Here is a 144,179-nt window from a genome sequence, read left to right on the forward strand (position 1 = left end):
CCTTAGAGTGTAACACGGCAGAGTTTGGGAGATATCCATGCACTCTCCAAACCAGAAATAGTTAAACTGAAATTCAAAGCATCTGTGCTTGTTGAACAGGTGTTGTTCCACCACAGTGTCCCTCAGAGTCTGGCAGGGATATTGGATTCTCTCAAATGTGTAGATTCATGTCAAAGGTCTTTAACGACTGACCCATGCCATGAAAATTACCATCATTTTATGAATTCATGCTACCTAAGGTTGGTACTCAGTTTTAGAGGAAAAAAAAGCCAGTTCGTTAAGCTGGAACATAGATAAAGGTAACAAAATATAACCTCATGTTGCAAAAAAAGAAAAAAAAAAAATCAAATCAGCATAGATATCATTAAATAAACCGCTGTGATGCGAAGACAATGATGTGAATTAAAAGTCTTTACCTACAAAGAAAAGAGGAGACTGTTAAGAACGTTAATTTTTATGAAAAATAGACCAAATGATGTTTCATACTACAACATGGGTGATATGAGTGGGTTAAACACATCCAAGGGATCCCTGAGTCCATTTTCAGAATCTTTTGTTTGTAGGATATAAGCAAAACTCGCTTACTGTGAACACACAAAAAATGTGGAATTCAGGTATGTTAGCACATATAAACTTGTTAGTCACACCATATGGTCTGTGTGGATATTATATCACTTAAAAAGCTGGAACATGCTTCCAGATTTAAAGCTACAGGATGGCATGGTACAAGGAGTGAATAAACAGTCATCCCATTTTTTTTTTCCTTTTCTCCAAGAGCTTGCCAGAATATATCTGCATCTTGGAGAGAAGTTGGGCAGGTTCCTGTATTTCCTCACTTCTTTGTCCAGTAATTCTTTAAGGCTGCCACAAATAAGAATGAAAATCCACGACTTCTTCCAGCCCTCATCCAAGAGTAGGAAGTGCAGTGCTCAAGTTGTGGTTACTGCATACCACAGAGAAATCACTGGTGTTCTTATACAACTTTTACATCATTTTGGTAATTTGCCATCAGTGCTTCATGGACGGAAACCTGCAGGCATTTGGTATGGTTCTGGTACAAAATAATCTGCACTTTGAGAATTTAAAAAGAAAAAAAAAAGAATGCGTACAGCATTCATACTGCCAGTCAGTGAAATTAACCCCACTGCTCATCAATATATTTTTAAAAGTAAGCCATGCTTGTCAATACAGTATTGGGTTACTTCAGCAGAGCTTGTTAAGTTATAGCGATAACATGCATAATGGGTTATTTTTTTAACTTATATGGTACAGTACTAGTAGGGGGGCACGGTGGCGCAGTGGGTTGGACCGGGTCCTGCTCTCCGGTGGGTCTGGGGTTTGAGTTCCGCTTGGGGCGCCTTGTGACGGACTGGCGTCCTGTCCTGGGTGTGTTCCCCCGCCCCCCCCAGCCTTACGCCCCGAGTTGCCAGGTTAGGCTCTGGTTCCCCGTGACCCCATATGGGACAAGCAGTTCAGAAAGTGTGTGTGTGTGTGTGTGTGTGTATGGTACAGTACTGAAAAAATTTAAATAATTCACTGGTTCTGTCAATACTGTTGAAAGATCAGAGGATGTATTATGTCCAGTGGGACAGGCTCCTAGAGACAGCTGTAATGTAGTGGTTAGGGCTACTGCCTTTAGAGCTGAAGGTTGCAGGTACAATCCCCACCTCCAGCAGTAGTACCTTTGAGCAAGGTACTCACTTTAAAAGTACCCAGCTGTATAAATGGGTAAATAATTGCCTCTTTAACACCATAAGTCTTTACCTACATAGAAAACAGGAGAAAAGCATCAGTTAAATGAATAATCATTTAATTACATTTAACTCATCAGTTTCAGAATTTAGACAAGCAATTTCTCAATAAAAATTGGTATGTTTATCTACGCAGCACCCAGCTTGCTTCTCCTTTTGTAGGGCATAAACCTCACAGCTGGTAAACCTACCTGAACTTGTAAACAAAAAATAAAGCGATAGATCATAGTGACACTCTCTATTTCCAAAAGAAATAAAATAATCCCTGCAAGAAGCAATTGCCCTTTTCAGAAACAGGAAATTAAATTACACTTAAGCAAGCTGAGAGGATACATCTGTGGAAAATGGTGTAATATTTGATGCAGTGACATAGAATTTAACTGTTGCACGTTACACTTAACCTTAAATGAATACGAATAATCCTGCAGTTTCTGATGTTATCTGTTCCAGATACTTTGTCTGCAGTGAAACTGTTCTTGTACCGCTGGAATCAAATTCCTGCTACTGTTTGTTCAAAAACAAGCGGGGAGCTCCTTAGGCTGTGGCGTTCAGACATCATTTCAAATCTGACTCGGTCTGTGTGCAGTTCGCATGTTTTACTTGTGTTCGCGCAACTTTGCTCAGGGTGCTCCTGTTCCCTCCCACAGTCTGAAGACAGGTTTCAGGTGAATCGGTGACTTTACATTTCCCATAGTGTGTACTGTATCTATAAGTGAATGAATGTGTGTGAATGAGTGGGAGTGCACAGTGCCTCACACTCTTTGCTTCTTGGGTAGGCTCTGGACTGTCACAGCCTTGAATCGGAGATCAGGCAATAAAACATTTATAGTCATACTCATAGTTTTTACAAATTCAATATACACACGTCAGGAGGACTTTCTATACTACAGTCTGGCAGCCATCAGGTTACAAGAGAATGTATTCAGTGTTCCTACAGCCTGTAGTACGATTAGGGGATGTGGTGGCACAGTGGGCTTGGGTGGGTCCAGCTTTCCGGTGGGTCTGGGGTTCGAAGCCTGCTTAGGGTGCCTTGCGAAGGACCGGCACCCCATCCTGGGTGTATCCCCTCCCCCCTCCAGTGTTGTGCCCTAAGTTGTGTGGTTAGGCTCTGGTTTGCTGTGACCCAGCTCAGGGAAAGCAGTTTCAGGCACTGTGTGTGTTATGACCGTTGCATGAAAAATTGGCCATAAATCTAACGACTAATACCCGCGTGTTTACGTTTTCAACAGCTTGCAATTAGTTGTCCCAAGACCTCGGACATAAGTGTGCGCTCAGATTATGAATCATAATGTTCTTGCGGTGAGTAACAGAAACTGTGATCAGGCCTGTGTTTTGTTAGGCAAAATGACGGCCTACTTCTGCGGTGACTAGCTGAAATAACTTCCTGAGAGACCGTGGCTAATGTTTTCATTTTCATCTTCCGTAGCTTCCTATAATGAACTCGTTTTGAGAGGAATACGGTGTCAGTTTTGAATAGGAAGAGGGGAGAGCATTCTGAGCGCATGAATGGGTGTCACGTTGAAACGGCAGCCCTCTTTGTGCTCATCGGCGCAGTGGATGGGTACACGGAGTTCTTAGACACCCTTTCGCTTCCTTATGCGCGAAGCGTACGATCTACAATCTTTTCCAAATCCACGAGTGACGTTAACGGTTAACAGGCCACAAGGCATCGCATCGCATCTCCTTGACGTTGATTCTCCAGTGATGAAGGTGTTGCTCGGTCAAACCCAGGACCCTTAAGCCGAAATTCGTTTGGTAATTATCTCGATTCCTCGAAAATACATTTAGCCACTTTAAAAAGCAATACACTCAGAGTCCCCTTTGATGTCTTTTTTCCTATTTCTTATTCTTCTTCTTGCCGTGGGACTCAGTCACACTACCTGACTAATCAAGAAGTATTATGGAACAAGGCAATTAAGCATTTTAACAGCACAGTAATTACTTTCACTTGAAACAAATCAAAGGGTAAATTAAGTGCATTGTCTGCATGCGGCTTTCAGCAATTCAATAGAGAAGGACTTTGGAACTGTAAAATTGCTGTTGCAATCAGATACGAGGGGTGGGTGTCTGAATGAGTCTCAAGCACTGTGTTTTATGCATTCTAAATATTGCTCTATACCAAATTTAAACAAAAATACCTTAGTTAATTGAACGACTTTTGTGTCATTTCTAGCCTTGTGGATTTCATTTAATTTTTTCTCGCCTTTTCTTTTTGCCATATTAAAACATCATTTTCATGCCATTAACAATACTTGTTAAGTTTAAGTTTCGCTTAAGTTTTCGAAAATTTGTCATTTTCGTTTCTGGGACAGTTTTGGTTGTTGGGGAGGCTGTGTCTGATGGCATTGCTGTTGGAAGTTTTCTTTATTAATTATTCAAATGAAACTGAATAAATGAAGAAGTCAGTTTCTTGGCTCTGTGACCTGAAATGCATACGTTTGGGAAATGAGGACCAATTTAAAATTTCAAAATATTGTAACAGTTCCAAAAGGTGGTTGTATGGTGCAGCTGTTAGTGTAGTAGTTAGCCCTACTGCCTTTGCACCCAAAGGTTGTAGGTTCAATCCCCCTTCCGGCTGTGGCCTTGTTGACCAAGGTGCTTATTCTGGAATTGCTCCAGTAAAATTACCCACCTGTATAAATGGGTAAACAATTGTATCCTTAACATGTATGTGGCTTTAGAGAAAAGTGTCAACTAAATGTAAAATGTCTTCAATCTCTATGCAAATACCAAGAAAGTTCACTTAACAAATAGTACTCCCTCTTTCTCGTTAAGCACTCCTCCCAATCACAGCAGTCCAGAGTGTATTCTACATTCAGTAACTGAGCGGCTTATAATGTTAAGGTTCATGTATCGGAGCACAGGAATAACTTCAAAAAAAATATTGTGGCACGCAGCGCCATGGGTTTGGATGGGGCAAAGAAGAACGCAGAGGTAGCGTTCATTACGAGCGACTTATTAGAAAACCAGCGCCAGGGAAATAATGCTCTCGGTCCGAGGACCCCGCTTCCTCCAGGACCTGCACCTACAGCCAGCCTTCCCAGCCTGCTTAGTGACCCCAGGCTCTCTCCACACACTGGTAAGCACAGTCACCCCATCATTTTCCCTCTAAGTGCCCGCAGTGGGGTGGCGCAGTGGGTTGGACCACAGTCCTGCTGTCCGGTGGGTCTGGGGTTCGAGTCCCGCTTGGGGTGCCTTGCGATGGACTGGCGTCCCGTCCTGGGTGTGTTCCCTCCCCCTCTGGCCTTACGCCCCTGTGTTCCCGGGTAGGCTCCGGTTCCCCGTGACCCCACATGGGACAAGTGGTTCTGAAAATGTGTGTGTGTGTGTGTGTGTGTGTGTGTGCCCGCAGTGGTTACACATGCTATTTACAAGTTATCCACAAAACAACTGTTTACACACAACATCTTCCTACCTAAACACCAGCAACGCGGATCGTTACAATATCAACATTACAGGAACAGGGTGGCTATTCCTGGTTCCAGGATGCCTGATTTTATTTAGTATCTGATAGCTACATTTATTCATTTAGCTGATGCTTTTCTTCAAAGCAACTTACAATAATAAGGTACTTACAATTTTTTACCTATTTATACTGCTGGGCAATTCTATGGTAAGTACTTTGTTCAAGGTTACTACAGCTAGAGGTGTAATTCAAAGCTGCAACCCCCCCCCCCAGAGGTGGTAATTCACCTGAATTGCATGTATTTGGACTGTGGAAGGAAACCAGAGCACCCAGAGGAAACCCACACAGACAGGGTGGAGAACATGCAAACTCCACACAGACTGAGCTGGATTCAATGCATCACCCGAACAGTCCAGGCACAGTGAGGCAGTAGGGCAACCTGCTGAGTGAAATGCTTTCCAGGACTTTTGTAATTATGTAAGAGTAATAGAAGCACACTATACATAGCACATTCCATGCACATTGCTAAAAGTGTGTTCAAACTGTTGGAAATTGTGTTTCTACTCACTATTTGACCTTTTTAACAGAGCAAACGAATCTACACTAAAACAGCAATGAAGTAAGACAGGCAAAAAATGTTTGATTATTAATGCATTTTTAACAACAAGTGCACAGTAATTTTTCTGCCAGAAATTTCAGACATAAATGTTGTATATAATTTGCTTTGATTCCCACATTCAGATAAGATAACAATAAGGTTCAGAATGCTTTTGTAGAAAGAAAAAAAAACAAGGCTATGAGGACAGTGGTGTCAGTTTTCAGCTGGGAAGTTCTGTTGTCTTGGCAACAGTGTTTTTCCCATTATCCAGTTACTGCCAATGCATTTCCATTGTGTTTTAATTTGTAGTGTGCATAGAAAAAACAGAAAGGAGAGATAAACCATTTCACAAATGCATCATCGTAATCATTAATATCTGAATGTTGATACTGTGTGTAATAAAAATTAGACATACATAGATAAATATGATGCATTCATGCATACACACATTGGAAATTCATATTTTATGAAAAGGGCTCATTTTTCTATTGAACATTATTTAGTCTTTACTGTATCAGTTTTAACACTGTTTCAGCTTATAATGTTACATTTACATTTGACCATTATCTAAGCTGTAAGCAGGTCAGAGAAAATACAGTAAACAAATATGTTTTATAAAAACGGTGGCGTGACAAAGAAAGATAACAAAAACAGGGTGAGATGCAGAGCAGAAAGAAACACCAATCCCAAGAAGGCGTTCGTATCACTGATTGTTTGCGGTAGCACATGAAATTACAGCATATCTAATGCAAGAAGGCTACCAATTTCAATCGCATTTAATGTTAGAATTATTTTATTTGTTCCACTAAATCAAACCTTAAGAATCACATTCATTTTGAAAAGATAAGTACTGTTATTTTCAAAATCTATTCATTAAATGAGCATCTCCCATAAAACAGTTTCATCATCCGAATGACATTCAGTCTGACCAGCAAAATGCAGAAATAATGTGTCTGCAATACACACGGGTTCTAATTTGAATTTGTGAATCTCTAGAATTAGTACCGCTTGCAGAATTAGTATTTATCTGCTAATAAGTTATGCCCAATAAACACTCTAATTTATAAATGTTGCACATGTGAAATGTCTGAAAGAGTGAAAAAGTTGTAGTTATTAGAGCTTCCACTTTGCTCTAGCAGGGCCCTGATTTGACTCTCAGTTCCTGCTATAATACCCTTGTGGGAAAGTATACTTACCCTGCACTGATACAGTAAAAACTACCCAGCTGTATAAATGGGTAAATCGGTGTAAGTAGATTAAAATTGCAAGTCACTTTTGAGAAGAGTGTCAAATAAATGAAAATTTATTTTTTAGTGTTGACTGATAGCGTATACACGTAGGGAGAAAAAACGTTTTCACAGTGAAAAAATTGGCGTGTAAGGTAATATGTATGTGTGTTTGTGTTTAAACAGATGATCAAACAATTCTTGAAGACTTAGGACTCAAAATGCTGACATCTTGGCCCTTTGGGAAAAAAAATGCAGGGAGGGGCAGGGGGCATCAACATTTTAAACAGGTTAGTATTCTCTTATAAGTACATTTTTGATATGTTAAAATTTGTATACTTATCTGTATGTTAGCAAAATATGTCTTTTGTAATTCTTTTTTTTATTTCTTTACCTTTACTAAGTGTACGTCATACATCTTTACAGCACATGCCGCTTGCTCAGTGAAGGGAGCAGTCGGTATCAAGAATTGCGCCACTCACCCTAAAATGCTCAGACAATTGTGATTTGTTGACACACGGTTATGCTGCTCATTTATAAAACCTCACCAGTCTCTGTCTCAGCAGTACTTAGTTCCTTAATGAAATCCAAACTGACAGCCTGCATTTTTAAGAGATGCAAGAAGGGAAAATACTGGGCAGCACTCAGCCTTAGAATCAGAAAATTGCAGCTGAGAGTTCTACCGCGACTGGCGTTGGATTTTTGTGCAAGGAGATAATTTAAAATTAGGTTGTGCAAGTGGATAAAATATGAAATTATAGAACAAGCAGTTATGAAGACTTATGGGAAAAGCCACAGAATGCAAAAAAGTGAAGTAGCAGGTTAAACTGAAATACATTAAACAGATGTATGTGGGTGTGTAATGTTACTGAAATGTATTTATATTATCTTTTTCCACGTACAAAGCCTTTTAATTTAGACTATTGTTATTTATTAATTTTATTCACAAGTCTGTTCACTTTTGTATCAAATTCTTGGCTTGGTTTCACTATTAGCCGAGCAACATTATAGCACTCCAAGCTGCCAAATCAAGCATACATAAAAGGTCAAAGAAGTCTTACAGTGACCATTATTTTTGAGCAATACATGGAAAGATTAAAACAACTGAGCCACAAGAAGAACAACCACTATGCCAGTTTGGACCTGGAACTGCTTGACTATAGAATCAATTCTTAGTGATTCTCTGCTCTTATCTCAAGTTGTAGCCCTGGTATTCTGTTTTATAAATTGCTTTTTGCTGTCCTCCTGTGCCATGCTTGTGCTACTCATCAATGGTCAGCATCTATAAGAAAAAAAAAATCAATTTAGCGATTTAAGGAACTTTGGTAAAGTTCCTTTAAAGCTACCGATAAAAGGTAGCTCAATTATTTCTCATTACCCAAAAATTCCATTATATGTCTTCATTATCGAAAATAAACTATACTGTATCTGTCAATCGAATGTGCCCCAGTTGTATATGTTCCGATACTGTGAGATGTACATTAAAAGAGATGATTACCTTGAGCTATTTTACATTTCTAAACCCCTATTACCCATGAGTCATTGGTATTACAGTATAAAAGGAAATGTCTAGGTTTGGTCAAAGGTCAAATTATTTACTTTGTAAGAGAATGAAAAGAATGTTCTCTGCAGGCATCTTCACTCATTTTAAGCATTCACTGTCTAAATTTAATTTATTTAATACAATACAAACTGCTGTTTTCATTTAACACGTTCTATTTAATATAATTTGAATTATCTGATTCATTCAGGCCCTGTCAAGGCTAATTAATTCCAAAATGATGTGGAGCCAAAACCAGCAAACAAAGTGTTTTGCCAGAAGGAGTCCGGGATTCACTGGTTTAGCGGAGGACCAGTTTATCATCGAAAACTACAGGCATTGAGAATGAAAAGGAATAATTTGCGGATATTTATAACAATCATTCTAAGGAAAAAAAAAAAAACATTATAAATGAATGAACTAATCTGGTATTGACTTCCCTTTCCTTTAAGTGAAATAATTCAGATGTTGGACTCCAGCCCTTAATTTTTCTACATGTATTCATCATATAAAGATCAATGAAGTAATTGGTTAAAGAACAAATCTAAATGCAACTCACCCGTATGGGCAGGTATAAAAGGGTCCTGACAATAGAATAAGATTATACTGCATATATTTAATTTATAGACTTGCTGATGCAACATGAGACAATTTACAGTCTGAAAGAAGAAAACATGTTTCTACTGCAGAGGCCTTACTCATAAAAATTGTCAATTTTTTTCACATGGTAAAAGTAACAGTACTGAAGATCATCACAGCTTGGCCCGACCAGAGAAACCGCAGCAAACAAAAGGAACAGTGGTCTTAAACTGAAGCCTACCAGCAGGGAAAGATTTAACAATAAAAATCCTGTGACCCATTTTCAACAAAAATTATGCTTTTCGAAATTCACAAAGCTGGTTTATATGGTCAAGCTGCCATTCAGAAGCTGCATGTTTCCAAAACCAATGTGAGAAAACATATACCTCCAGAGTACATATAGGCAACCAGGCAACCAGGCAACCAGCATGTGGCAGAAACACTGCATTTCTATAACGTCCCCAAATTCACAGGCAATAATGTGACCGTACACACGCTCTATGGATTGAAGAATGGTTTCACGATCACCAAGATGAACGTCATACTTAATTTCACCACTAGCCAGACCCAAATGTCATTGAAGCTTTACGTGAAGTTAGGGAGGAGAGAGCATGGAATCTATTTCCACCATTAAAAAAGTAGATGTTTCCCTTCCTGAAAAATAGTTTAATATCTTATTACACCATTCAATAATTATATGAGAGCATTCCAAGAAGTTTTGAAAGCCAACAATGGTCATACATTTTAGCTGACACTTTTCTCCAGAACAACTTACAATGTTAGGTTACCTACAATTATTTACCCATTTGTATAGCGGGGTTATTTTCTGGAGCAATTTAGGGTAGGCATCTTGCTTAAGGATACTACAGTCAGGGGTGGGGATTGAGCCTGCAACCATGGGGTCCAAGGGCAGTAGCTTTAAACACTACGCTACCAGCTGTCCCCCAGCTGTTTTCTATCAATGTATTGTTTGGTATTTCCATTATGTCATGCATAGCCTGTAGAGTGTAAATATTCTGAAGTTGCTCACCTACTAGGGAAGCTAGAGTGACTGTAGATGTTTAGAGGCTGATTGACTAATGCTTTGTTGTGGTGTCTGCTGGAGTGCATCTGGCCTATAGGGGAAATTCTGTTGAACCCCCATGAGGATGTCACACATGAAGAAGAAGAAGGAGAAAGGAAAGACGGACTGGAAGAAGAAAGTTCTGTGCAGCTTACATGGAGCTGTTGAGATTAGTGAGGGTCCAGATACTTTTGAAAGCCACTAAACTGGTTTTGCAAGTCTTAAGTAGCTGTTCCGGCAATTTCTAAAACTCCACATCTGGACTTTGAAATAGGAAAAAAAAATCATCTAACCTGTTTAAACTACAGCTCGAAACATACACTTTTATTCTTGAAAATATAGACAAATAACATTTTTTTTTCCCAGGAAATGTCACACTTTCCAGCGATTCATCCTTACATTTTGCTGCATTCAAGCAATACCACTACAACACTGTGTAAAGGCAGATTATCCACAAAGTAGAACAAAGCAGTCACATTGAATCTGGTTTCATTTTTGACAGCAAGGTAATAGAATCTGTATTTTGGCTCCAGTGTGCCAGAGTAACAATAATATAACTGAATACAGTACCGCATCTTTTTGCAAGTCAAGAACAGCAAATAATGCATGTCGTTTGCATCCACAGGTCAGCTCCCTGGAATCCATTCAGCATCGTGATCCTGAATGACAATGACAAACCACTGTTTTTCCCTCATGAGAGCTCCAGGAACAGATCTCTAATGCACTGCTTTTTCCCCACCAAAAACAAATCCACAACTTACGCAATTAGATCAGCTTTTCTTCAGCAAGGCAATCCAAGCCATCCTATTTTACATGTTTGTTTGCCAATTACCTTAACCCCTGAGGGGGTCATTAGAAATGTCAGAGCAGACAGTGCCCACATTCATGGAGATGGCGGCGAACCCTACATGCCTGCTATTTGGCAGCTGTTCATTTCTTTTTGCTGTAGCAAACATGGTGTGTTGGGAATCATCTGGCTTAATTATAGCAACAGCGCTCTTTTTGATGATAGGCGTAAGGTACCAATAACAGTCATGTTACTGCAATAAATGCATGTGGGGGGAAAAAAAAAACCTCAGAGACTAGTATTTAGCCTGTTGGAGTCCAGAGTTGTGACGGTGCAAGACGAAAAAAAAAATTAACAATAAATATATTGGATTTAGTTGATATGATTTTGTACAGTTCACAGATTGAATGTTTTGCTGCTCAGTTCTTTGTCGGCCGACATTAGCATTCATTTTTCACCAATATTGAATTGCTCGTCGCTCTGAATTTAACATGCAGATAACCAGCACATATTCATATTTGCCTATTGCTGCGTGCTGAATAAATTCATAGGCATAATTTACACAAGACACACTGGAGAAATCCAGAGCATTTTTTAAAGACATCTGGGGCCTCATACCGATCTCGTACCCACAGACCCCCCCCACAAACACACACGAACATATCGGATTAACAAATAATTAACCGATGGTTTGTTTTTTTGTGAGCCAACATACATCAAAATCGTGCAGTAATGTAAGCTTTTTCACCATGTGAAATCATTTTTGAATGTTACACTCCACCTCTAAAGTGCTGGAAGCTGTATGAACCGCGCATGAAGATGTGTTGTTTAGCTTATGAGGATGTTTTGAATGTCTGATGAACTTCACAACTGTTATTTAATATTAGATGTTCATTATATTTAATAAAATATGTTATTTAATGTGGTAAATCAAATATGCTTTTCATTTTTTTAATGCTGTGCTCTTCTGAGATTCTGCTTTGTTTATGTTCATTTTATATTAGTTTATATTGGTACATTTTCTGTAACAAATTGCATATATTCAATAAGCGTTTACTACTGTTAGCCATCAATAATCCACTGTTAAATAAACTGCAACTGAGAATCTAGAACTACCACTGAGACCGCAAAACAAAATGTTGCTATGAGCAAAATGCCGAGATTTACAATTTTCATTCTCTTGCCTATTTTATAGACAAATGAAACTCATGCAGACCTAAATGAAACCAAATTTTGATTCAGCTACTTTTTATTTATGAAGGCTAGCAATTACTGGAAAGAATATGCAAACACTTGCACACACATACAGCTGGAAATTTACTGCGGCAACACAGATTACATACCCAACTCCAGGATGCAACAGCAGGGATTCATCTGTGGGAAAGCGGAAACCTCATAATGGCACGTCCATGTCATTAGCTAGCATGCCCCCTGCTGGCCATCTGATGGACTTACATTGCTACTGCGTATTGGCAATAGAGACAAACTCAAAGGTTCGAAAGAACAACATTTCATTGCCTTCACTTTAAGATGAATATTTCATAAAGTTTGGTAATCAGAGAAGCAAAAAGATATGCAAATCCATTTCATCACTGATGGTAGGTATTTAATTTCTGTGGACAGTTGGTTTTGTATAAATAATTAGACTGCTTGTATCCACTTCTTTGACACAAAATGAATCAATCTAGGTTGAATCAGGAAAAATTCAAAAAGCTGCAGGTCTAAAAAATCACGTTCAGCCATCACAGACCATAGATGCATGTAATGCAAAGAAAACTGAAAAAGTTGCACGCAAATATTATTTTAGCCATAAGTGCTTCTCGTGCCATCAATAATGTTTGCGTGCAGCGCTATCCTTATACTGTATCAGTGATATAATAAAAAGTAAACGTGATTGAGTGCAGGACAAGATATAATGCAGAATATTATATTTTGACAGACAAGTTCGTGGAAAAGACCATTTCCCAGTACGCCGTCACAGCTTACATAACTGGAGCAGCACGTGTGCGCGCGCAGTACAGTAAAAAAAAAAAAAAAAAAAAAAAAAAAGATCGCTCCATCCAGCACAGGCAATTTCGGCAGGCTCACCAGTTGTCCTTTAATTACCCATAGAATTTAATGACCCATAGAACTTTATTTGCTTTTCAGTGAAATATATAAATAAAAGAAACAATAACTGGATCCGGTTTATCATTTCTTTCGTATCGTAAAAGCACCTTAAGACGGGGGCGTAACAACTTGTCAGGTGTTGGGGAGGGGCAGAAATATTAGCAATCTACACGGTCTGGAGGAGTTTTTGCACAAATACTGTATTGTAGGTGGGGGGGAGGCTTATGTGAACATTTGGGGGACCACGCCCCCCCCTTCTGTATTAAGATCCTATTTATTTTAAAGAAAGAACCAGCAGAGTGCAGGAGAGAGCTTTGCCCAACTTTAGTCTATTTTGTGTCTGAAACACTAGGTATCCCGCTTTCGCCTGTTAATAATAATAATAATAATAATAATAATAATAATAATAATAATAATGGTACTGCCGGAGTTGGCATTTCTCGCATTACCAGTAGTAGAAACAACCGGTTAAAAAAGGAAAATTGAATTTAAAAAAATAATAATAATACTAACCGTAATGGGAGAATGATCTATAATGTTCTGCCTTCTGCTTTGCAATGTTTAATATACGTGCCGCCTGGATTATTTACACAAACATTATTAGCTTTGGTGAACTTGAGAAATGGCTGGAAACTGCTCATTATCTGACGGAGTGAAACGTGTCGTTCGCTCGCGAGCAAGCGCCTCGCGCGGCAATTACCTGGTTTACCACAGCCGTCAGCCGCGGCGGAAGGCGGGCGCGCGCACTCCTCCTCATCCGCCGCCGCCGCCGCCGCCGCCACTGCCGCCGCTCTGGAGGAGCTCGCGGAGCTGGCGCGCGCCTCGCGTTCCACCAATCAACGCGAAGCTTCGGGACGGCGGGCATCCCTCCAACTAGCGGGAGCGCCTCGAATGAATATTAATTCTGAAGCGGCGCACTTTCATACTCATAAAGTTAGCACGTTATCAGAGGAACGGCGGGCTGTCGGCGGCGCCGGAGCGCACGAGACGCCCGCTACCCCGCGCTGGACGTGCGCGCGGCCCGTTTGGTCCTCGTGAGGCCAGATAAGTGAAAGGAGGGAAGTAGGCAGAAGAGAGGAAGAAGCTGCGTTTTGGAGGTGCGGCGAGCGAAGACGTGCCCTGACCACTACTTATACGACTTATTTATTTTTTTCTTTAAAATGTCAGAGGTGTCTCCGCCGCGATCTGTCCGGCGCAACTCGAGGCGCCCGTTCGGAGGAATAAAAACCCCGAGCCGCTCCAATGTAAAGGTCCGCTCCTGTAAATTGTGACAAAGGCTTGTCAGCACTGAAATGAGAAATCGATATTGGGGAACGCGAGACGATATTCTTATAGAATCCCAACGACCCCCCGCGCACACCCTCCTTTTCAACGTGGGCTCTCTGTTTTTTTTTTTTTTTTTTTTTTCTTTTTTGCCTCTTTTTAAGGTGAGTGGTCGCGCACCTTGCAGCTTCAGCGGGAAGCCGTGCTGATGGTGACAGATTATTATTGTTGAGGGTTCATGCGCGACTTTGGCTTGGAAACATGTCTAGCCACTTCTCCGTGAGGATCGCCGCTGTCAGAGATGGCATTCTGGTCCAGCACGTCGGCTTTCACCTCTAAAGTGCCTCGGAAGATCCTGTTCATGTTCACGCTGTCGCTCTCCGTTACTTACCTGTTCTACAGCCTCATGAGCTGCTACAACTCGCTGCGCTTCCCGGTGCAGGAGAGCTATGCGGAGCAGGGCAGGCTCGTGACGGAGGAGACCACCGTGGCGCTCAGAGACAAACTTTCCTCCTCCTCCACGTCCCGCGGCTACACGGCCGGGGACGCGCTCTATAAGACCGCTACTGTGCAGACGGGCTACGTCGCCGTGCCCACCGCGGAGCGCGAGGGCGAGGGCGAGGGCGACCATGTGGGCAGCGATCGCAAGGACACCGAGTGGGTCGGCACGGCGATCGCGCCCACCGAGGTGGCGGCGGCGGGGGGTCAGAACGCGGTGCTGGAAAGGGAGCACCAGGAGTCGAGCACCACGGACGAGGAGCTCAGCAGGAGGGGGAATAGCACGCCGGAATACGGGGAGAAGAAGCTGCCCCAAGCCATCATCATCGGGGTGAAGAAAGGGGGCACCAGGGCTCTGCTGGAGGCTCTGCGAGTGCATCCCGACGTCCGAGCGGTTGGTGTCGAGCCCCATTTCTTTGACAGGAACTACGAGAAAGGACTGGACTGGTACAGGTGCGCGCCCCCACCTCCCCTCCCCTGCCCCCCCCCCCCCCCCCCTCCCCTCACCTCCGCCCTTCCTCCCGAGTCCTGAGCGGCGGTTTTCGCGTTGCGCACGGTCCTCTCTCCCGTTACGCGGGCGCGGGCGCGGGCGCGTGCTCGGGCGCGAGAGCGGGCATCCTCCGCGGCGGCTCACTCGCACGTGTCGCGGGGAAGTTTTGACAGCTGCTCTCGCGCCTCCGGTGTCAGCGGTGTCACGCTGCCAAGTTGATCGCGAAAGTTGCGCTTGCTTTTGGTGAGACACTTTAAAGAATTTGGAACGACGCGCGCGCACACACGCACCCGAATAGGAGTTGTGTTGGTGACTGTTTAGGTTCACGCCTGCGACGCAGTGTATATCTCTTTTTTTTTTTCTTTTTTGTTTTTTTGCTTTGCGGCTATAAATCCACACCATGATGACAGAGTGTTAGATGCAACTGCAAAAACTGCGAAATAATTTCTGTACATCAGCTCATGACGTTTGTAGGAAAAACGCCCACACTGATCCATGCATATATTATTATGGTTAGGCCCAAGCATATTAATGTCAGTAATGAGAGGTGTTGATAGTGTGTGTGTGTGTGTGTGTGTGTGTGTGTGCATTAACATTCAGTGGCTGCTGCTGTGTAGAGAAGTTGGCTGCTGGGCAGCACCTGTGGATGCTGATGGAATACAGTGCTCTGGTTTCTTATACCTTCTCAGGACCTCTTTTGCCCGTTAGGATAAATTGATAATAATAATAATAATAATAATAATAATAATAATAATAATAATAATACAACCTACTTTTTAAGGAACGTGTAGGGATTGGCAATTAGGACTGTCATCTAGTAATCTGAAGGATGTTGGTTCAAAACCCACTTTTACCATAACATCCCCCTTGATTCAGGTTCTGACATTGAATTGATGCTGTAAGTGTACCCTGCTGAATGGAAGGTATATTGGTGTAAAGCTGATGATGTAATACTGTAAGTTGCCTTGCATAAATACTAATATTAAGGCCGGGTTTGTAATCATGTCGCCCCAACCATCCCGATACTTAAATGCCAGATTGAGATCCCGTATTACCCAAGCTTAAATGAAGAGGAGTACATTGTTTTTACCACACTGAGTGCCGGAAGGGGAGGGAATGGGGGCTTGCAGAAGGAATGCAGTGGCAAGTGACTCAGAAGTCAACGCCAACAACTTGAACTCTGGTGGAAAACATGCAGTGAAGGAAGGAAGCTGTTGTACCTTTGACCACTGGCAGTTTTAAAATAATTAGTTATTTATTTAGTTAATCTGTGCTGCGCCTGGCTGCTCTTTACACTGTCCTCCTTGTTTTGTCAAATGAAAAATTACTAATGAGAATCTGTCCCCCTTAATTTGAGGAATTCACTCTTTATGTCATTAATTATCTAATCTGCGGCAGCTTTAAGTGATGAGTTTAGCCACCCGGATAGGATCATACAAATATGGTACGTCAAAAAAAAAGTAAAAAATATTTTTACATCCCTCTCTGAGGTGTCACTTGGAAATGCACCTGAAAAGCACCCTTTCACTTAAAACTGTGGATAACATGCAGACATTTGCAGTGTAACATTCAGTATTAAGCTTTTTTTTTTTTCTTGAATCTGAGTACTTAGTAAGAGAAATAATTTAATATTCATTAAATGTTGTTGCCAGCCTGACAAGTCATGACAGTATAAGAGGAAATAAAACTGAAACACATAATAGTAATAATAATAATAATAATAATAATAATAACAATAATAATAATAATAATTCTTGTTGAAGCTGTACAAAGAAAGGGTGTTTTATTATTAATAACTAATATAGTAATAGCATGCCCTTTCTTTGCTCAGCTGGTAAAATGGATATCTGAATGTTCTCCTCCAGTTTTAAGTGAGAATGTTTACTTTTCGCAATGTATTGAATGAGACCACTATTCAGCAGTATGGTGTATTCAGCAAGCGCTGGATTTAAATAATTCAAGACAATATTTGAAGAGTGGAGGACTGCTCTCACTGTCAGAGGCTCACTGCAATAAGGGAGTAACTGAGTCTGGAGGGTGACTGGGGGGGGGGCATCTTCCCTTGGTGAGGAAGGAATCCACACAACACACTAGTGCCACCTAACGTTTTATGATCAAATTCACATCGGGATGTGTAGTTAGTGAGGTGGAACAATCCTACACACCACTCCTAAAGAGGGAAGATCTTCTCACATTTATTCATTCAGCTGACACTTTTCTCCAAAGCAATTTACAATGCTGTTCTACCTACGATTATGTACCCATTTGGACAGCTGGGTAATTATAGCAGAGCAATTTAAGAGGAATACCTTTTTCAAGGGTACTGAAGCCAGATGTAGAGCTTGAACCTGCGACCTTTGGCTCCAAAGACAGCAACCTTGACCACTATCTTACCAGCTGTCCCCAGTCTTTTGGCACAATCCCATTTTTGATAGAGAAGGCCATATATGATATAGGAAGAGGAGTGTTTCACGTGGAATGACAGATTAAGCATCAACTTGCTGGCTGCTATATAATTGACAGGGCAAAACGAAACAGATGCTTTTGACAGGTCAGTACAGTCAAAGGCCACTATACTTGTTTCTCCATGTATTCACCGTCTAGGCTCCTGCACTCACTGATCCTAAAATCATAAGAGAACGCAGCTCAGTCCATAAGAACAAAGGGTTAGGGAGCAAGAGGAACATTTCAACTGGCGAGCAAATGATCTGCAAACATAATAGGAACAGTAACAATAGAGGAATGAGCCTATACTAAAGCAGGCAATCAGCTTCTGTTTTGGTGAAAACCCATCAGCGCCGTTTGGGAAGTTAGATAGCTCCTTGATTAATTGTCTGATGTGTACAGTAATTTGCTCTTTGTATGCAGCACGGGCAGGGAGGTGCTGTGTTGAATTTATTTCTGCAGATTATTGTCACCTCCTCCTCTGATTTGTAGCTTCCCTCAGATCAGCACCAAGTCGACCGCTCAGGAGGCTAACGGGGAAGCGTCACAGCTTACAGAACGTTTTTGGACAAGTTCTTCCAATGCACACGTGTATCAGCTGGGGCTGGAGAACCGAACCACGTCTTTAAGGAATAAGACGCTTGTATTTAATGGATTATAATATGAGAAAATCAGTCTTGACTGCGAAAAAGTGATGAAAAGTGAAGAATCCTATCTGAAATTTTATGCATGATATATTTATTTAAATGATATGTATTAGATGTCGAAAATTGACTAATTTGAAATGTGAGCTAGTTTAATTTAAGTTTACATACATTAGTGTCTGAGAATTATTCATACATGAATAGCAGCAACGCTCAAATTTTTTCGGCAGGTGAAATACAGAAATTAATACTTGCATTGGCACTAGCATTTTGCTGACTTACCAAGAATGGCATAAAAGGGAAATTACCATATAAAAGTGTTTACAGTGTGTAACAGCTTAAATGCAGACACACCATGTCTGAACGCCCCTTCACATAGACAGACTGTGCCACTTCAGGGAATAGATTCCAACTGTACTTCTATTCGAGTATAAGGCTCCTTTTCAATTTATTTTTTTTCCATGTTGCCATCAAGTCATGTTGATATCCCTTCAGTGATGTGATATGCAGCTATCACTGGTTCTGTTGCAGTTTTGGTCTTTCTGGAAGGCAGATCTGCTCCTCCCTGTGATGTTCAGGGATGTCAGAAATATGGCTGATGTCAGTCAGTTATGTGGCAGGTTATCGTACTTCAGTCAAAATGCCTAGTTGTTATTAAGCTAATTAGTGGAACTGGCTGATCCCAGAAATTTGGATTATAACTGTCAGATAAAAAAAAAAAAAGGAAAAAGAAAAGAAAACACACATCATCACAGCTAGAGGGTTCTGTATTTGAATATTTGAATACTGTCATTTGGATGTGTTACACAGTCAGTTTAATAAGTGTACATTTCTTTCTTTTTGTTTTTAGCTACTGCTCTTTCAGTAGGGTTTGTGTGGATGTGGGATATGTTTTTTATTTATTTATATATTTATTTAAAAAGTTGAAAAAATAGTATAAATATAAAAATACAAACACATTTTTAAGAATTTCTTTATACTCTACAACACAGCAAAGGAGCTGGATCAATAGATGATGCGTTTCGCTCACTCGGCATTTGTTACCAAATTTGTGTGAAGCCATTACTACGGTGAAATGCTGCAACCTCGCTGTGTGCGGGCGCTTTGAGAAGGCCGCTTGGTCCAGCCAACAGTTCTAAACCGGTTCTTCTGCGTTACAAGTGCTTAAAACACCCCCCGGGAGCTGTGGATAAGCAGATTTTGTGATGGCAGACAGTCATGACTCGTGTAAGTTTGAAATGCTGCTAAAAATACCTTTATCTATTTACCTTCCTGTTTCTTTAATCCCATCTGCAATTTTATGCATAGAGGAAATCCTTTTTAAAAGATGTCTTTAAGCGCTGTATCATGGATGTTGAACAGTGACAACAATTCCAGATCTGAGCTACTTTAATTTAGGGTTATACCGATTTTTGCATCTGAGACCTTATGTATAAATGAATATTTGTTACCCTACAGGTTTTCCCTGCTGCTATTGAAAAACATAAAAATCCCCGTATTTGCATAAAGTGTTTTGGATTTGCACAGATAATGAAAAGTAATCACAAACATTTTCTGCATTAATACCCCAAAGTGGTTGTTCCTATTACTTTATCTCTGCGTTATCTGTGGCGCTGCTATAAAAGGGTGTTACACAAGGCTGGTCAAACTGCCCTAGAGCTGCCGTATTGCAGGTTTTGGATTTACATTGATCTCCAGAAAAGCGTGAGAGAGAAATTTGAAACACGGCAATACATTTTTTTTGAAATCAGAGCCTGGGGATGGTGTCATACAATGCTCAACTTTAACAAGATATTACACTGGTTCTCCTGTCATGCTGGGAATTAGAGGGGTCTTTTGTAATGTAGGGAATGTGCATTGATGGGCTTTATCTGGTCACCAGAGTTTACCCTTTCATTCAAAACCAATTACATGTCAAATTTGCTTTTCATGGTGACATTGCCAGCATTTGGGGACGCATTCTAAAATACTTAAAGGGCAGATATGCCTGTAATGACACTAGATCCTATAAGTAATTCTTGGCATATGATCATTTGCACACTAAAGACCCAATCCTACACGTGTTGATCAATCGGTTTTGTATATATTGAATTGAAAGATTTGGTGATAGCCTTTGTGGTCCGTTGTGTGACGTGTGGTAATTTCAGGTGTCTTGTGCCGTTTTAGCTCCTGATGATTAAAGGGTTAAGGTGCCCTGTTTCATACATTTAATCCACCCGACTAGCTAATTAAATAGTTCTTGATAGCTCTTGCCATTGTTATGGAAGAGCAGTTTTCGCAGGATATTAAAAAGCACGGAGATGAGGATGTACTGTGTTCTTGTGGCCAAGAACACAGGAAGTCTGTTGACAGAGGTTTGACATTGTACAGATTCCATCTTGTGCTCATTAATGCGTGTCTTTTGTGTGCTGTCAAAAGCTTATGCATTTGGCTTAAATGAGAGAACAAAACACATCACCCCAAAGACCTGTTTTTCTTGGAGGTTTGATGTGGACTGTTTGTTCTGCAAACTGTACATCCGGCTATCCACTGTACTTCACACCTATTCCAAAGATTTGCCCATTTAGACAGCTGGGTAATTTTTACTGTATCAGTTCCAGGAAGCACCTTCATCAAGGGTCCTATAGAAGGTCCGTTATCCGATATTCGGATTCCAATCCATTATCCAATATTCGGAATTATCCGATATTTGGAAAAAGTTTTACGCAACTACTCGTGTGATGTACATTGGTTCATTTGGTGGAAACAAACAAACTAACTGCATTTAACAATCATGCATCTGCATCTAATTTCCTCTTCCTGATAATGTAATGTACACATTGTATTTTCTATGAGGCGTACGTCGCTTTGGAGAAAAGCATCTGCTAAATGAATAAATGTAAATGTTAATGTAGGAGGTGGAGTTCCAAACTGGATCTTTCAAGTGTAAGGCAGATACTTTAACAATTACACCACCTCCTGCCCTATGTTACATACAGCCTGGGGAACACGAATAAACATATTGAACAAGATATTCAGATTGCTGCTACTGGGCTTACCTCCAGTAATATCCTTTATCGCTGCTTACCTGCAGGATTTATTCTATTTTTATGGTTTCATTATTCATTTTATTTCTTAAGAAGACACTTTTGTCTAAGGTGACTAAGTAAATTTCCAGGGCAAATTTGCCCATTCGTACATCACAGATGAATGATTTCACCAGCTCCATTGGACTTCGAGTAAACTGGTCAATGTTTCAATATACCAGTTGAAAAGTGTATTGGTCCGTTCAACAAGCAGGCTAAAGACCCCATGAAATGATGGATGGTTTTATTATAAGCCGGTAACATGGTTTGTATGTTTGTTATGTTTTTTAGTTGATAACCTAATATAGTCATCATAATTGGTTTGGTTGCTGGTTTTTGGGAAACTGATCCCACTCTCTAAATCTCATTAGTAAGATGTTCAGTCAAAGATCCAGTGAGTTTTGTGTCATTTATTAAGTATTGTACAGTCCTGTCATTTTAGGCTGTCTTTGACCAAAATGTCAGCTGAATAAAGAATAATAACAGTAATTTTTGTATTTGACTTACAGCACACCAGTACAGCAGTTCATCACAGCTGTATGAGTAATTTTTTTTCAGATATATAGCAAAACAGAATTCATGCTGAATATAAGTAATACACAAGCAACATATGCACAATTTAAATTTAACTGCTTAGTCCTTAACGGGGGGCGTGGTGGTGCAGTGGGTTGGATCAGGTCCTGCTCCTTGGTGGGTCTGGGGTTCGGGTCCCGCTTGGGATGCCTTGCGACAGACTGGCGTCCCGTCCTGGGTGTGTCCCCTCCCCCTCACGCCCTGTGTTGCCGGGTAGGCTCCGGTTCCCCGTGACCCCGTATGGGACAAGCGGTTCAGAAAATGTGTGTGTGCGCTTAGTCCTTGGGTAGTGTGGTGGCGCTGTGGGTTGTATTGGGTCCTGCTCTCCAGTGGGTCTGGGGTTTGAGTCCTGCTTGGGGTGCCTTGTGATGGACTGGGGTCCTGTCCTGGGTGTGTCCCTGCCCCCTCCAACCTTAAGCTCTGTGTTGCTGGGTTAGGCTGCCACCCCATATGGGGCAAGTGGTTCTGTGTGTGTGTGTAGTTGGGCAGTGGGTTGGACCAGGTCCTCCTCTCTGGTGGGTCTGGGGTTCAAGTCTTGCTTGGTGTGCCTTGTGATGGACTGATGTCCCATCTTGGGTGTGTTCCCCTCCCCGTTCAGTCTTCCGCCCTGCGTTGCTGGGTTAGGCTCCGGCTCCCCACGACCCCATCTGGGACAAACAGTTCCGAATAGTAAGTGTGCTTAGCGGTGGGAGCTGCTGCCTTTGGATCTGGAAGTCTGTGGTTTGAATCTTGTCGATTTACATTTATTTATTTAGCAGATGCTTTTCTCCAAAGCAACTTCCAATGAGTTATCAGTCCAGACACCTTATTCACCGTGGTGACTTACACTGCTAGATACACTACTTACAGTGGGTCACTCATCCATACATCGGTGAAACACACACACTCTCTCTGTCACTCACACACTATGGGCGAACCTGAAGAGCATGTCTTCAGACTGTGGGAGGAAACCAGAGCACCCAAAGGAAACCCAAGCAGACACAGGGAGAACATGCAAACTCCACACAGACGGAGCAGGGATTGAACCCATGCCCTCCTGCACCACCCAGGCGCTGTGAGACAGATTCACCAAGCTGTATAAAAGGGTAAATAGTAAATTCATATTGTGACTCACTTTAGAGAAAAACTTAAATAAATGTGTATTATAAATGTTAACTGATTAAATAGTAATAATAGAAAGACAGATCTACCTGAAATGCTATTTTTTATTTCGTGTTGTTGACCTAGGAGAAAGAATTTCTTATTGACCCAAATTCAGTTCAGTTCAGTTTATTTTTTTATACTGTCCTTCCTAACATCTTGCATCAGAGTGCTTAGCAGAGAACAGACAAATCTTTTTCTGAAAGTGATTTGGTGCATATGGGTCACTGAAATTATATGTGCAGAGAAATTCTTTTGCTCTTGAACTCCATGATCTGTAATTGTTAGGCAAAGAAATTACTTTTCATAATCATTTCAGTGTTGTAGTTTTATTCAAATGTAACGGGAAAGGTAGGTGACAAGAGGCATATCACATTTCAATGAAAAATGTTACATCCAATCAGCATACATCAATGTCAGAAGCCATCGAAAGTAAGCATCAAAATTACACTTAATGAATCTCCAAATGTTCTGTTATTGCTGTGAAGTTTCTGAATTTATGTTCTTTTTTAATTTTGCAACCCTTGGAAAAAACTTTTCACCATGTTGCATCATACTCTTCAAAAGTAAGAGGCTGTAAAACTCTTAAAGGGCACCTTGAGTCCATTTCTGAAATACAGAAAAATAATCAGGGACAGATTAAAAAAAAAAAAACAACTTTAACCATGCTATTTGAGATATGCATAACCATCATGAAAGACTTTTTAAATTTATTTCCACATACATATTTTTGGAATATACCCCATATACCTAAATACTGTGCACAACCAACCCAAAAGGTACATATATGGAAAATATATTAAGTTCTGAAAATAATTTATTTCAGAGTAAATTCTGCATTTTTGTGGTCATTTTTTGAAGATGTTAGATATGTTTTTGTGTGGGCAATGGGTTTAGTGTCTGAGAATTAACAGCTGTGCTACGACTAAATACACTTCCTGGTATTTCTCCCAATCCCACTGATGAAAGTTTCTGAATGAAAAAAGATGTGATAACTTTTAAAGAACATTTATTATTACCACCCGAGAAGCTTTTCCAGGCATGATCTCTAGCCGCTGATTTACGGAGGAAGGGTTTGTTGATTTGTGGAAGAAGCCAATTAGTTCACTGAGCTGTGGTTCTGGCAAACCATTTTGAGATTTTTATTTTTTTTTTATTATCTTATGAAAACTGGCATTTGGATGTGCAAGGTTGACTGGCACTGACCCTCCCCTTTGGGGGCACCTCTTGTTAAACATGATTAAAGCTTGCATATTTGCCCAGCGGCAGCTGTGAGCAGGGGCCAACCGATGCCATCCCCCTAAAGAAAAGGATTCTTTCATCATCACAGGGCATTTAACCCTAGATTATATGGTTGTTGTGGGCCAACACATGGACTGTTTGTGAGGCCGACAAGGAGGAAGACAGACGCGTTGAACTGTCCACAACGAAAGGTCTGGATCTTGTCACAGCTGAACTGCCTACTTTCTGCAGTCCTCGGGGACCCAAAACACATTTTGTAATGACAAGGATTGCATCGTTTTTAATCAGTGTGGGTCAGCCAACTAATGAGGAATTTAAATATTCCGAGTGTGATAATGTGTGGCAATTATCAATTTCTGTAATAGTGTGTATTATCTGGGAGTACTTCATAAAAAATGAACAGCAAATAATTATTATACTACTTGGGGGCAGCAGGTGGCGTGGTGGTTTGAGCAGCTTCCTTGTATTCCGAGAATTTAGGATTGAAATCACCTCCTTCTGTAGTACCCTGGAACAAGGTCCTTACCCTAAATTACACCAGTAGAATTTACCCTGCTGTATAAATGGATATACTGTCTGCAGGCTGCTTTGGAGAAAAGTGTGAGTGAAATAAAGAAAGTAAATATAAGGAGACATATATGACGGTTGAGGTATTATAATATAGTATGAGAAGGTCAGTGAAATCAATGTTTAATAAAGAAATCAGTATTTAATAAACAGTACAGTAGAGAATTACTGCCTCCAGGTTACATCTTTTTATTTGCTTTCTATATTTCTGGCCTAAGCAATAAAAATTCATTTAAGTAAGAGGAATTGCTACAGAATATTTCAAGATTTTTTGCTCAAAGATTGCAGTTCCATCATGGATTTTGAAAAATCCAGGTTTAACGCCAGGTTTAAGTCCAACCAGAGGAGCCTAACTCAGACTGCGGTTTATCTATGACCACCTTTAGAATTTAGAGCAGAGCATCTCATTGGAAGTACTGTGGAATTATGGTTGTGTGTAAATACACCTATTAATGCATACGGCTAGTGAGCGGACCGCGGAGGTGTGAGGAAGACCAATTTACAGGAGGCATGGGCAACTCCCTGGCAGAAAGAATAGGGGCGGGCAGATCAGCCCAGTGTTGGCTGGATCCCTCCAGGAGTCCTGGAGCCCTTTTCAGCTCCGTCACGCTCTCACCTCTCCCCACCGCAGTGAAATCTGCGTGTGCAAGATAAGACCACAGCATGGCAGGCATGCCGGCACCTCGGGGCACCCTGGTGCCAATGTGGGAAGTCGTGGAATTTAGTTTTTAATTAGCACTGAGCCCGTTACCAGGAGCGTCACACCACCGCTCCCTTGTCACTTGTCAGAAAGGGTTGCTGGCTGTAGTTAGTGTGGCTCGGCCGTATGATTTCCTCTCATTAATTTCAAAAGCACCACACTGAGTTATTCAAGTTTCCAAAAGTATCTAAGCATCTATCCAGCTTAAAGTTATTGACGTTTCTATTGTTTTGCTGTCAGATGAAATTCCTTGTTTTTCGGAAATAAATGCAAGTTACTGTTTTGGAAATTTTATACGTATTTGTATGGCTGACCCAGACAAAAAAAAAAAAAAAGAAATATATTACTATACTTGAAAATATATAAAAAAAAAGAAATTCTCTCATCCTTCTGCAGCATAAAGAAGTGAAACTGTAGTATATGGAAGCGGAGGTACTTCATTCGATTTTACAAGAATGATAAAAATGCTGCAATGTAGCTTGACACAATGAATTTTTTATGCAGTTTATATAATGATCTAATATACCCTTCATTACTCAGTTCTCATGTATGTAAAATGGGTTTATTCAAACTTTCAGATTGCTCGAAGTCTCCGAGAAAATTGAAGGAAATACAAGCATGTCACAATATTTAAAAACTTCTCCCATTTTCAAATGAGAAACAAATCCGGAAATGCTCATTTTAGAGCCTGCCAACATATTTTCAGCGTTATTGTTTATTCCACCCCCCCTCCAAAAAAAGAACAAATGAATTTTCTTTCAATTTAGCAGAATTCTAATTTTGCAAGGTTTGCTAAAAAGCTGCCGAAAAACAAGGAATTCATTCCAGGCCACGAGAACAATGATTTCCCCCCTAAAATTTGGATTATTCTCTTCTGCAAGACATTTTTTTGTTTTTTTTTTCCAGGCCAAAGACTTATCCATCCTGTTTCCTGCTTCCATTTCCTTTTCATGCTCTTTCCCCAAGCCTCTTATCTCTGATAAACACAGCGCTGCTGCAATTGATGGAAACTAATTGTCGGAACCAGAAACAGGAGCGCTTCGTTTATGAATAGTCAAGCCATACGTACGTCCGAACGCATGGTGTTGTTTCGAGATCTACGGCAGCTTGGGACGCCTCCGTCTGCGCTGATAATTTGCCCATTTCCGCAGTTCTCGCGTGTGAAACCTGTCACCGGGTTCGCCGACCGTTTGCCGCCAATGCCTACTGAGAGGTGGAAGAGGAAATAGTTTGTCCGCATTTCGTCGAACTCGCAAATACAAAGATCGAATTGAACGCGTCGGAGGAGGTCCGACAAAGTGCGGCGCTCCCGCGGACGAACGTGGCCCAGCGTGTCAACTTGGGGTTTGCCTCGCGCTATCCGTGTGACACGCAGCTCGCCGCGAGCCAACGGGCTTAATTCAATTACGGCTGCGCACCACGGCGCGTCTCTGTAGGCGTGAGCTAACGCTCCGGCTTTCGCCACTGACTCACTCGGTTACAAACAAACACGGATGCATTAGTTAGCCTCCAGGAGCTTGTTTACTGCGATTATCCCATTGCTTGTGTTGTTATTCCTCGCTTTATGCTGTCGCTTTGTGCCCTTCAAAAACCACCACAGGATATTCCACTGGAAGTCCATTTTTGTACATAGCCTTGCATTTTAATGATTTTAGCACAGCATGGAACAATGTAGGAGCACACCATTTGATATGTAAGCACCAGTCAACATGCTCCTTTTATAAAGATCAGAGAGTTCTGCGCAATGGGATTTTATAAACTATAGGCATGCTGGAGGCAGTCTTCTAGGATTTTAAATGGCATGTAGAAAACAAGGGACCAGGATGTTATTTATTTATTATTGTTTGGCAGACACTCTCATCCACAGCGATTTATAGCGATTTACAGTTTTCAAAAAAAAAAAAAATGAAAAAATCAAGAAAGGATGTACAGGATATCTGTGGGAGTTTATTTCTTGGATGCTGAAGGCATGCTATTTTGAGACCAGACTAAATTAATCACCTACAGAGAAAAGATTTTGGGTATTATGACAGTTGGTGTAGCTGGAAGTGGTTGCTTTTGTTGGATAATTCGGATTATTGACAGTATTCAGCGATAATTTGAGACATTTTTTTTTTACATTTCATGGAATTATTTACAGCTGTGTGAAGGTGCGTGCATATTTTATGAAAAAAGTTGTGGTTTCACGCGGTCGGAAACATTGCCCCAGTGCATCTATTACCTTAACATTTAGAAAGAAATGTTCACTTACTTTCACTGCTTTGCAATGCAAGTTCAGTATTGAAGAAGTGAAAATATTCTTTAACCGAAAACACTGCCAGGTTTCACTTGCTTTTCTGCCATAAATATGATGTCGCAGAAGGTCATTGCAAAATATGTTGAAGAAAAACAGGCCAGAAATGTCTCCGTGGGTTGCTTTACTTAAAATAACAAAAACTGAACTCAAAAGTGTGTACAATATTCACATAAAAAATATATTGGTCCCATGTGTCAAATACTATTTTCTGTTGTATAACACATTTTTTTTTTCATGAGTGCAGCCAGTGCTACTTGAGATATACTTTCCTCCACCCCTTTCAGCTTTTCAGTTTACAAGTAAAAGATAAACTGCCAACCGTGATATGTTTCATGTTCTAATGTAGTGCTTGGGTGAATAATAAAGGTACAGAGGTAAAGAGGATACAAGGTGTTATGGGATTCCTGTCCAGAGTTATCTGTTTTTGTGAAGGGGCCACCACACTGTCAAAGTGTGTATCATGAAAGGTGGGTGAGAGGTAGCTGGTTCCATCACCTTTGTTTCTCTTCAGTTGAATTTATTGAATTTTATTGTGACATACTTGGGTCGTGTAAGCGTTGGTTTATTGGATCTTGGGTTCTCAGCGAGACAAAAAGAAGTGTTAAAAGTCCTTCTGGTTTTCTGTTAAGAAAAGAGAATGCAGCGTCTGAGAGCAATGCGTTTTCGGTATAAATCTGCCGTTGACTTTGGAATCTGCAGACAGATAACCAAGGCTGTGTTATTATCTTTCCAAGTCAAAGACTGGCAATAACATTTTGCAATAAGAACATGGTCTGTGTTGGAGGATATTCTGATTCTGATTTTCTTTCCCTTTTTTAAATTATGCATTTTACTCTTTCAATGGCTTTTGAGGTTCTTGCATAAATAACTATAATTTCAAATGCCCTTTATGTTAAAATAGATTAAACATAATAGTTGTGTTCAATAACAGGAAAATTATGTGCTAAGCCATTAAAATGCTTAACTGGGGGTCTTGAATACTAAATTTTTAACCTCTGTGCTATGCTTACATCAGTATACCTGCAGTGGTTGCAGAATGACAGAACTGAATGACTTATTCCAGTGCATGCAAAACCTGATATGAAATAATATATGAAATAAAATACAACAATTGGTCATTTAATCATTTAATTTGTTTAATCTTTTACTTTTTTTAGCACACATGCATTGTAAAGGTTATCTCAGCATCCATTTTAAGTAATCAAATAGAAGCAAGTGTTCTGCCATGTAATAGACGCCAGTGTCCCAGTTGTTTCAGTCACTGGTCGTTGCTCCAGTCATCGTCATTTTTGTATGCAACTATTGTCACATGACTCGGTATGTTCGTTATTTATTTGTCTATTCTATTAATGTTTTCACACACTGAGGAAGGCTTATGGCTGAAATGTGTTCATGTTAGATACTTACCTTTGTATTCACAATTAATACACAAGTATAGTCCCTACCTTGAGTGCTGGCCTTGTTAGATTTTATTTCAGTTTTTCTGGAGGCTTCAGCACCTGTTGTAATTATGGGTGAGGACGTACTAAACTTTCTGTATAAAATCTGATGCCAGTTCATTGCAAAATATTTGGTAATACACTGGATCCTCAAATTATAAACACAACTGGGACTGTAACTTTTTTTCTTAAACCCACCTATTACATAAAAACCAATAAAATCTTAATAATACTATAATTAATAAGAAATAGAAATAAAAATCAGTTTGTATTTTATTTTCAAAGACTACTTTTCCCTTGTAAGGTCAGCATAGAGATTATCCTGCACGAGGCAAGGTACACCCTAGTTGGTTTATTTTGTTATCTTCTTTTAACCTGAAACAACATGCACACCCGGCACAAACCACGGAAGCTAGCTGTTGATCTGGTCCCACAGACCTACAGTGTTTGTGTGGTATGCTGCCAACTAATGTCTGTTTGTGGAAATGCAGGTTGCATTCTTTCCTGAACAAGTTAAATTTTGAAAACAAAACAGATGAGCGAGGACAATACATACACACACACACACACACACACACACACACACACACACACACACACACTGTCTGAAACTGCTTGTCCCAAGTGGGGTCGCGGCGAACCGGAGCCTAACTCGGCAACACAGGATGCAATAAAATATAAATAAATGTGCTTGTAACATTCATATACTCTAAAACATGAGATACATGGACCCTTTTTTCCTCCTATTTTTAATTTTTAAATATTTTTTTTACACTCTGTCATTTTTAATTGATTAGAAACTGAACAGAACCAAACTGGTTACAGTAACATTGAAACAATAACAGTATACTTGAAAACTGCAAATGCATACCGATACATAATATCTAAGGCATAATATCATAAGGGCAAAATGTTACAGTACAATATTTATTGAGTATTGTCATGAAACACTGTGCCACATGTTCCAGAAATCATTTGAATGTCACGCAGCTTAAATATTACTTTTCTATCATAAGAAAGACATGAGTCAAATACATATTAGTAGAGGGAGCTTCTGGTGTATACCACAGCAATAAAATGAATTTTCATGCCACATGAGTCAGAGTAATTATGTTCCATAACTCCACAGGTTCAGGTTGTAGTTAAATATGGGGGAGAAAAATTTAGTTAATAGTTTTTGGAATGGCTGAGTGAACTCCATTCTAGTAAGCTTGTATCCTGTCACATTCCCAGAATAAATATATCAAAGTGCCAAGAATGGGTTTCCACAGCTGAGGTGTTCCTGGTACCATCTTATGAAGACATACCGGAGGAAGGTAGATTCTGTGAACGAGCTTGACCATTCATCATCACTGAAAGACAAGTCAAGGCAGCTCCCATGACTGCCTCAATGTATCATAAAATAAACAGCACCAACACCTGTTAAAGCAGTATATAATGCCGATATCATACCCCTGGATTTGTTTGGTGCAATAAGCAGCTTTTTTCTGTTTGTGAACTGCAATGTATCTCTTCTTCTAGGGCTGTATTAACTTCAAGTTTCAAGTTTATTGTCATAGGTACAAGTACCGTGTACAAGTATCGTGAAATTCTTTTCTTGAATGCTTCTCCACAGAATATGGACAAAGAGAAAGACAATAGAAATACTGCACAAAACAAAACAATGGCAATGACGATGAGTAATGCAAATGGCAATAACAATCAATAACGGTAACAGCAATAATAATAATACCAGTAGACAGCCAGAGAACTCAGAACATGAGAATGCTTAAAGTTACTGTGTGATCTACCAATGTGCTTGGGTAGAGCAGTCCAGCTCTAGTTACTAAAGGTAGCACATTGGTGAATTTTATATACTCTTACAGCACTGGGGTAAAAGCTGTTCCTGTACCTAGCAGTGCGGGTTCGAATAGACCTGAGCCGCTTTGCAGACGGCGGAGAAGAGAAAAGTGCCCGTGTGGGGTGACTGTGATTTTTCATGATGTGCATCGTCTTTCTCAGGCAGCGTGTGGTGTAGGTGTCCTGGACTACTGGTACCTGTGTGCCGATGATTTCCTGAGCTGTTTTGACCACCCTCTGTAGGGCTTTCTTGTCCTATATGGAGCAGCTGCCACCCCAGGATGTAATACACCCTGTGAGGACAGACTCCACAGCACACCTGTAGAAAGTGGTGAGGACTGTAGTCGACATCCTGGCTTTCTTCAGACGTCTGAGGCAGTGGAGGCGTCGATGGGCCTTTTTTATGGTTGATGCTGGGTGCTCAGTTCATATGAGTTTAGCAGTGAGGGTGACCCCTAGGAATCTGAAGCTGTTGACCCTTTCTACAATGTCTCCTCCTATGTAGATGGGTGCATGGACCGTATTCTGTTTCCTGAAGTCAATCACCAGCTCCTTAGTTTTACTGACATTGAGAGACAGGTTGTTGTCTTGGCACCACTCTGCCAGGAGCCTCACCTCCTCTCCGTAGGCCGTCTCGTCGTTGCTGGTGATCAGACCCACAATGGTGATGGTATAACTTCTCTTTTCAATTACATATTTTTATACAGTATAGGAATCCATGAGTACGTACACGACAAGGCCAAGATTATATGATCAGAGAACTCAAAATGGGAAAACAATTTTCCAGTACTCTGCTAATAGTACTATCATCCATTAGTTTGCTTAATACACTTTCAGTAGAGCACTGTGGATAAGAAAGAGCTTAAGAACCATACAAAGCACATTTTCAATCTGTCAGAACTGTATATGCATATCATTTATTAAAAAATCCACATGCATTTAACATAAGTTGTTTTTAACATATATATCATTTTTATATTCATTTTATTAAAAGTGAAAGTAACACCCAGTAGTATATCCTCAGCTCAGCATTGATGATAAATTTTCCATGTTCTCATTTACATAATGATACACTTGCTTTGACTGGAACGGTTTTTGTTGCTGGTTTGCATCCTAGTTAAACTGTACTATTACAGAAAAAATACATTTTAACTAGTTCCACAAAAAGAAAATTTTCAAAGTCTTCATTGAGATTGTAGCCCTAATGTGCACTTATTGAGAATTTTACCATTTTACCATTTTTCATACATTTACTGATACAATTTTTTTTATCATAGAAAACATTACTTTTTTACTTGATGCCGCTACTCAATAGCTCACAAGTTTCATATGCAGTTTCAATGTTTTAACTGGTCATTTTTATGTATTACTGTTTCACTGAGGGGGGTGCAGTGGCGCAGTGGGTTGGACCACGTCCTGCTCTCCGGTGTGTCTGGGGCTCAAGTCCTGCTTTGGGTGCCTTTCGACAGACTGGCGTCCCATCCTGGGTGTGTCCCCTCACCCTCCAGCCTTATGCCCATGTGTGTGTTTCATTGAGATATAGTGCAAACAAAACACCTGCTTGTTCATAATTTCTAAACAATTAGATTCTTTTTATTTACAGCGATAACAAATGTTTTACAATGAAAGCTGTTTATGTTCTTTTGTTTCCTAATGATAGATCTGAGGCATGAGTAAATAACCAATATGATCAGCCCACCAATTCTGCTTTCCATAATCAAAAAATTGTTATGTGTGTGAGTAAGTGTGTAACTAAACTTTGCATTTCAGTAAAGTACTGTTCCAACAAAGTTCTTGAAGTTAATTGAGGAACTGGTGGCAGAAGTGTCATTTAATGATGCATTATGCACCTACCGCATTTAAAAAAGAAAAAAAAAAAAATTAAGTAGTCAGAATTTCCTTGCAAATTTCCTTGAGGGGTTTGGAGAAAAGCTTTTAAACACATTTCATGCATCAGCTATCTAGGAGAAAACAATAGAGCTTGTCTGGTTTTTCAGTGGTGTTCAGACCTCTGTCTTTAATTGTCCCTTTTTGGCACTTAGAAGATTTTCTCTGCTGATAATTACAATATAAAGGCACAGTTCAGAGAAGTAAGACTAAAAAAAAAACAGCCTTTTGAGCATTTGCACACATCTAATTGTGTGTTAACATTCTTTGATTGGTGATGACTGATGGAAAAGATCAGTGGGGTGTGACTGACAAACCAGTCCTTCTTGCGTATGCTTTGGTGTATTTCTCTTTAAGCATCTCATAAATTTTGCATATGCTTTTTAGCAATTTTATTTAGCAAGTTTAACAGATGCTGGAAATTGCAACATATGAAAAAGCAGTAAAATATAACTAATATTAATCAGCATAATTAAGACTCTTATAGATGTGATCTTAAAAAGTACTACATGCAAATTACACATTGCAGTACCTTTATATGGGAAGATTTCAGTGCACAGAACTTTTTTTTGGGAGGGGTGGGGATTGGGGATGACAAGGACATAAACATATGTGCTAAAAAATTTTTTGCACACTATATCACAAACACTTGGACCCACCAGGACTTGAATTTGCAATACAGCATTACTGTTGAACTTTAAAAAAAAAAAACATTATTTGTAAGCAACAGTTAAATCAGGGTTCTGTATTTTCAGAAGCAGAGTGAGCATTAGGATCCACATGTCCTGCATCTTCAATCCTACTGCCGACAGTGCAAAGGGAAGGAAAGAAAAAGACGAGTGACTGCACGCAGCATAGTTTTTAATGTCTTGTTCGTGATCCGTAAGGGTTGTCAGTTCAAGTTACATGGCAGGTCTGTTGTTCTCTCTTTAAAACCCCTTAATGTGAATTCCTCCAAGTAAAAATTACAGCTATATTAAAGGGTAAGATGCACAATTTTCACCTACATGTGTTCATGTTAGATAAAAGGATGTTCTGAGAAAATAAATAAAAGATTCAAATGATCTAAAATAAATAAATAAAGATGGGTGGTTGTTCAGAGGAGGGAGAACCGGATTATATATTAATTTTGGAGAGTGAAGAACTTAGACACGGGGAACCCGTTAGAAATTGAAATGAAGAGACTTCCTTCTTTGTGGCATCTCCCATAACCTCTAATTAAGATATAGGTTTTTCCTTTCTACCTAGACATAGTCTGGGGATAAATTTTCCGCTTCTGTGAAATGTTAAGTACAGCCGGAAAATCTTGGGTCTCAGCAGACTGCGGTGTGGTATTGCTGATCGCATGCAAGTCAGATATTGTGCAGACACTCACAAAATCTTTGTTGTGCTTTTACTAGCACTAGATAACTCTATGATGAGCTCTACATTTCTTATGTTGCATATTTCAGCTATTTCGCCATGAAATTTAGACAGCTTTATGGTAGAAAGAACATCTCTATTAGGAAAATAAGAATTAAGTTCTTGCAGTGTTCTGTCTTTGTAGATGTGTTTCTTTTTCAGACATTTTTTTTTTTTTTTTTTTCCTGTTGCCCCTGTGCACAACTAATAAAAAGTCAATAATAATTTCCCGAACATTCTGATCTCAGCTTTCAGATGGGCGAGCTGCTCACATGGAGGTTAGGGCTGCTTTTGGGCAGGAAGGTTTGTGAGTCTAATCTCTCCTACTGTTGTAGTACCCTAAAGTTAGACGGTAACCCTAAACTGCTCCAGTGGAAGTTACACAGCTACACAAATAGGTACATAGTTGAATGAAGTTTAAAATTATGTTTTACTTTTTACAGATTTTCTTAGAATTTAAAGATGTTTGCTAAGATTTGTTGTATGTTACCTTCTGTAAAATTGTTATTTACCACACACTATTAAAATTAGAGGCAAAAGGTAATTATAGAAAACACGGCAGAGAATACAGTTGGCTGCATTTCTTATGTCTGGTAGGTTGAAATTCTGTGGAAGACACAGTCAACACTAATGACACATCCATAGTTTGTAAAGAACTGAGCTTTGGCAAGAGTGGAAGGACTTGGTATGGAATAAAGGGATTTTTAAATGTCAGTTGATTCATCCATTTATTTTTTGGTTGGTAATTTTGCCCAGATATTGCCATCTGCTCCAATCTACAAATCACACATTGGGCTCTTAAACACTGAAAACACTACTGGCTGATATTGAATCCAGCCTCCCTGCTCATTATGTTATTAATTAAGACTTGTTAATAAAAATGATCCAAATGCTAAATTACTAAATACAATACATACACTTGTAAAATGTTACTGAAACTGAGAGTAATGGCTATTCTTGCCAAGCTTGAAATGTGACAATGTATTCTGGGAACTAAGATGCAAAATGACTTAAATGTCCTCTTTCCTTGGGGGAGTGTGGATAATGATTTCATGGAGGAGAATGTGAGTGTAAAATGTACAAGTTTGCCCGTCATTCTCGCAGTGCTTTACTGAGTAAACAGATGCTTGCAGAAAATCCATTTTTCATTCATCTAAACGACCGCTAAAGCAGAAAACTGTGTGCATGAAGGCTTTTCCGTAGTTGTGTAACCCATTTCACATGATGAAGTTACAGGCAAAAGAAGAAGTGGAGAAGAAAGCACCAGAATTCCGTTAGTTCATTCCAAGTTTATGCGTTTTGGTTAGTTCACTCGCTTCTGATTTAAGCAGACATGTCGTTGAATAACCTCACTTTACGTTTTTCCATCAGAATTTTCCTCAAAGCTTTTCGTGGCTAACATTTCAAAAAACGCCCAGTAAATATCGTTATCGTTACAAATGGAACCAGTAGAGTGTAAATGTAATTCTGAATCACCTTCTGTTGACTGATAAAGAGCTTCAGGAGTGTAGAATATATAACTGAATACCAAGATCTGGAATTTATGAAAGTATAATATATTCCAAAAAATGTGTAGCAGGAAGTATAAATAAAATAAAATAAAATAAATACAAACAAAATGAGCCTGACTTGTGTACGTGAAATGATTTATGTTTTTATTGAGACAGACAACTTTCTATGTAAATGCAAAGTTGCCTGTGGTGAAGGCAGATAACTCCTTTCTCTGAAAATCACAGATGAAAAGAAGTCAAAGGCTGAATTAATCATATGGACTAATTAATGATTTCAGATGATGATCAACATCAAAGTGAGGGAAAGACTTAAGCAATACCCTTGGAGAGTGTGTGATGGTTTTGCGTGGGAGAAGGAGAACATCACCATCTTGGAAAGGGGAAGCCTGCTTTAGTCAGGTCTCCCATGGGCGGAAGGCAGTGTGTCGGTCTACCCCGCCAAAGAATCGGCATCATTATACATTCCTTTTGTCTCCCCTCCTTATTAAAAATTTACTTTCCTCCTAAGTCTACACAACCCGGCAGCACATACCTGATTTGACTTTATCTGAGGCGACCAATGGAGTGATTGCTTGGATGGGACATTCTTTGGGATGTAACATAGTGAATTATGCAGAATCCAGCTTTTCCAATATTTATGGTGCAGCACGTCATTATGCGAATATGTCTACAACATGTGAACATAAGATTTCTGCATGTTGTACGTTTTGGCTCAACTCTTTTCATTGATACAACTATAAAAAGGATACTTTTTAGTAAAACTCTCATGGTAATGCATTGTTTTCCATTTCGCTCTCACTGCTGCCGTCAGTTCAGTAAATCAAAAATTATACTATCCCCTTTCTCAAATGACTATCACAAGGAAGAGCCCAATTTTTTCGAGATTTTTGATGGTTTTCCGTGTTTTCAAACGATGATGAATGCACATCTATTACTTTTATGCTTTAGCACAGCTGATATTAAAAGCCAAGTCCTACTGAAATGGAAAATTACCCATAGCAACACCAAAGTGGTTCCCCAAGTATATCACATTTAACAGTATTCTCTGCAAATTTTTAAAAAAGCAGTAAAAATGGATCCGTTAATAAGGAATCTAGGGAAATCTAGGGATGTATATGTTGTGCTGCTATAGTTTTATTTAGGTTTTTCTATGAGGCAAGGAGTTTCCCATGGTACATCAGTAAACATCAGTGTAAACTACTTTATGCCCTGTGGCGACAGCCTGGCTTGGATTCCTTTCTGTGGGTGAGATGGCAGGAACCTTCTAGCCCTTGATGTGCATTGCAGCACCAATGTTTGGTTGTGTGCCTGCAGGGCTGCAAGTGGGACTGGGTGACTAGTGCTATTCTTCTACCATGTTATGTTGGGCAGTGCAGTCAGTGGAATGAACAAAAGAAAAAACAAACAGAAACACAATAGTTGTCAGTAGCGCAAAAAATACAGTAAGTAAGTAAATAAACAACGATAATAATAATAATAATAATGATTGCATCACTATTAATGTTGTTCCCAAATGATTTTTTTGTGCGACAATAAAGAATGGAAATGAGATCAACGGCAGGGTCCAGGGACATAAGTCCATAACCACTACACTATCTACTTCACAGCAAGTGCAAGTCAGAATCCTATATTAAGTGATCTCATAGGGTTTTCAGTAATATTCTCCATGTCTCTCTCCAGAGCTGTATGGAAAAGGATTACAAGCTGAACAGCAAATGCCTAGTCTGTCAAATTAAATATTCCAGCGGAAAAAAAAGAAAAAAAGAAAAAAATCCATCTTCTTCTTTGACTTAATTTACTCTCTTAAATGGGGAGATTTCTTATATCCTGCCAACCCCGAGGTTATAACCGAGGGTTGTGATGTAAGGCTATTTAAACACCCACATGCTGTCCACTAATTCATATGAGATAAATGCTAATTAGGAAATCATTTTTCAGAGCTGCAGAAGGTTACAGCTGGACATCTCTCTGCCAAGGAAATGCCTTTCTACTAGCTTCACTTTGCAATTGAGGTTCTTGCACTTTTTATATTGTTTTTCCATCCTTCCTCTAAGAAAGTTTTACTCTTGACACTGAAGAAGTGATTCCTTTACATTGCCGCAACTTGCTCTTTGGGGGGCAACAGGTCCCCTTTCAAAATGTGCTTTCAAAAGAAATCACTAGAGGTGGACAGTTTATTTTTCCCCCCGAAATCTTATCTGTTGGCACCAGCCATAACACACACCATGAAAGTTCAGTTTAAAAGGATAAAACATCACACAAAACTAGAATTTTACTACAGATGTGTTTCCTGCATCGTCCTTTGCCGTAACCGTTGGCTGTCACAGTTTTTCGGTTGAATACATTGATTAAAGGAATTTCATATGTTCTATTTATAGTACCCCATTATGCATTACCCCTTCCAATACATGCTCTATGAATATTTATATATTTAAGCTGTGTAAATTAAAAATAACTATAGAATTACAGACATGTCAGGTTAATCCAGTTTATCACTTTAAAGGTTTTTAGAAAATGCGGTAAATTCCTGAAACGAAGATGCCTGCAGAGGCGGCATGTCTACAGTAATGACTAATAACCGTCATCACATTACTGATGTCCTGAGGTTCGAGGAATCTATTGTCCACTTCCCCCAAGGTCATTAAAAAGCGGAGGTGCTGAAGCACCCCTTTATGGGCAAACGGGCTTCGAACCACTCACTAGCTGTAACAGCAGGCAAGAAGGAACTGTCAGAAGCATTTACATTGCTTCCCAAAGAGAGAGAATGACATGCTTAGTCATAAGAGTCTCACATAACCTCATGCCAGGGTGTGTTTTCATTGATAAATCGCTGCAGGTTTGATTTAGATCAGTGGAAACACAGTGTCAATTATGATGCTAGATTAGCATTTCTTTCGCTTCATTTTACACTTCACACCACCACAGCTGCATTAATCAATTCTTCCTGTTCATTGGCATGACAGTGACAAACGATTCTCAGACACTTTCGAGTGATGCCTTTCCCTGCTGAAGGAGGAATGACACTTTCCTTTTCAAGACACGTAACTGTGTCTTTGACGCCGGTACCTTTCTGCCTCTCCATTTAGTTACAGTGTATTTTAAGGGTATGATTTTATGGAAAATAAGTTCTTTTTTATTATTAAACATTATTTGTGTTGGGTGGCACAGTGAGTAGCGCTGCTATCTCACAGCGCCTGGGTGAGACGTGGGTCCGACCCCTGCTCAGTCCATTTGGAGTTTGCATGTTCTCCTTGTGCGTGTGTGGGTTTCCTCCCACACTCCAAAGACGTGCTGTTCAGGTTCACCCATAGTGTGTGAGTGACAGAGAGAGTGTGTGTGTTCCACTGATGTATGGATAAGTGACCCAGTGTAAGTAGTGTATCTAGCAGTGTAAGTCTGTGGGTGCTCTGGTTTCCTCCCACAATCCAAAGACATGCTGTTCACCTATAGTGTATGAGTGACAGAGAGAGTGTGTTCCACTGATGTATGGATGAGTGACCCAGTGTAAGCAGTGTATCTAGCAGTGTAAGTCACCTTGGTAAATAAGGTGTGTGGGTCGATAACGCTGCACAGAATTCACTGGAAGTTGCTTTGGAGAAAAGTGTCTGCTAAATAAATAAATGTAATGTAGTTTACCGGAAACATTTCTTCAAATGACCTTAAAATGTTAAATATTTTGCATGCTGAGCTGTTTACAGTGATTTTAGTTATCCAGGCTCTTCTGTTAGTTAAAGAAATGTGTTATTAGGAATAAAGGGATTGGAGAACTCTGGGAAGTATGGATAGTAAAATTGTTAGAGGTGACACATGCAGGGTCAGTATGTAGCCATTAGCAGGGATTGTTATGTTATCGTGTTTACTCTTCACTAGTTCATTCAGTCATCAGTAACTGATTATCCATAATGCAGGGTGTCAGTGGTCTGGAGTCTATTCTAGACGTATGGGTTGTGAAGCAAGGTATGCCCTGGAAAGAATGTCAGTCTATCGAAGGGATGTCACACACACAAGCACATGCACTCATTCAGCGACATACGTAGATACGCCCTTAGCGTAATCTAGACCTTTCGGCCTGAAACACATGTCTTGCGACTGTGGGGGGGGAGCTCATGGGGTCATGGTGAAAAGGTGCAAACTCCATACAGATTGATCTGGATTTAAAGGCACGTCTGAAGTGAAGCCGCAGCCCAGACGGCTGTAACGCATCACGTGGTGTATTTTTAAATAGTGGAATTATTATTTTTTTAATTTTGTTTTATTATTTTTGAGCATTTTTACATGAAACCGGCATCGCTGGAGTTTTCTGGTTACCGAGATGTGCATCAGTTGTGACTCATGTAATCTTACTTTTTGGAATATCAGCCAGCAGTGTTTCACTGCGTGTTCTCGCCTGCATTGTTCTCCTTCTCTCACGAGGGACCTTCGTATTCAGGAAGGGGTATTGATTTAGATTTGCCTCAGCCGGGCTCAGTGTACGAAGTGTGAAGACGAAAACCCTACGCACGCTCCAGAGGTAACACCATAATAATACTATTAAGTTCTTCTTGGTGTCCCATCTCTGGTGAGTAGCTCAGAAGAGAATTCTCTGTAAATGTCCTTGATATCAGGACAATGTGAAGCTGGAAGGACTAAGGGGGCTTTTTTACAGCTAGAAGCTGTAAGCAGATGCCTGTTACTTTCCGCTTCTGACCCTACGGCATTTATGGACAAAAGAATCTATGGGCATCCCTTGCTTAAGACCCTTTCCAGTTCCCTGGTGGGTCAGTGGGAGGAAAAATGACCAAACACAGAAAGCTTGCGCAAAGAAGTACTGCAACAATAAGAAAAACTCTGTGTAAAATGTACGTCGCCATCATAGGAAAGACACCAGCTTACATTTATTCATTTAGCTGGCACCTTTCTTAAAAGCAACTCACCATGTTAAGGTAACTACAGTTATTTACTCGTGCATACTGCTGGGTAATTTTCATGGAGCAATTGGGTGTAGGTACTTTACTCAAGGGTACTGTAGACAGAAATGAGATTTGAACCTGTGACTTCTAGGTCCAAAGGCAGGAGCTCTGATCACGATGCTAACGGCTTTGAACACAGATACCACATAGTGTGTTAATTTTCGTGTAACCTGTCCAGAGTGAGAAGAACGTGTCAGAGCAAGTCCAAATCCAAGCATGTCAACCATGGAAAAGGAATACAAAAGCTTGCTTAAAATGTATTGTCAAATACGTTTATGGGAAGAAGCCTGGATACACACACACACACACACACATTTTCAGAACCGCTTGTCCCATACAGGGTCACGGGGAACCAGAGCCTACCTGGTAACACAGGGCGTAAGGCCAGAAGAGGAGGGGACACACCCAGGATGGGACGCCAGTCCGTCACAAGGCACCCCAAGCGGGACTCGAACCCCAGACCCACCGGAGAGCAGGACTGTGGTCCAACCCACTGCGCCACCGCACCCCTCAAGCCTGGATACATTGACATTATCTCAACATGTCTTACAATATGCAGTTCCCCTAAAGTTTTTAATAATGAGACCCATTTCTGTAAGTAATGAGGTCCAATTTCAGATATAATAGAACTTAATAATTTGATTAAATATGCTTTGGACATTGATGCATTATCTATCCATTAGCATTCAGGCTTGGTATACTCACTTATTATTACTGGTTGGACATATCCCATGAGTATTTCAGATATATTTCCTTCCACTGTGTGCTAATTGAAAATGGAGATAAGAAGTATAGTCATTTTAAGTTCCTGATAATGGTGGTCAGGGAGGTCAAGTTGGAATGAGCGTGAGTTTCCAAGGTTCCTTTTTTCCTGTGTCCTACAGAGGTAGTGGTTACAACACGTTATCGTCTCGACACTTGAAAAGTTGTAAGAAATTAATTTTGCACTCTGTTTTAGTGCAGAATACATTTGAAGTATTTTCTTCTTTTCAGCTGCCCACAGTGCTGGTGCTGGTTCTTTTCTAAAAAGGCTTCAGAATATGGTTGAGCTGTCTGATTCACTTGAAAATAGAATCGGGATGGGAATACGCTGGGGTGTCCGCAGCTCGCTCGGAGACCACTGACCTACATTGTGGTACAAACAGAAGATTCTCTTGTATTTCTTTCTTTTCTCAGAGGTCCTTCTGCATCAATAAAAAAGAGATGAAAACCACTTTGGTTCAGGAGATAAATAAATAAATAAATAACCTCTGGATTTATTGGTGTTTTATTAATCTTCGAGTGTATTTACAGTCATTTTATCGCAGCAGTGCTACTTGTTCAGTACAAGCCAAAAACAATGAAAAAAAATGAAATAATTAGGAAAAGAAACAAACTGTGGTACATTTGCATAATTATAAAAAAGCACATGTGCCTAACAATGTTGGGCAACGGTGTGTGAGTGTACTTTCAGGCAAATCACTGCCTAAGATGATTTTTTAAAATTTATCCATTATAGAGATGTTATTTTTGCACAAGGCAACTCACAATGAGGGTGGCATTGTGGCACAAGCGGGTAGCACTGGTACCTCACTGTGATGACACTGTGTCTTTGAATCTGGTTCAGTCAAAGTCTGTGGTGTTTGCATGTTTGCGTGGTTTTTTTCCCCCAGTGCCCTTGTTTGCCCCCACAGTCCAAAGGCACACGTTTCAGGTGAATTGGTGTCTCTAAATTGCCCTTTGTGTGTGCATGTGTGTGTGCCAAGCCCTCTGCCTTGAGGATAGACTCCACTCTTCTGTGACCCTGCACTGCATAAGTGATTAATGACAACGAGCAAAAGAATGAACTTACAATGATAGGTTTGCACAGTAAGTGACTTACAATTATATGTATTGTATGATTTTATATAGACTCTTTGTAAGAATGCAAATAGGAAATTTAAGGTGTCATATGCTGTGCCACACTGTGTAAAAGTATATACCATATTTTGACCTTGATAATGTTTTAATGACACCCCATGGTTTAAAGAATCACTTAGAGTATGTGATGCAGTCCCAATGCGCTCTAAAGGTCAACTCCAAGCCCAGAATCACACTTTAAGCATAATTATAATTTCCTTGACCTAACTAACCCGCAAAGTGACTTTGACTAATTGCATGCCAGTATCAGACTCATTGACAGCGAGTCGTTGCACTAGAATACCAACACTGTCAATTAATATTCCTTCCATGTGTACTGAAACTGAAGGTCCATTGATACAAGGGAACAGGTGGAAAATTCAGTGAGCGTAGAATGGCCGCCATTTACAAAATATGTTTGTGTCACTGGGTCAAAGCATTACATAAGGTTCCAGATTATACAGAAAGTGTTAACACTTTTGTCTTTGCAGGGTCAAATATAGACTGCAAGTTATCCAACCTCTTTTATTACAGCTCAGTCTAGGATTGAGCTGCAACACAGGGTTCCTTTGGACCAAGACCGTAACATCTTTATTATCGTAGGACAGGGCAGCATTGGTGCACGGTCACATGTATTGGAACACAGGAATACCTTACAAAAAAGTCAGAAACATTGCAGGAACAGGGTGGCTATTCTTGGTTTCTTGAAACTTGATTTTATTTATTATCCAACAGTTACTTTTACTCATTTAGCTGATGCTTTTCTCCAAAGCAGCCTACAATATTGAGGACAATTTCACTGGAGCAATTTAGGGTAAATACATTGCTCAAGGGTACTACAGCCAGAGGTGGGAATCATACCTGCAACCTTTGGGTATAAAGGTCATAGTTCCAACCACTATGCTACCAGATGCCCCAAGGGTCTGTTTTTGATATGCAAATATTGAGTGCAGCACGGTGGTGCGACTCTCAGTTCTGGCCCCTGAGAGCTTCTGGGCTGTGGGTTCGGACATTGTTCAAAGATTTCATGTTTCTCCCAGGTGTTCTGCTTCCTCCCACAATCGAAAGACAAGTGTTTCAGGTGAATTGATGATTTCGACATTCCTTTAGTGTGTGTGCAGTTGCCTTGTGTTGGACTAGCATCGCCTCCAGGATGTGTTCTGCCTCCTGCCCTGTGCTTCCAGGACAGGCTCCACACCATCGTGACCATGCATTGGTGACAGACTGTGAAAATATGGAATATATTTCAAACAAGGGTTCAAAAAAAAAAATTAAAAACATTCTCTGCCTCTTTATTACAGAGCCAAAATGAAAGCTGCGGGTTGCTTTTTCAAAGTCTAAAAACAAAATACCAGTATAATATAAATCACTTTGAACATTAATGTCAGCTCTTTAAAATTCACACACATTTATTTATTTATTTACTTTTGATTTCAATAAAGACAACCCATATATTCCATGAAACAACCTCCCAACATTTTTTTTTTTTTTTTTTTTTAAATTTCTTTTTGTCAGAACTGTGGCTCATCCACGTGCATTAAGGTACACATGCAAAGCACCGAAAGCAACGGCGTGATGTAAGCCAACACAAAAGTGCCAATGGAAGTACTAATCGAAGTCAGTAATTAATCCGAGTGCATCTTTTGTTGCCAGCAGCTCTAAGACTCATCTGAAGGTTGAATATTTGAAACAAATGAAATTGCAATCCACTGTAATGGATTCGTTTAATACCCAATTGAAATTGCTGTCTGCGGTTGCAAAAAGGGAAATTAGCTTGCCATTATTCAGCTGCATGTAATGAGACATCGCACTGCCTATCTTCCTTTTGCTGTAAATGAATGGGATGGCTTTAAGTCTGCCATGTATGCTTTAATGAAAAACTATATGAAATTAACTGGATGACAATGCGGAGAGTTTGCGGTATCATCTGTGGTGCGGGGTATCTTTAGGGAGCTAATAGCTTTGGGACCCTGATTAAAGTAGAGAAAAGCGTGTTCTGACCAACCCCATTACTCCATCCGTCGTGTGAATAGAACAGCTTCTCTTATCCAGCCCTATGCAGGCTCTGTGTAACCACCATCCAATTAGCTGCATTATTTATACTTACAAAACAATAGGTCGAAAGTAAAGCAGGTAGTTTACTGCTTAAAGCTACCATCTTGCACTCCAAGGGCCCAGAGTTAATTCCCACCTCCTGCTGTAGCACCCTTGAGCACAGTACTCACCCTAAATTGCTCCAGTGAAAATTACCCACCTGCTGAACAAATGGATAAATCATTGGCAGAAAAAAGTATCGGCAAAATAAATAAAAGTGCTGTAAATATTAAGCTGCGTCCTGTTTGTTCTGTTGCCAGCCATTATGTCATTTTTTAGAGGGGCCTATTTTTTATTTAATTTTTATTGTGTCCTCTTGTTTTTCTTGAAAGATGCAATGAAATCCACTGCAGCAAGCTCATGCGTTGCTTTGCGCGATGAATTATTTATAGACGCATACAGCAGTGCAAAACTGTGAAAATTCGTGGAGAATACCAGAAGCGTGTACTATTCAATTATTTCAGCGTGTAGGAGAATATCAGCAGTCTGACCCCTTTATCTGGTATATGGGAGTACAGTAAAGTGTGTCTCTTTACTGTTTTGCCATGCACAGAAACGCTGAAAAAGTTCAGCTCAAGAAGCCGTGTTCCTTTGCAGAAGAAAACTCACAAATTTGGAAAGGTCTAGGTTTTGCAACTAATATCAGAATGACTACCTTCCATACCTGATCTTGAGCTTTTTTTTGGGCAGCAGGTACATTTACATTTAGCCAACACTTTTTCCCCAGACCATCTTCCAAAGAGCTCTATGTGGTGTTATCAGCTTATACACCTTATTTACCAAGGCGACTTACACTGCTAGGCACACTACTTACAATGGGCCACTCATGCATACAGCAGTGGAACACACTCCCTCTGTCACTCACACACACTATGGGTGAACCTGCCCAGCATGTCTTTGGACTGTGGGAGGAAACCAGAGCACCCAGAGGAAACCCACAGAGACACAGGGAGAACGTGCAAACTCCACACAGACTGAGCAGGGGTTGAACCCATGTCCTCTCACACCACCCAGGCACTGTGAGACAGCAGTGCTACTTGCTGTGCCACCCTGCCACCTGTAGGTTGGGGTTAGAGCTGCCACCTTTGGACTTGAAGGAGCCAGGTTTGAATCCCAGTTGTACACCACTGAGCAAAGTACTCAGAATTACTCCATTAAAAATCACCCTGCTGTATACATGTATAAACAGTTACAAGTACAGTAGATAAACATTAGAAGTTGTTTAGGAGTATTACACTGAATAAATAAATATATAAATAAATAAATGTAATAACCCTCACATGTTGTGTGAAGAGCTAGTGGACTAGGCTCAGAATAGCTATGCAGTGTTGAGAGGTTTTGCCTTGCAATCCCAAGTGTCATAATAATAATAATAATAAGAAGAAGAAGAAGAAGAAGAAGAAGAAGAAGAAGAAGAAGAAGAAGAAGAAACACTGAGACCATGGAAAACCTAACAGTCTGGGCTTGTTGTTATAGCCAAATGGTGACTGTAGGAACATAAGTCTTATCTTGAGTCCCAAAAATTTTTTGATATCATTTTAAGCATAATACTTTGTATAAATGGACAGTGTTCAGAGACTGCGATTGAAATGCTCCTGCTTGCCAATTCCCCAAATGGACTGTGAAACAGAATAAGATCCCAGTGTGTGTCTCAAAATGAAGGCTTCAAGATAAACATTAGTGAAGGATGCCCTGTGGTCTGTCACTCTTGGAAGCCAAAATGAGAAAACATGTCATTTTTAAAATGCAGTGCACTCACATCAAAGTGCGAACAACATCTGTATACTCCCTGGTATCTTAATAAGCTCCATCTAATCCAACAAGCTGCCTGGAATTTCTGAGCCAACGTTTAGATGCTGGTGATCGCTTCCCAGTATTAACACTTGTACACTTGAAACAAGGTCAGTTGGATTTGCCTTATTTTTCATTAGTATGCTGTTTACAAAGTTGTCCGGTGGGCCTTGCGTCGTCCTCTTCTCCTGACTCTCCTTTCATCCTTTGACATGTCGGGAGACGGCGTAGCTGCTGTCTTGGTATGCAAAACTCGTAAAAGTAAAATATACTGCAAAATCATGCGATTGTCTTAGGGTGTTTAAAGTATTCTAACAAATACCCTGTTGCTGTAGTTTTACTTAGGGGTATATTTTAAAATCAGAGGCAACAATGAATATAAACAACTTTATTACTGCAGAGGTGGAGGGAGGTGTGGGGTTGTTCCCAGCATGCCTTTCTCTCTGTCTCCCACTTGCATCATGCCTCGTGCTGCACATGCAGTGGTCTTGTGAAAACCCCAGTTGACTCCCCTGTCTTGCTGCATAAAACATCCTCCCTGCACCCACCCCCTCCTGCATCTGAAACCCATTTCCCCGCGTTCTTGAGGGCGCAGCTCTCCGTTGGGGATACGGTCGTACGCCGGGCACCGCGGAGCAGAAGCCGAGCGCTGGCGTACATGTGCGCCCCGCCATCCGCCAGGGCTGACCTTGGTGCTCCCAGCTCCGGTATGCAGTATTTACCATAAGCCTACTCCTTTATCATTGTCAGTGGCAGCCCTAATGAGCATTGTAGGCAGGCAAGGTCAAAGACTAAATTGATTTGTCTAATGAGAGGCGCTAGCCACTAGATACTGTGGCGCAGAATGGTAAAGCGAACCTCCCCCACACACGTCTTCCGGGGTGTTTCCAGAAAGGTGGCTCTGGCTACGTGCATCGTCATCGGTGATCTGTTGGGGTTAACGCTGCCGCCTTCCCTTTGGTTTTCTTCTTCCGATCTTCGGCACTCCCTACCGCGGAACAAGATATGGTTCACGGTCCGATTCGCGTGCCCAACTGCAGGGGGTATGAGCGCCTTGAACAAGAGCAGAGAAGAGCTGTTTTGGAGTTGGAACGTTTATTGCCAGGTCACTGTGCCGCTCTTTGCCATGTTCATTTATTTGTCATTTCAAAGCATCCAACTTGTCAAGTTTCATATGACAAGGCTTATTGAACTAATAAATATATATTTTATTATCCAAGCCTTGTTCTGAAGCAGTTTAGGAAGATGGAAGAAGTGATATAAAACTTAAATTGTTCCATCATGACTGCAATATGCCACTCATATGTAACAGATTATTGCTTTCTAGCTCATTTACATGTGATTATGCAGTCTTCTCTGTGAAAGAAATGAGTATGGCTGTAATTGTCTGACTTTCAGCATGCAATTATGCAGCAATTTCCTAACTGAAATCTTAAAAGATTTGTGTGAGAGCATAACTTAATGACGGTATATCATTTCGGTCTGAGTGTATGGTTTTATGTATTTCCTTCAGTGCTGTGCTCAGCTTCCCGTATCCCGTGAGTACATATTTTTTTTTTAACGAAAAAGTTTTGGAATAATTTTTCCAAACTAAAAATGTACCCCCCCCCACCCCCCACCCCTTAAAGGTTGTACTATGTTTTTTTAGTCCCATCTGGGTAAAAATGGGAAAAGGGGGTGCTTAAAATATACCGTTACATGGTTTCTTCTTTGTTCACCGCAAACTGCTTATAAGTAAAATAAAAATAAAATAAAAACAAACCTAGAAAAGCTAGTATGTGATCGTTAGATGTTTTTCCTTTTCAACCTGGCACTCTGCATTACCTCAGTAAAACTCCAGGCTGGCCTTTTCACACTCACAAGTTCACATTTACCTTGCGATGGACTGGCATTCTGTCCTGGGTTTACCCCACCCCCCCTTCAGCCTTTCCCCCAGTGTTTTTGGCATGGGCTCTGGCTTACCGCGACCCCGCTCAGGACGAGCAGTTATCGGATTGAATCGAGTTGGAGGTGGTGTGGTGGCGTGGTGGGTTCCTGCTGTTCAGCAGGTCTGGGGTTCGTGTCCGGCTTGGAGTGCCTTGCGATGGACTGGCATCCTGTCCTGAGTGTGTCCCCTCCCCCTTTGGCCCTTCTCCCTGTGCTGCCCGGTGGGCTCTGGACAAGCAGCTGTAAACACTGGTTGATTGGATTGGACTGGAATTCCACATTCAGTAAAAACTGATCACTAAAATGCAAATCTTCTTTACATCTGCTGCACTCCAACTTGTTATTTGTGTTAAAAAGAGCTTTATCAGCTGGTCAGTTTACCGTCTTATCTCCTGGTCCCTTGAAGCTCTACAAAGCGCTGCCGAGCTGTCGACACTGTTAATCTTCATTAATTATTCCCCGAACATATTAGTGGAGTGGTACGCAGCTAAAGTCACGGGAAGCGCACCTTATCTGCCATCAGTTTGGAGTGTTTGTGTGCGGCAGCCGCTCATGTTCGGGGACTGAGAGTCAGTCTGCTTGTGCATTCTTGACACAGGACAGACACCTTTATCCTGGCTGTCCTGTCCTTGTCTGTCTCTTAATTGTGTTATTGGCAGCTTTCAGGAAACACAATCAGTCCAACCTTCCTCTGCCCTCCTCCTTGCTGTGCCGTAGTGATGCGGGAGAACCCACAAGCTCCTCATGTTTGGGAGTACGGCTGATCAGCCTTATCATCAGCACCTCCCCGCAGGAACTAATCTGTGTCTTTACCACATTCCTTAGTATTTCTCAAAAAAAAAAAAAAAACTTTTAAACTGAATTTTAAATTCACTGTTATTTTCTTCAATGTTTTATGTTAGATCCTCAACTGACAAACACAACTGGGACAAGACTAAAATGCTGAATAATACAAACGTCTACTTAGAGTTAGGGCCCACTCCACTTATTAGTGGCTTAGGTTCTGTAAAACCAAAGGCCAAGCTACGACAGAGAAAAACATAAAAAGTCTGTAGTACTTCTATCCATTATCAACAAACTCGAGTCCAATACAGGGTTGCCCATGGCTTGGCCACGCTCTGGTAACATACAGTGCAAAGCACTCTGACGTACACGAACATGTGATGTGATATGATGGAAAAACACTTTTATTATTTATTTTATTATATCTAAAATAAAATTTTAATTTTTGACAAATTATCTACACAATCAATTAGTAAAAATGCTTAAGAAAACAAATTCAGCATATTTACACCTAAAGTTATATTGACACCTTGGATATAACTGTTAGCTTCTAAACAGGAATTCCTTTTCAAGACTTCTTTTTTCTTGTCTTAGCTACATAAAAACTGTAAAAAAAAAATGGGTGGCATGGTGGTGCAGTTGGTAGTGCTAGAGTATAGGTTTAATTCTGACTCAGTCTTTATGGCCCATGTGTGCGTAGGTTTCATCCCACAGTCCAACGACACATGTTACAGGTTAACAGTTGATTCTAAATTGCCCATACTGTGTGTGTGTACTTCTGTCAGGCTATGCAATATGTCTGTGTATAAATATATATATATATATATATATATATATATATATATATATATATATAAGCATACACAGATTCACATGTAGAATGTTTATATATATGTACACACACTGTATATGGATATATTAGCTGGTAACACAAGGAGCCAGTTCAGTACAAAATAAATCAGTGGTACACATTATTTAAGTCATTTCTGTGCATTATGGTGAAGGTACAACGCATTCTATTTCAGTAGTAATGTCACCTTAGTCGTGATCCTCACTGGGGGTGCAGATTCTCGTGATGGTTGGAGTTTTAGTGCGCTGTTTTGGATCCATTAACAACATGGACTCTGTAACATGACTCAGCACCACCCATTTGCGTCCAACCCCCTGCCTGTGTGACACTGGAGCCGGCTGAGTCCAAGGACCAAGGGTCATCTAGTTGTAAGTTTTCCCTTACCTCGGTCACAAAACTTTCCAAAGCATTCAAGGACTTTTTAATGCATTTACTGTTAGCATGCCGTAATGGTGAAATAATGAAAAGATTCCTTAGAGTTGTGATTTTCAGTATCACCTGCTGAGGTAAGTACTTCTCCGTAGGTGTAGTAGTCAGTGCTTTGGAATAATGCGAGGGCAATTATCTGTGTTGGTAAATAGTGGAAGAGTGTTCCCTGCGCCCCACTCTGCTCATCAGTCTGTCACACTGACAAGATGGATAGAGAGAGAGAGATTAAGTGAAACAACTGCCCCCCCCCCCACCACCACCACCACCACCTACTCCAGCCACTGCACAATCACATTAATACTTCATTCACATCCTGCCATAAACATAGTGGGTGATGACTCCACCAGGCCGTCTTTCCTGTAAAACATTAACCAAAGGAATGTTTGGTTCTCTGCATTGGGATGATCTGATTTACAATTTCTTTTCAGAGGATCCCTTGAACTACAACATTTGCTCTTTTGAAACCTCATTTTCATTAGTCATTTCTTCTTTACAAAAATGTTAAAGCATGTTCTTCTTCTTCTTCTTCTTCTTCTTCTTCTTCTTCTTCTTATTATTATTATTATTATTATTATTATTATTATTATTATTATTATTATTATTATTTTTTCAATGATTGGGACATATGGTAGCAGTTACAGCTGCTGTCTTCATATCTGAAAGTCATTGCTATGAATCTTACCTACTGCTTTATTAGTTTTGAGCAAAGTACTTATCCTAATGACATTCACAGAGTCGCGTAAACTGCAGTCTTAACAATAACTAAGACTGGAAAAAATGAAGTGAGATAAAAATCATTGTTTCAAAGAGCAGGTCTGCTGCAGTATGTGATTGTCATCCCTTCCCAGGTACACTAGCTGTCTCTGTGCGATCTGTCTGAACTGAAGCTATATAATGAAGGTGAGATCCAGCTACTTGACTCAGAATACTAATTACAATCTTTTTTTTTCGCTGTTTCATGCTTCTTGCTTCTGTTGGAACGATCAATAATGGTGCACGGTGGAAGGCTAAATCCAAATTCCCCAATAAATATAAAATGAAATCTGATCCAGTTAATTGAAAAGTCTATTCAGAAAGATGCTCTTTATTACTGGATATTAGATAAGCCCTCTTGTCCTTTTGTATTTTGCTCCTGGGTAGAGTTGAAAGAAGATAAGCTATGGGTTAAAAACAATAATGAACTGTTTTATGAAAGCCATTTTATATTAACAAAATTATATTTAGATGGAGATAATTGTGTTCAAACCCAATGTGTCTGAGTTGTTTGGTTTTCCTGAATAATTATATGAAGCTTTCTCTGGATTTCAGAACAGTTTGTGAGAAAGCAATTTGCTTTAAAAATATACTTCTTCCATTTATAGATAATTTTTTTCAGCTGAAGAAAAAAAAAAAACCCAACTGTTTGCAGGGAACTTCAGTTGCAGTTAACAGTAACAGTTGGCACCTTAGCCGCTTCTATTTAAAAATGCTTAGTGTCTGTGTTTTGCACACCTCAACGTTACATGTTAATATTTATCAGTTTTTCTCAAACTAATTTACATTTCTTGAAATATTGCTAATCATCTGAAAAATTACTTTAATCCAGATGATGTTATTGACCTACTTGCTGAGCAATTTGTCTCAAGAGGTTTTTTTTTTTGTTTGTTTTAATATTATTTTCAAAGGTACCATTAAATTGTAAAATCTTGTGCCAGTACATAATATCTGCAAAAGATATCTCCTCATTTTCACTTGTCTTCTGCAAGTCACGACGGTCCAGAGGCTATCCTGGAAACGGTGGGGGGGGGTTGGGTACACCATGGACGAGAGTCCAGTCCATCACAGGGCAATCACACACACACACACATGCTCACACAGACACACACAGACTCATACTACAGGAAATTCTGAGTACAAACATGCACACACACCTACATATGATCACACAGCCCATGCTTGGGGAGGCATAACACATCATCAAATTTCCCAAATGCACTTTTCAATAGGGGCTGTTTGAAGTGTTCTTGAACTCCGTGTTACTGCTGTTTTGATTACTTCCATCCACAAATAGAAAAGGAGATGGAAGCAAGCTTGAGGCAGAACTGTACAAATATTGATGTAAACAGATTGAAAAGATGCTTCATCTGGAAAGCTCTGCCGTACTAGTCTTGTGGAACACAGTCATATCAAAAGTATAGAGTAGAATACCAGTGTAAAGTGATTTCTTGCAGAGTGAGTAGAAAAAAAAATTGCTGTTATTTTTTAGAATGGTATGTATTTATTTATTTATTGCTAATCCTTTCAGTGATTTCACTTTGGAGATTATTTTTGCCTTCTCAATAATATTAAAATGATTGGTGTTTTTGACAGGCAAAGAAGAACTTTGACAACATTAGCCAGGGCAATTTTACCATACTGTTTGATATGTTCACATTTTCCAAAGTCAGAATGATATACAAGTAACACTTATTATTTACTTGATGGATATTACATATATCTACATTTGCTCATTTAACTCAGACTTTTCTCCAAAGTAACTTACAATGTTAAGCTATTTACACCTATTCACCCAGTTGGGCAATTTTACTGAAGATGTTGAAAGTGAGTATCTTGCTCAACAGTGCTATATTTGAGATTCAAATGTGCACCCTTTGGGTCTAAAGGCAGCAGCTCTAACCACTATGCTACCAACTGCCCCATAATGCAGAAGAGAGTCAAACACCTGGGGTAGTTGCAGATATCAAGGGAAGATATCTCTAAATGCCATGGCTAAGCACTACTTGCACAACAGCAATCTGAAGTTGCAGAGGTTTGATGTTAGAGTCTGGAAGACCATACAAGGGGGCTTTAGGGTATTCTAGGAAAGATAACAGCATGGTCTGGACCTGGAGTTGGTTAAAGTACTGTGTGAGGTTTGGGCAGATCATACAAATTTTGGAAAAGAGGTGTCTGATGGGATGGGTTATGTCTTCATGGGAAAGCACACACTTGAGAAGAGAATGGACAAGGACCCCTGTTGAAAGGTCCAATTGTAGATAGTGATTAGACATCCAGGTGAAGATGTAAAGTGAAGTAATATAAGAATATAAACTTGTTTTGCTTGGGGAAAAAGAGAGGCAGAGCTGTGAATCTTCATAGATGATGACGTGAGCCAAATGAAGCGGTATAGGTGGAGAAGAGGCCCAGCACTGAGCCCTGTGACACCTCTACAGACTAAGGGAAGACAAGAAGCTGTACCAAACAATCTGGAAAGCCCTACGTATATATCCAAATTTAAACAATTTCAGTAATGATCTTGTCTTCATGCTTTTCTAGGGGGAAGTGAGGACCCAGTGGTTGACCATGTTAAGTTCTGTAGAGGTCGAGAAGAATCAGAAGTAAGCAGAGGGAGGCAGCTCTAGCAGGCTGAAGAGCTTCCTTCATTGCAAGGATGGCAGTCTTGGCAGAATGACCGATACTGAACACAGATTGATATCCATCAAGGGGATCATTCTGGATGAGGAATGCAAGTAACTGACTGGAAAGTGTTCTTTCAAGGGTTTTAAAAAGGAAAGGGAGGAGGGTAACTGCTCTGTGATTCTGGACTGAGCTTGAGTCTCGGGATGGATTCTTTAAAAGTGAGGGATGGGGACAATTTTAAAGGCAAAATGCATTAGTATTATACAGTATGTTATTACTATAATATAATGTGTAATAGTACGTTATTATCATGTTTTCAGTACAATTAATCCATTAATATAATAGGAAGATACTGAATACAAATATATGACATTATATAGTATATGACAAGATTTATGTGAAATTGCCATGGGAATATCTACAATTTATACCCATCATAATAGCCTAAGCATCTGAAATATTCAGAGGTGCCTGCCAGCCATACTGCATTTTTTTTACTTGGTGTACACTCACCTGTCAGGCCATATTGATTCAGCTTCTGATTTCACTGAAATAAAAATAGACCTCTGTGTTTACTACCCTCTACACACATGCTATGCCTGCAACACTAGGAAGTGAACACTCTTCATGTCACCAAGTCATTTACACTGCATTGGCCTAGTCTTGCTTCACTGCATGGGTAGGCTTATTCTTGAGCTAAAGCATTATGCCTACAGTATAAACTATTGTGGGATTTAAAATACACTCTCTTTAACATGTTTCAGGCGTGTGGGATACTACCTGTATATGGTGCTTTTTAGAAAAAAAAAAACTAAAAGTAATCAAATAAATGCACCAGTGATAATGATGATAAGAATAATAATAATAATATAATAATTTAGGATTTGAAAATACACACACACACACACACACTTTCAGAACCACTTCCGCTCGCGGGGAACCGGAGCCTACCCGGTAACACAGGGCGTAAGGCCGGAGGGGGAGGGGACACACCCACGATGGGGGATTTGAAAATATTTTGAGTGATTTAGTATTTTGGTGAATGTTTACTAAAATTTCCGTCTTAGCTTAGAGTCTGCTGGAGGGTTTGCTACTACTTGTTGAGCAAAACCCCTTGAAACAGTGGTGGAGATGGGATGATGGTAGGTTTGGGGATGTCGGGGGACATGCTGGATGGAAGTTATGTAGATGTGATGGAAGTCATACTTTGTATGTGATTCACTGCTGGGTGTATCCATAGGTTTGGTGTAATATTTTGGACTCAGAATTTAGTTTTTTACAAAATTCCACAAAGGTCCTCATCAGTATCAGGGTTAAAAATGTATTCAGACTTTTCTGTTTAAAAGAAAATTACCTCAGTTGGGCAGCATTCAACTTACCAAATGCCAAATGAATCCAGGCATAATACAGATGCCTTGTCAGTTCATGAGGTTGGTTCTCTGTGAAGAAACAGGAGTGGTACATATGGTCCAGTATAGGGCTGGTGAATGCCCCAACAAACAAACAACTGAAATGATGATGATGATGCTTCTTCTTCTTCTTAATAATAATAATAATAATAATACACACACACATTTTCAGAACCGCTTGTCCCATACAGGGTCACGGGGCACCCCAAGCGGGACTCGAGCCCCAGACCCACTGGAGAGCAGGACTGTGGTCCAACCCACTGCGCCACCGCGCCCCCTATAATAATAATAATAATAATAATAATAATAATAATAATAATAATCATCATCATCATCATCATCATCATAATGTGTTGATTTAGCATCCTTTGGTAACACCTGAGTAGAAGAAACATTAGCAATAATTATTGAAGGAATTACACTTCTGAAATAAATAAAAAACAAAAGGTGTTTGTCACAGAGTTGTTCAGTAATTTCACTGTTTAATTTTTGCTGTACCTGGATAAAAAAAAAAAAAAAACACCCGTACCAACACACTCACATTTAACTCTAACTTAGACTTTATTGTTTTGGCGTGCATAATATCCTTGTGTTGAAGTTCAGCTGTTTGGTACCAAAGGAGGTTTGGCTGGGTCCTGCTCTCTGGGGGGTCTGAGGTTTGTGTCCCGCTTGGGGTGCCTTGTGACGGACTGGCGTCCCATCCTGGGCGTGTCCCTCCCCCTCCAGCCTTATGCCCTGTGTTGCTGGGTTAGGCTTCAGTTTGCCGCAACCTCACTTGGGACAAGCAGTTTCAGTCTGTGTGTGTGTGTGTGTGTGTGTGTGTGTATTGGAATATAACAATACAATATTCAATGTGAACTGTTAGCAGTTCACTTCTGTAACTTCCTGTGACCAGTTCCAATTGTTTAGCAAAACAGTGGCTTTTGTTTATTGTGTATATAGTTTCATAAAAGCAGTGTGATGTATGAAATTCACAGTGTTAAATTATTCACACATTCATCTTAAAGTAATTTTTCATTCATTATTACTCTGTTTTGTACATTTAATTTATCTCCCTAAATAAATAAAATTTATTATATCAGAAAATGCCCGTACATTTTTCTAGTAAACTCTTTGTTCATAATTTTTTCATAACTTAGTCAATATAGCACAATAGCTTGCATAACTTCATCAAAAGAGCACAATACTAGTCATTTTCAGCATCAAGTGCCATCTGTTTTTATAAAAGTCTCACAGAGGGCAGGAAAGCATATTCACTGATAAGAATATCCCAGAGTGAGACAAGTAATTTTAATTATTTTCATTTATGGTTGGAGTGACTTACAGAAGTTTTTCCTTATAACTTTTTCAGAAGGTAAGACTTGCATATTGGCTCAATACATCAGTGTATATGCTTCGGGGTACATTCTAATTTGTTGTAATTTTCAAATAATGTTTGGCTTTTGAAAGTAGGCTGGACTCTTGAGTAATATATGCTATTTGCTAGGCAATATACATCTTTAAACATTCTTATAGTCCAAAATGTAGAAATTTAATGCAGAACGTCAAGATATTATTTAGGAAAAGGGGAATGGCTGGAATTTGACAAAGATCTGGCCGAACTTCACTAAAATTATTAAGTTATTACATGCACATTTCTTAAAAAAAGAAAAAAGACCACTGTCCGTATTGGATAATTGATGTGACACCATCAATTAGTCAATGAAATGGTACTTACATTTGTCTTTCTCAAGTTAGTGTTTCTATTAACTCAGTGCTTAATAGTTTAAGTTTACACATGTTGTATTGTAAGAATAGGTTTAAGTCAGTTAAATTTCAAGCTTAGCCATCTGACATCAGTTTAGAGGCATATAATAATAGCTAGGGCAGCAGGTAGTGTAGTGGTTAGTGCTTCTGCCTTTGGACCTGCAGGTTGGATCCTTGCCTCTTGCTGTAGTACCCTTCAGCACGGTGTTTGTTCTAAATTACTCTATAAACTGGTGAGTAGTTGTAACTTAGTAATAATTGTGACCTTAAAATTGTAAGTCTCTTTGGAGAAAGTGTCTGCTAAATGAATCAATGTAATAAGACTTTTGTATACCTTTTTCTCACACAAAAGAAAAAAAAAATCATGCATGACATCAACATATCTTATAGCTGTAATATTATTTCAAGCTTGCCATTTTGTGGTATATTTTCATTAATTCATTCATTGTAGTGGAGGTCTGGTGTCACAGCCGACAGAATCAAATCCAGTACATCAGAAGATCCACCACCCCTTGCACCAGTCCTGCATTTCTCTAATTAAGTCTTGGTATATAAAGCAAATTGATGCCTCTAATAATTTGTATCAAGTCAAAGTCTTTGTCCAAGTCCAATCCTGATCGTTATGCCTGTGTTCCCCCATCATCCTCAATCTCAGAATCTATCACCGTGTCAAGACCTGCACCACTGTGCCTCGAACACTTTCGCCGAATAAAGCTCTGCACTTGGGTTCATCACTTACCTTGTTTCCGTGTCTCATTTTACATCTGGAGTTAATCCTGGAAGCATTCAGAATATCAGGTAGAAGCAGTGTTGCTATTGTACAAAATAAAATACCTGTTATGGAAGTAAAATAACCATGGCTAAAGAAAAAGTTGTTGTACTGAATAATAAATTTGTTATATGAAAAAAACAGTATATTTTTTTCACAAGCCATCATAGCTGTTTTTTGTTGTATGGGACCCCATCATATGCACACAGATTATTTTGTGAAATACAAAAGGCTGGTACAAGGGTAAAGGACGTGAAAATACTCGTAATGTATTTCATGTTTGTAACAGGGCAGTCTATACCTGACTGTCCAGTCATAGCATATCATCATACCTGGAATTTCACCCTGCATATCACATGAAATATGGATTGCTCTGAAGACAATGTGTCAGCATGTATTAAAATTTACAGAGAAAATCAAAGAGTGCAAAAGGAACATGTTGGCTCACTCAGCTCATCTAGGACTGGTTTGTAAAATTAGGTAAAGAGATAGATCCTTGAACATTTAAAGAGAAACTAAGTGCATTTTTTTTTTTTTTTTAAAAAAAAAAGAAAAATGCATTATATTTCAAGCTTTCGTTTTGCCCATTTCTTTTGGGTGAAAGACCTTCAGGATACATGCAACCTTTGTCCTTGTCAGCTTCTTGGAGGCCTTCAACGAAAATCGGTTTCTCGATGTCAAAGACCCTAAACACTGTGTGTTAATACCTCGATCACTCCTGACACTTCTTTAGACCAATTTTCTGCCTGTCTCCGAAATGAAAATAACTGAATAAACAAATGACATAACGGAAACGTGGAAAATCATTCAAAAGCTTTTTGATGATTTTGCTGCATGGTTTTAAATGTGATACATGTTAGTCATGGGCAATGTGTCCTTTGCTGCTGCTGCTGCCCCCTTTCCTGGAGACACAGCATTTCTGAGCAGTCACAGCTTATTCTGTGACCTTTTACTATAGTATGTACTGTATGCATAGTGATTCAGCTGCATCTATCTCTCTGTTTTCATTTTTGTACAGCAGCAAGAAACATTTTCACATGGTTGTCAATATCTATTTGGGACTGTGATGGAAGTCAAAATTAGACATGATAGTGTCCCCGATACTATTTCTGGGACATTATATAAAATGTGACAAACAATAAAGGCACTGGATGAGCGAGGGTGTGTTAGAAAATCCAGTCTGCCAAGCTGGAATGGGTAGAATAACATGGAACCAAAGTACCTGTTCAGTGGCTACTTACTGCATTTTCTATTTCCATTCAGAAATAATATTAATGTATGACCATTTAAATACCTGTTCAGTGGCTACTTAACGCATTTTGTATTTCCATTCAGTTTTCCACATATATTTTGTATTTGCTATTAAATATCGTCTGAAGTTTCTACTTTGCGGAAAAAATTCAGGAATTAATAAAATAAAAATACATTTAGTATGCATTTTGCTCATGCCTGATAACAACTGTAGGACATGATTCTTTTAAGTCCTCATTACCACATTCATCCATCAGTACGCGATGAAACACTTTGATCTTCCAAGGGAAATATAAATAAACAACAAAGCTGCTTCATACTCAGTATGGCTCTGCTGTGTGAAATATAGAAGTTAATAAAAGGACACTGGACCCCATGAGACTTTCTCTGTACTGGCTCCAGGGAAGGAAAAGAAAGTATTAATAATAAACTCATTCTGGTGAAATTAGTCTGGCTTGTATGTGAGATGTATATTTCCACAATGAGACTGTCAGAGGTCAGCTGACAACCCAAATGAGCCTCAACCCCACATGCCTCTCAGGTCGCCAGTTACAGTTACATGCCATTGGAAGCACAATCACTCCATTAACCTCTTATTCCCTCCATTATTTGCTGTGTTTGAATTTGGAAGCTTTCGAAGCAGAGCTGGAACACAGTGTTTGCCTTTTACACTTCACTCTTTTTTTCTCCTGATTTCTGAAATTTGAGAACACCAAGTTTTATTTTAAACTCCTAACACAACCCCCTTCTTTTGTTCCCAACATATGTTCCTTGAAAAAAAAAGAAAAAGACACATTATTGCTGCATATTTTCTAGAGCTATTTCCAAATTCCATTACGTGCTTTCTTAAGACTCTGCTACTTCAGCTTTTAGCTCCTCTTCACCTGGGGCACATTGCTCACAGGGTGGAACAGAGTACATCTGTAAAAACACCCCAGCTCTAACCCGCGACTTTCGGCTTTTACCTCAAGTGCCTACTGTAAAGAAGGTTTGTGTTCTTTAACAACTAAAACACCACCATTAATAAGTAAAAGGCTTTTTTTTTCCCTCCATCTCATACACTAAATGGAGTGATGGGACCAAGTCGGCTCCCACAAGGAGGTAAGGCAGTGTCTAAACCATGAGAGAGGGCAGTGCACGGATGAAGCAGAGCATCCAGGATATGATGCTGGCGGAGCGTAAAAGGGATTGGCTCTGATGCCTGAGAGGGAAGCAGTGCCTTGAGAGGGACTTGACAGTAGGAGATAGTAGTGTGGTGACAGGGAGACTCTGAAACCTTGCCAGGATGAAGATTATCCCTAGGGCCGTGTTTGGTGTGGGGTTTTACGGAGTGGAGGGGTTTACAGTTACCAAGGAAAGAGAAGTTGAATCTCTCAGGCCTATAGGGGGCATAGTAAGAATACAATCTCCTTGCACAAATACGATCATTTTCTGATAAAATGAAACTGAGATCTCCACTTTCAATGTTTTATGTGAGTCTTGTCTACTTTTTTGGCTGAATCTAAAGGTTTTCGACATATTGGTGGTTGTCTTGCTATGTCTCCTAAAAGACTTCTCCTCCTAAAGGATATGATAGAGCGTAAGAAGAGTGTTGGCCCAAATACTTTACACATAATTAAAGAAAGAAGCCAGCCGACTTGCACAGATCCTTTGGGGTTTCACAAACAGCTGCGAGGAGATATTTTGGAACTGAGTTTCAGCATTAACATACTAACAGGTCAGCTTCTTCTATAGCTTGTGTTATTTTTTCCTTCTTTGTGGTGAGATTCAGCTTACTGTGTACTGTTCTGTATCTTGCTACCAGAGCTTCCTGGGAGCAAGGTCAGCAGTTCAGCAAAGGGTGTATCAATTGCAAAAATGTCCCTCAAAAGGACTTCTTAATTTCACATACAGCGCCACAATGATTGCTTTGAATTGTTATACATACTATAATTAAGTGTCAGATTTACATTCATTTATATTTATTCACTTAACAGACGTACAAAAGAAAAAAAAATCACAGCAGAGCATTACGTGAATGTAGGGACCAGATGGAGAGACCTAGATGCAGACACATCATTCTTGAGTACAGTAAATTTGTCTCATACCAATCTACAAACCAGTATACATTAGACAAGCAGCTGCATATACTTTTTTTTACAGATGACATAGTACATGTTTACTGAGGATGTCGGAAGAAATGTGTTTTGAAGCCCTTCTTGAATGTTGAGAGAGATTCAGCAGTTCTGAATGACAAAAGGGGCTCATTCCATCACACTGGAGCCAGAACTGAAGACTTTTATGCTTTTGATTTTGGGCCTCTAGTGTGTAGAATGAGTAAGCGGGCAGAGATGGAGAAGCATAGCAGTCTGGTTGGGGCATAGTGAGCGATCCAAGTCCTGTAGGTGTCAGGGAGCAGATTCGTTGATGGTCTCCTCTTCTGCTTGACAGGTGAGCTACTGGAAGCCAACCAAGAAAGACGGGAAGGCAAGCAACATGGGAACCCTTTGGTTGGTCAAAATCAACACATCCGGCTGCGTTCTGTATCAGCTGGAGAGGTTTGACAGCACAGGATGGCGGGTTGTAGGAGTTAGATATCAACATGGCCTGGACCAGAAGTTTCCTAGAGTTTGTTGTGAGATATGAGCGGATCCTGAGGATGTCATGCAGGATGTATGTGCTGGACCAGCTTATGACATTAGTAGTGTGTAGTAAGAAGGACAGACTTGAAGCAGTCATTACCCCATTGTAGCTGATGAAGCAGGTGAAATGGCTGAGTTGCACAGATTTGAAACGAAAATAAATTAATAAATAAATGGCATTTGCACTTTCTTATGAGAAGTGGTAATTTCTTATGGTTCACCACAACCATCTAAATATTTGATTTCGTCATTGCTATCAGTAATGAGGGGAAGTTTTGATGAGGAATCCTTATCGTATTTTTTTTCTGTTAGGCAGATATATTACTGTAAGGCTAACACATTTATCAGGTGTTTTCCATTTTAGGAAAGCACACACTGGACATGTCAGGTCAGTAGGTAGTGTAGTGGTTAGTGCTGTCACCTTACAGTGAAAAAGAGCCAGGTTCACATGATGTAGTGTCCCTGCATATTTGTATTTATTCATTTTAACTCACACTTTTCTCCAGTGTGACTTACAATGATAAGCTACTTACAATTATTTTGCCATTTATACAGCTGGGTAATTTTACTTGGGCATTTATGGGTATGTACCTTGCTCAACGTACTTACAAGGTACACGTGGATGTGGAATTCAAACCAGAGACCTTTTGGACCAAATGCAGCAGCTGTGATCACTATGCTACCAGCTGCATATAGGTAAATCACAGCAAATATTTCAGGTCACATACATTACATTCTAAATTGCTTTGGAGAACTGTGTTAGTTTATTCAATGAATAATAGTATTTACCAGTAATATACATCATTAATAAAGAGATGCATTAAAAGGTATTGCTATTAACGGTTGCAAATATGCTGGGGAGAAATATCACTGCCTCGCATGAAACTGGTTTTATTTATGCCTTGGGTCTGGTGTGTAGCAGTGCTCTTACAGCAGTAGCTGGGTGTCACAACTGCAAATGCATGCAAGATGAAATGCTGCAAACTGTGCAGGTCCAGCAAAGCAGAAAAACTGAGAAAGCAAAGTGTCAAGGCCAAATATGTTGCATGGTGCACTTGCATACCTGTAGCAGATCACAAAGTGCTTGAGTATTCTCCACTGTGTTTGATTATGCAAATTTGACACAGCTGGCTCACATCGCACTGCCATGTGTATCGAGCGTATAAAGGCCTGTTGCAACGGAGACGGAAAAGACGAGGAAGGACTCAGACAGTGTTTTCGGGCTGGTCAGCCTGGTGGGATTTGATTTTCTGACCTATTTCAGAATCGGTTTGGTGCCACGACTTTGGGCTTCGAGAAGCGCTGCTGGGGAGCGTCAGTGCCGTGCCGTGGTGTTTTACCTCCAGCTATTGTTTTGTTCTGGCCAAGCTGGGTTTTTCTCCAGTTCGTACCATGTCTGTACTGCAGGTTTCTGGCTGCTGTCAAAATTTACTACTGTACAGCAATGAAAGAAAATGGCAGCTCATTTAAACATTACACTCACAATATATATATACATACACATACGTATATATTTTTTTTCAGTATGCTGCAGTTTTTAAAACATTTTCCAATATACTGTCAAGCTGCTACACATGTCTTTTTTCCAAGACACTTTCTGAGTGTAGAATCTGAGACAAGCATGATGGATGGTACATCTTCTTGTCATGTGTGCAGTCTCCATAATCCTATCGGGGCATGTTCTTTTCATGGATGCACTTATATTTTATACTGGAGAACACAACACTGCAGGAACTGCTCGGTGGTGCATGCCATACATACATACAACATTACAAAGACTAGACAAAACGATTCCTAAATTCTTTTTCTGGAATGTTGCACTGCTATAATGATGCTTCCCTGGTGAGAACTGGAATGCAGATGTGCCTTTACCTGTTAAATTCGAAAGTTATGAGGAAATAGCAGCAACTTAGGAGAAGGAAAGTAAATGTTAGAGACAGACAATGATTTCTCAGTTTTGTATCCATTTACCTCAAGTTCACATGGTTTAAAAAATATATATATAAAATATATATAATATATGTATGTATTTTCTGCCCAATTTTTGGTATGACTATTGTAATGCTAAACAAAACCCTCGGAAAACGGAAGTAAAATGTTCTTGTAACAAAAGGCTGAAAAAGAGGCAAAACCAACTGTTTTGTAAGACACTGTCTTCTCCACTGACTGCTGACACTATGATAAAGTCATTTCATTCTCAATTTCTGCTGCAAAGAAATAATTCTTTTAAATAATTAAACAAACAGACACAATAAAATAGCATTTTAGACTAGTCATACTGGTGCAGATCAAAAGTGCCACTTAATCTGAGCAATAGCCCTGTTGACTAATACACTTTTTACATGGCCCTTAACCAACCCCTGTAGTCTCACCAATTCAGAAGTAAGGACAGTAACTCCACAGCATCTGCCTTTTATAATTTTTTTATCATCACACTAATCTCTTCTCCCTGCTAATGTGTACATGCTGAAACTCTTAGCTTATATACACAAAAACGCATGGGTTTTGAATGAATAATGAATAAGAAATACGTTTTTCTCATAGTTCATATTCCTTTTAGAGCTTTGAGAAAGAATTTTGCTTATTTACCCACTGACCTCTCAAAACGGAAAGAGTGTAGTGCTCTTGTAGTGGGAAAACGTGTTTCAGAGTACCTGTCTTCCATAAATTATGTAAATAAATAAAACAGATTAGATTTCCCGTATTAACCAAGTAGTTTAGCTTTTAATGAATAAAATGCATCATTTTGAAAGGATGTGCTCCTCTGAGATTGAATTTGCACTTGCAGAAAGTTATACCTACCATCAATTTTGAATGTAGTAATTAGATGCTGCTTTTAACGAGAATTTGCATTCTGAGCTCTGGAATTAACAGGTAATGTTACCTAATCGGACTGGTATTGTTTTTGCCACCAAGTTTAAAATTTTTTGCTGACTTGTGAGGAATTATTTTTTTTTACATTTTTAAAGCTAGTGGCTGGTGGTAGTGACTTCTTCTGTTGTTTTTCAGAGTGTAGCATCTGCAGGAGAAAACATATCTGCTGTAGTATGCATGTTCTTAGTTATGAAGCAGTGGAGCTGAAATAAAGAAGCAAAAAGAAATATTTTTCATCGTAAATATTTCTAATCAGTGTGTACCCATTTTCAGTTTCAAGTATTTCATGAGTTTAGAGCCTCCTCTGTCAAAGTGTAATGAACCGCTATTATTGTATTATTTTACTAATAACCGTTGATCATGTGCAGTGAATTAAAAAATGTTTTAAAGACAACTAGAGACTCAACATACATTTTGCATGAATGTAATTTATTGATGAATGTGATGATTAACCATTTTCTTAGTAGATAGATTTTAATTGCTTAGATTTTTTTCACTACTGAAGGAAAAACTGATGTTTTGGCCGATTGATTTCTTCATTAGTACTTAACATATGTAGGCATATTTGGTCCATTTTCATGATTCTTTTCTCCAAAGTAACTTACAGTGTTAAGTTAGTTGCAGTTATTTACCCTAAAGCTCTGTATCTTTTACAGAAAAAATTTAGGACAAGTGCCTTTCTCAAAGGTACGAGAGCAAGAGGTGGAATTTGAGCCCAGAATTCCCAGTTACAGCACCTCTTCTATGCTACCTGCTTTCCATTTATTACATTTACATTTATTCATTTAGCAGACGCTGTTCTCCAAAGCGGTGGGGTGCGGTGGCGCAGTGGGTTGGACCGCAGTCCTGCTGTCCGGTGGGTCTGGGGTTCGAGTCCCGCTTGGGGTACCTTGCGACGGACTGGCGTCCCGTCCTGGGTGTGTCCCCTTCCCCCTCAGGCCTTACGCCCTGTGTTGCCGGGTAGGCTCCGGTTCCCCGTGACCCCGTACGGGACAAGCGGTTCTGAAAATGTGTGTGTGTGTGTGTTCTCCAAAGCAACGTACATCTCATAGAAAATACAATTTGTGCATTACTTCAGGAGATGTAGCTGCAGATGTGTGACTCTTAAGTACCGTTAGTTTGTTTCCTCCACCGTATGCACTGACGTTCACACTTTATTACAGATACACTGGCTGCTCACCCTATGATTGCAACTCCAAACCTCCAAAGTCACTTTTACCACCAAGTCACAATCAGTAAAAGCTCTATAATCCAGATGTCCCTCCATTCATTCACTGAATTGTTTCTGTAAAAAACACAGACGGCTAAAAATAATCCGTAACATTTCCATCCATCAAACCGTTATGAATAGTCGCCTTTTCATGCATAGTCGCGACAAAGTTGTATCCCAAAAGGTTAGGGCATGATCGAAGGTACATGCATACTGTATTTTATTACTTTCAAACTTCATTAAAACAGAAATGTTTGAAACTGCTGAAGATAAAGTAATCTCCTATATCATATATTTAATCCCAATTCTTCTCTGGTTCATCTCATAAATGTCATCTATTGATTACTAACAGTTATGAACATCAGTTGTGAGGAATAAACTCTCTGGAAGCGAATTGAATGAAGCTGTTCCCACAGTCCTATTTCGCTTCTGTTCTAGCTGCCCTTTACCTCCAATTTCCAACTGGGTGCGGGAACACGGGTTGCCTTTGCTTTGCAAAAGACACAAATGTTAGAAAATGAAGAGTGAAACAGCCACGTGACACGTTTTAAGAGTTATGGGTTCAGTGCTCTAGCATTTTGTTTTGTCAGAGTAGTTATTTCCATAATTAAATTCAATTTTACAATTAATTTGCTCTTATGCATTCATGTCGATAGAATTATGTCCTCAATCTTACAGACTATGCAGCTAGACGGAATTTTCAATTTCCCATTACTGCTCTCTCTTTAACTAACCTCGCCATAATTTCAGCCCACAGGCCCATCGAGACTGAACATGCGGTGAGAGGCCACTTAAATCTCAGAAGAACCACTTCCTCTCTCCTCTAATGCTTTTCTCTTTGTTTTTAACTTGTATTTGTTCTGTTGGCGAATGTTTCTTCTATTGAATGTTACTGTCAGTTACAGGATTCGGGCTGGTGGAAGTTCAACACAAAAATCACATCGGTCACGTGTGGCTATAGTGTGGCTCGTACTCCTCGCTCAGTTTGGCTCTTGAATTTTTCACAATGAGATGGAGATCCTGCTTTTCCACTACTAAGTATTTAATATCATAACTGGTTCTAACTGGTTTATTTGTACTCAGTATCTCTGTGGTTACAATGCAGTTATGTACGCCAATGAGTAAAAAAATATCTGCATTAATGCTGATAACCTTTTAAATTAAATGTACTGCAGATCATTTTTGATTCACCTGCCTATTTTGTTTCGTTCATCGTTAAGATTCAATAACTGATATTTATGCGTTGCTGTGTTGACTTTTTTGTGACATCCTGGTGTCAAGAATGCACCATAAAGCCTTTGTATCTGAAATTTCGGAATCAGAATGAGTTTTATTGGCCAAGTGTGCTGATGTATACAAGGAATTTGCTGTGGTTCTAGATGCTTCCAGTATTTACAGACAAACAAACAGCTGACACAGAATTACAGAATTAATAAATAAATAACGTATTTACTGAGTATACAAATACGAGAGCATAAATAGTAGTATAAATACTAAAAAAGTAAATAAATAAGAATTAAATTACCAAACGTGGCTGGATAATGTTGCACTGACAGGAGACCTATAGGGGAGTGTTAATTGTTCATGAGAGTGATGGCCTGGGGGGGGGGGGGGGGGGACTGTTCTTGTATCTCGTAATTTTTTGGTATGACATAATCAGTAATAGATGAGACACAGACACAATATATGCGAGAAATGCTGAAACGGCAAGAATGGCTAATATGGCTATCCTTCTCCACCACTGGTCAGAGACACTAAAATTATTATTTATAAAAATGAAGGGGAATGGAGGTTATAGTGCATTCCTGAGTTTATGGTGTGACACCAAGTCAAAGCTGCAGTATAGACACATTCCCAGTAATAAAAAGTTTTTTTTTTTTTTTTTTTTACATAATTACACATAACACAGCTTTACATATAAAAGTTGGAGATATACCTTATAATTAAGTTGACAAATGCGTATCTGGGAGATCATGTACACAAGCACTGGCAAGACGTTTGTTTGTTTACCCAATTAAAGAAGAATAGATACTTAAATGCATTTCTGGAATCTGCTCAATGTTGTAATGAGCCCTGTTTTTTTCTGCTTTCTGGTTTCAATGGCAAAAATCAATGTGTGTATTTAGTGCCAGACATAAACTCAGCACAAAGTGACAGCAGATAAGTAGATGTACAGTGCCGTAATTGGCTTTTGCTTTGCATTTCTACACTAATGAGGAAATGCAACATTTGGAGAGTTCAGGGAACTATGTTTCCACAATATCATGGCAGCAGGGAAACTGAGCAATGTGTTCTGCCCACTGTGACTGGGATTAACATTTGTCAAAAGGATTTGGACTGTTTAGCCTTCAAAACTCCAAGCAGTTTATGAAAGGGTGTTACTGCACTCAATTAGCCTTTGCAGTGGTATTATTTTATCGTAGAGGTTTTGAAGGAGAGCCACGCTGTCATCAGACGTGCATTGAATTAGGTGGTCAAAGGTTGTCCTTTCAGACTGCCTACCCTATTGGAACACTCACGGTTAGGGTGAATTTGTGAATCCCAGCATGGCTATCAAAGCAAAGCAAATAAGACTCGGATCACCAGCTGCAGGCAAAAGCTTTATTAACGGACAAGGCGACCACTGGGCTGTACCTTATGGTGAAATCTCAAGATGAGTAATCTGCTTGCCTGTCTTAAATCCCTGTTTGGTTACTAACACTAAATGCATTGTTTATTCAGAACTGTTTGCAATCACACCCAGCAGAGCTTCGTATGGTGACCTTCTAACAAAGCTGTGTTTTGCAAACACAAATGCTCCATTCAAACATATGCTGTGACAAATATAATCCCGAAGCTCATGACACTTCCCGTACCCTCAGAGCTACATTTTTTATTTTTTTTTCTTTCTGTTCTGCACAAGTAGTTAACTGCAATACATGTTAAAGGAGTGCACAATGCTGCAATCAATGAAATGCATGTCTGGTATTATTACCCAAGTATAAATAGTGGACAAAAAATAAATCAAGTTTTACTGTCCTCCTTTACCCACCAGAAGCTTATCTTTCACTTTATGAGATAGCCAATAAGTATCCACTGGATGTTTTGCAGAGGAGTGTCAAGACGAATGTTACCTGATGTTTGATGGGGAAAAAACAATGATTAAGGATCCTGTTTTTTGTTGTTATTGTTATGGCATGACATGCCAACTTATATTACATAATACAGTCAGATGTGCTAATACATTTTTATGTCTGACTCATGAATAGTCATTTTGGGAAAGAAATATTGCACTGAATAAGTAGATCAGAAACTGAAGGTATATATATATATATATATATATATATATATATATATGTTTTAAATAGGTTGCGCTTAAATAACAAGGGAAAAAAACTTACATCTGAAAGATCAGTCTTACAGTATTCTGATCATGTTTGACTTGATATTTATATTAATATTTCAATCAGTTATTTTGTATGAGGATGCATATGCAGTATATATGTTTTCTTCCATAGCTTAAACTCTCATGCGAGTGGTCTTCCTTGTTACCGTGGTTACCGTGATGAGCAGATGAAAGTTTTCTGCAGGATTCTTCTCCACAGGGCTGTCTCATTTGGCAGGTATGAGGTTGAGAAGATGCATGTTTTTATTTTTCAAATGGGAGCAGACTCCAAGGCCACTTCAACGGAAGTGTCATTGTGTTCTTCCACTTGGTCTCATGGTAGTGATCATTGAAGAAAATTTATGTGGCACATTTGTGCTTATATAACATATTTATATTCTTACTTCAGCATCTATTCTTCAAGAAACAAGCTAAAGAGCAGTGAAAGACAGAAAAACTGGCAGATAATAGTCAAGTATATTACCCTGCGATGGGCTGGTATCCCATTGAGGGTGTACTCCACACCAGCCTTGCACTCGATGCTTCCAAGATAGGCTCTGGTTCACCGAGAACCTGCTCAGGACAAGTAGTTATTGAAACTGGATGGATGGTTTACCACACTCCTGCATGTTCAATGTGGAAAAGGAACAGTAACAGCTGTTAGCATAGTGGTTAGACCTGCTATCTTCAGACACAAAGGTTTCAGGTTTGAATCCTGTCTCCTGCTATAGTGTCCTTGAACAAGGTACTTGCCTGACAAATTGCCAACCTCTCTGAATGGGTAAATAATTCTAGGTAGCTAAATATCATAAGCTGATATGGAGAAAAAACCATCACCTAAATGAAGGAATGTAATGTGCAGTACTTTACACAAAACTGCCAAGCGGTTAATGTTATTAGGCACAAAAAACAGATAATCAAAGGTCTTTTTGCTCCAGAAAAGTTAGAAATGTCATTGCAAATTATTAGGTTTTCTAGAGAGGTGCAATTTGAGTCTCCCATAATGTTTCTTAGATGTGTTTCAAATATTTCAATCTGCACTGCTGCAGCTTCGATTTTATTGGAGCTGAACTTTTTTTCTCTTCTCCATCTTTGACTGAGGGATCAGGCAAAATCATTTACTTATTTTGATACCTCAGTGCCTTATTGATTACGCCCATTTACTAAATCCCAAGTGTAGACACAGCGTTAAGCAGAGGTATGAATAGTAAAGTGGTCTGTCTTAGTTGCAGGTCAGGCTTTTGTAATTATGTTTTGGAATAATGTGTTAGGAAGATATACCCTGCTCGCTGAACCATATAAACAAGGTCTTGGAGTAAAGGTTCTGAGACGTATTTTACACCTTCAGCCTGTTTTAATTTGTCTCCAGGTTAAAAGGACCATCTTGTTTGCTATTGAGAATTACTGAATAGTTGCAGACTTGTTCCTCTCTGTAAATAAGCAATCTGGTACCTTATTGCAACTGAACTCCTCTCCCCCGATAAGAGGACCAAACCCTGCAAGTCAGGCCACAGTGCAGCTCCTGTAACTGAAGACAAAACCCTGGTCTTTGTCTGGTGTAACACAGATCTTTCTTTTACTTTGCCTAAGGGAATGCAATGTAATTGAATACATTTGTCCACAGAACTTATGAACACGAAGCCATGTATAAAATAAATCAAAAGGCTTTCGTCTTCAATCATTTATAACTTTCCTAACTTTTTCGTGTGGCTTATTATTTTCAAAATTTGGCACAAACAAAAGTTTACAGTTATTATCATAATATATACTGTATTTAATTGTAGATACGTGCAGGTTACAAAAAAGTTCCCTTTTCTGTTACACACACACACACATACATGTGTATATATATGTATATGCATATATATACAGTGCATATAAAGAATAAATACGTATGTGTATATAATATTAGAAGATACAGAATTTTCTCTATCGGTGTTGTAAGAGAACGTCCTTAAGATGTTAGTCAAGTGAACAGATTGTTTTGGCAGGGTTCGACTCTGTTCTAATCTAGGACACACAGGTCTGTTGGGAGTTAAAAAGAGCTGGGAAAGTGCTTCAGAAGTTGCAGCATCCTGAAGGTCTTTAGCCAGGACCTGAACCAAAACAGTCCTCCATTTCCATCAGCAGCTTCATGCAACTCTCCCTTTTCTGAGCAGGTTAGATGAGCTCTTTCTGATTCTATTATGTGCTTGTCATCTTCTGTTAAACTACAGAAAAGTACAAAAATAGCAGAGCATAAATCACTGAAGATGTGGTCTCTTTATCTGATTTCATCAGGCTCCTATCTCCACATCTTTCTTTCTCTTTCTGTGACATGTTGATACAGCCTTTGGCCAAAAAAAGCCTTTTTTTAACTTCTAGTCTTGTATATGATTCTTTAATCTTCACTTTAAAAAAAAAAAAAAAGGACGAATACATTTTAGATCTTGTCTCTTTGACATATTTTGAGGGATCCACATACTGTACGTCCAGCTGGAATGCACTGACGCCTATGTTAGATGTTTCCGACTTTTTGAGTAAGATTTAATGCACGCACTGTTTCATAAAAAAGTAATTTCTGATGAATGCTACTGAAGATCATAGATGAATTAAATATTGAAAAGGACGGCCAGCATTTTTCTGTTATAATATTCACTTAAACTTTGAAGTATGAATTCAAAAGTGATGTATGTTTTATATGTATGTTTTAAATAACGTATCTGTACGAGTGTTCATGTAGTATCATGGCATTTTCTCATGGGACCATCTCGTGTTCTCCTTTGACTACCGTGAAAAGGAAATATTTACATGGTTAAGTAAACAGTTTTAGTAGAAAAAGGCAAGAAATCAATATTTGATGACATTGTTTGTTTTCTTTCATATTGTTTCTCTCCAGAGTGCCATTTTCCCTTTCTCGGAGTACAATCGGGTTCTCTGCTGAGACTAAGTGAGGTTTTTCATGCAGAAATCCATGGTGTTCTTTCCATGTGAAAAACCTTTTGATCTATGATCACCTCTTATTTTAAAACCGTGCTTCTACTGAAAACGTTCAGTGATTCGATCAGCTCGCCATGCAAAAAAATTTACAGAAAAGAATCCAGTGAATATTTATTTGTTTGTTTGTTTGTTCATGACAAAGACATGAAAGAACCCTGCTGTGGACTTGCATCCCGTCCAGGGTGTACCTCCTGCCCGCGTCCTCCCGCCTAAAGCTTTCTGGATAGGCTCTGATTCATCTTGACCCTACTCAGGATAAGCAGTTATTAAAACTGGATGAGGGAGGTCTGGGGTTCGAGTCCTGCTTGGAGTGCCTTGAGGTGGACTGGTGTCCCGTCCTCGGTGTGTGCCCTCCCGCTCTAGCCTTCTGCCCTGTGTTGCCGAGTTAGGCTCTGGTTTGGCGCGAACCCACCTGGGACAAGTGGTTGTAGCCAGTGTGTGTGCGTGTGTGTGTCTGTGTGTGAAACTGGATGGATGGATGTATAGATGGATGAATGGATGGAGGGATGGATGAGTTACTAGTGAGTGGATAAAACTGAAAGATCACAGGTAAAAAACATTAAAGCTCATTGGACTTGATCCTATAGATGGGTGATTAACTGCAGTGGAAATCTTGTAACTGATTATATTAATTAATTTAACTTGTGCAGACCACAATGTTGAACTAGTTATATACTGATTAGGTTCAGCTTAAACAGTTCCTTCTTTGCACCTTCAGGTTCCAAGTTCAGTTTTTCAACCCTCGGGCCTCCTAATGCCTAATTAATCAGTTTGTGCCAAATTCAGTTTTAATTGGGAATGATAATGACTTTAAATGTCAGGGTTAGATCTTCATTGTGTTCTGTCTTTTCAACTGACGTTCATTTTTGCACAGAAAGTACTACAAGTCTGTTAAGGCATCAAACCATCTTTTGCTTCTGTGGATAACAGATTTCTTTCATTTTCCACAGAAAACGCCTGTGCTTTGGAGCATACTGCAGTCATTTGAAACAGACATTAGGCAAAGAAAACATGGCACCAAGGTTATCGTGATAAAAAGCAGATCAGCAAGGTTTCTTTCACACGGGGATGTAATTCTGATGCAGATCTGTCTGCAAAATATATACCTAGAAAAAAGGCTTCCAATTTATTTTCATTAAGAAGTTCAGCACAATGACAATCCACAAAACAGAACAACACTAAATCTGTTTTAATTTCATTGACATTTAACAAGGTATTCCTGCTGCCAAAGCATATTTTCATTTCTTTTTTTCTCTTATTGTCGAGCTCATCTTATAAAGAAAAATTTGTCCATTATCTAAATGACATTTTAGAATAAAGTCATTAATTTGAATGTAAAAGTTCAGTTTGAGATCATGAAGCACAATGATAATTATTTTAAAAAAAGACTGCATGTTGATCGAAGTCCTCCTGCTGAGAAAATACTCATCTCAAGAAGAAACCCATAAGGTGCTGCTTCAGCTGGAGATTAACAGCTGATGGTACAACGTACGTCTTTGTCTTTCTATATAGGGATGATTATTTTATTTGAAATTTGAAATATACGAAATTCCATGCTTCCTCTTCTTTGTTATTTATTAATGTAATTATGTATTTATTTTTCATTGCACCATACACAGAAAAAGAGCCTAAAATACACAAACACAAACAAGTGCAGATACTCCTCGAATTACGATTTTTTTCGACTTTACGATAGTGAGCTGGCAATAGACATTCAGTAAAAACCATACTGCGAATTTTCAATTTTGATTTTTTCCCGGGCAAGCCATATGTGGTGCAAAACTCTCTCGCGATGCTGGGTAACTGGGCAGCGGCAGTGATCCGCATCCCAGTCTGCCACATGGTTGTTATACAGATCCCTCTCTTGTAGCTATGTTGTGTTCTGTGCATCTACAATGTCACAGAAATGCCCATCTGTGTCTCCTGCTATGGGTGGGCAGAAGAAGAGGAAGGCAATTACTTTTGAGGAGCAACTCGATCGCACGTGTGCTAGTCTATGATGTTCGGTAGGTTAGGTGTATTAAATGCATTTTCAACGTACGACATTTGTGACTTACGATGGGTTTTTCAGAACGTAACCCCATCGTAAGTCAGAGACCACCTGTACTACTCTGAGTACTATTGGTAATATTTTCTTCTTCATTTGCAATACATTGTAAATTATCATGCCACTGATGAGCATACAGGGATTGGGATTTGTAAACAATGAAATGATGCAAGAAAAGAATTTATACATTTTTTTTTGATTATCACAATCTTTTCATTGTTGTACTTTACTGAAAATGCACTCTATCACATTTTAAGTTTAAATAATGGACTTAATCTCTGTTTAAGGGTTTATTCAAGAAACGTCATTTATTTCTAAAGAGAACTGTTGCTTTTGTGTTCATTATAAACCCAATTTTATAATAAATTCTTTATCAATTGATATAGGATTTGTCACCGTGGTCAGACCATACTGATAAAATTATTGATATATTCCTGTGTGTGTCAACAAAGTTGCTGCACATCATTGTATTACATTTTGTATTAGAAGAAGTTACTTGACATCGCCTATGCTTTTATCAACTCCAAGTGCATATCTCCAGGATGTTTTTGTTTTTGTTTTTTAGATCTCGTCAAAAAGCACACACACACACCATCTGAAACCGCTTGTCCCAAGTGGGGGTTGCGGCAAACCAGAGCCTATCCCAGCAGCACAGGGTGCAAGGAGGAAGTGGGAGGGGTCACACCCAGGACAGGACACCAATCCATTGCAAGGCACCCTAAGCAGGGCTTGAACCCAGACCCACCAGAGAGCAGGCACAGGCCAAACCTGCTGCACCACCATGCCCCCACCCCATTGCAATGCATCTCTGCTGTAATGTTTTATGCAATGATATTGTGGAGAGTTTCAGTCTTTGTACAATTTATGGTAAACTGAGAGAGTAACTCTACATGTTTATTTGCACTTTAAATAAGTATAAACCAGCATATATAGAACCTTCAGTTCAATTTGTTAGCCTTTTTATTGGATTGCTGAATACTAAAATTGAAATATATGTGGAAAATACTTTGTCCACTGAGGACTGTAGTTAGAGAATATTAAAAGCTTTCATGTTACCATTGTAACATATAACATGTTAGATAGAAAATATGTGAGCTTTGTAATCTATGTAAATATTGAATGTTGAGTGTTAAAATTTACCAAAAATATTTGCAGCATGTTTCCCTTTAAAAGGCAAGTCTGCGGTTACCATGGCAATCCACTAAAATTTCATATGACAATGGAATTAAGGCAACGTGTGTCTATGAACAAAGGAAAGAATGAAAGAAAGAAACATGATTGTAAAGGTGGACAGTAATTTAGACTTTAACTTCTATGTGTCTGTCTCACTTGTGGAAGAACCATCAGGGAAAGGCTATGTGTTATGCCTTAGAGAAAAACAGTAAAATACCGTACAATAATATAACCATTTCAGCATAAATGTAAGCTATTTAGGTTTTTAAAGTGGAACTAAGCGAGTTTACTTTTGTTTGTTGGTAATAAATTTTCCGGGTTCTTTGTATGGAGGTTGTTTGCACTTTCAGCTTGCTGCTGCTCAGCAGTCTTGCTCCGCTGGTGATTTCAGGACTTTCTCCAACCTTCCATTCTCATATCCATCATTATTTCTAACTACTGGTATGTTGAGTGAAACTAGTGCCCTTTGGGTCACAGTTATTTATTTATAAACTTCTTTTTTTTCCAGCCACTATCAACAAACACCCAGAGGAGCATAGATGATGCCAGAAGCCTACTGACCATAACAAACAAGAACTTAAACCATGTTCTAATGTTGGGTACAGCTCTTAGTTTCAGTGTCTTAACTTCTGAAAAGTAAAATAACACTCCACTCAAGAAACATTTATTTTACAGAAATTTGCAATATTTTGCCTTACTTCTTCACTTATATTTACATTACATTTACACCAAGGTGAATTTTAATTTATTTGTTCTTCAGACGCTTTTCTCCAAAGCATTGTACATCTCAGAGAAAAAACAATTTGTACATTACATTAGGAGAAAGAGACATAGCTGCAGACATGTGATTCTTAAGTAAACCTATTTTATTTCTTTCCACTTTATGCATCAATGTTCATCACATGAGTAGGTGCATCAAACTCAGGAGAGTCTAATCCTGATCACCTTCCTACATTTTTAAATTTTTTTTTTTCTTTTTATTTTTTTAAAGGTTACGTGAACATTTACATACAATACAGGAGTAGCGACTGTGTAAAGGCTTATCTGGGGATGATCATAAAGTCCCGGTGCATGAACATTTACACCATACATGAGCTTGAGAAATCCTGGGCGAAGTGAATCCGAAAAAGGTGAGTTTTCAGACCCTTCTTGAATGTAGACAGAGTTTCTGCAGTTCTGAGTGAGAGGGGGAGGTCATTCCACCAAGCGAGCAGAAGTAGACGAGTGAAGCGGTCTGATTGGGGTGCAGTGGTTCACTGGATAGCTGGCCCTGAAAATTATTACATTCTCTGCAAATAAGAACAGGGTGCTTCCTCTCTATAATAGACAAATATTTAATAGTTAATGCAATACCATATATTATATCATCATTATGTGATGTTTTACTATAACTGCTGTATGTCTTTTTCTTGTTCATTTCTGTTTCCAGTATTACACCTGTTTGGTGCTTTGTGGTGCTTTATGGCATCATCCATGTGACATTGTTCCACATTCTGTTACTCAGTTGAAATAAACTCAGTTGAAATGTATGATAAGACATGACATCATAAGTAATATTGTGTGTGCGCAACGAGAGGAGGAAGGCACACTGTCGTGGAATGCACATGAGTGGAATGCTCATTGTGGTTAATAAAATATGACTCCCTAGGTCAACATCACAAAATGTGTTTTAAGGTACATAAAGACTCCTAAAGTTAATAACATAGCCATCAAACATGTTAGCTTGTAAACAAACTGTCACAATCGTCAATATCGTTGTTTACAGCAATGTTGAATGCTTAAAATATAGACTGCACCAGTGAATAACATAATTAAAGAGGTTTGGAGATTTCTTTTTTACTTTAGCTGCATCATTTTGAACTCTTTTATTGTGATGATAATAGTGATGGTGGTGATGATGGAAAATCTGTTCAGCACTTTAGTGCTATTGCCATTAATGTTAGGGTTACATACCATTTCTTAAGGTATTTATGCTCATGAGAGTGGTTGCATTTTTCTGTTTTGGGTGACTTTTGTGTTCTGTGGAATGCAATATTACATGTAAGAAATAATGGAAGTTCCCTTAAAAAAAACAAGTACATCTGGCTGAAATTCCAATTTTCATCAGACTATTAATGAAATGAATCAATTTTTTTGCCGGTATAATGGCACAGTGAGCAACGCTGGTACCTCAGAACTCTTGGGCTGTGGGTTTGGACATAACTTCCTATCCAGCTCAGCCTGTGTGAAGTTTGCATCTTCTCTGTGTTTATGTGGGTTTCCTCCCACATGTGTTTCACGTGTCGCCCACAGCATAACCTGTCTTATACCTTCTGCTTCCCACAATAGGCTTCAGACCCCCATAAAGCTGCATTGCACAAGTGGATATTGATAATGGGTGGATGGACTGATTCATTCCCATTTCACAGAATTAAGTGGCATTCTAGGTCTGCCTATCATTCTTGGAAGGTTTTATATGTATCCAAGTCCTTGATAAACCGCGCCACTTTGGCCTTTATTGTACCTCAGTTTAGACAGGAAGTACCACATGTTCTTGCGAGACAGGAGGAGAACAAGCCTACCTAACATCTATAATACACACATCTTCAGAACCGCTTGTCCCATACAGGGTCACGGGGAACCGGAGCCTACCCGGTAACACAGGGCGTAAGGCCGGAGGGGGAAGGGGACACACCCAGGACAGGACGCCAGTCCGCCGCAAGGCACCCCAAGCGGGACTCGAACCCCAGACCCACTGGAGAGCAGGACTGTGGCCCAACCCACTGCGCCACCGCACCCCCTACATCTATAATACATTTATTCATTTAGATGATGCTTTTCTCCAAAGCGACTTACATTATGAAGGTTACAGTGATCATCAGGTTACAATCATTTGCCCATTTATACAACTGGGTAGTTTTACTAGAGCAATCCAGGGTACCTTGCTCAAGGGTACTATAGCCAGAGGTGAGAATCAAACCTTTGACTGGTAGCTCCAAAAGCAGTAGCGCTAACCCTTACACTACCAGCTGTCCATGTCAAACTGATCATTTATTGTCAGCACTCTAGCTTCTTATCTCTAGTTAGCTTTTCCCAAGGTTAGAGCAGAGGAAGAGGCTATGGTGACTTCCTACAATATATACATATGCAAGGGCAGCTGCCTCGAGATCCAAAGGTCCTAGGTTTGAATCCCACTTCTAGTTCTAATACCCTGAAATTGCTCTAGTAAAAATTACCTAGCTATATAAATGGGTGAATAATTGTAGGTTGCTTTGGAGAAAAGTACAAGCTAAAAGAACAGATGCACGTAAAGAAATTATGGGGCACAACACTGAGTGTCCATGGCCTTTAGTGAAATATGGAAATTACACTCCACCTCCAGAATATTCACAATGCATTGGTTTCAGACACACTATGCCTACGCTGAAGGTGGCACGTTATGAAGCTCAATAATCCTCGTGAGGTACTGTACAAAAAGAGGTTGAAACTAAGAAATCACAGTCTACAAACTTTTCAAACCAGAACTCCAAGTCTTTACAACTTAGTATATGTATTTTTAGGTACGTTTTTTTTTTCTCCTTAATTTCTCTTTACCACGTGAAAATGCATGACATATTCAATATACCAAAAGTGGTATAAAATAATGAAGAACTGTGTACCCTTCTGTCAACAGAAATGTAGCTGGGTGATAAGAACAAGATGGTTCTGGAAGGAGTGAAAACAACATGTGTGGTTTTGGCCCAAGGCAAATCTGAGGGAATGACTCTGTCAGACACAATGAGGTGCACCATGGTACTCTGCCAGTGCTCCGGGTCACTGGCCATGGATTATTCTGTTCTGCAAATGGAGATGTATCTGACTCTGATGAAAGCAGGATGGCAATAGTCAAGAAATACGGCCCACGGTGTTGCTGAAAAAGCAGAAACAAATCACCGAAACCCTTCAGACAAGTTCTAAATGAAACATCCACTCCTTTCAACATACCATACCTGATTATTTCCCAGAAAAAAGACCAACTCACTGAATACAGATCAATATAACTCCATGCTCTCAGTTTATGTTGTCTCCTGCTAGAATAACTATTATCATTATCAGTTCTGTTTGCATGCTGCTATAACACATAACTGACAATTCATAATGCTAAGACATTACACTGTGCCAGTATAGGCATTACTTGAAATACTTACTTTGGTTTTCTTTCTAAATGGCAAGAACTAGAGCAAAATGATAACTAGATTCCTACTTTATGAACAGGGTTTTTTTTTTTGCGCTGAAGAAATGGAGCATAGATGAAATCATATTAAAATATGTCATAAATAGCAGTTGTATTCCCTTTGTACAATCCAAGAAAAAAAAAAAACAGCAGTAATGTCTTCGTTTTATTATAACCTGGAATACTTTAGTCTCAAAGATTCATTTTTCTCATCTGAATGTGATTAACAATGTGGTTAAGTGTCGTACAGTCCATACATTACAAGTAAGTCAAATACTGTGAACTTCATGACACTTCAGCTCTACAGTATGACCATCTGAGTGTGGCTAAGTAGCTGAATATAATGAGGAACAGAGGGAATTCTTGCAGGTTTCAATTACGCATGAGTGGAGCAGGTGAAAAATGTGTAGCATGGTCACTTAACCCTTTTACAGCACTTCTATTCCTTATGTTTTTTTCTGCAGTGAAATCATATAAACTGACTTGAAATTACAGCCCATAAATCCTGGCAATGTCTCCTTTGCATCGTGTTAATTAAACTAGTAAAAGACATAAACGTAACAGGTTGAACCTTCATAATATCCAGACCTTAGTACATTCATACCTGAAAGAAATGCAGCGCTTTTTATAAGCCTTAGCTGTTTCTTTGGGTTTTCTTGTTCTGTGACTTATGCACTGTTCTTCATGACTTGTACACATTCTTAAAGCATGGTGGTTTAAGTGAGTGCTCAGCCACCGATTACCTGTTGGGAAACAAACCTGCAATTATTGGTCACCAGTCAAATGCCTTAATTATGCTACATGCTGTCTCTCCCTGTACTGCATGTGGTCTCAACAATGTATAGGACAATAATGCGGTAAGCAGCTGCAAACATGTTATATTACCTTGTGAAAGCATATAGATAACACACACGCTGTCTACAACCGCTTGTCCCAAGCAGGGTTGCGGTGAACCAGGGCCTAAGCTGACAATGCAGGGTGCAAGACCAGAGGGATGGGGACACATCTCGGACAGGATATCACCCCAAGGTACCCCAAGTGGGACTTGACCCCCACACCCGGCAGAGAGCAGGACTCAGCCAAGCCTGCTGCGCCACCACACCCTCCGTATATATAACAGCATCAGTGTTTTTCTAAGTGATATTATGGCAAAAAGTGCAATGTTTCTTCATTGACATGTAGTGACAGCTGAGATGTCCCTGAAAACATCCTACAAAGATGTGCTGGAATAAGGTAAATTCTTTGGTGGCACGGTTTTGATCCCTGCTCAGTCTGTGTGGAGTTTGCATGTTCCCGCTGTATCCGCATGGGTTTCCTCGGGGTGCTCCGGTTTCCTCCTGCAGTCCAAAGACATTCTGTTCAGGTTCACCCAAAGTGTGTGAGTGACAGAGAGAATGTGTTTCACTGATGTATGGATGAGTGCCCCATTGTCTTGGTGAATAAGGTGTGTGGGCTGATAACAGTACATAGAGTTCATTGGAAGTTGCTTTGGAGAAAAGTGTCTGCTAAATAAATAAATGTAAAAGCCAGACCCACAGTGAATGATTTTCACTATTATTGACTCCCCACACAAACGCACTCAACCAAAATTTCACTGTTACTTTCCACTTTCTTGATCAAGTCTCTTTGAATAGTCTTTAACTGGGCTCTATTGGCTGCACCTGGTGCTTGTTTCTTTCTCACAGCCTATCGCCAAGTGTGGACATTAGTCTGGCAGTCTGAGGTGTGGCTGAGATACCTGTCTGGTGCACACGGTTATTAGCTAAGGTAACATTTTAAAACATAAATATGGCATGACAAAATCAGAAATGATTATGCCTGCACTTATTAAATGCATTTACAAGCTAAAGCATTATAACATTTGTGCAACCAACTGTAAATGGACAGCATATGCTTGAAGAATGTTTCTATCAACAACCCATCAAACGTTGTCAGAGTGCAAGCTGCAGTATTTCTAGAGAATTACCCAGAGAAGACTATTTCAGTGGAAAATTTGACGATATTCTGTATTATGCCAAGAGTGTAATGCTTTATGCTGGATGTTTACTAATTTGTTGATAGTCTGTCATGTCAGAAGTGTAATGTTTTATGCAGGATTTTTCTAACTTCGAACTCCCCCGCACAATCATCAGTTCTGCAGCAATGTGGATCAGAAACATTGGTTGGACTTGGGCCTAAATGTGCAGGGACCAAAACCTCCTGCTCTGTTACTGTCCCTTGCCCTTTGGATGCCATTTGTTTCACAGATCCAAGTCAAGATGACGAGCATGGGGAGCTCCTTAGGAGAGGATACGCCTCACCGAACTCATTTGATCAAAAAAACTGTAGCAGGAAAGCCTGCATGAACCAGCATAGGGAAAAACGCGAGGTAAAAGGGACTGAAAACCGCACCTTCGGTATTCTTCTTATCACAAGAACATCTTAGCTACCATTTTGAAGTGTGCACCTTTGAAAGAAGTTTCGACCTGAACTCCAGTTTTAAAGACGCTGCCATTAATACTTTGAGTATCTCGGAGTTTGTCTTGACATATAAACATTCTGGGCAACGCCTTGTGCTTATTCTGGAATATCACACATACGTAGATCTGAGATGTCACTGCAGATGAAAAAGTGTAGAGCTGGTAGGACAGTGGAACTGGGTTTGGTATCCAGGGTAAAATCCCCACATGTCTCGTACCACCCTCTCCCCTCACTGGCAAACTCTTTGACATAACATCTGTTTAGGATTTCTCTTGTTCCAAAATAGACCGAAAATCCGCGGGAAAGTTTGCTGCGTCAAGTATCCTCATCAAAGTGCTGTAATTTTCATGTTGACAAAGCTGCACATACAAACAGCTGGTGGCCAAAAATAGCAGCATTACCAAGAGCAATTAAGCCTCGAGGTTCTCTGTAAATCTAGGCTCCGTTACCTAGTTTCAAATCTCTCACTGCACCATTCAGTCCCTGCAATCCCAGCACACGAGGAACCTCATCACAGCACGGTGAGTAATTTATGTGATGAACATGTTTAAAATTCTTGATTCACCCTGGAGTTTATCACACTTTCCTCATTAAGCAATTACTTCTGTCATGTTCAAAGGGTGAGGCAAACATGGTGCTTGGTTACAGACTCAAATTAGGATGGCTTAAATTAGAATATGCTATTAATTTATTAGCAATTTTTTTTTTTTTTGCTAATTACCATGGTGCATGTCTTCATCCCCATGTTTTCTCCACTTACCTGTCATATCAGTATTGGTGATATTTTATGGAGAAATGCATGATGGGGACATAGAGAATTCAGAGTGATGAAGTGCCAGATTCCTTCAGTTCATTAAAAATAGCAATAAAATAATGTATTTTTAAATGTTACTATGGTACAACGATATCAATGTACCTGGTGAATCATTTGACTCTCTTCCAAGCAGGTGCAAATGGGAATGGGCTACATCTAATATCTAATGTGCAGTAGTTGAGGGAAGCATATGCTGATAATAGGTACGAAAGCAGGCTGTTCAGATGATCCACCACCCCCACAAGTCAGGATAAAAGGTTTGCAAAAGGATTTATAATATGCTTGTCAGAAAGTTTAAAATGCTGCAAGAATTACCAAGGCAAGTGAAAATAATCATCTGTAACAGGATACAGGGCCTAATAGATTTGTTTTTAATGCGTGTAAAAATGCAGGTTAATTAGCAAATGGCGAATTTGATGCTATGTTTCGGATTAAAATGTGATGGATGCGCAATGAAAGAGATGGAAGTTAATATAGGATTAGATTGAATTTATCAACATTTATTAAAAGCTCAGGATTTTGCCTCAGCTTGAATGATGCCAAAAGCCATAATTTAATTACCACATAGCCGAGATTATATATTTTTTTTTACATTTACTAATTATTATTTATTCATTACGAACCTGACATATTTAGTGAAGGAAATTGGAGTAATGGGCCATATCTACAGCATAATTTGCATAATACTGTATTCATACTTTAAAATCCTTTTTTTTTTTTTAAAGATAAGCTTGCTCATCTGTTGGTTTGATGTTTGGACAGCTACTTATAAGCAGTGTAGTGTAAGCAATTTAAATTGGCAGTCTATTGATGTGGGTGAGACATCTGTCACATATTTATTATTACACCTCTGATTTCATAACCCCCTGATGGCAAAGGCTCTCACAGCAATAAACTGGGACGACGCAGTAAAATGCAGACAGTTGTAGGGCATAAGGGAAGCCGTGGTTTCACCAAGTTTTACACAGTAATATTTCTGTGAATAACAGCAGAGGAAAAAAGATTAACATATGTCTGGCAGCATTAAAATGTTATTTCACTGTCTGGCCTACCATCTTTTTCACTATCTATTTAGCTTCTGCTCTTTGTAGATATGATAATGAAATTATACCCTAAATTGATGTTCCGCTCTAAATTTCCTTCACCGATCTGGTAGGATGAAAAAGAAAGTTAATTTCAGTCATTAAGGAGAACGAACCCCCGGGACAGAAAATACCCAAGACTTGATGGGTACGGGGCAAAGGTCCGGTGTACCTGTGGCTCTTCAGAGGGACTCTCAGTTCCCCGCAGTGCAGCAGCGTCTGTCATTGCCACCGTGTGATTGATTCTACAACTTATCTAGCAGTTGCACTGTGCCAGAACAGGACTGGAGAAATGTTCCCCTCCACTTAACTTGGAGGGGGATTTATCAGCAAAGCCATCCACTGCCGCAATAACATACATTCGAATCTGTGCACAACATCCTGACGCAAGTGCCTTCTTTTCCTGAGGCGTCTCAGTTTGGCTAAATGACTTCCGAGGCCTGTTTGTGCGTGCGATGCGCTGATGGCAATGTTGCTTACGAATATAATTTTTCATTCCCCCTGTCGGCCGCCTAAATTAAGCCTTTTCAAGGTTGAATGTACAGCATGGGACTGGAAAACGACAGACTCATCCATCAGTGCCTGGAGATATATCTTATTTCCAGCGAGGAAATACTTCATGATAGTGGAACACTTTCAATTCGCAAAATCAGGTCTTAGTCTTCTCCCTGGCTGACGCAGCCAGAATTACTTTCAGTAATGTAGGAGTTTTCGGCCCTATTGCATGATATTTACATCAGGTAGGCCTTGTCACTTTGGATTCATGGGTAAAATGTTTTAAGAAAGGAACAAAAGGGTTTTTTCTTTCCCTTTAATTCTATCTCTACGTGCAGTGCTGGTGCTACTCTAAAACTTGTACACATGCATTTCACCATGCACAAAACAAGCACATATTTTCCCTCGTGAGTCTTTGTACTTAACGACAATGCTGGTATTATGGTGAGGAAAAGGATGTACTGAATATGTGTATTTGTTCCTATAAACTTCAAAAGGGTTTACTGAAACAGTCTTATTCCGCATCTTTTACTTCTGAACCTTAAGATAAATTGCATTAAATTACTCCATACAATTTATGATGAAAGCATTTGAAAGTGTTTAGAGGGGCTGTGCATGTGTCACTGTGTTTACTTACTCTATTTACTGTGTAAGTTAATGACTGTTTGCTCGTGGTGCATCGAGTGGTCCATCACAGCTCCTGGGCTGCAGGTTCTGATGTGGGTTTGAATGTGGCTCAGTATTTATAAAATTTTCACCGTGGTAATATGGGTTTTTTCCATCTTATTTCGATTTATGCCTTATACTTCCAGGATAGGGTCTGGACCACTGTGACTGATGAAAGGTGGACAGATGTTGGATCATGGTTTCTCATGCAGCGTTCATGCTTTACTGCAATGGTGGGATCCAAAGACCCTCATTATCAAGGGTTACAAATACAAACATGCACTTCAGAACTGAGATATACTTGAGATTTATAGCCACGTGCCGACTTCTGTACTGCACTGCAGTTACCTGTACAAGAGCCAGAATCAGTGATGTATCCTATGTGTAACTGCACAGAGTGAAACTGCAGACACAGCAAGGTGATCAGAAATATCAAAGTTAAATTACAAAATGCATGGGCAACTAAGAAGAAGTAAGAAGTTGGCTCAGAAAAAAAAAAAAAAAAAAAAACTGCATTATTCTTTCCATGGGGGTGCGGTGGTGCAGCGGGTTGGACCGGGTCCTGCTCTCCCGTTGGTCTGGGGTTCGAGTCCCGCTTGGGGTGCCTTGCAATGGACTGGCGTCCCGTCCTGGGTGTGCCCCCTCCGGCCTTATGCCCTGAGTTGCCGGGTTAGGCTCCGGTTCCCCGCGACCCTGTGTGGGACAAGCGGTTCAGAAAATGTGTGTGTATGTTCTTTCAATTTAAATTGGCGTGCAGGATTTTCTACTAAAGTTGCGTAAATAAATAAAAGAATAATAAGAAACAAACAAATAAAACTGTAAAAGACTTCTTTAAAGCCAGTGTAAACTTTTATTGTTAAAGTTTGCTGGCCAGAGACTCTTCAGTACAACAATAAATAATAAATTACATGTTAATTCATATACAAATTACCTTAGCTGAAACCCATCATAAGTCAAAAATCTTGTTATTCGAAAATGCATTTAATACACCTAATACACACCTCTGTGTGACAGACTGGGAGACGTGGATCGCTGCCGCTGCCCAGCATCAGGAGAGAGTATCACACCACATATCGCTTGCCCAGGAAAAAATTAAAATTCAGCGTTCGAAGTACAGTTTCTACTGAATGTCTATCAGTAGACAGCTCACCATCGTAACGTCGAAAAAATCACACGTCGAACCATCGTTAAGTCGGGGGAACACCTGTAATTAAAATAAATTACATATCCTTATCACTTTCATTCGAAAAAAATCTAGAGAAAGAAGACATACAGACAGAATAATGAGGATGAATCACACATGCTGAAACTGAAAAAACTTATTTATAGGGTTATTAATAGGTTATTAATTCCCATTATCTTCAAGTACAGGTGCAGTTCATGTTTAGGTATCTCCATAGAAATGTGTATTCCTCTAAACTTTTCAGATAGCGTTACACTTTTGTTTTTCCTTCACCACAAACAAATGGAAAACAAATAACAATATAAGCATTATGATATTGTCAAAGTGACAATAACGGAATTACGCCGAAAGGAACTCAATTTACAGCAAGCTTTCAACAGCAAATAAATAATACTATTACAACTGAAGTACAAGGTGTTGCGCTCAGTTGATTTTATGATGTTCCATAAAAGGATAATAGAAAAATCCAATTCTTGAAATGCCCACTTTACTTTCATAGGATGGTCTCAAGTAATCCAGAAAAAAATGCCACACTAGAAGGTAAATGTCACAGGCCTCCTGCTGTGTACACTGGCAATCTCTTCAAAGATGAGGAATAAATTGAATCTTACACACATCTCAACAGTTTGGGGGAAAGCGCTCAGTTTATGTCAGTGACAAATAATGAACATTAGTTCATTAGATAAGATACATTATAGAACAGTTTAAAGAATAATATAATATATAATGTAAGGAGTAATTATATATATATATATATATATAGAGAGAGAGAGAGAGAGAGAGAGAAATTTGTAAAAATATGTTACATTATGAAGTACATACAAGTCACTCAATCATGCAGGCTTTGACAACTTTTTTTATCTACACTGTCTTTCTCAAGGATGAAACAACATTTTTCATTTCAGGATGTGTAGAGAGTCTTGTCTCAAGTAACCCACCGTGCATAGAAACACACTGTGTGTGTTGTGCCTTTACAGAAATCACTCTATAGATTATGACATTTGTAACTTGGATCCAAATGACAGGCTGCATAAAGCACTGTTGCTTAATCCACCCATTAAAAGATGATTGAAAATGGTGAGGAGTGTGAAAGACAAAGCCACTTATATATGTTTTTCTTTTATGCATTTTATTTTTTATTTCTCAGTAATATATTACATGTATGGTTTATAGCAGTAATTACCATTTCTTCCCAAATGGTGTTTTAGATAGTGCCTCTTCATTTTCAGGTTGTGTCCTGATAACCATTGCCAAAGTTTTAAAATATGTTTGTCCTTGTTTATATAACCTAGTGAAAAGTTTGTATTTTTGCCAAATCTGGGATTTTTGGGGCTTAGGACTACATTAAAGTTTATGAGAATTCAGCTGGCTGAGAAAGAATGCATTATGCTTGTAAATAGCAGTAATGGAGGGCTTACCCACACACACGCACGCACGCACGCATGGACGCACGCACACACACACATACACAACCAAAAAAAGTTTTTTGGCAAAAAAAAGAAAAATCTAATCAACGCTAAAGCAGACATGATTTCTTTTAGCACCACTGTTGTAAAATGCAAATCACCGCTGACTAGTTTACTGTGTGTGAAGTAAATAACACTATATTACACAAATACTTGATTTGTTTTTCTGAGCTGTTCTCAGTTGCAGTGAACAGGTCACACCAAGGTGCTTTATTAAAATTTAATGACACTTTTCCTGAATTTGATCCAGCTTATTTCTGTATGTCTCCTGAACTTTTATCTGCTTGCCAGTTCAAGTCAGTACATTTAGTTGCGCCCTAATGGATGCCCCTCTCCCTCCACTTGGCCACACGCGCACGGAAGCCTTTGGTAATCAGTTGTGTCATGATGTTCACAGGCGATTACTAACAGAGGTGTGTAAGTGGAAGGATGAGTGCTTTTAGTTCTTCGATCTTCTTGTGAAATGTGTTCTGTCATATTCATCAGAACTGTTCACTTTGGTTTGTAAATTCAAGTTTTACTTTACTTTACCTTTTTTTTTTTTTTGACACAACTTGCCATTAGATGGAACAAGCAAGTGTGTGAATCACCAAAACTATGGCTCCGCCTGCGAATTTTTCTATTCATCTTGAAATGAGTCTCGCCTGCAGCAACCTGCCACAACAGTCTACTTCAGTGCACAACAGTCGTTGTGATTTCAGCAGTGAGCCCATAAAAAACAGAGGGCGTGCTTAATTAGGGTGTCAGCGCTTTGAAACAAGTGCTCTTGTCTCCTGAAATATGCAGTAAACATTGTTGCGTAGGACGATTAAAAATATGTGCATGAATTTTTAATTTGGTGACTCTAATCATATCAGGGGTCTACAAGACACTGTTTTTTTGGTACATACCTGACTTATGATGGTCATTGATAAGATAACCCTTCAGTGAATTTATTTGCATTCATTTACTTAGCTGACACTTTTCTGCAAAGCAACTTATCGTGTTAAGCTGCTTACAGTTCTTTACACAACTAGGTTCATTTTCCTAGAGCGTTCAGGGTAAGCACCTTGCTCAGTGGCCCTACAGGAGGTTGGATCTGAATCTATCTAAAGGTAACTCCTCTTACCACTATGCCATCAAATGTCCCTGTATATAAAGCAAAGACCATTTCGAATATAGGTCATTGCAGTTGTCAACTGTGTTCTCCTCATTTAGAATCAGAAGAATATTTGACTTTCAAAAGCTATGAACTGCAGTCCCAGGCTTTCTTGCAAATTCTTAACTTCTGCGTTTGTCCTAGATATCCATTTACTAATTTATGTAATTTCTATTTTATGCAACTTCCCAGGAATGTCACTATCACTAGGCTTTGCAAAAAGAGAGCAGGAGTCTGCAGCAGAGGGTAGAACAGAACTAGGCTTTTCAGGCTTCACAACTTTCTATGCTGGCTCCCACATTGGATAGAAGATGTCTACTGGGGATTTGAGAAGGAGAGCAGAAACTAAAGGCTTTGATCAGGACCAGCTGTCAGGTCTGTCCTTAAATATTCTGTTGATGCAAACATTTCTGCATGCTCATTATTGGCTGATTTAGAGCCATGGCATTTCGCAACAGTGGAAGTCTGTAATGAGAAGGGTATCGTAAATTAAATTAACTCTTGCACATGAGCCAATCATTTTAAATTCACATTCTACTCATTAGATTACTGATACCAATGTGTTTGCGGTGTGCACTTTACCATTTTTAGGACATTGAATAAGGTTAATATTACAGCTCACTTTGATTTCAAGGCAGAGTTTCATTCTTAGAAAAATTATTATAAGAGCTGTTGTCTAACCATTGCTTATGGAGCCTGCTAATGATGTAGAAGCTGAACTTGACAGTATGGTGATGTAGTCTGCAGTCAGCCATAAGGAGAAGCTCGGGGTTCGGCGCACCTACTGTAACCAAGCCAAAGAGGAGGAGCAGGAGTATTTGTTACAGCACTGCTGTTTATGCAAACATGATCTAGCCTGTCAACAGAACAGTGGCTGAGCTTCTCACACCAGCTGGTCCCTGAGAAGAATCACAGCTTAAATTAGCACAATCAGCCATGGCATAAAAGCCTACCTTTGTTGATCAACCTTTTGCCCTTTTGGGTTGCACAATTCTAATTTTTTTCTTCCGTACAAGGATTGTTGGGTTGTCAGGAAAGAACAATGCAATAACAGGGAATGGAGGCAGATGAATAAACAGGGAACGCAGATGCATGTAAAGATTGAATACGCCTTTTCATTGTGTCTAACTGCCATCATGTTGATTCCAACCTGCACTGGATACCAGGCTGCTCCCAGGTGCTTGCAAATTCAGATGGGCAACCTGCCCAAAGCTGGATAAATGAATTACCCAAGCAGCGGTGCCAATGTGGCAACACAGGCTTTCTGTCTCTAGAGGGGTGGAAACCGCACGACGCTGTCTGGAGACGACACTGTTTTCCTACGGCCACATACAGGACGCGAATCTGGAGGATTGCAATTTGCGGAAGGTCAACAAAAGCTCTCAGTGATAATCAGTTTAGACATTTGATTCTCTTCTCGTCTAGCAGATCATGGGGAGCAGTAATTAGCTTGCTTGTAACTTCAAAACACTCAATTTTTAACGCACTGGAAGTCTGTCTCATTCATTTTAGTACAGAGCAAAGTTCCGCACTATGGCAGGCAGGCATTCTAAAGAGCTCTTTCTCCCAGCTACCGGCTGTGCAACGTGCAATATTTATAAAACATTAAGGCTTGTCACAGCATCTTTTCATTCTATTAGCTAACACTAGACTTTCTGCTGTGAAACTGACTGACTTTATGTCAGGTAATTTTCAGATTGTGCAGGCGTGCATTGCCATTCACAAAGTACCGGTTTTTACATTTCATGTTGTATTACGTTCTCTGGCGTGGTATTAATAGGGCGATAGGTAGCATAATCGCAGGTTCAATCTCCACCTCCGGCTGTAGTACCCCTGAGCAAGATATTTACCCTAAAATTGCTCCAGCAACATTATCCAGCTGTATAAATGGGTAAATAATTGTAAGTAGACTAACAGTGTAAGTCTCTTTGGAGAAGAGCGTCAACTAAATGAATAAATGTAAATGCAATAATGTTTGGAGCTGCTGCTGCCTTGTACTTGAAGAACCCAGGTTTGAATACAGCCTCCTGTTGTAGTGCCCTTTAACAAGGTACTTACCCCGAATTGATCAATTAAGAAACACGCAGCATTGTAAGCAGACAAAGCATTCTAAATGAAGGGGAAGGGTGCCTGCTAAATAAAGAATATTCACTATGTACATATATTAATCTTCTGGTTTTCTTTCATTCGTTGTCATAAGCAATAAAAATTGCAAAGCTGTGAAACTGCAAAAAAATTGCTAAGCAATTAGCAAATAACAGAAGCTAGCCTAACTCTAACAATAGCTAAATGGATTAATAATAATAGACTATAAACGACGGATTTACTGAAAACAATAATAATAATGTGCATGGCTAAAGGGCTGGCGATTGAAGGTGGTAAACCTTTAGTGGTAACTATCACAAATGTTTTGAGCATTTTCTGAGATTAAATATGCCATTTTCATTAAATGACGGAAATGGAGGAAGGTGCCAGAATCACACACAGAGTCCGAAACCACTTGTCCCAAGCAGGGTCACAGCAAGCCGGAGCCTAACCCGGCAACACAGGGCACAGGGCCAGAGGGGGAAGGGACACACCAAGGACAAGACACCAGTCCATCTCAAGGAACCCCAAGCAGGACTCAAACCCCAGACCCACTGGAGAATAGCACCAAGCCAAGACTGCCTCGCCATCGTGCCACCCATGGTGCCTGAATGTCTCGTGTGAAATAATTCGTTTTAGGTGTACTAAGGTGGTGCTGTAGGCCTGGACAATATAGATGACTGTCTTCCCTACTTAAGTCACCGCCATGGTTACCATAGCGGTTTGTCTATTTGAGCATGTCCACAATGGATGCTTCACAAAGGAGCAAACTGATGCCCTGGGCTATGAAGTGCAGGCCAGGTACACAGATGTTTGCAGGGATTCTAATAAAATCTCAGCATGTTTATTTTTAGACATTCGCCTTTTTCTCCTTCTCACAAATTATTTGTTTTATGAACTAATATTTCATTTTATAACCCATACATGTTTGAAGAGTTTTGTCCAAGCAATGTAGTCACAGGTGAATTTAGATTAGCTTCTGCCCACATATTTGGGACACAGCCAAACACCAACAGCATGACAATTAAATATTTCAAACGCAGCTGTACCAAATGAAAATGGATCATTTTTCAATAAAATATTTGTATTAAATATTAATAAAAAATGTTATTTCTACTAATTAAAACAAACTGAAAAGGTGCTGCTATTCCTGGCAGAATGTTATTATAAGTGTGAATCCCCAAAAAGAATCTGAAACCTTGCAGGATTAAACAAAATATTCATATAGCTACTGTCATATTTCTACATATTTGCAGTCCTTGTTGGGCAATTAGAGTCATCAAGCTATTTGAAAGCATGTTTTTGGCCTGTTTCCACGCACAGGAAACACATGCAAACATTGGAAGAACATGGAAATTCCACAGAGACTAAGCAAGGTTCAAACCCACCTTCTTCTGCACCACCATCGTGCTGTGAGACCACAGCACTATTTTTTGCATCATTGTGGTGCCCTCATTCAGCCCTCATCCAACTTGTCCCACTAAAATAATTGTTGGACTCTCCCTGTTGCAAAATGAGGAAATATTCATGAACCATTATAACAGATTTATGTCTTACCAAAATAATTTGTTTCCCAAAACGTTCCACAAAAAAATAATGCATGCAATGAATAAGCAAGCAAGCATCTGAAAAAAAACTGAATAGTCAAATTTGCAGCCTGAAACATATATTTATATTTTATTAATTTATTTATTTTTTCTGGGCACAAAACAAGACAATTTTTTCAGTGCACATTGTGAACATGTATGTCAAAGAAATTTGCTGTATACAGCTGCCAAACTAGCTGTCCGTTAACATTTTTCCCATTAAAACAGGGTCTCTGAGGAGTAGAGCTTTGTGACAACACCTTATAAAATTTGTTTTCTGCCAGTAATATGTCTGAGACACTCTTCCGTTAGAAATACCTCAACATCACTGAAGATGCAAAAATGCTGTATTAAGATTACACGCTTGGGCTCATACCACATGTCGTACTGTGGGAGGCTAAAAGTTAAAAGTAATTTTTCCATCATGAAACTACAGCCCATAATGACATTGCTAATAGATCCTTAGTAATGATTTTATGAAATGTCTAAAAATACTTATGGAAGTCTTGAACATTCCATATGTGTTAGAAATTAACATTAAATGAACAAATTTTGTGAATTTTTATGTAAATTGAATTGACTCATTGCGATAGCTTATCATAGCCAGTGTTTATTCCAGCCAGATCCTAGAATGGAAGCCAAAGGAATTAATTTGATCTGAAGCTGAAAGAGCTTGTTTTCCTCCAGTAATAGTATTTTTGTTCATTCTGTTTTGCCTCTACTTCTACTTGACATTTTAAATGTACGAGATAAATAAGTGATTTGTTTCTCTATTCACAAAATAATGAGTTCAACCACAATTAAAGAATCTGAATAGAAGATGTAGATGTTGAAAATGTACAATCTGCATAGTTTTGTACTCATGCATAATCGTTTCCTCTGATTCTATTATCACAATGCCTTGTGATGCATTTTTTTTTTTTTTTTTTTTTGGTCTAATGAGGTTGCCAATTAAGTCAATACCCATTATACTTTATAGTTTAAGAAGGAATATCTTTTTGATTGAATGTTGGAACGTTGCTGGAATGAAGCAACGGATGTACAATTTATATATGCGTTTTCCTTTCAAAATGGGGGTCATTATTTTGTAATAGCTTTTCTGTTCTCTGGAGGATCTCATATTACAAATTGCAATATCAAGGACATTGAACCATTGTGTGGCGCTTAACATCCTTCAGCTTGCCCACTGTGTGAGCTCTAATGAGTTTTAGAAGTAGTGTAAGTATTCCATTATAAGCCTTTATTGGCATTTGGTAAAGACATCTCAACAACGCTGTCAAGTCTAGGCTTAACATCACACCTTTCCAATACAGCTGCAGCTCCTTTTGTTCCCCATGTTCTATACCAAGGAAACCCGAGTTGCCCTTCAAGCTCCCAAAGCCACCAAGAATGTGCTCAATTTATATCTTAATACCCCCAAAGTGCAAGCAAAACATCAATGTGATCTGTGGCCTGGCTGAACTAGAAGGAACCAGACCCCTGTTATTTTTATTCACCGCTACTCTTGTCTCGTACAAATTGAGAGGCATTTGGCTGGAGAGACACTATGGAAGCATTGAATGCACGGAGTATCTTTACCAAATTTAGCCGTAGAAATACCGCTGGTTACCCTAAAGTGGGTGATCCCAACCCACCACATTATATTCTCTGTTTACTGCCCTGAAGCAGTAGTGTTTGATTAGATTTGGAAGATGCTGTTTAGGTTTTGAAGGGTAATATTTTCCACCTAGATTTTACAATGGAGATGTGCTCCATTCTAAAGTGTGAGAATGGGCGGTGGAAGTGGTGATACAGCAATAGTCATATTTTAGCCTTATATTTACCTTATTTGTTCCTAGCATTAAAGTTGTTTTGTCACTTTAGCTGATGTCCATTTTATGTTTTATATATGACATAAAACTGTTGGTGTTCTCTCCACTGGAGAGATTCTCTTATTTCTAGAATGGCACTATCACTGTTATATTGCCTTATGCTTACAACATACATTACATACATCTTATATTAATTTAAAATTCAAACCTTGCAAGTACCCAATGGTCTGTAGCACACTGAGCTAATTTGATGGATTTCACATACAGGATACTGGTGCAGTAGTACTTGAGAAATGAAAAAATAATTTACAGCTCCACTTGTAAGGAAGTGGTTGGGAAGGGGGCATGCCAGTGGGGGAAAAAAAATTAAGTCTCCCTTATATTGGATTTCACCCAGCAAATTGGATTCTCTAATAAGACGGCTGTTAATGTATTATGTTATTTGATTTATAGGGCCCTTGTGATGTTGCAGGTAGTAGATTTCATGGATTGCTGGATGATGCAGAATTAACCTTTCAGTAAGCTTTAGCTGCTGGACTTACTGACTCAGAGAAATGGAGGGGGAAAGTGAAATAAGTACAATTTTCCACATGAATACTGCCATACAAATTTTTCTGCAATAATTTGGAAAGGACTTGCTTGTTATTACAAGTATTTATTTAGCTGACACTTTTCTCCAAGGCAACTTAGAATGTTAAGCTCACAATTATTACATGTTTGCAATCATTTACCCAGCTGTGTAATTTTTACTGGAACAATTTAAGGTAAGCACCTTGCTCAAAGGTACCACCACCCACAGTGAGGATTGAACCTGCAACCTTGGGAGCCAAAGGCAGTACCACTAACCACTGTGTTACTAGCAGTTATTATTATTATTATAATTATTATTATTATTATTATTGCTTCTCCAATATATAAATCCCAAGAAAATTAGAATTTCATCCAGACAGTATGATATTTTACTTGGAGTTATTCAAGCAGCTGCCCAATGGTAAAACTTCCACTTGCAATCTCCAGACCGAATAACTGTTTCAGAGCCCAAAAGATGCTTATAGCATCTTGTGATTACAGCATGTGTCTTTTTTCACAGTGAGCTTTGCCTATAAAAGCTGCATGCCAGACAAGTAAGTGTAAGTGATGACAGTTATCCATGGGAAGGCTGTGGTTTCAAAAGAATACTGTCTGTCATTCATTTTACATTCAGATAATACAAATTACATTTGCCGCTACATCCGTTCATCTCCTACTTCAGTCCCACTGATGAGGCTTAAAATAGCACATTCAGCACTGAAAAAAGTATTTCTTTTGATACCTCTGATAAATCTTTCGAAGGAGGGGGGGTCTTCCTTCAAATAAAAATGATCACAGAGAATGCTCCAATTAATCATCTAATGCATTTTAATGTACACCCTCTTCCTTTAAAAATAGAGAGGACAGAAAGAGAGAGAGAGAGAGAGAGAGGGAAAAGTGTTTGTTCCCTATATGAAAGGCAGCGATGTGCCTGTGAAGGAACACAGCTCGTGTTTAGTGGGATAATGGAGCCAGCAGGGAGATTGCACTTCCCTTAAAGAAATAATAACAGCCCCAACAGAGGAGGACTAATGATATGCTGTGAGCTCATTACTGAAATTCCTAAACACTGCTGCTGTTCGCCCACAGATGGAGTCATTTTAGCAACACAAAATTATGATTTTTACGGTTTTGTTATTTATTCCTTCCCGTGCTACTCTACATAAATATGATTAGTTTCTTTACATTAAATCAGATGTTTTGATTGCTTTTTGTTTCGGAACCGATGCACCTTGTTTCAGTTTTCGATATTTGAGTTCTCTGACTATATAATGGGTGATGATATAAATATTAAGTATAGCGACTACAGGGCACAGCTGTTCTCTCCCCTATGCTAATCTGAGCTGCACATGTTTGTCTCTCCAGGGACCTGATGCCATCAACACTGGAGGGGCAAATTACCATGGAGAAGACGCCCAGCTACTTTGTGACCAGTAGTGCCCCCAAACGCATCCACTCCATGGCGAAAGACACCAAACTCATCATTGTGGTCCGCAACCCTGTGACTAGAGCCATATCCGACTACACTCAGACACTGTCCAAGAGGCCTGAGATCCCAACCTTCGAGGTGCTGGCTTTCAAGAACAGGACCCTGGGACTGATTGATGCCTCATGGAGCGCCCTGAGAATTGGAATATATGCTCTGCACCTTGAGAGCTGGATGCAGTACTTCCCACTCTCCCAGATACACTTTGTCAGTGGAGAGAGGCTTATCGTTGATCCAGCGGGTGAGATGGCCAAAGTGCAGGACTTTCTTGGACTCAAACGGATTGTCACAGATAAACATTTCTATTTCAATAAAACCAAGGGATTTCCATGCCTGAAGAAACCGGAGGACAGCAGTGCCCCGCGGTGTCTTGGAAAGTCCAAGGGCAGAACTCATCCTAAAATAGACCCGGATGTGATACGCAGATTACACAAATTTTACAAGCCCTTTAACATGATGTTTTACCAAATGACTGGGCAGAATTTTGAGTGGGAACAGGAAGAGAAGCAGTGACTCTTTTCTCAGGCCTGCCAGAGGACTCCAGCACTTTTCACACTGCAGAGAATCCTACTCACACTTTCCATCCATCATTTCTGACCTTGCAAACCATCTGTGTCCACAGCCAGTTCTTCATGCTATAGGCATCATAGCACTGATGGCCGTGGTGACATCCATCGCTGTATATATTATACATAGAGATTTATTTGTAAATGAAAGATGATTTTATATTATCTTCCCAAAATATTTAGGGGTATACAAATCAAGGCAAAAAAAGTGCAACAGTTCATGCTAAGTGTCCTTAATAAGTGATTTGCTTCTTGAACATTCTTGACAAATTCCAAGAAAAGAATACATCGCTTTCTGGGTTTATTCTTATACTACAAAGGCTACGAAGATTGTGGTACGTGTGAGTATCGTTTCAGGCATGTCGCTCCAGGCGTGTCACGTGGAATTGGTGTATTTCATACATGTACTGGTTGAGAAATGACTCAGTCTCATTTAACGATCAGTGCGACCACTTTGTTTTTGTCTGCATAACATTATGTGGTATTTGTCTCCATCTCTGAGCTCTGCACAAAGTGAGACAATCAATACGGTGTCCCGTTTGTTAATTGTAGTCTCGGTGTCGGTGCCTCTGCCCTGCAGTGTGTTCTGGCCACGCAAGATTGATTTGGCTCACTGTGGCAGTCCATGTCTCTCACCCAGGCGTGTCGAGTCAGCCTGCTGGTACTGGGAGTAATCGGATCAATCTAACGTAAGCTCAGTGTTGCCCTTGAGAGCCCCTGAATGCCAAGAACATACCTTTTACATCAAGACACTGCTGTACAGCCAACTCTGTGACAGCCATGCCATGGATTTGTCTTATTTACTCTATATTCTGTGTTTGCAGTAGATTCACGTTTCTCGGTATAAGCCGACCACTGCAGTAAAGTTGCCTGCAGTACTGGAACCAGATCACGGATATGGAATAAAGGGATTAAACAAATTTTCTATTTATTTATTTATTTATTTATTTATTTATTCGAATGAAGATGTAAAATTTTAACAACTATTTTAAGAAAAATAATTACTTTATGCTTTTACTGTTAAGTTTCCCAAGATACATTACACAATAAAAATGGCACCCTATCCAGATCTATATAATTCATTAACGTGCCATAATTTACTGTGCTACTTCAGTACGCATATATTTTTGATGTTGAGAATTTAATACTGTGATTTCACACTGAACCACACAGTGCGTTCAGATTTTAGAGTGATTTATGTTACACTATACTATATCATGGTAATCAAAGTTCGCACCTCATCTCGCAGAAGCTTGCATCTCAACTGCTGCGAATAACAAGAAATAATGAGAAATTTAACACAAGGTTTTGAAAAAAAATATTGCTGATTTCTTTCTTTCTCAACCTACATCCCAGCAATTTTTCATACACTGTCTGCTGAAGGACAGTCCTTGGGCTGTTTCCATTCACTATGTCTCGAACTTATTCAGTGTCATTGCATAGGCTGGGATACCTACACAAACACGCTGACCCAGAAAAGCCAAATTGTCTTCTAATAGTGTTGTGGCACCTCTTTAAGGATATTGCATCTGAAGTGTTGTATTACAACTCATTTTACTAGTTTGTATGTGTATTAGACTAAATATTGTTTATAATATTATATCAATGTTTTTAACGTACTATTTTTAAAAATCCTGGCATTTTTTGTTCAGATGAAATGTCAGCAAATTCTGTCAATCCATGCACTACTTTTAACTGATCATTTTCAGTATTATGGTATTTCTACACTATTTTGCGATAATGTGGATACAGAAAGCTGTAGCTTACCAAGCAGCCATTTAAACAAATGATACCACAAAAGGAAGTGGAATGTCCAGATAGAATGGTAAGAAAATCAACCTTGACTCACCAAATTAACTGTGTAAAAATCTGTATTTTAGGTATTTGGCTATACTAAAATTAAACACTAATCAGTTATCTAAGAAGATACTCTTTAGATGCCCATTTTCATTTTTGTTCTTATTTTTGTCTATGTTCTCGTCTTAATCGTCCTTATTTTAGGCAGTTTTTGTAGAGTTCACCACTTTTTCTTAGTGGGGAGGAAGGATTTTGTATAGACATTGTCAAAAATATTTTATTCAGACTTAATAATTACATCCCCCAGTTTATGATCGAGGAGACAACCTTACAGAAGATGTTGGCCATTCTTTTTTTTCCTTTTAACCAGTTATTTAACATGTTTGAAGTCTAGCTTTTATTGAGCACCATCACTAATTCACCTATTATTGCAACCATTGCACTAGCCATTGCAGCTGTATCAACGTAAATACTTTGACCAACTTGCAGTTCAAAGGCAGATTTTGCCACATGAACATAATCATGGCCCTCACTTGAAAAGATTACGACAAAAATGGTCATATACTCACATCACATTTTATCCCAATTAATTTGCATGAGACAATTACAATGTCCTTCATACTGATATATAGTGCAAGGCACTTTTTTATATTTCTCCATACTGAGTCTAGGAACATGATATTCGTATATCATGCTATCAAAGCTGTCTAGTAGCTGTAGTCACCACTTCAGAATGAAATGTTAAATTTACAGATTGTCTATTAAAACTAAGTTAATGCATACATCAGGTACATATTTATTGCTTTCTTGAAAGAATGTATTTTAAAAACATCTAAAAATTTCTATGGAAGAAAAAATAAATATATATATGCTTCATTTATACCCCAACTCACCCCTTTGCCTCTGCCAGTCTAATCCTGTGGTATGTGGTTTGTGAACTGCAGTGCTGTGATGACACGTCAACAAAAGCTGAGTATGGAGGGATGCACTCAGAGATCACAAAATAACCCTTATCCCCTCTGACCCATCAGTTCTTGACTGTCATAATTTACCTGGAATGCACAAATCTATGTTTATTATCCTATATACATACAGAGAAAGTGGAAAAAAAAATGTAAGCAACTGTGAAATTCTGCAGGTTAAATTTACAGCACTGTTCAATAAAACATCTTTACAGCAAAACATGGCTGGTTGTTTCTCATATCATTACTATTGTTATTCAGTGCTTGAAAACTTATGATATTTGACTCATTCATACACCTGGGATTTTATTTACTGGATGTTTTCAAGGTATGTACCTTGCTCCAGGGTACTTCAGCAACAGAGCAGATTTTAAACTAACAAGTTTCAGCTTACGAGTTTATGGGTTTAAATACTACATTACCTGCTGCCCCAGCCATAAATAAACAATACACTGGATGGTGCTGACTGTTCACCTGTAAACAATTTTTGTGATATAGTTTCTAGCATCATTAGGGACATTGTAAACCAATTACATTTTGTGCCTTCAATTATTTTTAGTCTCGTCACACTTTCTTTTCAGCAAAGATATGATGCTCTAAGCATCAATTATGGTTTAATGTTTGTTTCTTGGGGGTGTGGTGGCGCAGTGGGTTGAACCTGGTCCTGCTCTCCGGTGGGTCTGGGGTTCGAGTCCCACTTGGGGTGCCTTGCGGCGGACTGGCGTCCTGTCCTGGGTGTGTCCCCTCCCCCTCCGGCCTTACGCCCTGTGTTACTGGGTAGGCTCCGCGACCCCGTATGGGACAAGCGCTTCCGAAAATGTGTGTGTTTGTTTCTTTGTGTAAACTTCCCTCTTTCTCATACCTGTTATAAACAGAATGTTCAAAACAACCTCCTGATTTTTCAAAAACAAATGTGCTCTTTGCATTCATGAAATGATCATGCCTAGTCCTCACAGATAAGCTCATACTACATCTCAGGGTGTAAGGATTCATATATTTACTTCACACAAACCAGCTTGCACTCATGCTCACTGTTTGTTTTGACTTTTTTTTCAGAGAAGAATTCACATAAAATGCTTTAAAAAAATTGTTTGTTTGGTTCTATGTGACATAGCTAACGAAGAAAGGAATGCTTTTGAATACTCAGTCATACAATTTTGTTAACCACTTGGATGGGATGTCAAATTATCACAGAGTTTTTAGAATAATTCTTTGAAAAAAGGTACTAGCTATTTTCCAGTCCTCTCCATTTTTGACATTTAATTTCATCAAATCTCATTGGCAGCTCTGTTATATATAAATGAAGCATGAAGGAGAACGGTGACGGTATTGTTTTTATGTTATTTAATTGGTGTAGAACACAACAAAATGTGACGTCAGTGCTTTAGACAAGTTATTGCCTGTTCTTGACTAGTACTTTATTGTACCACCTTTAGCTGCAATGACTGCAAAAAAAGAAAAAAAAAAACCTTCTAGATCTGTTAACCAGGGTTTCACACCACTATGGAGGAATTGTGGCACTCTCATCAAAGTGGAACTGCTTTAGCTTAAAAGCAGTTGTAAGTTTTGGAGTATGAACAACTTTTTTAAGGTGCCAGTCTCTATTGAATTCAGGTGAAGAATTTCACAAGGCCATTCCTTAACTTTTTTCAACCATTCAGATGTTGACTTGCTTCTGTGTTTGGAATCACAGTCTTCTTGCCTCATGACTCAGCTGCAGTTCAACTTGAAGTCACAAATCGGTAGCCTTGCATTCTCATTTAGAAAGAGGAATTCATGATAGCGTCAATGACAATAAGTCGCCCAGGACCTTTTGGCAGCAAAACATCTCCAGAACACGACACTACCACCACCATGCTTGACTGCTGTATTTGGATTTTTTCAAATGGAACAGGGCCCATATCATCCAGATAGTTCAGCTTTTGATTCAACAGTGGACAGAACATTCTTACAGATGTCTTGAAAGACAGGTGAAAAACAGTTTGCTTTTTTGCAAACTTTAGATAACCTTATATATTCTTTTTCGGTGAGCTGTGGTTTCCACCTTTTCACTCTCCCATGTATCCCATTTTTGCACAGTATGTTTCTGATTGTGAAGTCATGAACACTAACTTCAGCTGAGATAAGACAGGCCTTCATTCCCTGGATATTGCTCTGGGGTTCTACTGCAGGTCATATTTTCCAGCTCAATGATTTTAAGCACTGTCTGTGGAGAGATTTTGGGATGACAGGGACGCCTAGGTAAATTCACCACTGTTTCAAATTTTCTTTATTTGACGACTATGGCTGTGAGTTTTGCATGAAGTTCTGTTATTATTATTATTATTATTATTATAACAACAAGAAGAATAAATGACTGGTGTCCCATCCTGGGTGTGTCCCCTTCCCCTCCTGCCCTGCACCCTGTGTTGCCGGGTTAGGCTCTGGCTTCCCTCGGGACAAGTAGTTTCAGACAGTGTGTGTGTGGCATAGAAATGTACTATTACACTTTATATTAAGACTTTGGCTTTGCTGGTGGATTTCATACACTTAAGACAGCTTTATTTATATATAATTTACTCTCAACTATTTCACTTGGCAATGCACTGACAATTATTAGCAACACAATGTTTGTTGAAAAAATAAAAATTGAAATTCACATAGTGACTGCTTTCTGCTCCTTTCTCCCCAGTAATCTCTTTGCCTAAAGCCCTTTCCCTGTGATGTAGCAAAAGTCTATGAACATATACAGTGCACTACTAATTACTTGCAATGGTTGTTGTTAATGAGGCAGCATGAATAATTGTCTTCCCACAAAATATAATAATTTATATATAAATAAAAAAAACAGAAGAGGATGTTTTCTTTTTCTCTCCTTCTTAAGTTTGTGCAAATTTGTTCTGTTACAATTCAGCAACTTTTTTTGTTTTGTTTTTTGATCTTCTGAAAACTAAGGAATTCCTCTCTACTCATGGTTTGAGCACTCATGGGTGCTTCACATGCAGCCAACTCTGTAGACTGTGTGCCAGACGGATGCAGCCCTCTAGCACCATATGTAGCACAGCAAGAAGATCCTGCAAGCCTTCCAGCCTACTTTATTGCATGCCATGAGCTGTAGGATCATTATCAGCAGTGAATACTGTTTTACTTACTCAACTTATCCCTCCTGGATTCATCATATATATGGCATTAAATGTGTTCTTTTGCTGTTTATTTCATTGGTCTCACACTATGAACATTGCGATAGCAAATATGACAAACAAACCAGAAGCTGAGTACCTACTATAATGATTTTATAGAAAAACTTTGCCGCTGTAAAGTGAACATGCAACTAACATCTTTCTACTATGACCTTCTAACCCTACTTTCTAACCCAAGACCTTCCAATTTCAAGGCAACAGCACTAATTACTATGGTTGTTCAACATATCAGCCATGTCAGATAAAACAGGTTTTATGTGTCAGTTTTTTTCTATATTGACTGACTGTGTTTTTTTTTTTTTTTTTTTGATACTAACAGCAAGTTCTATGGAATGAATATTGAGGGAACATAAAACAAACATGAATATAAATAAACATATGAAAAACCAAACATACAAGAAACATCTTCCCTCTTTGTACATTCAGTAAAAGTTGATTTCAGGCCACTGGGAAGCCTTTTTGCACTATTGGATCTTGTAAAATTTGCATCATGTTAGTCAGCCTAGGTTTGTAAGCAGTGCAACTTAAACACCATCTTAAATTCAAGTTATGCAGAGGAACGCCCGGAGACTGCAAAGAATTCAAATACAGTCCATCCTCAGAGCAACAGGCTATATTGTGGAACATAGAATCTGTTGCTCTGAGAAGCCGTTATTCCCGATATTTCCCTTTTTTTGTAGCTATACGTATGTGCATGTATGTATATATATCTGCACACATATGCATAGATATTTGCACAACGTTATTATATGAAAATACAAATAAATATACATATATGCAATTATGTTCCCGAAAAAGCAAATAAAACTAAAAAAATCAGATAAAATGAAAATAACACAATGGATAATGAGTGCCATAATACACTTACGAACAAGAGCCTGCTTTCCAAACTCTGAGAGAGTGAAGTACTGAGCCTGGTGTGGCTCTGATTGGCTGATATATATGTGAAGCCTACACACATGGCTGTGTGTATGTACATTTGCTTGTAAATGTGTATGTATTTATACATTTTTTTTTATTTTAATGCCTACTTGTGTGTGTGAGTTTTTTATTATTATTATTATTATTATTATTATTTTAAATTTTGGACAGCTTAAGAAACACAAGCACAATGAAAGGGGCAGCTTTCATTTCTAGCAGATTATCCTGTGTTCATCCCAATCCATCCAGCATATGAAGTGAGACATCCCTACACAAATGATCACTCCCACTAACTGCATGATCCCAGTCTGGCGTAGCTGCACACCAACTCAACAGTTAATTTTAGCGTCACATTTATGGAATCATAAGTGAGGACATGATCCTTGCCTTGTTTAAATGGTTGCGTGTAGCTCGGTTTGTACTGTACATTGTTGCTTTATTTGGATGTTCCATTCTGCCCAGATGTAAGTCTCAATGTAGTGGTAATTTAACTTATTGATTTGTGAGGGCAATAAAATTGCCAACAAAGCCATCAATAAATGTTTAAAGCAAATACATATAATAATAAAATGCTTTTCAAATTTTCTTTGGGTACAATATTGAATCAATATTTTGATGTTAGTTGTGCTACTTTCAGCTCATTGTTGTAAATATAATACAGGCACTTGTGGCCTAGTATAAAAGGCACTTCTGGTTTTGTGAGGCGGGCTGAAAATTTCTGAACTAAAGGTAAATTATTCACATTCTTGGTTTTCAATATACATTTTTTACTATTAAAAAGGAAGCTGTTGTATTTGTCTTTTTACTGATTTGCATCTCTTTTACATTTTTTATACAAAAGCTGTGGTGCCACATGTTAACAGGCCTCCAGAATTTTAAAACCAACTGGCATCTTTGCTTGTAGTTCATTATCAAACTGTAATGAAATTGAGTTGGCATATTTGTGACAGGATAACTGTACTTCAAGGAGAATAATTAGTATTCCTCACTATATGCATAATTGCTTTTAATAATAAATTAACAATTATTTATCTACCATTACTTGCAGAGTGAACTGTGGTGTGATAAGAGAACTAACCTGGTGGAAACTCCTGTAGCATAAGCACCTCCGGGGATAAATTTCTACCAGTACTTTCATCTCCTACACAAACTGTGCAGTGTGCCATATAGATGAAATTGGCAAGAGAAAATGAATTGTGCAAATTCTTCATTTAACTGTTAATTTCCTTCAACTAAAAGAAACTTGAAACTGATTTTACTAGTTGGTGCAGTACCTAATTAATCTGAGTTGCTTTCGCTGATTTCCTAATGTAGAAGCCCATTGTGTTAACTAATGTTAATTTATGTCCTTGGGTGAAATTCCAAGCTGGCCCAGTATGACATTTTCAAATCTTATGCAATATCTACCAGGATCAAAGCAAAGATAGGGATTCATCTCTCTTTGATGCCACTTGGTCCATTTTTTATTATGAGTATTAGTCTGTTAGCTTATTAAAAGTCCTATAATTTATTTTTTAGGATTTGTGTTTTTCTTTGGGAAGTGTGAATTATATGCAGTAATTTGAGAAGAGTGAACTTTATAGATAAGATAAAGGTTGCTGAGTAAGGGGCACCTGGTAGCATAGTGGTTACTGCTGCTGTTTTCGGATTCAAAAGTTGCTGGTTGAAATCTCAAATTCTACTACAGTACCCTTGGGCAATGTGTTTACCCCTAATCGCTTCAGTAAAAATTAAAAAAAAAAAGAAAATTCTCAGCTGTATAAATGGGTAAAGAATTATAACTTTGCAGCCAAGGCAATTCTTTTAACTTATTTTTATTGAATAGATACATTTGGTTTTATTTTAGAAAATATTGGTTACGAGAGCTGTGTGCTTTCAGAGCAAACACGGATGTTGTAGTTATTAGGAAAATAATTTGGTGGAATATGTATTGCTATAGACGCCTATTACACTGTGTGTTCTTTATGTAAGGAATGCAGAACAGCTTTTAGATAAAAGCAGCTTGTCTAAGTGGATTATTTGAATTGTTAATTGTTCCCAGAACTGTTACTAAGGGACATCAAGCCGATTTTGCTAATTGCTTCCATGTGTAATAAAAGAATTTAACATGAGTTTCTGTCTTTGATTTGTGCCAACCTGTTGTGTCAACTTCTACCAAACTATTTAGTAGCAGAGATGTTTCAGGAGGCTGCAGCAACGGGTTTGTTTCCATTGTTTTTTTTTTTTTTAAAAAAAACCTGTATCTCATTTTTATTTATTTATTTATGGTTTCCAAATTATCATTTTGTGATGACTGGACTGTTAGCTTTGATACTCTTTTTCACAAACAAACACATCTCAGTGATCATAGTTAAAATAAATATCTTTATGCCCTATGACTTATAATTGTTTTGCTTATAAATTCAGTTAGCCAGAGTGATTTGGAAAACTTTTGACTTTAGTGATACTGAAACGGGGGGCGTGGTGGTGCAGTGGGTTGGACCGGGTCCTCCTCTCTGGTGGGTTTGGGGTTCGAGTCCCGCTTGGGGTGCCTTGCAATGGACTGGCATCCCGTCCTGGGTGTGTCCCCTCCCCTTCCAGCCTTACGCCATGTGTTGCCGGGTAGGCTCCGGTTCCCCGCGACCCCGTATGGGACAAGCGGTTTGGAAAGTGTGTGATACTGAAACTTTTACACAATTTACAGAGACACCCACTGTTTTCTTTTTTGGTTAAGTTTTAGACAATTAATGGCTCTTTAGGCTTTTGGAATAACCCATACATATTGTATATCACATAGGGGGGCACGGTGGTGCAGTGGGTTGGACCAGGTCCTGCTCTCCAGTGGGTCTGGGGTTCGAGTCCCGCTTGGGGTGCCTTGCGACGGACTGGCGTCCCGTCCTGGGTGTGTCCCCTCCCCCTCCGGCCTTACGCCCTGTGTTGCCGGGTAGGCTCCGGTTCCCCGCGACCCCATCTGGGACAAGCGGTTCCAAAAATGTGTGTGTGTGTGTATTGTATATCACACAATTTCTTTAAATACTAAGTGAGAACAATGCAATAACAAGACTTTAAATACCACCCTTATAAAAAAAGAATTTTGGCAGGGGGGCATGAGAAAATCCTTTGGTCAATTGTATTTAAACTCAAATTCACAGCAGTTTTCCGTCAACAAATTAATATCCACCTCAACTGTCAATTATTTTAACTTCATGCTAAGAAATTTGTATATTTTGAAACAGAAAAAAAGTATTTACCTATTATCCATACACATTTTAAAAGCAATTTGAAAAAAAAAAAAAAAAAAAAAAACAGATAACAGTTATATGTCATTATGACCAAAAAGAAAAAAAAAAATCCTTCAGAGATTAACATTACAGAAACAATCTGAGAAGTATATGTATATGTATACACATGCACTTACACATATACATTTACCAACAGGATCCAGCTGGCTGCCCTGACTTGGTTGAAGTGATACACTGCCATCGAGAGACCAGAAATGAGAAGAGGCAGAATGAGGCAGTGAGACCCCACAGAGAAGCCAAATACAGAGTGGAGGAATAACAATGAAGAGAGTGAGGGGTTGTAAGGTCTGACATATGCTTATAAATATGAATGAGTAGTGTCATTGATGGAGTGGCACAAACCAGTGTTTTTGAACTATATGAAGACTTTGCCAAGAAGCCAATGTGTGTCTATTATTTTTTTATTATAGTTTTTTTTTTTCTGGACGATGTGGTGTGGTCTGATGATATTGGCAGGAGGACAGGCTAATAGTGGGCTGCTTCAACTGAGGCATTTGGTCACTGTTGATGGACTTCTCTGGATAATTTCAGCATAGCTGTGGAAATAATTTGTCTCTCCATTGCAGAAAATTAGAAAATTGGCTTGGTTTGTTCTGGAATAACACAAGCTGCATCGACCAATGCAGTTTTTCATGTCCATTACTTTAATGCTGAAGCACCCTTCAGATTTCTAAGAAGGAAAACATGTTAAAAAAAAAGCAAGTTTTCAAACTTGGCTCATATAATTCCACACACACAAACACACACCCACACACACTCGTATATATAGTAAGCTAGTAGTGGGAGGAAAACAGGCAAGTGAGTGGGCTTAGACCTGACTAACTGCCAACCACCAGACCTGTGCCAGATTTTTCCCTAATTAGTGATGACAAGCTGCTTATTACCAAGATGAGGTATATGGGTGATTTAAGAGACAGCAGGGTAGTGGACTGGGGGAAACCTAAGGGGTATGAAAAGCTCCCAGGGTTGCTATTTATTGATAAATCATTGGGAACCTCATTGTCCCTGGAGCCACTGGCCCCACCCATGTGATCATCTAATTCCTCCTACTGACTGCAATGTATAACTTCATTGTTGCTCTGTTTACAGCTCTGTGCTGCCAGTTATTTTGACCGAGATCTAAAATTCTACAATTATATTTATTCCATCAAAAGCCCTTTTCTCTTCCTCTGCACAAGAGTGTCTTCTGAGTCATGGTGTAGACACTGATAGAGTTTCTTGCTGGGATGAAATGGTTCCTACTTGATCCGTAAATCGTTGCTTACCAATGCAAAAATCCTGTTTAGTGATGATCTGTGATGCTCACTGTTTTGTCGTCAATGGCTTAAAACATTTTTGTACAAATTGTCTGATTGTGATTTTGTACAGATATAGTAGAACATTGATATGTATGCACCAGAATGGACTTGCAAGGCCATGAAAAGAGACATAAGGGATAAAGTTTTTTTTTTTTTCTTCTTGACTCTATTTTTCTCTAAAATGAGCTCTCTGCTGAAAGTGACTCATTCCTTCATCAATTGCTGTAAATGAGGAAATGTTAATTGCCTCATTCATACACTGCTGATTTGTTTCAGGTGAGAGCATAATACATTTTTGGTAATAACGTAATGCATATTAACATTTTACAAGGGTAACTTTATTACACTTAAAAAAGCATTTGGTGTTTAAAATCTCTGATGTTCAAGATGATAATTTTGTGTTGGCAATATTTAGAACTAATTATCTTCTTGAACCTCTAATGCAGCTTAAAATATATCAGTTTCTTTCTTTTTTCTTAAACTTTTATTCATTGCCTAATAACAGAACATTGATTATTATTAATTTATGGTATTAAGCCACTTACTCGCTCTCTCTCTCTCTCTCTCTCTCTCTCTCTCTCTCTCTCTCGCTCTCTCTCTCTCACTATCACTATTTAATTGTCTGGGTGAAGGTGGTCCAGAGCAATTCCAGAAGTGTAGGTTAGTCAGGGATTCCCCCTGGATAAGATGCCAACCAGTCACAGTGGTATCAAAGCATGGCATGGAATTCAGATCATGAGCTTCCTTCACAGATGTTAACAGTGACAACAGAAATATCATTTAAAAATAAAAAAAAATATAATACTCAAAGACACAAAAATAACAGCTGCACATTGTATACCTAAATGTTTGTTCATGTTCAGATTTCCTACAAAACATAAAAGTAAAATGTAAAATATGTTATCTTAGCACATAAAAGTAATTGTATAATATATGATCTGATGTGCATCCTCAACGAACAACAATGTGACATATGATAAATTTAGAGGAACGGGGTTGGTGAAAGAAAAGATTATTGAAGTAGAAAATCAGATTTGTAATAAAATTTTCTGGACTCTTAAGTAATTTGACAATTTCAGTCAGATGGTGATTTAAATTAGGCGTTACTAATATAGCTGACGATAACCATGATAGGGAGAGCTGACTTTAAATGACTGAAAACAATTATACTGGACAGATTAATCACTGACACATTTAATGCTAAGGAATACATCTATTAGGCAACTTTTCATTTTTATTTTATCTGCAAAAATAGCATTAACAGAAAAGTACCCAATGGGAGTATTTTTTGCTGTAAAATGGTAATGATTTTCTTTTCCTTTAGTTCATCCGTAAATTATAAAGTTGTTTTGTGACAATCTTAGAGGGCAGCTCTGACATAATCATTTTTTGTCTACACTGGATTCATTGTGCAAGGCATCTTTACACCGAGTCAAGTCATTGGAAAACAATTTGCGAATAGCTAAAAACATGCAAATTACTAATTACACGCAGCTAATAAGAGCTAAAGGTATGGTTAAATATTTTCCTGCAACTATCAATGACACAGTAACAGTGCAAATTATTGTAAATCATTAAACCATAATAGCTCCTTTACAGTGTCTTGTGAAAACAGAACCCTTTCACCAGGATAACAACATCTACCCATCTATCTATCATTCTGTCTACCCATCTATCCATCCCAAGCAAGCATTTAGGTTACAGTTCAATTCTTGCATTACACTGTTATCAGTGTTTGGGAGGGTAAGTAGATTTTCATTTCCTAGTGTTGGACTGGGCATGCGGTTCCAAATACAATTTTGAATTTCAATCTTGATCTGTAGTCAGATGATAAATGTAATGTTTGGCAAATTTGATACACCATGTGCGGATTACCTTTGTGATGCAACAGCCATCTGCAGATAAATATTATGTACATCACTGATCCAGAGTTGTTGATATTAGTTTTGAACTTTCACACTTCCTTTTACTTGCTATTCAGTTATGACATTAGGGGCCTCATTATATTATCATTTGCAGTATTCAAGCCCTAATCTATGATTTGGATCTGCGTATGGATGTATGCTTACAATACAATGGAATTACATTCAAAAGAATTGAGAAAAACCTGGAGGTAAATATTGAATGTACAGTGAAAGATCCATACCTCCACTTTCCACTCCATTCAAAGAGAATTTTACAGGCAAAAAAAGAGAGAAAAAACTACATCAGGAATTTCACTATAAATATTACAGATTGAAGATGTGATCAGAAATACCAGAAATCAGGAGACTGCAAAAAGAAAGGAATCAATCAAATTCAACATAAGGGCAAACTGAGTAAAATCTGATATGATTTTATAGTTGGGCTGGGTTGCTTAGCAACATAACCAGCTGTCTGATAATTCCGGAGATGGTCAGAAAGCAAAAGGCATCCTCACATGGTGAATATATGAAACAGTTTTTCATTAGTGTAGTACGGCATGTGCCTGATGATTTTAAGAACAAGTGTGACATTTTGCAAAAAAAAAAAAAAAAAATGAGAGAACATCCATCAACATTGCACAAGTACCCTTGTTCTGTATATATGTGGGTGCCAGGGGAGTTAAATAGGAGCTCATTGAAATGCTACTGCAGGCCAATGAAGAAGGGAGGACCTAGTAAGACTGTCTCTTATCAAAAGAAACAAGCCCTGGCCACTGAATTTCCTTCACACCAATGAAACCCTTTATCTATCTATCTATCTATCTATCTATCTATCTATCTATCTATCTATCTATCTATCTATCTATCTATCATATTTTTTGAAGTGGTTGTTATCCATTGTTTTACACATTGCAAAGAAATACTAGCAATGGGTTTGGACCCCCAATTACCTGATGACACTCCAGAATAACAACAGAGTGGCTGTCCAGAGGTTGCGTACAGAGGATCTTTTTGCCTGACCTGAAAAGGTGAAAGCTGCAAGGTACGTTAAAAGTCATGGTATGCAGAACATGAAGATCACCGGTCTAGTTTCACTTTAGTTACTTGTGGGTCAATTACTGGTGTGTAGAAAGTAACATTATTCATTTACAGCAGATATTTGGAACAGAATTCTGTTTTAAATTTTAATTGACATTTTCCATTGTCACAGGGAAAAAAAAAACTGTCTTATTTTGTTAATAAGCAAAACAAGACAAGTCAACAGACACTTGACACACACATTTTCCGAACCGCTTGTCCCATACGGGGTTGCGGGGAACCGGAGCCAACCCAGTAACACAGGGTGTAAGGCCGGAGACACACCCAGGACAGGACGCCAGTCCGTCGCAAGGCACCCCAAGCAGGATTCGAACCCCAGACCCACCGGAGAGCAGGACTGTGGTCCAACCCACTGCACCACCGCACCCCCTGACACTTGACACATTTATGCATATTGCTCTTAATATTTCCAATAATATTTGGCTCATTTGTGAACCAGATCTTTATTTCTTAAACTACTGGTCATAACACAAAGTAGAACATATGAGTAAAGGGTCTTGAACTTGGAGTGTACAGAAGATGACATTCCTTATGAATTCATTGTTTTACTATTACAACATGCAACCTTTTTAGTTTTTTTTTTAAATTTTTTTTTTAATTCTTGACAGTACATAGGCCTAGTCATGACACTAGGAGTGTATTTTCAAGTGTCAAAATACACAATGGTAATTTCAGTAGTACCTAGAAATCATGATACTAAATTCTACGCTTGTTTCATGGTGACTCAATCTACATCCCACACTGGGGTGTAGACTATGTATGAAATGCTGAATGTCACATCATTGTCAAAAACCGCTTGTCCCAAGTGGGGTACTGGCAAGCCAGAGCCTACCCGGCAACACAGGGCACAGGGCTGAAGAGGGAGGGACAGCAGTCTGTTGCAAGGCATCCCAAGCAGGACTGGAACCCCAGACCCGCCACACAACAGGCACCGGCAGAACCCGCCGTGCCACCATGTCCCCTCCTGTAATGCTAAATCAATTAATCAATTACTCACAGGGGTCAGATGTCAGTCTTTCAGTGGATATCTTTAAGGAAACATTGGCTAGCTAGTTAGCTAATTATTAGTTATGATATTCCTCTCTTACTTTGTAAATGGCTCAGCCTGTGTTTTGCTAATGAGCTGTCCAAAGTGTGGATGATAAAACAAGAGCTCATTAAAAGACCCTGTAAATAAAAACAGATATAGATCACATAACCGAAATCAAAATTTATAATAATATCGACATTTTACTGTACATATTTATGAAGGCAGTTATTCAACCTGGAGAAAATTTAGTAATTTTATTTATATTTCTGGGTAACAGTTTTCCTTTTATTTCCTTATATAACCCTCTCTCTCACACACAGAGAGCTTGTCACAAGCAGGGTCGCAGCAAACCAGAGCCCAACCCAGCAACACAGGGTGCAAGGCTGGAAAGGGAGAGGACACACCCTGGACAGAACACCAATCCATCACAAGACACCCTAAGCAGGACTTGAACCCCAGATCCACCAGAGAGCAGGCCCTGGCCAAACCCGCTACACCACCATGTGTCCCATCAGTTTATAAAACTTAAATTTACAATAGGATGGCTTTCTAATTAACTACGAAGGGTCTTCCATGTAGTTGCCAAAATGAGATTGCACTGCAAAAGTGGAATTTTAATGTTTTTATTTTACTCATTTGTTGGTTTAGCAAGGCAGTTGATAATTTTTTTTTTTTTTGTTTGTGATTATCAGTGTTTATGCAACAACAATATGCACTTTATAAAAAGTAGTTATGAAATTAATTAATATAAAAATTATTGGGATAATGTGTACAGTTTACTGATACGGCTGGAGAACCTTTAAAAAGATAAATGCACCAAAAAAAAAACTGATGGTTCTGTGAAAGGAACTGTGGAACTTACCCACACAGGACCAGACTGCTGAAGTGTATAAAATAGTTTACCAAAAAATAGTACCATTGTGAAATGCAATTTATTTTGGAACGAGGTGCATTTTCTTAGTTTTTGGGTCAGTACAACTGTGTGAGTAAATGTTATCCTGATAAATTCAATTAAAAGTACACTTGGAATTAAATTGAAAGATCCAAACTGGTAGTTCTGTTTAACACCAAAAACACTTCATACGCACTTCACAAACACTGAAGAACTTTCCAGAGAGTTGACTCTATCATTTACTTTAGCAGAACAATCCATCTCAGTCACAATTTTAACTCTACATTTTCAGGGCATATGAGGTAAAACAAGTTCACGGCTTTCCAAACAGAGCAGAAAAAGGTTGTCAGAGAGATATGAAGTAGAAATTACATACATAAAAAAAAGAATATTTACATATAAATACTTCGCTTTTGCCACTAGAGGCACATTTGTTCCTGCTGTTTCTATCAAGAACAATAAAACCTTCTTGTGTAGTCATTCTGTACACAGTTAATTGGGAAAAACGTGAAATATCTCATCTCAATTGCCAATTCAATAATTGAAGGATTAAAAAAAATCAACCAATGATCTGAAGCAATCCTTTTGTGTCACCAGCCCAGGGAGCAGCACCTCAAGTGACCAACAGAGGCCCAGACCAACCTTGCAAACTGCCAAGGCCCTCAGGGAATTTGAGGAGCTGAAACAATGCTTTACAGCAGCCTCAATTTTGAAACATCCTGATCCCAAACTACCCTTTGTGATCGAGGTCAGCACTTCAGAGGCAGGAGTACTCCCCTCAAGTTATACCCCTGCACCTTCTTTTGTGTAGGTTGTCTCACACAGAGATAGGAAACAAGACTTACTGTCCATTGGAGGAATTAAAGCATTTGTTGGAGGGAACCTGAAGTATCTTAAAAAATTCAACTCAGGCTTGATAGGCCTTGTAGTTTGTCATAGAGAACAGAAGACACGGACCCAAGCGCAGTGTCATTTATTGAATGCCAGAAAACTAGGCTAGTTCTCGTGGTCGGAGACAGGCGAGCGGTCGGTTAATCGGCAAACTGGACAGGAGCAAGGATCTGATGTCGTGGCTGAGGGACAATGTGAGCAGTCGTAACCAAAGAGGTGTGGATCAGGACTAGGGACAAATGAGGAATAGGACAAGCAGCACAAAAGATTGTTTGCAAGCCCAACAGGGATAGCTATCTCAAGTGAGATTCTACAGCTGGGAAGTGGTGGACTGGTCTTCTTTATACCTCATTCCCCTGATTAGACCAGATTCTTCTGATTGAGGTGTGGGTGTGGTCATGGAATTTTTTTTTACCTGCTTCCAGTTCATTGTCATATATTCTCCCAAACCAAAAGCACTGGCTAGTCTCTCCAAGATCTTTGAAGGCCTGGTCTGAGGGAAAAGCTGCAATCCTACTGGCAACTGACTAAAGTCTCCAACACACCAAAGCTTACCAACTGATTCCCATGGTGAAGAAATGAGCTTGCTTTAGAGCTTGTACTATTAAAACTTAAGTTCAGTTTCTTAAATAATCTAACTTGTGACGATTGCACCTTGTTCCAAAATCTTCAACTCCTGATACTGTTGAAAGCCTTACAGAATTTCTACCAATTTTCCTAAGTATACCAGTCATACAGTCACCATAGAATTCCTCAGCTTTTGCCTAGCTCACATCCAGTTAGTCTATATATCAATATCACTCTGGAGTCAGTGTTTGCTCTTCCTTTTTGGCTGTCTACGTGCATTTGAATTCACTTCACACAATTTATAGCACAATTCCGTTATTCACCCCCGAATCAACGATATTTTAATAATACATGATAACTATAAGAATATAACAGCGATAGAGATCAGCCAGCTAAATGTTACTCAGTATATTATCATAAACTCTCTACATTTATCAGTCCTTACAAAATCTTGTACAGATAGATTTAGACATTCTCTCAATCACCAATGATCATCAATGGACACATTAGTAACTTTTCACTGGGTCAATAAGCCTATCCAGGATATTCTTCAGCTCTTCAGTTTTTGACCTATCTTGGGAAATCTACCCATCGTAACCCATCTTCTTTCCATCGTATTATGGAAAATAACAAGCTGACTGTACTTTAGAATCTGCACCTATGTCTCTCTTTCTGCTAATGTAATGCACACATTGTATTTTCTGTGAGATGTATGTTGCTTTGGAGAAAGCATCTACTAAATGAATACATGTAAATAAATGTAATGCAAATCTTATTGTCTCCTCAGTTCTAGTATATAAGGCCACTACCACTGCCACCATGTGATGCATTACCAACATCATTTTAAAACAAGTCGGATGATCGAATTCCAGGGCTTTCAACTTTTACATTGATTCCAACATTCCAACAACTGACAAAATGTTAACTCTAATTTCTCCTTAATCCTACTGCTTTTGCCAGTCATCATCTATCCATCCCGCTTAGCAGTCCATTGTTTCGAGTCCTCTAAATTTTAAGCCTAGATGGAAAGTACACTTAGCATCTACCAAAATGTACACTTGCAATGTAATACTTCTAGCTCTCTAAATTTACTGTGGAACTAAGTTCTAGTCTGACCATGTGCAAATTAACCAATACAAAGTGAAGGGTGTGTGATTTTTCACTCTGGAAGCCAAGTTAATTTAGTTCAATTTATTTTTACAGAGTGATTTTCTTACACAGGTACACAAAGCACTGAACAAGGGATTAGTTTGTTTCTTTTTCCTTTTTTTAACAACCACATAGAAAGCATAGTTTAAGTTGACCGGCATATTGTTCTCCATATTGACCTCCAACAGTGCCATATCTTTCTCTCGTGAAACCATGTTCAATGTGACATATTTGGCACATTTTTATCTACTCTCAGGGAAGAGTTCATGTTTATAAAGTAAATCACTTTAAAAAAAAAAATTGAAAATCCCTCATTTAGACTTTTACTTGAAACTGTTTCCATGCAGAACAGTTTAAAAAAAAAAAAAAAATCAAAGAGTAGACCGAAGTGCCAAAAAATCAGTCCACCTTTCTGCAATAGGCATACCTCAGAAACAGCAATGCTGACAAAGTAAATTAAAACTTCATGAAGTTTTAAAATGAAAAAAAGCCTTCTAAGAATTTAGTATTCACACTGATTGTATTTGAACAATAGAAATATGCATATAGACATATAAATTACATTTGAAATGTCTATGTATTGATGTCTTCAGATACAATTTAGCAAACATTTTCATATGCCATCAAAGGGTGTAATTGTTGATGTACTTTATGATGTGCTGGGCACATTATACAATTTATCACTTATCTTTTTTAGCATGTTTCACTCGCAGGAACTGCAGCCATGCAGGAATTTTAACACTTAAAAACGATCTATCAATTTTTTTTAGGGGTATTTTTGTTGACTTGAGTCATTCCATGTCTTGAGCTGAATGTTCAAAGACATTTGATATTTGTAGTCATAAGGAGCAGTGAACAAGGACACCTGGACATTGTTTGAAAAAAGAAAAAAAGGTTTTTCAGGCCCTTTTTTTGCCAGTTAGCAGTTTCACCACAAGATCTTCTATGTACTCCTAGCTTTTATTTTTTTTACCATAACTTATAACATTTTCAGTTCTTCTTAGTGCTTCCCTGTGTATGGTGATTTTAACTGGAAGTATGTTTGTAATGAATTAATCTTGATTCAACCATTCCATTTGATGGATACAAATCAAATGGATTCAGACAAATTGCATTATGTAGGAGACACACTATGATTTATCATTATTACATTCATTTATATTTTATTGTGGAAACAAAGTAAATATTTTTATATTTTTCAATTGTTGAACAAATTCAAAATGACCTAATTTTAAGGCTATGAGAGAGAATGATTTACGTTCAATATCTAATTATTTGGGTTTATACCACTTTGTTTGCTTATTATGTATTAAGCTACACAAATGTTCAATTAAATGGAACATACTTTATTACCACAAATACACCTGGAAGTTTTTTTTCCTTCGCTGTCTTAATTATTACACGTATTAGGATTCCACTACACTAATTCTATTTAACAAGATTTGAAAATTAAGAAGTCTTCACTAATGCATCTGGTTTCACGTGATCTGAATTGTGTAATTTATTTGGTGAGCAGCTCAGAAGAACTTAATTAAAAGCTCAGCTGTAACGAAAACCTGCACACATGCAGGAAAATGACTGGAAGCATACATGGTTTGTGTATTTTGACATATTTGGTCGCGATCCTGCAGCTGCTCCTCTTTTACATACATATTGATGTTGCCTTGTTAACAGGCTTATTACAGGAATGTGTGCATCATTTACATTTGCAGACCAAATATTCCTTTTTATTAATATTCACCCAGTGGGTTTACAAGCGTTGATGTATTTTTGACAAGAGAAATACCATCAGTGACCAACCAAAGCACAAAAGTATACATACATGTTCGTCTATATCTGTGTATAGTTCCTTCTTGGAATCCTACAATACAAATTCTGAACCCTATATACATAAGTCATTCTTCAAAAAAGTGAAGCCTCCAGTTCTATCATGGTAAGGGAGTGGAATATGAAGAAGGAATCTACTCTGAACTCAGAACTTTTCACTTGGCCTCTGTGTATATGGGGTGTTAATGGTTTCAGAATATGGGAAAATCATTACTCTGGATGTTGTTATTAAGTGACATCTATTTCTTGACTGTTTCCCAACCATTAAACTTTTCTGGCTATATTATTCTTTAGCTTCTTGTGAGTCCTGGAATTTTAAATCAAGTTATGCCTTTTTTAGCCCTGGGTATAAGGCAGTTATACAGTAATCTTATCAAAGCCACTTATGACATACATACACAACATGACATGTTGACACCTGGACTCAAGTTCTCATTCAGGTATGTGTTTGTTTCTTTTTTTTTTTTTTTTTTTACATATACACTGTCCGGTTTCATTTATCCCAGCAGGTAAGCTTAAACTTGCAACAACTTCTGATGGATTTTTTTTCATTGTTTGGCAACATGCTGCTATGATTTTTGACATTGTTCACTTCAGTCCTTGGCATAGTTTTGCCTTTTTCACAGCTAGTGCTCCTGAAATTTGGTCGCTGATGTTCCTGCAGTTTAGGTATTTGTTTCAAGCACTGTTAGCTGTTTCATGCTACTTTAGAAAATCACAAAGTAAAAGCAGAACGTAAAGTTTGCGGAAAGTTATAATTTGTTTGTAACTCACGTTTCTCAGTATTGCGAAATCAAAAAATACCTAAAAATGCAGGATTCTGAGATACAGCCATAATAAACGAAACTACTTTGAATTTCAGTTCTTTTTTTCAACTAACTTCCAACTACATTAAAATTAATCTAACATGACTGAAAATAAAAATAATTTCTTTCCAGAAACTGTCTCAAACCACAAGGTAAGTGCCCTGAGAAAGTATCATAGCTGCCCCTTTCCTGAGACCTATCTCCCCACACTGGTTCCTGTTTGGCTAATGAAAGTGGATTTTAAAGGAAACTTGGCAGAACATCCTTGTTTACTATGCTCATCCCGACAAAGCCCTTGACAATCTGCTTCATTCACCAATAGTCACAGTGTCATTATGCTGCTTTTGCATTCACGTTTCTTGTTTACTGTCTTTAGTTTCATGAATGCATCTCTAGTAATTTTAAATGAAACTTTAGTTTTGAGTTCATAATTTTATATGTCTGTGTTTTACATTTACATTTAATCATTTTGCAGATGCTTTTCTCCAAAGCAACGCACATCTGAGAGGATACAATTTATGCATTACATCAGAAGTAAGAGAGACATAGTTGCAGATGTGTGATTCTTAAGTAAAGCTAGTTTGTTTCTTTCCACTAAATGCACCAATATTCAGTGTTGTTTGTTGATACAATCAATGTTGTTTGTTGATACAAATTCCTATTCAGTTCCAGTTGGGGACCAACTGACACATTCAGTGTTCATGTTTTCAGTGTTCATCTTGGTTTAAGTCACAAGAACCAAACTTGAGTGCAGACAATGCATTCCTTTATATTTGGGTCCTTTAAACTGAAATCTACCCATTGGATTTCATGGATTTTCTCTACATTAGGCAGACATTTCTGAAAATATGGCGTTGAAGAAAAAACAACTAGAAATGAACAAAACATAAAATGTTTACTTCTTGTGAAACAACTTTAGTGACTCACTTATTCATAATTCCTAAGGTAATGTCACAGCAGTCTGGACCCTTCGGCATCAGCCTAGCTTGGGCACACCTCTGATGGGACACCTGTCTGTCGCAGATAATCCACATATGCAGTCATCCACACTGCATGAGAAGAGCGCTCTATAAAAATAAATTGAATTGAATTTGTGCACTACAGGTTGTTTAGTGCCTTCTACCTACCCAGAACACATGTTTTTGGATTATGGAAACAGGGGTGGGCATGGTGGTGCAGTGGGTTTGGCCAGTGACTAGTGCGTGGTGGGTCTGGGGCTCAAGCCCTGTGTGAAGTGCTCTGCAATGGATTGGTGTTCCATCTAGGGTGTATTCCCTCCACTGGTGGGCAAAGCTTCAGCTTACCACAACAAGCACTAGAAGAACAGGCATCCTCCACACAGCCTGAACAAGGATTGAAGGGACACCACACTCCTTAAATGTTGCAAGACAGTGCTGTTAACCATTGCAGTCAGCTAACTCATTTTAAAAACCCATTGTCTCAGAATAACCCAGTTCAGGACTGATCTACATTTAAGAAGTTCATAGATCCTTTTCTGGTCTTGTTTGAACCATGTCTTTTACGTTTTTCTTTTTTTTTTTTAATTTAACAAACCATCTGTTAGTAAATATACAAAATTATAGAGCTTAGTTATTAACTAAATCATAATCCATCTGCATTTTGAAGTGCACCTTACACAAAGTATTAGATCAAAATTTTACAGCACAAAAAGGTATATTTCAGTTCTATTAAATACTAAATTTTCTGTGGCCCAGTCTTTTTCTTTCCTTTCATTTCCTGATTTCATTCAGTCTGCAGTCTGAAACTGCCTTAGGAGTGGTCACTTAGAGATTCATTGATTTTCTCATCCATGTGTGACCTTTTGGGCCAATTAATGAGCTTTGTGAAGTGATAGATCTCTGGAACAAATTATCAGAGGATGCTTTGTATACCAAAGCTCTGTGACCAAACCAAGCACAGCTCTCCCGCAGCTCCCCACCCTATTCAATCCTTCTAAATGTAAGGTTTTGGCTTTTTTTTACCACTCAGAGCTGCTCTGTTGCATAAATTGCGACTAACATTATGTGCTTATCTCAAGGGATTCTGCCGCCAAGTGAAAGGCTAATACAAGACCCACTTAAAGTTTCCTATCAAAGGACACTATTTTAATGAGACGCAGAGAAGCCCACGCATGAACTGAGCTGGCTGTATTTTGGATAACTGCCACACACAGAGCTCCACAGTGAGAGGGAAAAGGATCCAACTGTCATCACAGCCAGAAGCAGTTAATTTTGTAAAATCCTAGCTGTTAATTTTTTTTCTTTAATATTGTTGCATTATTAGAAAGATTGATTTAATCCATTCTAATTAAAGGTTATTCAGTAGACTGATAAGTATTTATGACTTTGATTTTTTGTGTCTTTGCAAAATTGGAATATTTCAGAAACGTGATCCATTCCATACTTTTTATAATTATTATTTCAGCCACAGGTTCGGAAGTATTAATTTTCCATATATGAGACACAACACAGTCTCGGCTGATAGTGTATGTGAAACACATATGTTTATGAAATGTCCGTATAAAAATACTTAAAAAAATTATTATACAATTACACATTTTACTTGTTGCTTGTATCATATAACAAATTAGCAAAACTTGACTCTAAGAAATAAAGTTCATTAAAAGAATTTGAGAATGACAGTATGTTTGCAGTAATGTGATGAGTGGTTTTGACTGTGTGACAAAAGGTTTAAAATCAGTCTTGAGCAATCTTGCTGGTCTGCTTTCATTTGTGTTATTTTACATTTGCTCTGGTATTTAGCCTTATTACAGCTTCAGGAAATATATTTGCATAAAAAAACATGTGAGTAAAATGCTTATATTAAGACTGATATAAAAAACAGTGCCCCAATACCCTCTTTCACCACAATAAAGGTAGAGTGCAAACCTGTCATTCTTGCCCATGTCTAAACCAGTAGTAAACAGAAGTCTTACATTATATCCTTTAAATTAATAGACTTCCCAGTCTATAAAAATGAGCCAATGGAAACAATAAAAAAAGCATACAAATCTGAAGTTTAGTAAAACATAAAATAGCAAAATGAAAGAAAAATTAAGACACTATTTAAGAAACATTAAGAAAGCATAATGCAGATGAAGTCTGTAAACACTGACAATTAAAACTATGTTAATATGTATTCTCTTTTCTACAAACTAATTTTTAACTAACTTTTAAATATGCGGGAAACCAGAGTGAGAGCATTTAAACAGTTAACAGTTTAAATGTATCAGAATACAAACACCATATTTATCAGAAAATAGTTTTTCCTAAAGTAATTTAATTAGGAGATTAAAAGAAATTATACATTTTGCAGGTATTCAAAGCCTGCTGAAAGTATTCTGACAACAAAAATATAGCTCGGTGCAAAAACTAAATAAGTTTCATATCTAACTTTACATTACAAATCTATAAGGGCTCAAGTGACCAACAGATGTTGTTTCTCTCCAAATAAATACATAATCCAAATGTCCAATATTGCGAAAACTGGAAATTCTTTAATCCCTGAAAGAAAGGAATTAAATAAAAATCTTGGAATATCAGAAGTCACATTTCAGTGAGCATTTAAATGATGGCCATGATTCTACATCTCTAATCTGCAGAATGTGTATTATTGTTGTTACAACATCAGGTAAGGTTTAGTAAGAACTGGTCATGAATGAGATCGAAAATGAGAACTGATGCCACTGTTGATTACTTTCATTGTAACCTTGCATTTCTGCTGCGTTTATTAATTCTGAAGAATGTTTGTAACTGGAATTTCCTGTTCCATGTGGAGCACCCTTCTGTAGGCAAAGTGTGATTGCATTGTTTTTCAATGGATTGTCCCAGTGGCACATCTATTAGTCAAAGGTCAGACTGTACTTGCTGTGCAAATGTACTGTTTTTTAACTAGTCATATATACTGTTTCATGCAAATAGATAGTAATTAGAGCCTTTTGTCAAAATACTAGTTAGCTAATGTAGATAATAATTATGATCATTCATATAATTTTAGGTCAATCAAGGTCATATTATCTAAAATTAAGATTTTTTTTTCTTTTTTAGGATTAATATGTACTGAATAGGGGGTGGGGTGCAGTGGGTAGTGGGTTGGACCACGGTCCTGCTCTCTGGTGGGTCTGAAGTTCGAGTCCCGCTTGGGGTGCCTTGCGACGGACTGGCGTCCCGTCCTGGGTGTGACCCCTCCCCCTCCAGCCCTACGCCCTGTGTTACCGGGTAGACTCCGGTTCCCTGCGACCGTGTATGGGACAAGTGGTTCTGAAAATGTGTGTGTATGTACTGAATAGTACACACACACACACACAGGATGAGTGCTAAATGGTTTGATTAGTTAACAAAAAGAAAATATTTTCATGAAGTTTTTGGTGCACACATATATTAGAAATTATTCACCAGTCCTGTGGGATTTTCTTGTCTTTTTTATTGATTTGGGTTTTTTTTGACAGAGAAAAGGCACTGGAAAACTTTAATTTTTACTGGAAGATGCATGTTGGGAGCATTGGTACATATGTGGAGCATTCCTCTAGTTGTAAGGATCGCATCCTGCTCTGTGAATGAGGTTGTTGTCCTTCTCTTAGGAAGAACATCCAAGCTGTGCAGAAGTATGTGCTGCAATAATTCATCAACTATGGGCAAGCATTGTAGCTTAACTGCCTCCAAGATGGGAGTTATAGGACCATACGCTGGTGAAGCGAGGCAGAAAGCTGTAATTGATGGACCTGCCTGCTTGTCTGGATGGGACGGTTTAACTGAAATACGGTTTTTGGCTGTCTGGACGAGGAAGCATGCATAAGGTCTTGTCTGCCTGTTGGAAATCTGGCCTGCCCATCGGCCTGGATGAGTAAGCGTTGGTCTGTCTTTGTGGCATTGCTTATGAATTATAGTAGGTTTGCAGTTAGGTCATTCCTGTTTATAACTGGTCACTGAAAATAAGAATTTTACTTACTTGTCTGCCTGACAGTCTGATCAAGATATGCAGCCCTGTATCAGTTCAGGACATCTGTCTGAAAGGCAGTCTTTCCAGTACGAGCCAGAATGCCGAAATTAATTATCTTACCTGTCTGCGTGGACAGCTGACCTGATGCTAACTTCCGTTTTTGGACGAGAAAGTATACATTAATCTTAGTCTTTCCATGGACAATTCAACATACCTGAGCAGCTGAACAAAACTGATTTAACACTCCACGTCCATGGGTTGTTATTTATGTGTTACATGCTCTTCTTCGTCGGTCTTTATTTCTTACAATATTAATACGGTATGTGTTTAGAGACTACAGCCAGCACTTAAAAATAAGTATTTCACCTTCCCGTTTTTATGATGTAGCCTGAGATGTTATAATTTGCTATAACAGTGGGCAGAGTAATGATTTGTGAGGTTTACGTGGCCTGAATATTAGTGTTAGTGTGTGTCAACACTAATAAGACTGACTGAAAACAGCTGGAAAGGGGAGAGAGGAAAAAGATCTGAAGCCTGAATCAATTACTTAAAGGTGTGTTCAGATCATCAAGCCTAATGTATTCCGGTGAGAGCTGCTGATGTATGAAGGTCCTGTGCCTATGTGTATCTATGGCTTTTTATGCAGTTCATGACCTTTTTTTTCTTTGGTAAACAACAGTCTGCTGGCAGTCCTGTGTGTTCTGTAAATTTCTGTTTGAACGTTGCTCTCGGGTAAAGAACATCAGCAGTGTGAACGGAAAGTTTCGATAACCCGCATTTAATGGATTTGCAATTAAACTAGATGAAATGAGATTGGATGCTTAGTAAATAATTGAATAATTGTGTGTCACTATCAGCAGGGAGTTTAAGTACGTATCTAACGCTTGTATGTTAACAGCATTGTTGTATTGGAATCTTTAATTTAAAGGCCAAGTTAAGCCCAAGTCCAGGTTACTGCGCTCCTGTTTTGCATGGAGTCACTGTTCGGGTCACTTGTCTAAGACAGATTCAGTCAAACAAATCTGAAGTCTGAGTTATTAAACCTAATAAAAAATGTATAATTCAAGCACTACCAGAACATCCACAAACATAATACATATTTGTTTCTGCTGTGGTGCACAAATTCTCTTTGAACGATATTCAGAAATGTTGCGGCTTTTTCCTGATTCACAGACAGCTAACATATGAGAGTGTAGTTAGTTGTCTTTTTTAGCATATGTTTGTTGCACACTCCTTTCTTGTGTGTGTGTGTGTGTGTGTGTGTGTGTTTTATGTTTCGTCACAATTTGTTGGTCACATTACCATAAAATAAATACCTGCCAAATAAACACCTTATTATGCTTTGCTGCTATGTCTATTAATGTAATTCTTCAAAAATGTTGAAGTAAATAAACTTTATTTTCAAAAATGCTTTACACATGTCTATGGAATCATGGCCCAAGTACTACCGTTTAAATTCTGGAGTGTACATGTCAGAAAACGGAATCTACATTTGGACATCAGGAGCATTGTGTTTAGATGGGGAAAAGAAATACATACAGACACAGTTTGTTACAAACATTTATTGAAACACCACCACACAGCAAGAGGTCTTAGTACGAACCAATTGAAATAACGCTCTCAGCTTTAGAATCCCTTTTTCACAAGGACTTGCACTTGAAACCAGCCTTTTCAGCACTTTCAGCCATTTTCAAGCTTTTCTTAACTTCCTCACACTCTCTAACTGGCACTCACCCCCTTATAATCCGTATGAGCCCCCATAACGGTTGAGCAACTATTTAACATTTTTCCAACAATTCCCAGTATCCACTAACTATTTATAAAGAGCATCCGTTCCCGCTCAAATACGACACTGTTCGGTAATGTGGGTCGCTACAATATTAATACTTTTTAACAGGTGTCATAATGGTCTTTTGGTTCTTAACTAAAGAGTTTTCATGTTTTTTAAAAGATGCACATGAAGAAAACTATTCTAATTAAACTGAATACGTGTCTGTATATTGCTAATTTGTAGGTCAGTAGCACAACATATGCTGGTTTGGATTGTGGGGTATTAGTTTTGAAATGACAATGGAAACAGAATGCAGTCAAAGGTTGGGTGCAAGGTGCATGAGGCATGAGTCAATGAGATTGTAATTATAAATTATAAAGGTCAGGAGATTAATTCCACCGGGAGAGACTCGCTAGGCCTTGATGGGAAAACAGCTTGCGATACAATATGCAGAAATCTGAGACCCCAAATAAAACTAATCACTACTGCACTTGTTTGCAGTTTAAAGAGTGTTGGAAAAAAAAAAAAAAAAAAAAAACATTCACAAAGTATTATGAATCTTTATGGTTCTGCAACACCAACTTCTCACCAAGAACTGTCACATGCCCAGCAAGAAATTTCTTATATGTTCTTGTTATCGGCTAGGAAAAATCGAGAACCATGTTATGTCACAATGTTTTCACAGTGAATGGGTGCCTTTTAAAAATTCAGTTTTTCTGTAGCACTGGCTTTTCAGCACAAGTTGTTTTTTCACTATGGGCTGCTGTCAGTAACTGTACTACATAGTTCATTAGGCACAAAGGTAAAATGTCTACAGCTTTATGTCCATCACCATAATCCAAAATGATTCAAGACATAAGCAGTGCATGTTCTTTTTTTGAGTTAAAACTTACTTACTTTATAGATCTTGGGCAGAATGCACCCTGCTAAATTGTTCTTGCTCAACTATTATGCTCCAGCTAAGGCCTGCCTCTGAGGAAAACCCTTAATAAATGGCAACATCCGATTTTTTTCTACTGCTGTCTCAACTCTTGGTCAGGTTGGTCAGGTTGTTTAAGTTCCTTCGTATCGCCTGAAAAGATCATTATTCAAAAGATTAATTTCTTCAGGGCTAATTGGAAATTTTCTGTTGTGTGGTTTGAGATGAATTTTAATTGCCCTGCTCTGGTCATTGAGCAGGTGAACATGCTTTTCTTGTAGAAAAAAAAGATTAGCAGAATCTACACTGTTGTAGCACCTTCCTTTAAGCTTTGCAAATTTATGTCAAAGACAGAAATCTCCCCTGCTGTTTTTAAAGCATGGCAGTACCTACACATGTAAGCATTACAATCAAACATCACACTTACAGCAATGGAAATTTGTGGAAAAAGCTCTTGAAGTAATCAGTCAAATAACCAAAAGGAAACATTTTATAATGTGCCATTATGCATAGGGAATCTTCTTAAAGCAGCAAAAAATAAAAATTTCTGTTTTAAAATGATCTTGTCTGTGCCCCGCTCCAGTTCAAAAAGTGATTCAGTAAATTGTGCTCACATCCCTCCACACATTTGTAACTTGTAGGTTGGGAGTTCAGTATTACTCCTCACGATGTACCTTTTGAACAAGGTACATTTACTTAGTTAGCTGATGCTTTCCTCATGTTAAGCTACCTGCACCTATTTACCCATTTAAACAGCCGGGTAATTTTGCTGGAGCAACTTACAGTGGACTTTGGTTTAGGGTAGTACAACAGTGGGTGAGATTCAAACCTGCAACCTTCATATCCAAACACAGAAGCTCTAATACTATACTATGAGCTGACCCATGTTTGGTAGTCACTCTGAAGAGCACCTGTAAACTAGGTATAAATGAGTCAAACACTGTAAGGTGCCTGGTATAAAAGCTGCTGCTGAAAAACAAATTATATAATAATTATAATTCTATTATAATTCTATAGACTTGCTTTTCTGTTCCAAATAGTGCCCCCTTGGAAGAATGCATCTCTTTTAAAAGACCAATGAAGTATCTGTTTCTCACATTGTTTTTAATTAGAATGTCATAAAGCCTGCAATGGATGAGTAACAGGGGGTGCGGTGGCGCAGTGGGTTGGACCGCAGTCCTGCTCTCTAGTGGGTCTGGGGTTCGAGTCCCACTTGGGGTGCCTTGCGACGGACTGGCGTCCCGTCCTGGGTGTGTCCCCTCCCGGGTGTGTCCCCTCCGGCCTTACGCCCTGTGTTGCCGGGTAGGCTCTGGTTCCCCGTGACCCTGTATGGGACAAGCGGTTCAGAAAATGTGTGTGTGTGTGTGTGGATGAGTAACAATTATTACTTATCTGAAAATGAAATCAGGTTACAGTCATCCTCATACCTTTATTCAAAATATACTTCACACACACACACATCATCTGAACCGCTTGTCCCATACGGGGTCGCGGGGAGCAGGAGCCCAACCCGGCAACACAGGGCGCAAGGCCGGAGGAGAGGAGGACACACCCAGGACGGGACGCCAATCTGTCTCAAAATATACTTTAGTTTTTTTTCTAATTTATTGTTAATAATCTTGTCTGTCTTAAGGAAATTAAAAAACGTAAATTTTCAGTCAATCTGGTCAAGATTTTGATCAATAAATAAATGTTCCAGTTTTATTCTGTATAATGTCAATTCACTTTTGTCCTCAAAAGATTTTCAATGGGCTGTACAAGTTTCAGCATTAGTTCAGATAAGGCCTGCTGGGACATATATTGACCTAGAAAGTTGTCTTCAGCTGGATTCACTTGTTTGACATGAAGCCTCTCTTCACCTTTTGGCTTTGTCCCTGGAGAATGGCATCGCCCTCTTCGTACACTTAGCTGTTGTATTTAAGCCACAGGTGAAATTTTGTGCAAACATGCCTTGAGTTGTTCTTCCTATCACAGTCTGATGATTATTAGATTTTTTGATTTGAGGACCAGAACTGTTTGATGTGCATCCACTCTGCTACCACAAACCCTTTCTACTTCTGAGCAAAGCAACAGTACATCTTTAATGCTGCCCTTATGTTAATTTGATTCAGATTGTTATGTATGCTTGGTCTTATTGAAGCCAATTTATTCAGCCACACTGTAAATAGATTCTATTGGACTTTGCGTTTTTCCCTTTCATTTGATATAGCTATCAAATAGGGAGAGTTTTTAATGCATGTTGTTTTGCTACTTTACTGTATGCTTCATCACTTGGATTTCAGAAATAAAGATACAGTTTTTTGGTAATGTAGCTGCTCTATTTTATTTCCTTGCTCCCTTGACATGACCAGGTAATTTATCTGAGGCCATTATAAATAAGAAATTATTGCCATCACTGGCCAGAGCTGGTGGCAACAATTCAGCCCAATTTACTGTAAACCTCCATATTTCTTCAAGGGAACTTTTCACATTTATTCAGAGTTGTAAAGGAAATATCTGAAAAAGCAGAACGATTGCAGAATATGTATTCTTGCATTTTTCTTTAGGTTGTTAATAAGTTGCCTGACATCAGATACAAGAACTTAGGTGTAAGACTAGCAGTGTCTTTATCTAGTGTTCATGCAGCCATTCGATTCTCTCTCATTATATTCTGTAATGGATTCCTCTACTGTCCAATAGTGATCACCAGAGTTACTAGTGTTCTTGTCATCTGCTATGCACAACACAACTGGAATAACTACATACTCTGAATAAAGGCAGCGCTATCACCAACCACTGGAAACTTTGCTAGTTTCAGTACCTGCACCTATTTTTTATTTTTTTTTGGCAAAGGTTTTTCAAGGACCTTCACAACAGCTGTGCCCACCTGTTGAGTTTCTGTTGCTTCATTATCTATCATCTGATGTTTCCTCCAGATGTTTTTCAAAATTACCTAAAGTAGTAGAACTTAACATGTAAAGCTTGAATGTCTCCTGTCTCCTATTCTGGCAACTTCAGGGCCTTCATAAAGTTTTCACGTATTGTATATTTTGAGCATTGCCATGCATCAAATATCTCAAGCTCCCAGGGCTTCCTTCACAGCAATAATTTTTCTTCTGATTCCAAAAAGTAGTGTGGCTGGCTGTGGAGCAGAGGCTGCTGCATGAGTAGGACAAAGGCACTGTACAGCAAGTTTCACCACTAAAAGGCTTAACTGAGAAAGAGGAAATAAAAAAATTAAAAAAAAAAAAAAAACTACAGCAAAAGCAGGTACACTGTCCCTTCAGCAAACAAAAACTAAAACACCAGAAGAAGAGCAACACCATAACATACTGTATATAACTAAGTACAATGTAAATAGACCCCTATTCTCTGGAGTCTTCAGACCAGCTGATTTTAAGGCCTTGTTGATTGCTTTTAAGGGGCAACAGCTGGTCCTCATTATGCCCTTGAAACAGGGAAGGGGAGGGCAGTAAGGTGTTGTCCATCAATTCAACGCTGCCCCTCCCAGGGCAGGACTGCCCATCAGCTCACAGTAATCTTTACTGGACTGGTAACATCTAAGAGAATAAATAAAACAGAAAAAACGTATTGCATGGCTTTGTGCATTTCAACACTTTTATGGCCTAAGCTTTTTTCTTTGTAACAGTGCTACTAAGAAAGGACCCTGCCTCCTGCAGCCAAGTGCTGAACATGCATATTTATAGCGTAACTTAGAAAGTAGTAATTTGAATTTAATTGGAATTTACAGGTGGTTGGTAATTGGTTGATCCATCCATTATCAAAAACCTGTTGTTCAACTCGAGATCAGAGGAGTCCACACCCTATTGCAGAAACACATAGCGTGAGACAGGGTGGTCCATAGACTGGTCCTCTAACACATTTATTATTATTACAATTAAGAAAAAAAAACCACCACAACTATTAAATTGTACTTGGAGACCAGTTCTTCCCAAAATTACATGGTAAAAAAGTATTTGTTAGCTTCCGGCTACTTTCAGCTTTCATTATTATGTACTCACTCCCTGTAGTTCACTGCTTGTCCAAGTTGGGGTTACAGTGGTTCAGAGTTCTTTCAAGATGCACAAGACACAAGGCTAAGAAGAGAAGAGCCTTAACAAGACCCCAGTCTATTGCAGGATAGCCACGCACACATTCACTTACACATGTACACATCAAGTACAACTTAGAGTCACTGCTTCATGTGAACATATCTTTGGACTATGAAAGAAAAGCAGAACACCAAGAGTAAACCTAGGTGAAAGGGAGGGAACATGAAAACCCCCACAAAGACTGTGTTGTGTTCATACCCACCGCTAAATCTGAATATTTGAATTTCACAACCTCTACACAGCTGTCTCACAGGAGTAATGTCCAAGTATTTATTTATTTACTCTTCCATGAGTGTTCTGTTCAATAATTTTGACACGTAACCAGGAAACTGTCCAAATCAATTGTGAAGGAAAGTAATTATGACATCACAATTAGTGTTTGTCTTTTCTGAGTCCCACTATTACATTTGCAAATAGTCCTTGTTAGACAAGGTGTCATGTTAATTATTTCTCCTGCCCAGTAAATCATTGTTACAAATAATAGTTGTAAATTGACTCATGGCAGCATTATATTTGTCATGTACCAACTTTGTTAATTTAATATTTGGATGCATTGGCATGCTCTCTGGAATTGCAGTACTGGGCATTGTGGTTATCACGTGTCTGCATCCAAATTTCTTCCTCAGTTGAGGTAATGTGCTCTTTCTATGAGATGTACACCTTTTTGGAGGAAAACATCTGTATAATCCATAAATGTAAATATAAATATATTTGCAGTCTTTGAAACATCTGAGTAATCCTGCTTGCCCAACTTTTCTATATGTTCATATGACACTAATTGTCCTGCACACTGTATTTATAAAGAAATATATGCAAATTTGCACAGCGGCCTCCAACACTACAGTGTTTTCTTCAGAAATATAGGGTTCAAAATTATTGGATTCCCTTTGTTATTTCTCTGTGTTGTTTGTGTCGAAACAAAAAAAATATATGGTTTATGGTAAGGCTTATATATATATACATATATACGGGGGGCGCGGTGGTGCAGTGGGTTGGACCGGGTCCTGCTCTCCAGTGGGTCTGGGGTTCGAGTCCTGCTTGGGGTGCCTTGCGGCGGACTGGCGTCCCGTACTGGGTGTGTCCCCTCCCCCTCCGGCCTTGCGCCCTGTGTTGCCGGGTAGGGTCCGGTTCCCCGCAACCCCGTATAGAACAAGTGGTTCTGAAAATGTGTGTGTGTGTATATATATGTATATTATATATATATATAAATACAATGAAATTCAGATTGTGCAATTAATTCTTCCTTGGACTTCAGGGTGCAAAAAAGGAGAACACTTGACAAAACTTTTTGCCATGAACTTGGAGAAAAGTAAAGGACAAATAATTGCTGATCTCCAGAAATCAAATCACTGATACAGGAAATTGCATTTAGATCACATTAAATTTCTGATATCAACCAGGAAGTTAAAAAAAAAAAACACACAGAACAGTGTTTAACAAATTACAATAGGTGGGTAACAATGAGGGTGTATTAATGAAACAAAATTAAGATGTTTACCAGGAGTCTTCTACATCCTCAGGAGAGCAGTGCAAAAAAAAAAAACTGTGATTTTATTTTAATAATTTACCTGAACAATTTCAATTTAAAATGCACCCTGTAAGAAGTTTATCGTATAGCTGACCTAACTTGTTTAACTGTTGCAAATTCATTTCTTTTTAGTTGTATAATTAATTATGCTATCATGATCCTACAGTGTCTGTTTTTGTTAATTTACAGTATATATCAAATGGGAGACACTTTGAGTCAGCAGGACACTAAATGACAGTGAATTAAGTCTTCAGCTGCCATATTCGTTCTCGAGACAGTGTGGAACAATTCTACTGCTCCTTTGTTCAGTCATGGATATGATTAAAACAAGCAGGAATTGAACACAAGTGATTGGCAGGTAAATTATTTTAAGGTGGTAATTAAATGTGTGCTCATTATAGGTCTGAAAAATCAGGCTGTGTAAATGATCCTAGACTTTTTTGCCTCTAGCTAAAACAAAGGCAGAAATATAACAAAAACGCTTGCTATTATTGCATAATTGTTCTGTAATTGCTCATGAATATTTAGCAGTGAGAAAATAATTTTATTTATTAAAGTGATCATTTGGATGCATTCTGGTTAATTATAGATATAGATACAGCACTGTATGAGTTTTTGTATCCAAATGAGAAGGTCATTCCACACTTTACATGGCTTCAGAGAGATTCCAGTCAGTTTAAAGTTAAAACTTTGTTAAAGGCTGTTTCTTCCTTTTTTTTCGCTTCATTCATATTAATCAACAAAATTTACAGGATTCTGTGTCATTAAAATTGTTGATAGTTCCAAGTCAAAGTAAGATCAGTGTTGCATCCACCACCACTTTTCAGAGGGTATTGTTAACATGCAAGGAATTTTTGTATACTCGGTGAATAAACTGATATTTATAATCCATCCATCCATCCATCCATCCATCCAATTTCGATAACCATTTGTCTTGAGCAGGGTCACAGTGAGCCGAAGCCTATCCTACAATCTCTGAGTGCATGACTGAGGGGCATACACCCTGGATGGGACACCAGTTCATTACAGGGTAAAAACTACCATATATCTATAGCATAAAAAAACATAAGAAAAACAAACGTGAATAATGCTGAATAAGGTCCTCTAAGAAATATTACTGAAAACCCAAATTTGTGATAAAAAGGTCTTATATGTAGAATATGCGAAGGTGTAATTTCACTCACTCCACTTAGATGCTCGGCCAAGTCAGGGTCATGAAGGTACAGAGCCTATCCCAGAAGTGTGCGATAAAAGGCTAAATAGTGGACACCCTGGAGGGGATGCCAACCCATTGCAGGGTAAGTATCAATTTCAGATATTTTAAATAGTATAGAAGACTGTGCACTGTTTCTAGTTTTTGTCTGTTGACCAAAGCTGTTTTCTGATGCCCATGCATTTGATTTTATAAATAAAATCAGCAATTCATTTGTAAGCTGCCTGATGTTTTAATTTCAATTTATTTGTCTTATGGCATTGCAGCATATACTGTATATGGCATCTGTACCAAGACTGTATATACAAGTGGGAAAGATGAAGACTATTTGCATTTTTTAGCAAATTAATTTTAAATCAAAATGCTTTGCAATGTTTAATAAAAAATAATTTATTAAAATCCTGAATTCTCTTCCACAACTTCATCTTAGAATAACAAGGTCAGTTTTTCAATGACCATTTTGAGCAGTACTCTGTCAAGGCTATAATAGTCAAGGTTTTGCTGCATTTTCTTATTATGCAACACTTTATTTATTTCATCTTTATTATTCTCTTTCATTTTTTTTTTTTTTTTTTTTTTTAGTATGCACAATTCGTTTTAACTGGGTTCAAGGTGAACATAATGCTGTAAGATAGACACAACGTACAATTTTTTAGCAATACTAAAAATGAGGATACAGCTTTTTAGCAAAGAATTTTTTCTAATCAGACCTTTATTTATTTTAAAAAAATAATCTTTATTCGTGTTTAATGAAAAGTGCCAGATTTTACTCTAGTGAGCAACAAGGGGTGGCTTGGGGTGTCCAAAACAGTCCTGAAAAGCAGGCTGTAACCCCCGAAAGGTATTAAGGTAAGGTAATAAGGCTAACCGTAAGTGTATTCAAACACCAGCCTACACATGTAAATACAATTACGTGCTTGATTTGAAGAATGTGTGACACATTTTCCCACCTCCCACATTCAACACCTTTCTATTAAAAAGTGAGCATTGTCTTCTGTGTGTCTGCTGGAGAGCCTTTCTGGTCCCCTCTTAAGACGGGTCTCATACGTCGACGGCTGCACATTTTACTAACCGATATTCACTAAATAAATTGAACCTCGACACGTACATCCATATGCGCCTCGCCTTCAAATTCATGCTGATGGAGATCAGCAAATAAAACACATTGAAGACTGGTAAGACTGTTCTATTGCTTTTAACATAGCAGAAGTTTTCCAAGACCTTTCAATGGTCATTTTAGCATCTCCAGGACAGCATATGAAATCAAGCCAGTCTAGTTTGAAAAGCCTCCTTCATTATTTTCTCTATACCACTGTGGCCTATTGCCTGAAGTCGAACTTTCTACAGAAGTAGCTGAAGTTACGTACGTGTCGGTTTCATGGTTCATAACTTGTGATTTGGTTTCTTGCAGTGAATATGCAGCTAATTAGAAAATTTATACCAACAAACAGTTGAGTTTTTTAAGGATACATTTTAGCTGACAAGAAATCTTTTCCTTGGAGTTCCAGTTTTGGTTTTTTTGGGTTTTAAAGTCTGCCTTAAAGCATACATAAATAATGCAAAATAAAATACAACCCTTGGCTATACTGCCTCATTTTTCTTTATTCTACACTGCCTTGTGTCACATAATACATAGACATTAAATATTGAACTGTGTTATTACAAAACTACGAAGCATTTTTTGCGCTCTTTATATTATTGAAAGCATGGTACAATCTACTCCTTTGTTTTCTTTCCATTCTCTATTTCTTTCCAGTTGAGGCAAATAAGTGGGGATTGGTCACGTTTAAATATGGGATCTGCTAATTATTGTGCTGATGTTGGGAAAGCCAGCAATGATTTTAAAACGTCTAACTGCAAAGCCTTACTCCCTATTTCTTTTCCCAGTCGCAACACAAGGTATCACAAATTAGTTAAGGTTCACTGTTTGCATTGCTGTAGATGCCTTTAAAATGCTGATGGACATAACAACACACAGGAATGAATATGAACATGCCTGGTTCTTGGACATATAATGCGACCACAGTTTCCCTTTAAGCTTAACTCTGGAGGCAGTAAGGATTTTTGGATGAATTTGTACAATGCTCCAGTTAGCACATATAATGTACCGATTTGTGAACTGCATTAATATCATCCCTTCTCCTACTGCATGATGCAAATTAGGAACACAAGTCACAGACAATAATCCCATTTAAGTTATGCAAATCAAAACAGCTGGGGCAGCATGGTCGTGCAGCAAGTAGCGCACAATGCTGTGCAGGGGTTCGATCCCCTCTCAGTTTGTGTAGAGTTTGCATGTTCTCCCTCTATCTGTGTGGGTTTCCTCTCACCGTCTGAAGATAAGCAGTTGAGGTGAATCGGTGTGGCAAAAATTGCCCATGGTGTATGCATGTGTGACTATCCTGCGATGGACTAGCATCTCATCCAGGATGCACCCTCACCTCACCCCCCACCAGCCTTGTGCCCAGTGTTTCTGAGATAAGCTCTGGCTTGCCGTGACCCTGCTCAGGACAAGTGGTTATTGAAAATAGATGTATGTATGATATAAAAAGAAAAAAAAAAAAAACCTGGTCTCCTTAAATTTGAAACAACCAATTCTTAGTTAGGCTCTAAGTGTCATTTGGTTGCAACAACAGTCTCTCGGTATGTGTTAAATGTCACTGGAAATGTAAATAAACACACTGTGGCACACGACACTCATGGCAGTGCAGATGGGAAGGAGCACACCAATCAAAGAAATTCAGACAACAATGTCTGAGTGAAGGCTTAGTCTGTGTGGAATTTGCATCTTCTTCCTGTGTCTCCATGGGTTTCCTTGGGTTGCTCCAGTCCACAGGGATGCGTTCCAGGTTAAAATGGTGCTTCTAAATTTCCCATATCACGAGGATGTGTGAGTGAATGTATGTGTGGCTACCCTGCGATCTGCTGAGATCCCATCTAGGGTGTACCGTCTTCAACTTTGCACCCTATGATTCCTTGATAGATGCCATACCACCATAACCCAGACTTGGACAACAGCCTATCAACAGTGATTGAGTGAATGAGTGAGTGAGGAAATGAGAAATCCTGTATTTAATTTTTTTTCCTTTAATTTCTTAGTACAAGGTGTACTAGGATGGTGGACTGCGACAAATAAACTGTATTCTAGAATCACACCCCTGCATCCTAATATCTCCCTCTTTTTATGTAATGCACTCATTGTATTTATCTCTGAGATGTATGTTGCTTTAGAGAGAAGCATCTGCTAAAAGAATAAATGACACACACGCACACTGACTGAAACTGCTTATCCCAAGCAGGGTCGCGGTGAGCCGGAGCCTAGCCCGGCAACACAAGGCACAGGGCTGGAGGGGGAGGGAACACAGCCAGGATGGGACGCCAGTCTGTTCCAAGGCACACCAAGTGGGACTTGAACCCCAGACCCACTAGAGAGCAGGCAGAGGCCAAACCCTCTGTGCCCTTCCTAAAAGAATAAATGTAAATGTAAATGTATTTAGCTTTCTCAATAATGAAAGCAAGACAGGGAAGACAATAACCCAACAAAGTACTTAAAAAAAATTATGTTCTAGCCTTTCATTTGTCTAAAAGGTTTCTTGTTTGTGATTTCTGTTTATTGGTTTGAAGCATATAACTTTTTTACCAACAATTTCATCAATAAACCTTTTTTTTCTATGCCCACAAACCCCTATCTGGGTCCTGCACCAGCCTTTTTGACTGTGACAGTCAGGCTTACGACACACATATCCTCACTGTGGCGTGTTATTGTGTTACTGATTCATGGAATGATGAGGCATGAAGCAATGGGTGAACTTAGCATTTTTATTCTTCCTGTTTACCAAACAGAAAAATAAAGCAGAAAGGGAGTGCCATCTGCTGTGCTCACTAACTCAGATTATGCCAGTATGCCAGAAAGGCTTGATTGCAGGTCTGCAGTAGCATATAATATAGGCAAAGTAGAATGGCTGCATTAGTGTCCCATCATGCATTGTTTTCCAACAGATTTACAACCCATGATGGTTTATTCCATGCATACAACTTCAAGAACCTCAGTTTCTCTAAAATTACAAACTTGAAACCCTAATTATGAGGTGATAAAATTAAATGTGTGTCTTATATTCTTTTTAAAACCTTCTTTTTGTTGCTAAGTGAGTTTAGCACGTGAGATCTCTTTCCTCGGGCATCTGAAGCCTGTCTGTTGGATGGAAATGTGAACCATTGTCACTAACATTTTCTACTTGGTTCCTATGTCAGCTGAATTTGGTAGAAGGCAAGTACAATAACAGCTGCAGGTAGTTGCATATCAGGTGTCCCATGATCTGTTTCACATGGCCTGGCAATGTCAGTAATTCACCCTGAAGAATAACAAGTTGCAGGGGTGGGACATGAGTGTTAACGATCCATTAACAGTTGCTAGTACAGGTCAAGTACCTGTTAGTTTGTTCTCACCATGTCAAGGCAGCTGTCATGTTTAACGATAGCAGGAGTGTACCTCTACGCAATTCGCCCTAAAATTTTGACCGATTCACTGTATACAAGTTCAGCTGAAACAGATACTGTAGCTCATCTATAGTACAAAGGAAGTTGCAAAAAAAGGTGACAGAACCATCATTGATCTGTATCACTCACTTCTGACTTATCTGCAGAAGCCTTTTGGTTTTGGACATGTGATACATGCAGATGTGAACGTGACTACGGAAAGAGCGCTAAACTCACTGAAGAGAAAAGCCAAGCCAAATGTTCAGGTTGTCCTCACTGGTTATCATTATCAGATTAAAGAAGCAAATGGCATAGATGATCTGCAGACAGGTTATGCAAACTTGGTCAGGAGAGCATGTTATAAACACAAAACAAGTTAGACATCCATTTTTCTTACGTCCATAAATTTATCACATGCACTTTTGGTTTTTTGCACGGTAGTCCAGGCTTGGTGGTTTGAATTTAATCTGAACAGTGTGATCCAAACACATGTCCTGCATTTTTCCACTCCCCACACACAAGGAAACACCACCTTCTCCAAAACGTGCATTCAGCTGTAGGCAGTGAGAAGAAAACACCACTCTGCTGGGTATCATTTGGATTAATCTGTATCAATGCTATACCTCAATCATATTCAGACTGAGCCACTATGGTTGGCAGGGAATGATTAAAAATGACTACCACTGGGCTGGTGATGATCAGCTTTTTGATTGCATCAGAGCGGTCCTTGGCTCCAGTGGTCTATGAGCAAGTAATTTAAGGGAAGCACACATTGCTTCAACCACCCTTGAGTAATTTCACACAGGATGTACTAAGCTGTCAGTCCCAGGAAAGCTGAAGAATCTAAAGATGTGGGGACATTGAAGATGACACTTATATGCCCATCAGTGGGGTGATTGCCCTGCGCAGTGATTTCGAATCCCAGAAAAGCAAGGCTGGACTGGTGAAATTGGGATTTCACAATACTGCATAGAGCTGTAAGCCAGAATCGTATATATTTTTTTAAACTTGCACAATGAAATAATAGTCTTGAACATTTTTTTCCATATGTAATTTTAATTCAGATGGTCTCATAAAGCAAAATCTGATTTGGAATTAGTAACACACACATTTTCTGAACCGCTTGTCCCATACGGGGTCGCGGGGAACCGGAGCCTAGCCGGCAACACAGGGCGTAAGGCCGGAGGGGGAGGGGACACACCCAGGACGGGACGCCAGTCCGTTGCAAGGCACCCCAAGCGGGACTCGAACCCCAGACCCACTGGAGAGCAGGACCTGGTCCAACCCACTGCACCACCGCACCCCCCTGGAATTAGTAGCAATTATTGAGAAATCAGCAGGGTAGGGCAGGGTGGTGCAGCGGGCTTGGCTGGGTCCCATTTTCTGGCGGGTCTGGGGTTTGAGTCCTGCTTGGGGTGCCTTGCAATGGACTGGAATCCCATCCTGGGTGTGTCCCCTCCCTCCCCAGCCTTGCATCTTGTGTTGCCAGGTTAGGCTCTGGTTCACCATGACCCCATGCAGGACAAGTGGTTTCAGATGGTGTGTATGTGTGTGTTGAGAAATGGAGGTGAAGAGCTTTTTTTCTTTTTTTTTGTTTCACTGCTGCTAGTTGACCAAATGGGGAATCGTCTTGTTTCTTTTTTTTTTTCCCTTTCTTCATCATGCATGCTTAAACATTGCAACACCAGAGAAACAGCACTCTTATTAGACAATGGTGGTCAACATACTTTTAGAGGTGGTACGTATAACCTAAATGTCATTTCCGAGTCAAATGACTATGAACTCTCTTAACCCTTTGCAATAGAACAAACACGGGCTCAATTTTAATGGAAGTTCACAGTTTTAGAGTCCATTCTCTGCAGAACTCGATACTCCTCTACAATGAACACTGGGGTTCTACAAATAACATTGAAATTCTACACATTAACAGAGTCACAGATTACTGAGAGACCAAGGCAACCGTGAACCCAGGTGCAAAGTATCAAAGTGAAATGTGGATCTGTGGAGGTGAAGACAGGAAGCTCAGCGGAAGCTGAGACTGGTTTTCTGATGGGGATGTTACACAAACCACTCTTGACACAGAAAAAATAAGATATAAGCCAGTATTCAAGGTTCTCTCCAGCAAGTGATTCAGCATTTACTCTCTGTCGAGGTTTCGTGGTGAGGGCTGATGCCGATGCTTCCCATTGTCATCAGGTGCAGGTGCTTGGGTCAGGGCAATCTCCTGAGGGCATGACACTGAGAGACAATGCAGCACATGTCTATAGAAAGTAACGTCAACCAAGGACAGCGGACTGACTGAAATTAATCTGGTAGGTTTGACCTGGTACAATGAAGACTGCAGAGCTCAACTCAATACTTTGATTTATTAGGTGGGCAGCAATTTAAAAATTCTCATCAGCACGGTGCAAAATTAATTCCTATTTTATTTTATTTAAGCATTAACCCAGTCACTGCTGTCTGTTTACAGGACTGACAGGCATGGACAAAAAGTGTCTCATCTTCATAGATGATCTGTTTATTACCTAAGCAGCAGGGACTGCTACCAGCAAATGACTACAAGAAAAAAACACAATCAGGTAGACTTAACAGTTGAAGTAGATAAAGTATCATCAGTGAGAGCAGTCACTTTTGAATTAATTTTGACATTGTGATGTTTTGCTTTAATTCTGCATGAGCATTTCTTATGGACTGAAGCACTATGGATTGTTCTCTGAAGTGAGGAGTTGCTGCGCATGGACAGGAGGACTTCTCAAAGAGACAGTACCTCAATATCAGTATGTTCGATCCCCAGATTTACAGTTCACAAACAGCTCTAAGGATACCCCAAAATATGCTCATCAGTTTTTTTCATCATCTGCCCATGGTTCTCTCTCTCTCTCTCTCTCTCTTTCTCTCTCTCTCTCTCTCTCTCTCTCTCTCTTTCATATATGGTTTTTGGTGATGTTCATGGTGATGATCTTTGTTGTCTTACACATAATATCTGGGGCAATATGGTGACACAAAGCATTGGTTTGTAATAAAGCAAACAATTAGATTTTTGACATTCAGGTACAAAAAATTCCGTTGAACCAGACAGTACCCATATTTATTCATAGGATGCTATACTAAATAGATATATTAAGATTTACATTATAAATTAATTTCAAAGAGCTGTGTATTGTATAAATTACTACATATGAAGGATGCATTCTTTCTGCAAAACGAAAAAAAAACTTGGGGAACATTTATCTCTAACAAATAACAAAATCATAGTGTGTGAAATAAAAAGTGAGAATCATGCTGCATTTCCAAGTAAAGCACATCTCAGATTTACGCCCAGCAAAGGTATCTGTAACTCCGTGGATGACTTGCGAGATAACCCTCTCCTTTAGAACCCACAAGATCTTTATCTAATCAGCTCAAAACAGGCCTTGGGAGATATCATACATGTTGTCCTCATACCCATTTCACCATCAGATCACAAGAAGATATGGCTGTTCTTAGTCTGCTCTTAGTGATGATGCAATATATATATATATATATATATATATATATATATATATATACCTCACAGAATAAAATTTATGTGTAAATTTACTATTTTATTCTGTTAACTGACACCTATTTCTCTTTTTACAGAAATTGTTAAGCATTATTCACTCATTTATAAAGTGTGGTAATTTACTTTTTGTTGCTTACTCACATACGTCGATCAAGAGTACATCTGTGGCAGCGTGTATTAAAACTCAGATACTTCAATTACAAGTTGACAGCTCCAAGCACTGCGCTACCCGCTGCACCAGTTGTTATGTTGTAAGTGTGGTGGGTAATAATTTGTAAGTATTAAAGAATACTGGCAAATTATTTTTTACAAACATTACTTTTATAAACACTGCACAAAACAAAAGACTAAAATTATTTTTATTCTATTCTATTATGGCTCTGATAGTGGAGAGGACAGTATGGTGTCTGGACTCCACAGTTGTGGGTTAATGAGTGGTCAAGGACAAGATGTAGTGTGTACGGAGACGTGGCCTGGGTAAAACATAGTGCAACAGCAGTGACTCCGATGGATAGGAGTGAGCTGTGTGGCAAGGGCAGTTGGTCATAGAAGGAACATATTGGGCTACGTGAGCTTTGTAGTGGATTAAGAAAATTGATTGCAAAGATCACTGGAGTTAATTAATGAGGGAGGATCTGTGCCAATCAGCTGCAGGTTGTGAGACGAAGATGTTTAAGTTTAAAGGTTTGTAAAAAAAAAAAGAAAAGAAAAGAAAATTTCCTTTTACCATTTTCAGCGTGAAATATTTAAAGAGAAACGCTGGGTGTACAAATGGGTCATTTCAACCAAAAAAGATATGTCTTATAAGTGAAGTGTTTTTATAAGTTTAATCCTCATGCGATTTTATCAGTACTTTAAACATTATTTATGCATGATTCTTCATTATTTCAAAGAATTCTTCCTGCAACTTTGTCTCATTTTACATTATCCTATTAGGGTATATTTTAAAATACACACACACACACACACACACACACACACATTTTCAGAACCGCTCGTCCCTTACGGGGTCACGGGGAACCGGAGCCTACCCGGCAACACAGGGCGTAAGGCCGGAGGGGGAAGGGGACGCACCCAGGACGGGACGCCAGTCCGTCACAAGGCACCCCAAGCGGGACTCGAACCCCAGACCCACCGGAGAGTAGGACTGCGGTCCAACCCACTGCGCCACCGCACCCCCTTATTTTGAAACATAGGGAAAAAAAATCCTTTGTCTAAAAAATGTAATTATTGACTTGAAGTATGAATTTGCTGAAAGATTTGTCATTGTTGATGCACATACTCTATGTGATTATATCTTTTGTCTGTAGCTGCTGTTGATCTGGCTAAAGAAGAATTTCTTTAGAAATATAATTTATAGAGCAATGAAGCAGTTGCAAAATTTAAAGTCCTATAATTTTTGCTGTGCATTCCTTAACATTCAAATTTTTGATTTTGTTAACTGCTTCTTACAATTTAATGTAATGTTTTCATTCTGCCAGTTATTTGTGTCGCAAAGTTTAATAAGAAGACCTTGTGCTGTAGTGTTGTACAAAATTGTCATCGTGCAATTTTACCTTGCAATCTTAAATGTACTCATGTGATGTGCAAATTCTGACTTCGTAATTGACCTTGCACAAAGGCAAAATCTGAACAAAGAATAACATGGTCTTTTTTTCCTAAAGCAGAAAAATGTACACAACTAACAACAAAAAATTTGAGGTCAGTCCAGTGAAAGCTGTTTTTTTAATGAATACTTGGCTTAAATTAAAACTCCGAGTAAAAATCGGACATGACTGGAAGAAAAAAAAATCTGTGGATACTCTTAAATACACACACACACTTTCTGAACCGCTTGTCCCATACGGGTTCGCGGGGAACCGGAGCCAACCCGGTAACACAGGGTGTAAGGCCGGAGGGGGAGGGGACACACCCAGGACGGGATGCCAGTCCGTCACAAGGCACCCCAAGTAGGACTCGAACCCCAGACCCACTGGAGAGCAGGACTGTGGTCCAACCCACTGCACCACCGCACCCCCACACTCTTAAATATATGAGTTATATTTTGCTCGAAAACAATAAGTCAACATATTTTAATTATTACAATTTACTATTATAAAGTACTAAAGTTAAATAATAATGTATCCCAGCCTATAGCACACGAGTTTTAATTTGCTTTTTTACATTGCTGTAGTATTTTGATGCTTCTGATGAGGTATTTCTCCTACTAGATGAGACCTGAAATGAAATTACCATACCAAAATAAAGGATAATTTTATTTACCTCATTAAAAAGTAACTTTTCTCAGCGAAATTTTTAAAAAATTATTTAAAGTAAAATTAGTTAAATTAATTAAATTTAGGGGGGCGCAGGGGCGCGGTGGGTTGGACCGGGTCCTGCTCTCCGGTGGGTCTGGGGTTCAAGTCCCGCTTGGGGTGCCTTGCGACGGACTGGCGTCCCGTCCTGGGTGTGTCCCCTCCCCCTCCGGCCTTACGCCCTGTGTTGCCGGGCTAGGCTCCGGTTCCCCGCGACCCCGTATGGGACAAGCGGTTCAGAAAATGTGTGTGTGTGTGTGTGTGTGTGTGTCTGTAGTTAAATTTACATTGCTTTGCAGTTTAGTTTAGCACCAATTTTCAACCAAAGAGCTAAAGTACTGGATTCTTATTTTGCCTAAACTTGACATTTTTAAGTAAAATTTGCTCAATATTAGATGATTTAAAACAAAAAACTGCAAATGAGGGGGTATGGTGTGGTGTGGTGTGGTGTGGGTTCAGCCAGTGCCCACTGTGTGGCTGATCTGAGGTTTGAGCCCTGCTTGGGGTGCCTTGTGAAAGAGTGGTGTCCCCACCCCTTTCGGCCTTGTTCCCCGCGTTGCTGGGTACGGAACACAAAGGGCTGTTGACAGTGAATGCGAAAAAGAACATGTGCATTGCACTAA

The 144,179-nt window shown here is 39.0% G+C and overlaps 1 protein-coding gene across 1 annotated transcript; it reads left to right on the forward strand.

Annotated features, from left to right (window-relative positions):
- Window positions 1-14,004: 14,004 nt before the first annotated feature.
- LOC108923907 (heparan sulfate glucosamine 3-O-sulfotransferase 4-like) lies at window positions 14,005-97,190 on the forward strand. The gene is made up of 2 exons (XM_018734945.2): window positions 14,005-15,273; window positions 96,494-97,190. The coding sequence occupies exons 1-2, from the start codon at window positions 14,624-14,626 to the stop codon at window positions 97,125-97,127; spliced, it is 1,284 nt and encodes a 427-aa protein (XP_018590461.2). The 5' UTR covers window positions 14,005-14,623; the 3' UTR covers window positions 97,128-97,190.
- Window positions 97,191-144,179: the final 46,989 nt, after the last annotated feature.

Source organism: Scleropages formosus, chromosome 20, assembly GCF_900964775.1.
Source record: "Scleropages formosus chromosome 20, fSclFor1.1, whole genome shotgun sequence".
NCBI classification, from domain to species: domain Eukaryota; kingdom Metazoa; phylum Chordata; class Actinopteri; order Osteoglossiformes; family Osteoglossidae; genus Scleropages; species Scleropages formosus.

Excerpts from the sequence above, each read along its gene's own strand:
- LOC108923907 (XM_018734945.2), top strand. The coding sequence starts at position 14,624 with ATGGCATTCTGGTCCAGCACGTCGGCTTTCACCTCTAAAGTGCCTCGG. Across the intron at positions 15,274-96,493 it reads AAAGGACTGGACTGGTACAG|GGACCTGATGCCATCAACAC; the intron begins GTGCGCGCCCCC and ends TTGTCTCTCCAG.